Below are 106002 nucleotides of genomic sequence, written 5' to 3'. Positions count from 1 at the left end.
TGGAGGAAGTCTGGGCATCATGGAGAGCTTCTTTGACAGAGCTGTCCAATCTTTCCATCGCCAGACCCTATACTGAAACTTCACCTTCAGCAGCTGTCAGAAGAGAATTGTGTGTCTTTTGTGATGCGTCAACGAAAGCCATCGCCGCAGTGACGTATCTAAAAGTCACTGACGCTGCTGGGAATAATGATGTTGGGTTTGTAACGGGGAAAGCCAAGCTGGCCCCCCGCCCTGAGCTCACAATACCCAGACTAGAACTGTGCGCAGCAGTGCTTGCTGTCGAGTTAACAGACCTAATCTCAGCAGAACTAGACCTTCAGCTCGATGCTGTAACCTACTACTCAGACAGCAAGGTGGTTCTAGGTTACATTTGTAACGAAACTAGGCGCTTCTACGTCTATGTTAGTAACCGGGTACTACGTATCCGAAGATCCTCTCATCCAGACCAGTGGCGCTATGTGCCAACCGACCAGAACCCTGCAGACCATGCTACACGTTCTGTCATCGCAGGCCATTTAAAAGACACCAACTGGCTGAGTGGTCCCAAATTTCTGTCCACGCCAGAGCCAACTACCTCTGAGAGCACCTATGACCTTGTTGATCCAAGTTCAGACCCAGACATCCGACCTCTAGTGTCTGCTTTCAGCACCACAACATTATCTAAGAAGCTTGGTTCCCAACGATTTGCCAAGTTCTCTTCTTGGAGGTCACTAACTCGTGCTATTACTCGCCTCGTACACATAGCTCGTTTTTTCAACACAACCCTGATGAAGAACAGCTCTTGTAAGGGCTGGCATTGCTGCAAAGCAGAATTCACTGTTGAGGAATCCAATCGAGCTTCAGCTATCATCATTCAAGCCGTACAAGAGGAGGTCTATGGCCAAGAGATCAGACACATTCAAAAGCACGAGAAGATTCCTAAAAGTAGTCCTCTCAAGAATTTGGATCCCTTCATTGACACACACGGCCTTCTGAGAGTCGGAGGTCGTCTCCATCATTCCAGCCTTGATCAGGACGAGAAAACTCCTTTGATCATTCCTGGCAAGCATCACATTGCAGCTTTACTCATCAGGCGGCACCACGAGCAGATCCACCATCAAGGTCGTCTCTTTACAGAAGGGGCGGTCCGTTCAGCTGGCTTTTGGATAGTTGGTGGAAAGAGAAAAGTGAGCAGCATCATCCACCAATGCGTAACTTGCAGACGGCTTAGAGCTCCATTAAGCATCCAGAAAATGGCTAGCCTTCCAGCAGATCGTCTTTCGACAGACCCTCCCTTTACAAATGTTGGGTTAGACGTGTTTGGCCCTTGGAGTGTCTCTTCACGTCGTACGAGAGGAGGCCTTTCATACAGTAAACGGTGGGCCGTAATCTTTACATGTATGAGCGTACGAGCCGTTCATATTGAAGTCATAGAATCCCTCGACACATCCAGCTTCATCAACGCGCTAAGGCGTTTTCTTGCTGTGCGTGGGCCGGTCAAACACATTCGTTCAGACCGTGGCACTAACTTCATTGGTGCCTGTAAGGACTTGAAGATACCTTCAAACGTTGACAGCACAACTGTGAAGACTTACCTGTCAGACCAAGGTTGTTCTTGGACATTTAATCCTCCACATGCGTCCCATTTCGGTGGAACATGGGAAAGAATGATTGGTCTTGCAAGGAGAATTCTGGACTCCATGTTCCTCCAGCTGAAAGACAAACTTACCCATGAAGTACTGGTGACCTTCATGGCAGAAGTAGCAGCTATTATCAATGCCAGGCCTCTTGTTCCTGTTTCAACTGACCCTGATGATTCATTTATACTCACACCAGCTGCTCTTCTCACACAAAAGGTGAACATTGTTCCTGCTCCTGCCGGCGAGTTTGGAGCCTCAGACCTCTACAAGCGCCAGTGGCGGCAAGTTCAGCATCTGTCCAACACCTTCTGGGACAGATGGCGGAAGCAATTTCTCCCAACACTGCAGGCACGCAAGAAGTGGCAGTCTATTCATCCAAACATCAAGCCAAGGAGTGTTGTTCTCCTCAAGAACAGCCAAGTACCAAGAAATGAATGGCCTCTTGGACTGATAACACAGATCTACCCTAGCAAAGATGGGAAGGTGCGCCAGGTCGAGGTTAAGGTCATTAAACCAGGAGGGACTGCACTCTTTCTTAGGCCTGTGACAGAGATAGTGCTTCTTCTCCCCCCAGATGCCTAGGGAGATGAAGTGTCATGGATCTGTTGAGTGACGTGTAATCACGTCAGACGGGGAGTGTTTTGTTACAATTAAGTTTAAGTCTGGTTTTCTGTTTTTTGTTGCGGTCACTTTAAGAAGCACAGGATGTCAATGACAGGAAGTTATGTCATGTATTATGTCATGTGACCAGTAGTCAGAAAGTAAGCAAGCATGGCACAGAAAGCTGTTATTTTATTGTATCTGAGCTAGTCCAGCAACATCTGCTTACATCTCATGCCTTTGGTAGCATCGTGGGTATGTATTGATTGTTTTATTGTTATCTATGATTGCAGATCATTATTTTTGGGATAATGTTACATTCTGTGATGTTTGATGATAGAAATCTACCTTGTTACTATTGCTGATAACTACACGGTTCTTAGGCCATTGGAAGTTCATATGAAAGCAATTACAATAAATAAATGAACAGATGATTGCATGTTAAAATATGATGGCATATATTACATTTGGAGCTAAATATACAATAAATACATAAAACCTGTACCAGTAAAAACAAGGGGATTTAATTCATATTAAAGATGTTGAAGAGCTGTTATATTTACATTGTGTATATCTGTACATGTTAAAAGCAAGCATAATGTTGATTATGCTTTTTTGTATGTTTTAGTTTCACCCTTCCTTGCAACGCCAATAAACCTGTGGACAAGGGAACAACTGTCTTCAGAGTCTTGATGTTAGGAAGGCGTTTATCTGACTGTCAAGTTATATACAGCACATATACCGAGGGCAGCACAGTGACGTTAAATTAATACTCCTATTGCTAAAAATCCAAACATTGCTTTAAAACACGGGTTCACAAGTCTGTCTTAAAACAATAGTGAGGTGAACATTGAGTTTTTTCTTGCCATAATCATTCTTCCTGTTCATACAGACCATTAGAAGATCCCTTCATAATGCACTTAAAATATAAGTGATGGGCGACAAAACCAATAAGCCTCCTTATTCAAAAGTTCATCTGAAGCTTCGATCATCCAATTGAGTCAAATCAAGTAGATATCTTTAATCAGTCTTTTTAGTGCTCTCTTTGTTGACTGCTGTTATAAGACTGAAAATATTAATCAGTCCTCTAAACCAATAACACAATCTAATCCTTCAAGGAGAAAAAAACCCCATATCCAACAGATTTTAATCACAGAACTTTTATTTTTTTCAAAAGGGAGAAAAATCCACATTCTCAGGTACAGAGTTGTTGGGGGGTGGGGAGGGGGCGGGGGTCGAGAGGAGGGGGGGCAAGAAAAGTGGGACAATGTGAGAAGCAGGAGCCATTAAATACAGCTGCTGGGAGGTTATACAGAATGATCACATGAGCCAATAAGCTTTTTCTACAGCGCCGGCAAGAGATTTGACACAGATCTGCTTTTAGTCAGGATTTTCAGAAAGAGCATATCAACAAGAAAAAGGGCAAAATAAAAGGTGGGGGTAGGTAACGGGGGAGGGGGGGCGGGTCAAACATAGTTTATCTTTCAGATTCCTGTAACTTTTGGCCAGCAGCGATAGTTTTAAAGTAAGAAATCAAGTTTTGGATTAAAAAATGGATAAACCATGGCACCCAAACGGTTTAAGGGAGAGGGGGCGGGGGGGAGGGGGGGTTCGTTGGTGGGTAGGGTTTTGGGAGAGGGGGAGAAAATTAAAAACAAGTGGAAGAGGGCAGTAGAGGAGCAGCCATCTTGTGAGAGGAAGCTGGGATCTCATCGAGGTGAGTTCAAGAGACATCTGAAAAAAAGTTGAAATGAACAGATGAATGATCATCAATTTCAAAATCTGGACACGGATAAAAAAAAAACAAAACAAGAAAACGGAAGAAAGTGTGGTTTGTGATACTTACAACTAGCAGGCCGGGCCCCGTATCTTCGCATGATCTGGTCTTGTGTGAATTTCACAAAAGATTCATATTGTTCTGGAAAGAGGAGAAGATACAGGTGAGGCTGTGAGCTGCGGGGCAAGTAATAGACCGCTCTTTATTGAACTACAGCTACTGTTAGATAAGGTCCCTTCACTGCCCGTTTACAGTGTGGGAATTAAGACACACATATAAGCTCTGGATGAGGAAACCAACACCGTAATGATATTAAAAGATGCTCAAGAAGGAGGGAGCAACATGTTTTTCATTACACAGCGTTACTTATATTCTATGCGAGTGCTGATACTCATTTTTTTTAAAAAAAAAGGAATTTACCTGCAAGTTTTGTGTTAAGGATCTGTTCGTACTCCTCCCGGATCTTCTCCTCGTGGTCTTTGAGCAAGCGCTCGCACAGGTAGCTCACCTGCCTCAGTGTAAACGAGGGCTGGTCCTTCCTCGAGGCACCTGAGAAACAAATACACACACAAAAAAATTAGAACATCTATAAAAAGGCTGAAATCAATGACGTCGCCATTATGCAGCGATACGTCACACACACAGAAATGTCCTCGCTCCAGAAAGATGTGCTTAGCCAGGCGCAGATTTAGAGCTCTGCTTTCTGTCCTGTCACCTCTGCCAGCCCAGCGGGGTCATGCAGCACTAATGTGGGCCCTTTCTCCAAGTCCCCCCCCCCCATGTCTCGGTCACAGTGCGACCGGAGCCAGCTTTAGCTAAGGTGATTCATTACCCACAAGCCTTTGAGACCAGAGATCTGCTGTGAGCCGTTTTGGCCGAAATGTAAATCAGAGGCGAGGGTGGCAGAGCGAGCATGAAGGTTTAACGGTGGTCTCAGACAGACAGAAAGAGGCTGGTTAGTAACAGCACAGTCACTGTGATGTATGAGACCAACCTGCCGAGTGAGAGGAAGAAAAAAGGGATTACACATTACATCTCACACCTTCACTGCCAAGTTGTGCTTAACGCATCAAAACTGCAGGACAAATGTGACGTTTTACCTGCTGTCTCAGCGTTAGCGTCGTCTTTATCTGCAAATATGTGAAAAAATGGTGCCAGAGCAGTAGGTAATTATTTGACTTCATGTTTTCAGTATAAAGTTGGTGTATAATGAATGTATGACAGCGATATCCTGATCAAGCTTTCGTTTTGATGCAAAACCTGATCTGACTCCTTTCATTTTGTCATTATTGCTGATTCAGAGTCAAGATACTTAATTTACCTATATGTTGATTAGGTATTTATCTGACATCGAAACAACTAGTGTAGCTGGTTTTGCCTTCAGCTATAAATGAACGGGGGGCTCCAAACAGATTCAGGGGACATTCAGTGAATACAAGTGAAAAAAATATGACATTGGTTATCAAAAGGAGATGTAATAGAGTTACCCAAATATGTGTAGAGATAAAAGGAGGTTAGTTAAAGATAGACAGTTTCGGGGGATTTTCTTTTTCACTTTCTCAGAATCAGAAACGAGTCTTCAGAAAGACCTCTTTAAATGTTTGGTTCAGTCTGAAGTATCTCAAACAGCAGTATTAGACTATCTTGGCTCCACTGTTGAGTGTCTATGGGATCAAATAACATAATCATGATCCCACAGGCATCCAGGCAATCCAAAACTAATCAAGGGAAGGGGGAGGAGGGCTTTTTCCAAGCTTTGTCTGTGATGAAGCCCACAGTCTGAGACTCTTAAAAACCCTTCTTTGCAAATATCCAATATTCTGACTCATTTTAGCCTATTGCACATTTTTTCCCCACCTGGCTGAGGAGACTATAGGGCTGATCCACACTGGGAGCTGGGGCTAGCTGGGAGGCTAGCAGAGTGTTAGCCGCAGCACAGACGGAGGGATGCACCCCTCAGCTGGCCTCCACTAGCTTCCCTGTGTGGATCCAACCCGAGTGTCAAGCCCCGGTTAGTTTTTAACGGTTAAAGTAGGAAGAGGCAGCTGTGTGAAGTGGAGCCTACGGAGCAAGAACCAGGATGTTGGAGGAGAAGGCCATGAATCAGTCTGTCAGAGTGGCAGGAAATGGTCATTTTTGGGCCGATGGCGATAATAACTTTTAAAGCCTTTATCAGCCTATAGACCGATGATGTGACTTTTTTTAAAATCGCGCATCCCTGGCCTCTAGTGAATTCTCATACCTGGTGCGGAGCTGGGAGCGTTGATGGAGGAACTGGGGCTGGGGGCGTCACTGGAGCTGCAGGCCTCGCTCTGGTTGAAGGCCCCTTCCAGCTGCCGCCGCCTCTGGATCCGGCTGTACTCCTGACGGAGGTTATGGAAGATCTGCTCTGTGGGCAGAGGGACGAAAATAGTTTAAAATCAGGACAGAGGACACTGAAGAACGATGACAGGAAATGAACCGATGTAGCCCGACTGTGATTTCTCGTTACAACACACGTACCCCCCCCCCCCCCCCCATTAGGAAATTTGGCCATCTGAGGGGTGGGCACTTCTAGACTCTCCCTCCCTCCCTCCCTCCCTCCCTCCCTCTAAACCTCCGACTTCTCTGGTCTACAAATCTTTATTTATGAGAAGAAACCTTCATTTCATATTATTATAAAATCTGTCTAAGCAGCCGTTCTCCCAAATGTTTTACATTTAACGAATTGGACTGTGATTTATTGAAAAAGGAGGAAAACTATTTATTTTAGTCTTTAATGTGTGCTCTTCGAATGCTCACGCCCATCATCAAAACCACATTCATCCGATGTTGAATGAAATCCAGCTTGAACGGGGCGGGGGACGGTTACAGGAAGACACAATCGCCCTCTGTTATCTTGACATGAATAGCTGCACTCCCTTCCTCTGTGCACAACCTCTCTCTCTCTCTCACCTAACATGGCTCCAAGACGATCGACAGGAAGTGGAGGCTTTTAAAATTAAAAACACACACACAAACCCAAACCTACTACAGCTGACTGGGGACGCTTTTCTGATCTTGTGACTGTATCACTTTCACTTCTCCTCTGAGGTTTTTTTTTTTTTTTTTACACAACGCTGGGACTGTGCCATGTGCAGCTGGTGAGACGGCTCAGATCTCTGTTACAGTATGAATGAATAAATCACAGCTCTTTACTGCGCTGTAATCAACATCAAAGTCTCTTCTGAGGTCCGTTCAGACGAAATAGAAGAAGTGTTGAGTGAGCGGAGTGACACTAGACTGCTGTGCAGAATACATCAAAACAGGACGTTATCTAAACTTGATCACAAGCGGCTCTTCCTTAATCGAGTCTTTTTGAAACATGCTAAAGGCTCATTTCGGCCATGATAAAAAGGTCAATACATGATTTTTTAGTTTTTGGTGGTCTGCCCAAAAACACAGATGAATATTAACCTTTTAGTCAAAGTATTGCCCATTGACAGGTTAGATTTCCTAATAATGATGATTAATGCATCGCTGTCAAATACATAAATATCACCTATTTCTGCCCAAATTACCTTTTTTTTCTTTTAACTACAGACTGTAGATTATGTATTATGTATTATTATCAGATTATATTATGATTGAGTAAATGAGGAAAGATATCTACTTGATTTGACTCATTTGGACAGCTGAAGCTTCAGATAAACTTTTAAATATAATTTTGAGGGCTGTGGATTTTGTCCAACATCACTTGAATATGAATATGAAGACATTATGAATATTACTAGCAGCACAGCTGTTATAACATGACGCACTGCCGCGTCCATTTCTGTGTGCACAAGTTATTAAAGTTAAGTTACATGAGTGTTTTTCCTGGTATGAGCTCGTACATGTCAGAGAAGAGTATCTGTGTGCAGTGAAAGTGAAGTTTAGCTAGACTGGATTCCTTTTTAGTGTGTCAACTATTTATTTTCTGTAATATTGTGAAATTAACTCTTTTTTTTTTTTTTAGGTGGAGGCTTTAACCCTTTCATACTGTTCATATTCTGACTCAAGTATAATTATTGCCTATGGGTCGAGGACGTGATGCAGCCCAGTGTCAATTGGTGTAACCAGTATTTTCTCATAAAAATCTGAATCTTGTTTTTCTTTTTCATTTAAATGAAGTAATTCTTTTTTATAAGTATACTTAAATACACAATATTTATCATTCTTTTGTGGTTACATCATTTGATATTTTCAGGAGCATTCAGTCTAACTTTTGGTTTAAAAAAAAAAAAAAATGCTGCAAATGTCATTTCAAATCACATAAAAACAACAAATACAAAACGTAAATGTTAACACACCTGATCCTGCTTTTAAAACTATCTTTTAAGATATTTTTGAACTGCTCATCTTGCCAAGTACGTCATTGTATTTAACACGGGTGAACGTTAGGTTCAACAATGGGCCAGTTGCTTAAGGATTTTTCATTGTTGGGGGGGGGAGGGGGGGTATTAATAGTTTATATGTTTATTTCTTTTAATTTATTAAAGAGAATATAACGGATATACAGCAGATGAGTCTCCTCGTTGAGAGAGATACGTTGCGATTATTCAAATCTCCAGACAGGATCAGTCAGGATCTAACGTGGTCTTCTACACGTCCAATACGTCAGCTGTTACACACACACACGTGGATTTTATTTTTGTTTTTTTTAATTCAGAAGATAAAACAGAAAAACTAACTGCAGCATCGGTTCATCCTGTTATCAAAACTCATTGAACGCAGTTTTGGATGGAGGGTTCAACACAGAGGAAGAAGATTGTGTAAATATTTTGTGAAAGCGCAGATAGTCATCCTTAAAATATTGTCGCAATATCCATATTGATGTATTTGACGTCAGAAAAATTGTGATATTTGATTCTCTCCCCACACAGGCTAGTGTAGCTCAAAGTCCTTTACAGTTAATTGACGACATAAAGAAAAGGAACAAAAACAACGAAAAAAACAAATTAAAAAGACACAAATTGAGAAAAAATAAAGTGGCCAGACTGCCTCCAAATGTGATCTGAGCGGTCGGGTGTCGACGCGTCCTCATATACGTCTCGAGAGGCGTCCACTTGTGATCAGATCGCCCAGGATGAACGTTAATACCAGATGTAAACAGGGTCTGAGTGTGCTGCTGGCTCGACTCTACATGAGCAGTCTGTGAAGCATTAAAACAAAGCTCTGACATCCAACGTCTGAGTGCGGGTTCACAGAAAGGAGTTTTTGAATTGTTATGTTATTGTTATGTTGTCACAGATGTCATTAAAAAAAAAAAAAAGATGTCGAAACTTCCTGTAAGCGCCTAAAAAGTTAATCTGATGCATTTTAAATAAAGTGATTATCCATCAAGAATTGGGGTTCAACAAGTCAAACTGAACAGTATGTAAAGGGTTAAAATGTTTAAATACAGCTACTGTAATGTATATGGTAATGTGTAAAGATACGAAGGGTCGAGAAAATGTGATTTGTGCACCACAGTGGGCCACAGCTGACAAACACACACACACACACACACATATATATATATATATATATATATATATCACATTATGAAAGGGTTAAAGTTCGTAAAAGTCTTAGGGGGAAAAAAAACAGCAGAAAAACATAATGGGCTGAAACAGACGCTGATAACCAAATGTAAAGTTGAGACTTTATCTTACCCTCTGTGACAGGGGGGGGTGAGGTTACTATATGTGCTGCGTCTATCTGAGGAACCATGCCTCATTTATCTTGGGTGGGAAGAAAGAGAGCGAGCTACGAGTCGGGCTGCACATCGGTGAGCCTGTTTGAAACGATGGAGAAACGAGGATTTTAATCCACAGAGCCATTTTTTAAAAAGGAAGCCGTGTTATGTGCTCGTACATTATTGAACCGGAGCTTTCGCTGACTCCTCATCCTCCTGTATGTGGCCTCTGAAACCAGCATTAACAATACAGGACACTAATCGGATGGGCTCTGTTTACATAGCTGCATCTGGGCTTTTCACCCTTAATAAAATTCACCTCATCACATATGTATGTAGGGGGGGAAAAAGACTATTTCAGACTTTGAACTCTAATAAATTGTACTTTCACTTTTAAAAAAAAAAATAATCGTCAAGAGTACGTTCAGATAAAAGATCAAGTCTAGGTAATGAGGGCAGCACGTTGCACTGTTTATGGGGCAACAACCCTTATGAGTGGAGGAGTCCGCAGCACTAATCAAACACCTGGTTGAAGTTCGATAATAGCCAAAAAGGAAATTTGAGTTAGTTAGATAACGACGGGGATAAGGACCGCAGACTCTGATCAGAGTTGTAAAGATAAGACGAAGCTGTGCCAAAACATCTCGTTGCTGAATTTGTCAATTAGTGAATTTGGAGTGGGGGGATTTTTGACACACCGACGGTCTTTTGTGGCGTTTGTTTGCGGGGTTGGGGGGTTGGGGGGGGGGTTGCAGAGCTACTTTCCATGTCTGCTTATGAACTTCCTGGGGGAAACCCTGTGTTAGAAAAAAGGGAACTCCAGCAGCCTGTTTGAGTCCGAGCAGAGGGGCGGGAGAGAAAGATGCCAGCTCAGGAGAGTCAAATCCGCTCCAAAAAAAAAACGTATGGGTGAGGCCCAGATGTACGTGATCTACAGCTGTAAACTTGCTGTAACGGCATCATTAATCTGCTCGTGTTGCATCGAGTGGGTATAAAAACGTTTGGACATCTCGGTTCTCCCGGGTCCGTTTGACTGACGAGTGAAATCCCTCCCCGTGCTGTCACTTCCAGCTCTAAACGAGCTGCTGTAGTGGCTCGACTGTGGGCGTTGCTTGGCAACACTGACCCTGCCACAACCAGGGCAAGCAATCAATCACAGAGACTTCCGGGAGCCGGGGGAGCGAGAAAAAAAAAGGGGGCTTAGGAACCGGCCGAACAGTGAATACGACAAGAGATCGGCCAGATAGATTGGACGTGGTGTCGGAGAGAGAAAACAAAGCTGACTCATTTCATTTCACCCTCCGCTGCCAAAGGATGGAGGGGGAGGGAGAGAAGAGGAGGAGAGAGGAGGAGAGGAGGAGGGGGGTTGAATGTCCCGACTGCCAGGAAGTAGCTTTTGATGCATTATGGGTCAGTTCAAGTTACCCCTCTACATTGAAGACTGAGAGTGACCACCGTCAGATGGAAGGAGGAAAAAAGGAGAAATGTCTACTCATTCTTTTTAGCTGACTTTATATATACCTGCATATGTAGCGTTTGTTTTCAACTAAAAAAAAAACAAAAAAAAAAAACTATCACAAATCTTGTAACTGGAGACGGTGCCACAGTAATCCCAGCTTCATGTCTCCACACCTCTGATCACAATGCCTTCCACGCTGTGAGGTGAACAGATGTTAAATTTAGGAGGAAAAAAGAGAGAATACTGGTCTGTACCTGTATCAGAAGTTGCCTGACCACAAAACTGGTGTATGAGATTTCACCTTCAAAATAAAATCCATCGTGAACAACTTCACAGACTGACTTGTGTGCCGCTCTGAATACTCACAGCCTGAACCATTTGAACTTTGACCTCTGCAACCTTAACCCTTTTTTTTGGGTCAGAGCTGTAAACCACACAACAGGTCAGTCATTCAACCAGCCCCAAAATCACTCTGAGGTCCCAGGAAGTCGACCAAACCTCATCATCTGTCATCTGCTGGGATTTTTTTTTTAACCAAAGCACAAGTCCTGACTGGCAGCGCAAGAATGAGGCGGAGGAGAAGAAGAAGAAGATCCAATCATTACATTATGAAATAATTACCCCTCTGAGGTGTCGGCTCCCTGCGTTTCACGCCCCTGCTCGCCACAACCAAACCTGACTAGCTGGAAAGTGTGTGTGTGTGTGTGTGTGTGTGTGTGTGTGGGTAGAGACGTGGACGTGGGGGGTGGGGGTGGTTGGGAAGGATGACAGCTGACCTTTCGCTGAATTCAAAAATGCTTTCACTTGGCAAACTACAACAGAAAAGGCCCGGCGAGCAGCGGCAGTCCCACGAGGGGCCTCTTTCTGGGTGAAGGTGAGCATAATACCTCGTGTCTGCGACGGACAAACATTACTTCACTCTCTCTCTCTGTCTCTCTCTCCCTCTCTCTCGCAGCTGCTGTGCTGTAATTCAGCAAACAGCCAGGCAGAGTCTGGAGGAAATGGGAGGCATGTGAGGCCCTGTTGTTCGGGGGGGCTGGATCAGCAATGTGAGACCAGACAACCTGGAATAAAACTGACCCAGATGATAAATGTGCGCTAATAACACACAAACACTCGCAATGTGTAGGAGACACAATAAGAACTGACTTTCACCTCCCCTAAAAATAGGGATTAATCTTTGACTAAACCAGTTCAGCAGAAGCAGAAATAAAAACTAATTTCACAGGAAGCCAGCTGTGACGACATCTCCATCACCACCTAGATCTGTGTAAGTGTTAACCCTTACCTATTTTTTTCCATTTGAGAGCTGTAAAAACGCCTTAGCCACATTTATTTGAGACTTTTTGAACCACAGTGTACAAAAATGGAAATAAAATGCATAATTTTTAAAATTTTTGTGCAGCTGATGCACATTTTTTATGATCAACATGTATGAACGTAAATTGATGTAGAGACTAGTTATAAGTTAGAATATGAACAGTATCTAAGGGTAAATGCTCTCTGCAAACCTCAATAAAAGATGCATGTGTTCCCCCCTACTCCATACCTCTCCCAACTCCAGCATTATCATGCTTCATGATGATCTAACCCTAACCCCTCTCAAAAGGGTAAAAACAGGATCAATCATCATGATTTGCCCCTTTTTTCTTTAAGATACACAACACTGAACATTAAAAGCAGGGTGGGCTCATGTTATTGTTTAAATGAAAACAATGTTCACTTTAAATCTTTCTTTTCACTTTAATTTTCTCCAGGTAACACATGATATTCAGCCTCATGAGATACAGCATCGCTGCCTTATTGACCATCAGTGGATTTCTAAATGCTATAATTACACAGTAGATAACAGAGGGCTTAAGCTCATGTACTGGTGCTGTCTCGGTGTTGTAATCCTTTCACATTTCAAATCATTACCACGTAATTCCAAAAATGTCCTGCGATTTTTTGAATAGGATCCCCCCAAAAAAAGAACAATAACAAAAAAAAGCACAAGATGTGGACCTCACTGCTGTCACGCTGCCCAATCTCTGTGTCTGGCACATACAATAAAAAGCCTCACTGGATTGCAGTGGAGACATCCTGGCAATTATCTTATGTCTACTCGTGCGCCCCACACCCGTCCAACACTCATAGCAGTGCTGCATTTTCAAGTCAATGGGGGAGAGAGAGAGAGAGAGAAGAGTACAGGCATAAAGGAAATGAACAATGCCTCCCAGGCCTAACAGGAGGAAAAGGGATGGTTGTGGTGCACACAGTGGTAGCCCCCCCACCCCCCCATCCCCAAACCATCTACCCACCACCACCTCCTCCATCTCAATGCAAGACAATTGTGGCACTAAAGCCAAAGGAAACATTACCCAGGCACAGCTCCTAACTAATCAACAGCCTTGCAATGATGTGCTCTACTGCTACTGCTGCTGTGATACCATTTGTCTTCTCAGGAGAGCCAACAGGCCAGATTATCACCCAGGTGTTAACGTATATAAAAGAGAGCTTTAAAGTATTGATCTTTTTTTTGTCTTGACATGCCCACCACCTTCCTTTTGAAATGAATATTTAATTGAACACACTCATTGAATGAAGAATAACTGGGGAGAAAAAGAAAGGGGATAAAGCCACACCAAATGGGCTGCATATTATGCATAAATAAGACCAAGTTAGAACTAATATATAAATATATATATACGTGTGTGTGTGTGTGTGATATGATACGAACAGACCAGCATGAGCTAATGTAAGCTAGCTGTGTCTACTAACTAACTATACACAACGATCTGCCAATACCGACACAGACACACTTTCCACTTTTGAGAACGTGTAAATATTTATTATCGATCAAGTAAAAATTATTTGTGTCGGTAACTTAGCGACGACATTCTCTCCCCCCTCCTCCTCCTCACAGCTAGGCTAACATTTTAGCCTCCAACCCCCATCCTGAATCTCTACTAACTAAAGCTATAGCTAGCTCTCCACTCCACCCAAACCCCCTCCCCCAATGACACCCACCCTGAAAAAAAACCCCGTCAAATTATTTTAGTTTAATTGCAATTACCTGGGGTGAGCCTGTGTTCGCCTCCCGTCGCTTGAGGAGACATCGAGTGCGTTGGGCTGTCGACCTGGGGACGGAGGTTGCATCTCTGCGGGGACGGAGTGCCAGGAGTCCCCGGTAGAGGGTTGCACCTCCTCCGCTTGGGAGACTGGGGACTGAGGAGGGCCTCAAACTCCATCGACCGCTTTAACGTAGCTCCACAAGCCATTTTAGCTAGACAAAAACGAAAGGGGAGAGGGGAGGAAGAAGTTCGAGGAAAAAACGACCCGGGAAAAAAGTGGGTTAAGGCGATAAATGTGGCTGTAGGTTGTTTTAGGCTTTCTTCCTCTAACGCTGCAACAACGGATTTTCTTTTCTGAGCCAACTGTCGAGCCTGCCTGCTCAATTTTTAAAACGTCACAATGGCGGGTCGTACCATTACGGCGGAGGGGGGGTGTCGTGAGATATTTATAACAAATACTTTTCAATTCTCCGCTTATTTGAAATGTAACATTAAGTGTGATCCGGGGTTTTTTTTAGTGTCGCGTTTCTTTATTTTTCCCAGTAATTTCTCATTTTATTATCTTCCCTGCCGTATTTACGACCGCGCTGTGTCGCTGTAGCACCCCTATTGTTGTTGTTCATCGTTTTTCAATTGAACTCAAATTGAAGGTTCACGAGACGTCTGGTGGTGGTGGTCAGGTAAATCAGGTAAGATAAAAAAGAAAAGAAAAGAAAATTAACTTAATTACTTGTTAATGTTTAACTTTTTTTTAAATCCCGGGCTGCAACTAGCGATTGTTGTCATTATCAATTAACCTATAGATGATATGATCAGTTGTTTGGTCCATAAAATGTCAGGGCCTAACATCACATCTTCAAATGTTTTGTCCTGAACCAACAGTCCAGTCCACAACTAGGGCTGGGTATCATTTAAAAATATATGATACCAGTACCAATCCAAGTACCTTTTAAAATGATACTGATACCAATTGAGTACTTCATCCGAATATAGTTATTTAATCACATAAAATGCCCCCACTCCTTGATTTTTACTCAAATGCATTTTGAAAGCCTTCACACAGCCCACAGCAGCACCAAGGGCCACCATTGTGATTTAGATAAGGGAGTTTATTCAATAATATGTGCAGAAAACAATTTTGATAAAATCATGTAATGCAAGTGTATTAGGCTACTTTTTCCAGCTCATTAACAAAAGAGTTGATTAAAAAAAGCAACATGATCTTCTCAAACAAGATGATCTGCTGTCTTAATGTGCAATACACTGCTATAACGCAACCCAGTCTACAGATGCAACCAACAGACCTGTTGGCCAGTCAAACTTTAGAAGAACACATCTCAACGAATATATGGTGTAGAAAGATAATGTTGGTATCACCGTAAAGCTGAGACTTTCCTCTTTACAGACATATAGAAAACTCAAAATGTGTTTCTAGGTTAAAGTGACTAACAATGATGAGTTAGGTCTCAAATAGATTCTGAAGGCTGCAAAGGGTTTTAATCAGGGCTACAAATCACAGTTATTTTCCCTATTGATTAATCTGTCCATTATTTTCTCAATTAACTGTTTTGTTATTTGGTCTGTAAAATATCAGGAAATGTTACATCACAATTTCCCAAAGCCCAATATGACATCTTCAAATATTCACATTTGAGTAGCTGGACCCATGGAATATTTGGCATTTTTTCTTTAAAAATGGATCAAAGCTATTAATAGGTAATAGAAAGGTTTGCCAGTCAATTTTCTAATTTGTTCATCATTGCCGTTCCAATTGTAAGGGAGCTTGTCCACACATTACACGGTCACTGAAAAGAGGGCTTTCCATTGTTCTGCATGCACAGCATGAACACGTTTGTACTGTATAGAGATAGTTTACTTTCTGATCTTATCTTGTTATGTTTTAGCAGCTGCATGCTCCAGACCATTCCTTTTGTAACACAGGCATCAATAACCAGTTACATGCTGAGTACAATCCGTTGTTTTAGTAAACCCACTGAAACTGGCATTGTTCAGTAATGATAATAAAAAAGAATCCAAGGGCGTAGGTTTGGTTTGAGCTTTTAAGGATATGTTTTGTCAGATGGCTAAAATAGCTTATTTTACTGAATATGTTTTTGCTGACTTGTCTGTAACTAGGCTTGTAAAATTATTTTTTGCTCTAATTTTTACATTTAATTTTATTGATATAAATCTGAGTCCAAAGTTAACATTCACGAAACAAATCAGTTGGACAAGCTGTAGCAAACAAACAAACCTGGCAACTCGGCACAGATAAAATTGTACGATTGTTTGAGATCAGTAGTACAAATATTGGTATGGACCATTCAGCAACACCTTGACATTGGTAGAGACATGTCCCTACAATCTATACCTACATATATGCCCATAAATGAATCATACATCAATTCTTCACCAGTGGATGTTCCCCAGCCTGCAACAGTTTAATTACATGTAAAAAGGTTTGTTACAGATGCTAGACATTTCCCTTGGAGACAGTGGATGCATATATACCATAAAAAGATAAACAGTAACTAAATTAACGGGAAAAGCTGGTTAATGCGTAACAAATTCAGTGAAAATGGACAAAAGCAAATCTTGTACAGTCATTGGTGTTATTGAATAACCTATGTAGCTTGTTTGTTTTTCATGGCTAGCGCACCTTATAGGTTTACTGCTGGAAGTATTCAATAACTATCACAGTGACATTTTAGAAACTTCTCACACTGGACATTAGCAGTCATATTCACCACTTAGCATCTCCTTTTAAATTGGTAGTTTAGCTGAATTATATATTTTATTAATTTGCTGCATTTTTCCGCTTCTTTCTGTGTTGTGTTCTAGAAATGAAAATCCATCCATCCAAAATTCTGGATATTGTACTCTATACAATTTCAACTTGTCCCCCATCTCGCTTAAAAACCTTTTAACATGCTGCATCGCAACACTGAACTGCAAACCTACTTCACCAGTTGACAATTGAGTGAGAATGACAGACAAGTACCAATGAGTTTGCTAGAAAACAAACATAAAGAGTCAGAATAGAGTATGGTCAAGTATTATCTTTAATCAGAGTGGTTGAAAAACATGTTACTTCTCTATCTTGTTACCCTTCATATGTGATGTGTGCGTGTGAGTTTAAGTGCATGTCAGTATGTGCTTTAACTGCAGCTGCCAGTTGTCACCATTGCAAAGAGTGTTCTAGTGTCTGTGCTCGTTCTCTTCCTGGCATGCGCCCCATTTACCTCGGCACACTGCTTGGATTCATGTGGTGAACACTGTGTGAAATCCTCCCATGCATGGGGCCTTTGTGGAGTCCTGGCATTCATGTGCAGATAGGATAGGCAGTCCACAGGGTCCCCTGTTCCTGCACGTTCAGGGACAAACACTCAAACATAAACAAGCATACCAACAATAAATCCACCTTTCTAACAGGTCAGCACTTTAGTTCACAGGACACAATATTTCATAGGTGTGAGAGCGTTAAAGCACTGACATGGGAGGCAGAGAGGTCAAAGGTTGTGGGTTAAATGGCCACAATGCATCATCTTGACCTAAAAAAAAGTCCACATCCTTTTGCCTGCTCTAAACTAATGACTTGATATAGAGGATTTGTTTTCAGTGGATTCTAGATATCCAACTCTAGATATAATCACAAAACATGAATAAAACTAATTGTGTCTTACCTGCAAATACATACCTATATTTTAAAATATACATTTAATCATACATATTGGCAGTAACAATAAAGGTTAAAGATCCCCCATCCAGACATCAATATTAAGATATTTAAATATACTCTGCTTGAAACAATAATGTGTGTCTGATGTAGTTATTACACACACACACCCACACACACACACAAAAGTAGAATTAACACATTATCCTTAAATGGCATCGACTCCTTCTCCCTCATTAAAATTTATATGCAAATATATCTCATGTCAAAAGTTGAATCAGTGGACAGTGGACCTCACTGTAAAGTTAATTTTCAGTGTATGTGAACTGGAGGCTTCAAGTTTCCCGGTAACAAACAAACAACATGTATGGATTACGTACTGGACCAGAACTGGCTTCCGAACTAGCTGTGATGTCCCAAATCAGGTTTTATAGGCCCTCCACTAAAAATCTGATTTTGACTGAGCACAGAGAAACTTTCCACTTTCCCCGGATTAATGTGAAATCAGCCTTCCAGTGTCAAACTCTGCACATGTATCATTCATACATCATACATCATTCTGAAGCTCAAACATCCAAGTAAAGAGACAGTAAACTTAAGACATTTCTGAGTGAAGAAGTACATTACAACATAACATTTCCTCATAATATAACTTATTTCTAGTGTTGTAATCGCTAACACTGAACTACATCCCAAGGTTAATTTTGCTTTTCCTTTTTAAGCACTGTCGGCATGTAGAAGTATGTATCATGTCTCTCACATTTCATAGACGTTCTGGTCTGTTTTATAACCTGTTGCTAATAACAGTAATAAAGCCTTCTTCTTTATCCCAATTGCTCAAAAATGTAAGTTATACCAGCTGTAATAATTTGATGACAGTGATTCTTACTGTTGTGTGTCAGATTCCTAAACTACAGTGAAGTTCTTGGTGGTATTAATCTTAATTTGTTGCACATTTTTCACTACCAGCACACTGCTATTAACACTATATCCTTGAGACTACTCTTACATCTCAACTGTACAACACATTCATTTGCTATTATCCGGCTGCTGCCTCTTCACCATTTCTGAGACAGAGCTAAGTTGGGTTTTTGGCATCTCATCCTCAGTGAATACAGAACAATCATTCTCTTCTTCGGTGGGCAGACCTGGGCTAATATCCCCTCTAGATTTTTTACACCTCCCAATCGCACAAAGACCCTGTAGCAACTGCAGTAGAGCAACTCTTAGCTCTCTGCAGCGCAGCGCATACAGCAGCGGATTGACTGCAGAGTTAACCAGGCAGAGTGTGCTGCAGAAGGCGAAGGCCCTCTGTTGGGCATGGGTCAGGACCACAGTGACATCAGCAAGCATGAAGGAGAGTGCAGGAAGCCAGCAGCCCACCAATATGAGCAGGATCAAGCCAAAGGTCCGTGCTAGCCGGATATCCATCCTCATGCGGGCATGGCCTGTCCCTGCTGCTCCCTTGATGGTGGTCATGGAGGATACATGGCGGTGGGCCTTCCACAGGACGAGTGCATACGCAGCCAGAATAAGTGCCAGAAGCACCAGGGTAAAGCTGGTCCAGCAGGCCAGATAGGCCTTGTTGATGTAGGGAAAGAGGCGTGAGCAGGGTGGGGAAAGACCTGTAGGACACCTCCAGCCGATCAGAGGCAGGGAGGAGAGGAAGATAGTGGCAGTCCAAAGTATCAGCAGGCTCAGCAGGGCTCGGCGGCGGGTCACTAGGAGCTTGTAGCTGGAGGCCTGGTGGATGCAGAGGTAACGGTCCAGGGCGGTCAGCAGTAGACTCCCCACTGAGCTCGTGAAGGCCATGGTGACACCACCTAACTTAAAGAGGTAGGCAGTGGGGCCATCGCTGCGGCGGAAGAGGTGGAAGTCCAGGAAGCTGGTGGTGAAGAAGCAGCTTGCAAAAACATCAGCCAGGGCAAGACTGCCAATGAATAGATAGGAAGGCCGTTGCCGCAGGGTGGCTGTGGCAGCTATCACCACCAGCACAAGAGCATTTTCCAGCAGTGTGACAGGACCTGCCAGGAAACAGATGGAGCCAATGACTGTCTTCTCTGCGTCTGTCAGGACCATGTAGCATTCCAGGTTCTCACAAGAGCTGGTAGCTGTGAGAAAAACACAATGTATATCTGGACAAATCTTAACAGACTGGTGAGCTAAACAGCTGACATTATAAATGCACCTAAAGTTTTGAATTTAGAGGAAGAAAAGAGACAGTTCAGAATTTAAAGAAGAAAGTTCTTATTTACCATCAGCTGATGATGTGTTCTCTTTGTCTGCGGTGACTTCTAAAGAAGTGGGAACCGCCCATTCCGCCATTTCACCTGATACTCTATGGGCCAATGCTAGATTGTAATTAGGAAATAAGTAAATTATTTTTAAATTATGAAATCATCTATTGTTTTTTTAATTAATATATATATATATATATATATATATATATATATATATATATATACACACACTACTCACAAAAAGTTAGGGATATCTGGCTTTCGGGTGAAATTTATGGAAAATGGAAAAAGTTCATGCTACAGTGGTATTATATCATGAAAGTAGGGCATTTAAGTAGAAGCATGCAATGGTGATTTCCTCATTAAAAACAATTTAAGTTCATCTGTAAAGGTTATAGTGGATTTTAGATTATTCCTGAAATTTCACCCGAAAGCTGAATATCTCTGACTTTTTGTGAGTAGTGTATATATTGAAAATGTCATCTTTCCATCTTTCCATCATTAGATCAACTTCTATGCACGTTAATCTGAGAACCAAGAAATCAAGAAAAATATTATTGTTATTGTTATCTTAAGAAAAGTACTGTTTTCAAAACAAAAGACAAACTAAATGGAAAGAGCTGACAAAACAGTAAGAACAAAACAAACCAAAAACACCCATAGATAAAAGTACATTCTTAAATTTCACCAAGATGGTCATAATATTATTTTTAAAATTATAGCATACCTTCACCTTGAGATTTCTATGTTGAGGTGATGCGAGAGGCAACTTCCTGTTGAGAAGAAAAAAAAGTGGTTAAGTAGAAAATGGGATTCCTATTTCTCTCTCTGTCAATATTGAACTTAGACCTTAAGAGGAACATTAACATTTGTGAGTCAAGACAGAAAGTAATTTAGAAGTCAGGGCAAACAGACAATAACCATTACAGTATCATCTAATGCTTACATTGAAGTGATAGGCACAAAGAGCCTCATAGATTATGGTTTAAAACAAGCTCATAAAGTCTTTTTTTTTTGTTTAAAATTCCTAGAAGCTTCGTTTGGTCGTGATTAACAGTGAACATGACCAGTGTGATGATGACAATGGTTTTTATTCAGATTAAGTGTTTTTGTACCGTATGAATATGTGAATGTATATATCTGAATCTTTAAGCTTCTCAGGTGAGGGTTGTCCACAGCACAGTATGCAAGTATGTGAAGATCATTTGTACCACATGTGCAAGATATTCTCTGAATGTCAAAAATTCCTTAAAGATATATTTGAGTAATATTTGAGTAAAATATATGAATATGCATGTTAATCTTAAATGTTTCAAAACATGTTTCCTCTTTTACTGAAATGTCCATCCTCAGTCTACGTACAGTGAAGGCTTCAAGTTTCCACATCAGACTTATATAAGTTGCATAATTGGTCAGGATCGGCTCCAGACTAGTTGTAATGTCACAAATCATGCTCGCAGATACACATCTTAAAATCACATTTTCAGTCATCACAGAGAAACCATTCAATGGATGAATGTGAAAACAGCTTTCTCATGTCAAACTCTGCACATACTGTACATTATCTTACACAATGAAGCTCAAACATCCAGCTGAAGGAACAAGAAAAGGAAGAGTTGATTAGACTGAAGAAGGAGTTGAAGTGATTTTTATTTTTATTTTGTGAACTGAGCTAGTCCAGAGACTTCCTTTCTTGCTACAGTCAATTTGGCTGTGATTTTACCCTTAATGCATTCAGCTACTTGCAGAGGGTATCATCATCATCATAGCTAACAGGATGAGAAAGACTGCCCCCTTTTGGAATTAGAGTGGATTGTACTTTAAGAGGATGGTTAATCGGTTGATGAAGGTCAGCACTGAATTGAACAATCTGCTCTAAAGACCATCTCCTGTATGCAATCAATAGATTAAACTAAGTATGGAAAGCTGATGTGAGAGGATTTGATTGAAGTAAATAATGCTGTGATAAATGGGAGTAGCCACCTATGATTTATTTGCACAGAGCGGCTTTAACATGATAAATCATTTTACAGGTAACAATGTGAACCATACACAGAAAATAAATGTTAATCACAGTGTTATTACAGGAAATGTTTTTTTTTAAAGCAGCTTGGGTATATTGGGTAAAAAACTAATAAATGAAAAAACATTAAAGGTTAAGAGAATGTAGCAGGTTAACACATCATGCAATAAGAGATTTTACCGTCCTCAGGAGTTGAGTAAAGGGACACTATGACCTTTATTTCATTGTTTCCCCTTTATTCACCATTATCCCAGTTTTTCATCATAAATATGGCATTGCCTTATGAAAGCACAAATAAATATATATGGGCAGAAGTGATGGAAGTAAATTATTTTCTGGAAAGCATCATATTGACTTGAGGGACAATATTTCTTAATTCAACCATGGGCCATATGGCTGCATGCACTGCGGATATTACACCACCTCAGGCTGTCTCTGTCCTCCCTTGTGAAAATCTTGATTGACAGAGTGCTATGTTTTGACTCTTTAAGACCCTGTGTCATCCTTATAAAAAAAAAAAAGATCGCCCCTTCATGAAGTCAGCAGCAGTTGTGCATACATGAAACTTCATTTATAATAAGACACTTGTCCGCATCCATTTTGGTCACATCAATGGCGACATCTACACTGAAATATGATTTGGCAATTACCCCTTGAGTCACTGTTGCACCATGCCACATTGTTTCAAAATATCATCAACAAGCCAATGAACGCGACTTGATGTCTCTTTTTGTATTGGCAGCAGTGTTGAGAAAATACAGACATACAAAAATCTATCTTAAAGTATCACATTTTCTGAACAAGAGCAAGCATTAAATATAAAAGTATTACCCAAAAATACGGACCATATTTTTTCTGTAATTTCCTATAAATCCATTTAAGACATATAATCATAATTCCCTTTTAAAACCTAAATTATATTAATGGGTTTTAACTACTGCAAAGAAATTAATTTCCAAGCGCTTACCTTATGTTCTCTCTCTGTTTTTCTATTTAAGGTGATGTGATTTATAATGTCTCTCAGAGGCAGAGCAACCACAGCATGACCGCACAGACCTACAGACCTGACTGGTGGCAAAGTGCACAAGTGAGGGTAAAAGATAAGGGGGGGTGGCTGTGATGACAGGAGAGAGAGAGAGAGGAAGAGAGAGAGAGAGTGAGAGAGAGAGAGAGATCGACATAGAGGCAGACTGAGAGAGAGAGAAGAGAGAGAGGAGGGGAGGGAAAGGAAACACAGAGAGACAAGTAGAGAGAATGAAGAAAGATAGAAAATTATCTTGAAGTCTGTGATGAAACTGATGATTGAATAATAGCAATAAAGGTCCACTTTTTGTTTCAGTTGTTAGATGAGAAGTTACCCATAACAAATGTAGATTGAAAATAGTCTAAATCAAACACTAATAGAGAGACAGTGAAGTGATCCCACACCTCTAAGTGCTGTGTCCTTCTTGCCTTTCCATCAGACAGCATCAGGACAGACTCTAGGGAAGGGAGTACTTTAGAGAGGTGTGAAAAACATGTTGAGAAAAAAGGAGGAAAACACATCATAGCCCCTTCTACTCCCGAGGTCAAGAATAAACTTTCATGCTCAAATTAATCACCTCATTTAAACATTTTTTTTTTACCAGCTTAAGATATATATTTTTCCACATGTTGTATCACCAACTTCCTGCTCGCTGATTATTCCTATTTGTTTCTTCCACCTCTGTCGCTAATTACTTCCCACTCATCTTCATTTGACAGACAGTGACATCACACATGCTGCACAACCCACACCCTTTCCTTATAGGATCACATGGTTTATGCTATTTGTGTCACATATTGCTTGAAGGATTACAAAAATATCTTAATTGCCTGCCGTCTGTGGTCAGGAAGGACTGGCAAGATAATAAAAAAGCAGGTTTTAATTATGTCTGCTTTGTTCATTTGACAATTAAGTGTGTGCATTAGAATAGACACAATGAACATGTTTTGCTCTTAGAGTCTCAGTACAGGGTTCATTCATAACAGTTCATTCACTTTTATACTTTTATACCAACATGAAGTCAATATCTTTATTTTACTAGAACATTGTTTTGGTATTGTGCATGCATGCATTTTTGCAGTTTGTATTGAGGTGTTGAGTTTATGTTTTTCTTTTATATATTCTGCACACTAGTTACTGGCTAATGCCCAGTGAGTCGGGGTGTAATACTGTTTGCAGTACAACAGGGGGCAAAGCTAAGCAACCACAAATGAGTGGAAAGTCTGTAAGGAGTCACTCAGTAACCTGACAGTGAACATCATAATGATGGCAACAGGTTAAAAGGTTGTTGAGTGTTTTAATCTTTATTATTCTTAATGGATACAAAGTCTAACTGGCCAAGCAAGTTGATTCAGTAATAAAGGACATTCAAATTAGTTTATGCCCCTCTGGAAAAAGTACATTACTAGTTCAATAAGAATTTAATCAGGCCACAAAATGACATACCTGAGGCATTCTGAAATGAATTAGCATCTTATTTTAGCTTCTCAATTTAGAGAAAAGTATGCTAAATAGCAGCAACTGGGATGAACAAATATATCAAATTGCAAGGAAATAGGTCGCAAACAGACTTTTTGTGACATGTTTGTATGTCTTAAAGTGAAACATGATTTGAGAGTGACAACACCAGAAATATCTGGTGCATTGATGGCAGTGTCTTATCCTCCTCTGACCTGATGGATCCAGCAGGCCAGAAGGCAGGAAATGTGATTAGGAGCAGACAGCACAGCTCCAATAAGACTTCTCCTCAGTCACTGTCCGACCAGGTGCAGCACAGCGGAACAGGCCACAGGATAGAATAAAGCCCGAAATGTTCAATTATCTGTTAGATTACGTCATGCTGTTACGCCCTCCCTTTTTAGAAATCACCCTGCTACATAAACATCAGGGCTTGCTTTGCTGTTTCAGATTGATCCAGGTTGAATCCATTAATCAAATTTCCTCTCCTCATTTCCAGATTGCCAGACCTTCAAACAGCAGTATCAGATCTCTGATGTGAAAAAGGCAGGGAAAAAAATGAACGCAGCAAAAATCGAATTATTTCCTGCTAAATACTTTAATTATTTTAATTTACTTTACTGTAAGCAATAATAATGTGACTGTAAAATTCAAATATATGGTTGCAAGAATTTAACATGGACATTTTAAATGAGTATGGGTGACTAAAACTCAAAATTAGAAGATCTTTAAAATCAATTAAATATAAATTACATAAATGATTGCCTTAAAAATATTAACCTTCTTACATTTTCCAGTATCCTTATGGACTTTTGCATTTTCCATTTATAATATTCAACAGGTGAGATTGTAAAGTAAGTTAGTTAAGATTTATTTAAATAGCACAAAGTTACAAAGTGCTTCACAGACAGAAATAATACCAGTGATGACATCAAAAACAGTTTTGATATACATTTTTAAAATAATCCATTAGAGCTAGATAAACTAATGGAAACATGTAAACTATTACAAAGTTTGGGGGCAAAGACAGAAGGTGCTCAGTCTCTCTTCATCTTAAATTTAACTTTGGAAACATCTAGTACACACTAGTTAGTCAAGACCTTAAGGGCTCAACCATTCAGAAAAATAGGGCCTGAATAGACAAGACTTGACCTTTTGTTTGGCATTCAGCATTTTGATTTACATACTAAAGGGGCATTAGGAAATATAGGGCTTGTGCTGACTTGTGTTGAGTTATGTTGACTTGTACGTGTCTCTGGTCCAAAGTCCATGGGATTTAAAATATACTGAGACCATGAGTCAAAACCCCCAGCCCTGGAAAATCTCTAAATTATTATAAATAAATTATTTAGGGTAGCTGTTCAGTTAAATCTCCTGCAAGTTTTATTTTTATGGAGTAGTTACAAACTGTTTAAAAATGCAACTCTTACATTACCAGAGCTTTATGTAACAAAAACGTTCCTCAGCAAATGTGGTTTTATGTCCCTTCCTCCTCCCTCTCCAACTTCCCAAACATAAAGGTCTAAATGCGGTTCCAAATCCCTCCTCGTGTAGCCAAATATATACATAGTGAGTCTAAAAATACTTGAATACATATTATGAAATACTCTTCATGTGCATGTGTTTTAACTGTAGAAGGAAACGCCCCCCACCACATTAAGAAAAAAAGCATTACAAATACTGAGGATTTGGTCTCAGTGTCCTTAATGATAGCTACTGGAAACTACAGCTATAAATAACAGAAACTCAGGCAAATGTTCTCTCTTCTCTGTCTTTCCTTACAAAAATGTTGAGTCGGTTGTAATAAACAGCATTATCAGCTTTTTCTCCTCAAAAAAAACATGTCATTAAATGTAGAGATATGCTGCTAAACAGACAGTGAAACTAAAATAATGTGTTACAATTGAGATTGCATTTGAATGTGTATGCTGAGTGTCACACAAGGTCTTTGATATGGGTTCCAAATTATTGCTGAGTGTGGGAAAGTCTGCTTCTGTTCTTCCCAACGTCACTCTCTGTGGGTGTGTTTCACAACACATTTCAGTTTATTGAAATTCAATTACTTCTCACTGTCGACACCTCTAGTAAGTTCTGCAAATTGCCAATGAGACTTATACAAGCTTCTCATCTGTGCTGTGTGAATAAAAAATGAACCTGTCCGCTTTTGTACACCAGAGTTGTTTTGACTGTACTATCTGTTACACTTTGTAGGTCGGCCTGCTGTATATTTGAAGTGTTTACAACCAGTCATATATGGAGATTTTTGCCCACCTAACATGTTCTTAGTGACTCTCAGAGGCCTCACAGTGACCTACTTTCCATACATAGCTGGCTCTAGATCGGCACAGCCCCCTTCAGAGGTTGCTTTGCTTGGGGAGCAGAAGTGGGAGTTTCATGGCCTACAGCTGTGACCATTGGCTGACGCAGAGTGTGTTGTGTAACACTTTTAAAGTCCAGTTTAAACAAGGAAAGGAAAACAACATTGGCCGTGGGCTGAGATAGGAGTCAACTGCTGTTGCTAGTTGTCCTGTATTCTTTAGACTTGGACCAGACGAGTCCCATAAAACCAGTTGGAGGATCATATTATCATGTCTACAGAAATGCAGGAAGTGAAAACTATGCCTAACCCTAACCCATAAGCAAACAAAGGTAATGAAAACAGAAAACTGCTGAGTGAAACAGAATACTACAAGCTGAATAAAGACAATACATTTATTAAAATAATTCTAATAAAATAAAAGGTCAAGTTAACACAGCCAAGTTTTATAAAAAGTGATTTAAAAACAGGTTTTAGCTACTTAACTGAATTCATTTACCATAAACTATGACATTCAAAATGCTCTAAACTTATATCCCTAGTGTTGTGGTAATGTGCATCTCATGTGACCTGCTATTAGCTTTACTTCCAGTGTTTGTAGTTAATGACCCCAAAACATATGTGCTCTCCAGGACACTGAAGTACCATTTGAGGTGCTGTGGTTGTAGGTTTATCCAACAACACTTGGGGGGGAAGGGAGCTTCTCACCTCATAGCCTCATATAGCCTCAATGACTTGTCCACATGTTGCTACAAGTTCCTACATGTTTATGAGGGCATGACATTTACTGTGGAGCTTCTTTTCATATCATATCTCTGAATTGGGCCTATGTGGTGGTGGTTATATATGTTGTGTTGTGTTGTGTTACATAACAGATATTATTGGTAGAATTGGCTATATTAATATTTGAAAACAGAGACAGAGAACAACAAAAGGTCCCTGCCCCTTTCACTACTGTTCAGAAAGGTGGGAAATAATAAAAGCTTTAAATGACCACTAAGGTATTTTTCACTTACTTGTATTTTACTTTACACTATTTATTATATTCCTCAGGGGCATGCTGCTGTAATGCCTCTCTGCTCTGCTCACTTTACCTCTTACTTTATTTATTTTCTGACTTATTATGCATATTGGGTAATGTTTATTTTAGTATAGATGTTCTTTATTTGTTTATTTATACTGCAATCACTGAGACCTGAGTATTTGGTTCTTTTTCATGTATTTACACGGCTGGAATAACGATAAAAACCCTTGAAGGTTTTGTTTTATCAAGACGACAGATGATGGGTAGTTTGGGGGGATGGGTAGCTTACAGACAAGGGCTGTTGTGTCTCATTACAGCCTGTTGCAGCTGTTTCAACCATAGACCGTAAAACAGGTTTAACCAATACGCAAACACGCAATGTGGTCGAGTCAATCTGTTTTCCGGTATAATAAAAAGTGCAAACACCTCGAATAAATCGAAATCTCCAAGTGTTTACGTTGTTATTATAGCTACTACACAACACTAATACACACTTACTGTCAAACCAAACCCCTTTATAACATACTGCTCGTAACAGTAGATTTATTTCTTATGTAATTTGGTGTTTTTTGGGGTTAGTTTTCAGCTGTTTTTCTCTCTCTCTCACTTCTTCTTCTTTCAGGAAATACCCCGAGCGGCTCCAACAAAGGAAAACAAGAGAAGCTGTCAGCGATTGACGTCACCGGTCTGGCAACAGGCGTGAATGCGTCTCGTGTTATCTCCGCTGATTGGTCCGTCGGTTCTCGCGCAGCTTCTGATTGGCTGGATCCGAGCTTCATATATTCGCTGTAACTGCCATTTTGTTGCATTTCAGACGGAGTCGGGAGGGAGAGAGGTGTCGTCCTGTCGGCTACCTGGTTTTTTAACACCGTATAAGCCTCGAGGGTTGACGGATTTTTTTTGAAGGAAATATAGCTCGCTGTGCTTCCTTCTTTCTTTATCCGTCGAGGGATTTCAAAAGGCTTATCTCATATTTCCTTATTCTGACGAAGGGCTTCGACCACCAAGCCTGAAGAAGTCGGTAAGTGATTTTCCCGTCGCCATATTGAGTCGACTGTTTCTTTGTTTTGGTTGGATGCCAACGAAGAGTGACCGAGAATATTTTAAAAAAGACGATATTATACTCGATCAATATTTAGATTTATCAGTTCATATCCACCGCGATCGTGATGTTCAATATAACTATGTTATTTTAAAGCTGCTAAATCAAATCTTAAAGCCACTTCACTACAGGACAAAGCCACCGCAGATAAGCTATAAACTAAGCTGGAGGCACACAAACAACTGTGAGATAACACATTTTGCTGCAATAATCCCCCCATAATGAAATATTATTTAATAGGAATGATCAGGACATTTTTAGGAGCAGTCATTTTTGTCTTCTTTATTGATTTTTGCAGTGCATGATGTAATGACGCACTCAGAAATACACCTTCATCCCATGTTTATCGACGGCATATAAACACTATTACACGAATGCATTGATTGAAGCATGTCTAATTGAAATTATGTCTCATTTTTAAAGGTCTTAGACTTCGAGCATCCGGCGCCGAGGTGAATTGATGTTCAGCTCGGCTTCACGGGAAAACAACGCTTATTATTGGCACATGAAAACCTCAGATCTTGCTGGACACAGAAGTGCAGCGAGAAGTAGACAGAAATCTACTTCGAGGACCTGGGGCCCGGTTGGAGGTGAAAGATTGAAGAGAGATCTCTGCTTCAACGTTAACTTTCTGACAACAAAGAGGTGAGCAGAGGCTGTTTTGCTCTTGGGTGGGTGGGTGGGGGAGGGGCGGCGCAGGCCCGTCTGGCGTTTCTGCACGTAGCACTTGTGCTTGTTTTCATTGAGAGATTATGCAAGGTTTTATGCTTGCTACGTGGACGGACTGCAATTCGTTTTTTACCACGCGAATAAATCAGATCACCCTGTCTCATTGCAGTTAAATATTTTTACAGTTATAATGATAATAAAAAATAATAATAAAATTTATTCTCGCCATGTAGGTGACACGTAGTGCAGTATGGGAGGTGGAGAGCGGTACAACATTCCAGTTTCCCACCCTGAACGCCCTTTGCCCAAGAAGAAACATCAACTTGGCCGGGCCAAGCAGAGAAGCCGTGACCAGAATGGCTCATCAGTAGCAGCATCTGCAGGAGGGGCAGGCCTTCACCATCATGGCCACCGCAGGAGCGACAAAGTCGCAGCCTACCACAGGTCCCCAGAGGCGCGGCAGGCCGCGTCTGCAGAGAAAAATGCTTCTGTCCGTTTTGCCACCAGCTATGATCAGAACTGGGAGGGTGCGGTGTCTCACCTCAACACACTCCTGGCAACCCAGGGAAGTCCGAGCTACGCAGGGCCAAAGTTCAGCGAGCCACCCTCGCCCAGCGTGTTGCCCAAACCCCCCAGCCACTGGGTGTCCTTCCCAATGAGCTCTTGTGACAACAGGGAGATGATGACCTTCCAGCTCAAAAGCCTCCTCAAGGTGCAGGCCTGAGAAGGATCCCCACAGTTAGAAAAAGCCAATGCATGGACTGGGACTCTTTTGAGGGCATCGACCCACCAGGAACACCTCAGTGCTGTAATACTTTTAACTGTTTTTAGATTTGCCTCTCTGAGGGTTAGGATGCATTTGCAACAATGTTTTTTGCTGTAAATGTTTATTCAATTTTTTAAACCAATTTTTCAAAACTATTACAGCCTTGCAGCCTTGCTGGTCGGTGGTGCCTTTAGTTGAGTCTGTTTTTGTGACTAATGACAAACTGGATATCCTTTGTACTTTTGTGTTTTGTTCTTTTTATGTTGGCTGTCAAAGCAGATTGAGTGAGCTTTTTCTCCCAAACAAGGATTATAGTATAGGTCAGGTAATTCCCTCACTTTTACGGTCCATTTCTGTGGACAGATGCTTTTTCATTTACGTAGGTTCTATGATGAGCCTTTGGAGACAACTCTAAAGCTTCAGGTGCTAAAGCAAACAAACAATTGTAGCATTTTTGACTAGGACCACCTTGTTTTTCTTGTGCTCCTTGTTTGGGATATAAAAGACACTCAACTGTAATTCTGCAGGGAAAAAAACTCTTACTGGAGGTAATAAGCTGTAGTGAGTGAGTAGAGGTCAGAAGTGTAACCTCAAACTGAAGAGACCATGGCACACTCAGGCTTTGGGCCGTCAACTCCTGTACCACCTTTTTTATTGCGCTGTGCGCACATGCACTATAGGAGTTGAGTTTGCCCGAGGCCTGCAACACTCTATCATAGCATTATTTTGTACAGGTCCTTTTTTGTTGTGGTTGAAAGATGTATGAAATGCTGTGTGTAACCAAAGCAATGTTTTCGCTGTATTTGATTCCCCTCCTTTTTGATAGGCATGGTTGTCATTGCCAGTTCAACTTTGCTGACTTAAGTGGTGAATGAGTTAAGAGTCCTGTGGGTCACCTCCGACTGCATCTGTTCCAATCAGTACTGTTCTCACCCTTCAGCCGCTGCCTATTCGGGACAGTGCTGCAGCTTCAACGTGCGGAAGAGGGCCAGACTTAGCTTCAAGGTTGAGTTTCACTCTGTCGTTAAGACGTCGTTAAGACATGTCTCGGTCCTGTTGGCTGCATGCACTGGTAAGAAAGGTATGGCAGAGCTGAGGGAAGTTTCTGAACTGAAGTGGCCCACCGGACTCAACCAGAGGCAGGAGGCGAGTGTTATTGTGTTTACAAATCGGTCTGGTTGGACCATCCCATAATCAACAGACACTTGCTGCCTCTGTATCTTGTTTGCCCTCTTGCACTGCAATCAGACTTTTTTTTTTCTTTTTTTTCTCTCCTAAGTTACAGGCCAGGATACTATTGAAATGATGGAGGTGTAATTGACTATCATCCAATGGATTCTCTATTTTTGATTCAATCCTCTATTGAGGCTCTTTTTTGCTTTCCCTTTGCAGAATTGGAGCTGTTTATTGCCAGCCTAAAGATGACAAAACAAAGTACAGGACCTTGATAGTGTGTTCAAGAGCCATGTAAATAATGAAGTGTATAAAGTACTTGTAGCATATGTACATTTGCAGGCCGAGTTTGAGGCTTGCCCAACAAAAGTATTTTTAGTAATAACACTGAATGTATAAGATGTGCTAAGGACATGTCTTGACTTCAATACTGAAGAATATTTTTGTTAAAAAAAACAAACCTGCCTATAGCATTTGTCAGTACCCCTGCACTGTTATCTTTCCAGAGAACTTGCACATGTTTTTTTATTGTTTTGTATTATGCACAGTGTAGGGTGAAAGATGCTAAGTGCAAATTAAGAAAATATCAATTGGATCCTAGGAGACTTGCCTATGTATGAATTTAAGTTGAGAATGTGCTTACATTTAGTAAGCGTGATGCTGTTAATCTTGAGTTAACCTGTTTGTGCCTAAGTTGAAATCCATGCTGAAAGTGACAAATTATTTTTTAAGTGGCATTGCCACAGATTGACCAAATGTTCTCATCAAAACCACATTCAATTCTCCGCTGTTCTTCCGCCAGCAGACAATTGAATGTGGCCCCATGCTATTTAAATACCTCTTATTGGTTGTTCATGTTAACTTTTTGTTTCTTGCCCCCTGAATCCTGCATGGCAAAGTCTCCTTGTGCTAAACTTAAAAATTGAATTGGCTTTTAATTTGTCCCCTTGAAACTGTCACTGTATAAGAAAAGGAAAATGCCCTGTTTAAGATTGGTATCAATTGGTGTTTAAAAAAAATGCAAATGTTAAATGCACTGTGAATTGAAGACAAATTTTTACAAAAAAAAGAAATAAATCCCCTTCCCTTCCCCCCCTACCTTTTGTGTCTGTGTTTCAGTATCACACTCATGAATAACAGGATTTATATAGACAAACATTTACATTGCTACCACACTGAAGTACCACCTACAATCCTGTCACAGTACACTTCAGCATTTTAAAGAAAGAGCAGATGGATAATTATGGATAGAGTTTCTTTATTGACAATGCATAACAAAACACTGAAAACAAGGAAAATGATACTCAGTTGACTTTTTCACTCACTGAACAAAATGCATGGAACAATGACTTGCAGCTCATTTTAAATATCGTAACAATGCTGGACTAATTTATAAGAAACAACCGGCCTTCCATTTCTCATCCATTGCCTCAGTAATTACAGAAGAGGCTCCTAAAGTATACCGACCGTCTGCTGAAATAAGACCAACTAAATACTGCAGAGTCAGAGCATGGCGTCAGGTGTAACTTACCATTTATACAACAGACAACCCAAACTGAGACAGTCCCCATATTAACATGTGTGCATCTAAATATTGCTAACTCAAAGTACAAAAATACTCTCGGCAGAGCCAAACCGTAACATTATGTCCACCCTCAGAGACGCATCGTACACAAGTCCAAAAAACTTGACCTAGTAAAACTCGTCGGGTATCAAACTGTGCTTCTATGAATCACAACAAAAACTTTTTATTTACGCTAAAAATAATCTCTAGATCTCGCTTGTTCTCCTCGCTTTGGCAACATATTCCTCTGTAAATATGATGATAAAAACAAATCCAAACCGAGAGCGTCACACTCCAGTTGTCATCGTCAAAAAGCTGAACAGAAACATCCTCACATACAGATAAATAGAGCTTTGGAAGACAAGTGTAGAGTTTAGTGACCTCCAGACTTGCGTCCTGCCCAGGACCTGGAGCGAGAGCGTGACCGGGACATGGATCTGGAGTAGGAGCGGGACGGAGATCGCCCCACAGACTGTTTCTGGGAGCTGGATGTCGGGTGGAAGTCTTCGGCGGGGCTGTGGGACCTGGACTGGCTCTTTTTACCTTTGGGCCTAGATCTGGAGGGGGAGCGGGATGCTGAGCGGCTACGTGAGCCTGGTTCATGGTGTGTCCTGTGGTGTTCACGTGGAGGACCTCTGTACCTGGTGGTATGAGCATGACTTATTAATTATTAAATAAAGAGGCATTGTAAAGTTTATAGTGCTTATAACTGTCTTCTTATATTGCAAGATGACGAATGGACCTACTTGTCATTTTCGTGGCTTCTGCTTCGTCTGCGTCGACTGTAAGAGCGAGAGCTGAGGAGAGTTAAACAAACCGGTCTTTCAGGATGTAATTTATTTACCGTAAAGAGCTTCAGTGCAACACTTCATATCAATGACTTCTTGTAATTAGTGGTTACAGACACTCCTGCTGGATCTATGGGATCCAGATGGGCTCAAAAGTCAAAATACATCCAACTTTGAGAAATCAGATATCCATTTCTTAAAATTTAATACCGTATTTTTCGGATTATAAGTCTCACCAGCCGAAAATGCATAATAAAGAAGGAAAAAAACATAAATAAGTCGCACTGGAGTATAAGTCGCATTTTCGTGTGACGATCGCTGATATATTATAGACAGACACACATACATCAGAGCAAGAGAGCATGACGTTGAAGTTTTTCCTTCACACATTCTGTTTACCTCAGATAGCGTAGCCTCTTTGATAATGACTTTGATCATGGCACAGAATAGTGGAAAAGCGGCCGCGAGCCATTTTTCTGTGGACCCCATAAGGGTGAGGGAGTGGAAGAAGCAGAAAACGGAGCTTCAACACCTGTCAGAACAAGAGGGCGGCTATTGTCTGGACTACTGAAAAAAGTGACGGTAATGTGTTAATAATTTCACACATAAGTCGCTCCAGAGTATAAGTCGCACCCCCGGCCAAACTATGAAAAAAACTGCGATTTATAATCCGAAAAATACGGTAAATAACCACTATTACATGATGACTCAATAAAGCTGTGTTTCAGGGTTTTTTTTTACTCTCCTTTAATTATTTGTGTAGTGGGGGCCAAATAAGGGCAACGTAGATATAAATCGTGTCCCAGCTGGAAAAACTGTCCATGTTCAAGTCTATTTTTAGCAAATGTTACATAACACACATATATTAAACATCCGGTCATACATGCACATTCACGCTCTTACAGATCACACCTGAACCAAATCATGCATGTAATGTACGACCTTGTGTTGTTTTGTAACCCAGATCTTTATCTAAGTCGCAGTTTCATTGTAATCTTCTCCTCTCAAATTCATACTGTGACAAAATGACTTTGGTGGTTTGAGACAAATTAATGTAAACGGACATTTGGCTTCACAAAAAACAAAATGAAGTTAGTTTTGTTACCTTGATGTTGGTCTAAGTCACAGTTTGAGCTGTTAAAACTGGTCAAAAACACTTTTTTAAATATCAGAATCAATATGATCCCTGACTTTCAGTATTAATACTAAAACAGTTTTACTTCTGATAACTTTGGGAGACATATATGTACCGGTATATATTTTACATATATATGTTTGAATTTTCTTTCTTTTCAATGTGATAAATTCGTGTTACATAAAGAACTTTTATTAAAAGACTATTTTAATTATTCTTTGATCAGATTTCTAAACACTTGATTGAGCAGATTTGGTTTTGGATACATTTCAGTCGACAAAGTAACAGACTACACCAGAAATCATGAATTTGAATTTACACAATATCAGAAACTGTCGGTGGTGTTCGAGGTTCTTAACAACTCACTCTTTAGGGCTCTCAGACCTCCGAGGACGGCGTTCATAAGAGGGGCTTCGGGACCTGCGACGATCGTAGCTGCGGCTCCGGGAGCGTCTGCGGCGGCTATCCCGATCGTCTTCATAGCGGGAGAAACTGCGGGGCGAGTGCCGCTCCTTGGTTTTCATCTGGTTTGGGGCTTGATGGACAGAGAGAGACTTTAAGATTGTTGCATTGAGCTTTTATAGCAGTTAAAGGTAAGGCTGCTTAGATCGGTAGATGTAAACTGTTCTTACTCTTGCGGTCTCCCTGGGCGAACTGGATCTCAATCTGGCGCCCGCAAACCCATTTCCGGTCCAGGTTGTGAAGAGCGTCCTCTGCATCCCGGACGTCTTCAAACGTGCTGCACTGTTAAGGCCTTTCATTTTTTTCAAATTTGTAACGTCGGGACACAAAGAAGACTGCACAACATGCGCAACAATTAGAGAGAAAAGGCTGCGGCACAGGTCGACAGCTCCAGTCTATCAAAGCACAGACAGCTACTGGACTTAGATCAGTGCGGTGAAAATGAATTTAAATTTAAAAATAAAATCAGTAATTTAAGTTTAAATAAATTTTAAAATAAGTATTGTCTTCAGTCATACCTACTGCAATTACAACACAAAAACCAAATCAATTAGGCCCATTTGTGATTTCAGATTGTGAAGACAAGACAAATATTGATGTGATCAGATTCGGTAGGATACACAAAGTTTGTCTTGTTACCTTTAACATGCTTGACCTTTGACCTTCAGCTCGTTCTTTATTGTCTTGGCAGAAGAACTTGAGGTTTCCTGCTTGTCTTTGCCCAATAAACACTTTTCCTCCCTTTGGTAGACAAATGGAATGGCCTGGGTGTGCTCTCTTTTCTCCTCTTTGTATCTTCATGCTTTTGCTCTCTCTTTATTTTCCAAATTCCACTATCGCTTGTCGCCTGGGTGTCTTTGGCTTGAATCTACTCTACAACCGCCTTTCAACTTTCTTTGGTGTGGGGTCTCCAGAACTGTATCTTTACCATTCTAAGGCAACAACAGAAGAAATATTGGTTAGGAATAGGTTTAAATCTGAATACAATATACTACATAACAAATTATTTAAAAAAAAACAACAACAGCAAAAAAAAAAAAAAAAAAAAAAACACTTTACATTTTTCACATGAACAAAATAAATTAATTAATATCAGGTCAGGTGTCACTGCAACCAAAAAAGTCATTAATACCTTACAATCTGTCAGTGAAAACAACATTTCCAAAACTAAAAAGAAAGAATAAAGGATATTGAATGTAAGCAAATCCTCTTGGCCGCCGTGTATAGAAGTCAAGTGGAATGTAGACATCTACAATAGGCCCATAACGACCAAACTCACGTCGTAAATCCTCTGGCCTAAAGTGTCATGAAATAAGCACATTTATTCTGCTGTGCTATCAGGTGAATTTAGCTGGAGCCCAGAGTGCAGGGTATACACACAAAGGCTGGTGCCAGCACAGCAATATGACATATTTATACTTATTTTGAAGACAAATCCAGTTATTCTCCCACTTCAAAAAAACACCCAGAGGTTTACTCATGTTAAGCATTGAGGTGAAATTGCTCGAGTAAAAAAATGAAATAAATAAATAAATGAATAACTCAGCCAGCCACTGTAAACATCACACAACCACAGCAGCCGTAAAATCTATAAATGGCATGCAGCTATTTACAGGAGTGGCAAAGTCACAGAGGTTATTTAGGGTGGAAATGACCACAGACTGACCATAACCATAACAGGACAATCTTACATTCTGCTTATTTGTTATTTATTTATATTCACTTTTAGGGGTGTGTCCAAAAAAAAAAATCGATCCATCAATTAATATCGATTTTCTATTTAAAAATTCGATATCGATTTCTTCAGAGAGAATAGATGGAAGCATGAAATTTAAAATAATAAATATAATTTGAGAGTTTACAACTTTGTCTTGTATTTAAAACTGACATGCTTATCCATAATCTTTATGTGCATTTTTTGAAAATCATCGGTTACATGATGACATCATAATTCAAAGTGACATGATTTAAAATGCCACTGGTCTTAAGGGTAAATACACAGATGATATCATGCTAGATCCCAGTGTTGGATCAGACTCATGATTTAACTTTACTCTTGAAGAATTTGGTGTTAAAAATATTGTCTGACTTACAAAACAGAAACTCTGGGAACATAAAATTGAATCGATATTGAATTGAATCGAATCGGATTTGAATCGATTCAGGAAATCATTGACAATACCCAGCCCTATTCACTTTTCTGTTATTATTCATTCGGATGTACATCTGCAGGAAATACGCAATACAAATAAGTTTTTTTTAAAATTATTATTATTTTTTAAAAAGTGCTTTAAAAGGGTGCATCTAGTTGTTTTGAATCAAGCTAGTATACAGGTGAAACTACCCAGTGACGGTAAGTGATGCATATAAATAGTTGGGAAGTATTTATTCAGAGGAGAGCAGGTTTAATAAAAGCATTAACAGTAGGATCTGAAGATGCGTTGAGATGCAACAAACTAAATTATTTTCACATCCATTATTTTGGAGTGGCGGAGCATTGACTTCAGATATCAGTATCTCAAAATTCAGGCACATAAGTCTAAAACTACTCATATGATAAGATTTAGATATAATTGATAATATGTATGTAGAATATGTATTTCTGTGTGTGTGACTAGGGTTAATTTTATTTGTTTTAATTTGTCGTGCCACAAATAAAACACCACAAGTTCATTTTTAGAAGTCTTGGCAGTACAGGGTGAAATGTACCAGATCAAGTTTCTAAAAAAACAGGTTTTTGGAGTTTGTCACAAGAGAAAAAAAAACAAAAAAAACCCCCCATTATCATACAAACAAAATCTGCTTGTTGGACAATAATTGTACAAAAGTATAGAGCAGCTTTAGTTTCTCACAGCTGGGAAACTAAATGATGACAAATAAAAAGTATTTCAAAAGTCTCTCTAACCCTAAACCTAACCCAACATTCATATGAAGTTGTTATCTGTGAGGTGTGTCTCATACTTTCTGCTCCATCAGGCACAATAATTAGTTGTAACTTACTGCTCACCTAGCTGCACAGATAGGTATTGGTACACATTACCTATATACTTTAAGTCAGGGGTGTCAAACATACGGCCCGGGGGCTAGAACCAGACCCTCTGAGGCGTCTTGTCCGGCCCACTGGATAACTTTGCAAAGTATGATGCCAAGTTAAACTGTGAGGAGACTACTTCCTGTAAAATACAGAATTACTCATTACATTCATATATTAAACATTAATCAGCAGCTTTTGTGTAAAATAATCTGTAAAAGATTCAGACATAATATTGATGAAATTGCAGACATCTCAGGCCATTCATCTGTTTTTTAAATTTATGGTTTATTATAGATACGTTATAAAATATATAATAAATTATCACAGGTTATTATGCAGTGGTTTTACTGGTTCGGCCCACTTGAGATCAAATTGGGCTGTATGTGGCCCTTAAAAATGAGTTTGACACCTCTGCTTTAAGTATTGGTGTGTACTGTTAAACCAGCAGTAAAGGGGTTAAGTGCTGCATACATGTGACAACTACGTCAATGAAACTATAACATCACTACCTTAAAAATACAGTAAGGCTATGTGAAGTTAATTCAATGTCCGATATGTTAAAAAAAAAACAGGTAAAGGTTGTTTTTTTTGGTATAAAAAGCAGATAAAAGGTATCACTTCCTTTTAAGGTAATAGTGACATTACACTTCCGCCGCAATAATGCAGTGTTTTTAGCTGCATGTTTGCTAACCATACAAGAGGAAATATGATTAATAACAAGTGTTAAGAGTTATCTATAAAACCCACATTGACTCTGTGTATGGGTTCAGTCGACAGTGAGCCATTTTGTGTGTGTGTGTGTTTTTTTTGGTGCTAAACTAGCTCCATGTTAGCTCACGTACACACCAGCGCGCTTTAAAAAGACAACATACCTGGACTCGTCGGCGATGTTTCTGACGAACAGAGAGGTATTAGGGGGTCTCAAGTACCTGGCCATTTTCTAACAGCCCGTTGCTACAGTTTTGCTGACCGGTGATATGTTTATATGACAGATATTTCTGCAGCTAAACCCCCCCACGGCTGACACTAGCTACGTGGTCAAAGTGATGTCTGCACTGCGCATGCGCGTGGATGTACAGCAGCATGTGTCGGACTATGGTCACTTTAGGGGACATTACATAATATTTACATTAATCTACTAAATATTTATCACCTCCACATGCCTGACCCTAACCTTAACTTTACCCACTGACAGAAAAATCAGCTTTTTCCCTATTTCGACAAGCTCTCCCCCAATTGACTGCTGTGTCCCCAAAAGTAGCCTATAACAGATTACACACGCACAAGGTGGCAGGGGTCTTAACTTGGTATGCAAACACAGACCTTTATAAATGCTTCTTTGTAGAGATTATATGCTGCACTGCTTGCTTGTTTGTTAGACAGTGGTGGAAAGTAACTAAGATAAAATAAGATAAGGTATGATAAGAAGTCTCTTTATTGATCCACCTTGGGAGAAATTCAAATTGATAAAGCAATACAGTGGAAAAAAGTCGCAGCATAAGGGTGGAAGCAATAAAATAAATAAAAATAAAATAAATTAGTATATACAGTAAACAATCTCTGAACTAATATAATCTAATAAATCTGAACTAGCCTATACAAATGTGTAATATGCAGGAGTTGCTGAGATTATATACGCAATGTTCCTGGGATTTATGGAGTAAGGTGTATTTACTAAAGTAATGTATTTAAGTGCCATTTTGTGCTACTTTACATACCTACACTGCACCACAATCAATAATATAACAAGCTTTTAAAATACAACACATTGTTAAAGATTAAACCAGCTAGCTTTGGACGTCTTACAAAAAGCAGTGTGTAATAATCGGGGTCTCATTTCAGATGTCTATGAGTTGTTATCAGCTCCACCCAATAGTGATTTCTCTCTCTTGATCCAATAATTCACCAAAACTGAAAACTTGTGTATCAGACCTTTTTTTCGTATTAATCATCACGTGACCTCTCAGATTCATCTGGTGAGCCTTTGGAGGGGCCCAATCCCTATTTTGAGAACCACTGGACTAAACTAGCTAACTGTTTATAAAGTGGTTGAAACTAGCTCCACCTGCAGCACCTACAATAGTAACATGCTGTTTATACACACTTATTATTGTAGTATATCAGTCAGAGGGATGAGATAAGTATGTTTGCTGTCATACTTTAAGTACATTTTAAGCTAATATTTATGTACTTTTAATTAAGTAGGATTTTTCATGCAGGAATTTCACTTGTATTAGAGTATTTTTACATTGTTGTATTGGTACTTTTACTTTAGGAAAGGATCTGAATACTTCTACTTAGAAAGAGAGAGAGAGAGAACTGTGCATGGACACAAATAAAAAGGCACAAACCACAGTTATTAAGCAACACTTTTATTTAAATAGACACTGGTTTCCTCACTGCCAAGTTTACATCTTTTTGCTCCTTCTGATGAGAGTTGTGGAGCCCATGGTCAAAGTCTGAAATGAGATAAGGGAAAAAGAGGGACATTTAATTTGCAGCCAAGAGATAAAATACATCACATCGGTTTGCTTTTATTATTATAGATATACAGCCCTGTGCAAGTTTTAGGCACTTTGGATGTTTAGATTCTTATCCATAATGCATAATGTGAGGTGTCTGATCAGTCCCAAATTTATTCTGCAGCATGACTACGACCCCAAACATACAGCCAGAGTCATAAAGAAGTATCATCAGAGACAAGAAGAACAAAGAGTCCTCCTCTCAGAGCCCTGATCTGAACATCATCGAGCCAGTCTGGGATTACATGAAGAGACAGAAGCAGCTAAAGAGCCAAAATCCACCAAAGAACTGCAGCAAGTTCTCCATGATGCTTACAACAACCTACCCACCAAGTATTAGTGCTGTTTACTGAACTTTGTATGAGGTTAATTGATAAATTAAAACTATTTATAGCAATATTTTTGAAAGTATCCTCACTTTTAATGCCTTAAACTTTGCACAGTATTGTATGTATATGAGGAAAAGTGAGCTCTCGTGTGATGTACTGTACCTCAACCATCTCTCCTCCTTGGAGCTCCTGAATGTGGCAGAACTTGCCGGTGTTGCAGACCAGTTTGCCGCCCTCCAAATTGACAATGCACTGCAGGGCAGAGGAGGAGACAGTACAAATCATAAATCCCCTCCCCCAAAAAACAGGCATGGACTCAAAAGAAACTGAACAAAAACCCTCACATGCATGACATCATCACTACTACAAATATTTGACTATGAGAAATTGTTGCAGGGTTATAACTGACAGAGAAATTGAAATAGTTTTGCAGCATCTCTCTGCTGAATCAAAAGGTGAAGTAGAGTTAGAAACCTTGAGCTTCTTGCCGTCCATGGTGGTGATATCAGCCTCCTTGCCGACGGTAAAGGAGTTGGTCACAGTCTTTCCGGGGGTCTTGGAGGTGACGACAAAGCTATTACCGGTCTGCTTGATCTCAGTAATTGGCTTGATGTCCTTTGCAATCTTAATCACATCTGCTGGGAGTTCTGGTGAAGAAAATGTGTTGGTGTTAATTTGTGCACAGTTGTTACCCCCAAAAAAAGATTTTACTTTACATGCCAACCCCCCTACAGCCCCTTGTGAGTTTTGCTCACCCATGGCCTTGAGGAACTCCTCATAGTTCTCCTGAGCGTAGACCTGCCATGTTCCATTGAAGTCCATGTTTCTTTCACCAAGGTGGGCCGGAGGCTGCGACGGCTGTGTGAAGCTCAACACAATGTGGAGGATGTCAGTGTGCTCCTACACCTTCTTATAGTGAAAGGCAAAGTCCCAGGTCCCTTTGTTTAATCAGTAACAAACACATCTGAAGTAATCGCTTTGCTGTTTGAACAACCTGGAGTTCACTTACTCTTGTTTGGACTAACCTCGGTTCCCACTAAAGATACATTTATTTTATAATTTTTGTCACGTATGTTCAAAAGTTTTAGTGACATGCAGAAATGTGGTGTTTTACATAATTAAAAAGACAATTATCTACATTAACAACTGTTTGTGATGCATGGGAGGCAGGATTCAGAGGTAGCAAGGCCACACACAGTACACGAACAAGGTCTAAAACATGATTATGTATCATTTGCTGTAATGTTCATAGAGCTCAGAGTGCAGGTTGAGGTTGCGGAGGACACTAAATAGATTTATTCAATACACTGTCTGGCATATTTCATTTTATTTAAAGACTCATTCATTTAACATGAGATCTGAACTTCATGCACATCTGCAACCTTTCCTCTGTGTGCTGTTGAACCTCCTAATGTGAATCTGTGGTATTCGGATCAGTGTCATTAACCCTACTACAGGGGAACAGTAGTTGGGTTAATGACACTGCGGTCTGTTTGCTCTTACAGTGCGAGACATAATCTCTGCTTGCAAAATCATCCGCAAAAATGATTCAACAAAGACAAAGTTTAAAAAAGAAATAGATTGTCATGAACTGGATTTACTGAATGAAAAAGTAAAGATAAAATATGTGCTGGATTTAGTAGTAGTAGTAGTCAGTAAATAATTCACCAGTGAGGGCCACTTTGAGAAGAGAAATGACTTTAATCACTACACAAACAAACAAATAACACATCTGATTCGCCAAAAGCTCTGCAAGTCTAGTAGCTGTGGGTTTGGCAGTTATGTTATACAAGAGGTGTGTGGCGGCCGTTTAGATGCATAAGTAACAAATAACCAGATTTTAAAATAGCATTTTGTCAACACTGGCTGACTTATTGGAAGTCTTCCTTATTTTTAATAAACACCCTTCAGCACAGAGCCTTCACCAGAGTGTTAAAATGTGTTGACTTCCACTTAAGTCAGCTAGTGTTTTTATTTTTTCACAGTTTTGTATTAGGAGTGTTTTCTGTGAAACAGTGAAATAAACAATTTAAACGTCAAACTTCCACTTCTCTGTCAACACATATTCTTTCACTTCATTATGTGCAGTTTTTGCCTTAATGAACCAAACTTTCTCTGGAAATTAATACATTTTAAGATCCAGTTGTATATATTTCATTAACTGTTCAGTAAAGTATTTAATTAGGCGGACACTTTCAGACTAGGGGGTGTCATTTTTCTATCTATTTATGTATCTATTAATGTATTGCATCTCTGCTTGGTGAAACCTCAAACTAAAGCAGAAAATCCTTGCAGAAAATTCATTTCATAATCAGTAGGCTACTGTATCTTAATCCATCTCTACAGCGTTTGCAGGGGGCTTCTCCCCATGCTTGTACACGCTCACAGTCACATTGACCGTCTCAGAACCGTACTGGTTGCGGACAAAAACGCTGTAATTTCCAGAATCTTCTGTTTTGACATTGTTGACAGTGATGGTGCTGCACTTGGGCTCCTTAGTGATGACGAACTGATCCTGGTTAATGATCTCTCTGTCGTTTCGAAGCCAGTAGACTTCTGGGGCTGGTTCGCCTCCGATGAAGCACGTCAGGCACAGAGACTAAGAGGATGAAGAGGAGCACACATGCAGTTAAAAGCCACATAAAGTATTAAAGCTGTAAACATAAAATAACATAAAAAGTAGAAAATGATACAAACAAAAACATAATTGTGATGAATGTGCAACTCAATAGTGTCTGTAATTTAATGACATACCTTTCCCTCCATGATGGCTACCACATCAGGGAGACCCTTTGTCACTTTGGCCCGGTCTGAAACAACACAAGCAAATTACTCCTTGCTGACATTTTCTCATCTTTTTGTCTTGACAGAAATATTCAAAGATTAACACATAACCTGTGACTCACTTTTCTCAGCAATGGCCACTTGCCTTTGGGGGATGAAAAACAACAGGTCAAATCAATATAACATCACACAGAGAGAGGCACGCATAAAACTAAAACTAAAACTAAAACAAGCTGTGTGTTGGTCTCTTTGAAAATACTTTTTTACCTCTGTGTTTTATGTTACTGTCACAGCAAGCCATGCGAGATGCGTCACATATTGGGACAGCACTTACTTCAACCTCTGGTACTCCAGCAAAGCATCAGCAAAGGCTGTGAATAAATAGTAATTATTATTATTGTTGGTTTCATTCATTATTCAGTTATTAGTTTTTCTTCACTTTTAATTTGATTTTGGTTTGATTGAGTTTTTTTAAATTACTAATTGACTATAAATTAAGTCCATAACAGAAGATGTCCAAGTTAAGAAGTTAAGTCATGATAAAGATAATCTCATCAGTTTCATATAAATCAGAAAACAAAATGCCATTTCCTCCCACCTTGTCCAGTCAAGTCCAGAACACGTTTGTGTGTCTCTTTGCCATCAAACATCTCCAGGGTGTATAGACCTTTGTCATTCTCTGTGGGGTTAAAGATTTCTATCCAGACTTTTTGCATACTGTATCCAGTCTTTGTCCTGGCTTCCTGGTCAATCCTCTTCTCCCTGCAGGAGAAATAGCACGGAGATAGTGTTTGTTAATTGTCTTTGATCCAGACCTTGAGGCACAGTTAAACTGCCCACTCCTTTTACTGATAAGGATGTTAAATGCAAACTATTTTTTTTCAAATAGTTTGTATAAAATATACTTTTCCCAACAGCAATCTCTTTTGTTTTTAGTGTGGAGAGAGTAATTGAGGATACATTTTTATAAACTAAAGATAGAAAAATCAATTGTGTTAGTTACATACTGGAATTTCAGTTGTTTTTCCTTTTTTCCTGTTGTTCACTTTTTTGTAATGGCAGTTCTTCAAGTGTCCACCAGATGGTAGTAGTAGCCTTACTTAAGAAACCAGTTATACCCTTACACATGATCAGCTGTGGCATGAACAGACAATAGTTCATTTAAACAATTACAAAGTGATTTAAGTTAATATCTCAGAAAACCCTGTTGGAGTGTTTTTAATGCCTGACCACCTGTTGAAAATTGATCTGTCCTCAAACAAATTCAACCAGTAGAGCAGCTTTCACATAACTATTTTTTTATTTCCACCAAAAGAATGGACGTTAGTGTATGTTAGTTTAACCCCTCAACACATGAACCTACTTAACACATTTACACAGGTTCCCAACTTTTCTTTCCTTCACCTTGAGTAGCTTTAAAGCTGAAAAAATCTGCTTATTCCAAACTTCTAATGCCATATATATTCTCAGCTTGTGTTAAAACTATTAGAAGCAAACCTCAAAAGACTATTTCCTCCAAAAGAGTTCAGTTGGTTCATATTTGGTAGCTGTGGAAACTCTGGCATCTCCTCTAGAAGTTAAAATTAGGTTTTTGTGGGTTTAAACAATGTTTGGCTTCACATCTTGAACCACATTATATAACATTTGTTGGTATGCGGATGGAGACATTGAGATCAAGTCCTAGTGTCATATAAAATACTGAACGTTGCAAGATGTTAGCGGCTGAACCTAAATAAGCACTTTAGAAGCTGAAATTCAGTCAGTATGAGGAGACCCAGACCAGCATCACAGATTAAATTATTATGCACGTCCTTCACTTTTTTTTTTTACCAGCTTCATCTCACATTTCATTTTAGCTTTTGTGTGTGTGTGTGTGCAGAAGACAGACCTGGTATGTGTGGTTACTCATTTATTTTTCCCATGATAAACCTGCACTGGCTCCAGGTGCTGAGTTTTTTACCTACAGCACCATCTGTTTCTCAGAGACATGAAATCATATAAATCATATATCTCTATGGTATTGTGTGCATATTCCTGTCACGGGTGTCACATTTACAGTGTTTCCTTTCTGTGGCTTGCAGGAAACATTATGACCAGACCCCATTGCACAGATAACAGTCAGTACAATAAACTTAAAGATACATTTTACTTGCTGTGTGGATGTTTTTAAAGACAGAGATTTTTCATGCAGTACTTTTTTCCCCCCTCTTACACAGTTTAGGTTAGGTTATACTTCCTCCTCTGCAGCAGCTGTGCATAGGATTTTAGGTCAGAAAGGTGCTCTGCATGTGGACTCACTTGAAGTGCCAGATGGTCTTCAGGTAGGTTATATAGTATTTGAGTGAGCAGTAGAGCTTGAAACCTTCAGCAGTGCTCTGAATCCTCAGTGAGCCAGCTGACAATGCTGCAGAGAGGGAGGGGAGAGAGGGCAGAGCTCCTCGATAATTTAATGCCACAGTCTGCATACATTTAGGTTTCCTTGGCAATTTAAAACATGCCGTTTCTTATCTGGGGAGCTCAACACATTAATATTCTAAAACAATGCACACCACAATTAATTAACATGGCTTTCAGTTGTACTATCTTCATCCCAACACAGCACACCTGGTGTAAAAAAAAACAAGTCATTGGCACATTTCACGAAGGTTGCTCTTCCAACTGTGTGAATAACTCACCACACTGTTTACTCAGCTGCTGGAGAAGCTTGTCATACTCTGTAAATAAAAGAACAATTAAGCCTTCAGACAGTGTTTTATATTGCTTTTGGGACTCAATAAATAATAAAAAAAAAAAGATTAGAGGGAGGTGTTCAATACTCAGGACACACAATGAGATAAGAACGAAACAAATAAAAGACATTAATCGCCTCTTCCATTATGGATAGGACATTAACGCAGGAACAAACAGGGATTATTTGAAGATATATTTGTTCACATGATGTCAAGGTCATGTCTCACCTTCATCCACCAACTCTATGGTGCTGACGTCCTCTCCTCTCCCATCTGACACCACGGCTCTGTAGGAGCCTGCCTCCTTCTTTGTAACCTGAGGGAGAAACATCCAGTGTATTCAAATTAAACATATTCATAATATTTCAAATTAAATTTTGATATCCCCGGAGACCACCAACATACTTTAATTCATCTTTTATTCACAAGGTTGACTGTAAAATATACTCCGAGGTGAACATGGGAGCATTTCAAAATAATGTTAAGTCTAAACTTAAAGGACAAGTTCACATTTTTTTCAGGTTTGTCTTAAACAGCAGTCAGGTGCTCAAATGGACATATACATTTATTTTATTCTTGTCAAAATCATTCCTCCTATTCAAACTGATCACGAGAAGATCCCTTTATATTGCATTTACAATGAAAATTAGTGGCCACAATCCACAGTCCAAAAATGTATTTAAAGGTTAATCTGAAACTTATATCAGGCATCAGCCATCTAAATGAGTCAAGTCAAGTAGATATATTTCAACATTACAGTCTTTTTAGTGCTAAAGTCCCTCTTCTTGTTACTATACTTCCACTGCAGTTCAACTGGGAAACATTAAGTGTGAATTTGATGCTAAAAAGACTAAATGTGGCAGATATCCACTTGATATGACTAACTCAGACTGCCGAAGCCTCATACAGGCTTCAGATAAACTTTGAAATGCATTTTTGCACTAAATAACTGTGTGGACACACTGTGTGTTATCGCCTACACTGAAGTATCACATTTGAAGGGGATCGTTTCGTAGCCAGTGTGAACAGGAGGGACGATTACAGCGAGGAAAACCACTTTCACTGTTCATATTTCACTCTTCACCTGACTGTTGTGTTAAGATTGTGAAGCTGTCGTTCAATCCTGTAATATCAAACCTGTAACCTCTTTACACCTGCTTCCTTTTTTCTAAATGCTGATTCATATTTGCTTGAGCTCTCGAACCCTCTCCCACGTCTAGTATACTGGAAATAGAACAAGGTGGAATCATTGTGGGTACCTGTTGGATGGTGAGTGTGCAGACCCCTGTAGACTGCTCATACACAACATCGGTCACCTCCTTGCCGTCCTTAAACCACTTCAGGGATGTGTCCTTGTTTACATTCGTGACCTGTGTAAGGAGATATGTACCATTTCTGAAACAAAAATGTACAGGCTATCTTCTAAAATTCATTAGTTGAAAAGTATATAATATTCCTAATATTTCTTCTTAACACATTAAATAGGTCATAAATGTATTTCTAAAAAAGGTGTAAAAAGTATTTCAACCATTTAGATTTTAATTGTGGAAAATCACCACCATGTTACGTAATGCGGCGGTGATTGGCATAAACCCGCCCCTGCTGCTGTAGCTGTATAAATACATACAGCGCAAACTACTACTACTACTACAGTCTACAGTTAGCCAGTTAGCTGAGTTAGCCGCCGAGCTAGCAGCTGAGTTAGCAGCAGAAAGCTCTCCGATGTAGCGTCCATGTTTCTGGTAGAGGCGGGGGCTTTGATTGACAAGTGGCACTTGGTAGGGGGCGGGGCTTCACGCCCACAGTGTTTGGGAGCAGAGAAAGAGGCTGATTTTTACACAACTTTGAAGCCTAATTTCATATATTTGGCAATTTTTTTTAATCATTCAAATTTGGCAGGGTGGTTAACAACACACTTTCTGTGGTATGTCAAACTCAGAACACATATTTATTCTTACTTTACACTGACTATTTCCATTAGCAAATGTACACGGGCAAAAGACATTTATTACACAAGTAATGAAGGGAGAAACATTTCTAGGCTCCTAATATGATTTTAAGTTAGTTCTGTTATAGCTGTTAGCAGTTTTATCCTATAAATATTAAAGTACCTTGCACTTCATAATCAGCTCGCAATCCTGGTTTATACTCCACGACAGGAATTCCTGGAAATAAGGTCCTTGGAAAATAGAGCATATGATTATCAATCTGCTTAAACTACAGAAAAAGTGACCATCGGACAATCATAACCAATGAAACACTAACGCATGATATTAAGTCAATTTATGGTACGTTATGGCTGTGTGATGAACCAGAATAGTCCCAACAGCTGCCTGAAAGAGTGGTGAGATATTCAAAATGATACTTGAATCTCTTTTGTATTGTAATATGATGACTGCAATAAACAAAATGAGTCATGTGGACTGTGAGTCTCACATGGACCTGATGTGAGATTGTCTATTTGCACATAAGGGGCACTGGGATATTGGCCTCAACGCACAAAATTGCTACACATCTCATCTGAGAGCTCAGGTGATGAAAGCATGAGTTAAATTGCACAACAAGCTTTCTTTCTTTCTTTCTTTCTTTCTTTCTTTCTTTCTTTCTTTGTGTGACTCCGTAGTTTCAAGAAGTTCGGACAAGAAAAAAGCAGCTGTGTCATTACACACGAAGATTACCAAAAAGCTGCTGCAGCTTTTAGGTGTAATCTCTTCACTTTGGAATAAGATGAAAGGGCTTTATGTTTATATCTTTGTGGTGTCACTCACCCACATTATAATGCACTGATGCAACACAGGTGGTGTTTCAGCAACAGGTTAAACCACAGGTGTCAAACTCATTCCACAAAGGGCCATGTGGCTGCAGGTTTTCATTCCAACCAAGCAGGAGCACACCAGGCTCGACTCATTTAATCAGCTGAACTCACTCTTCAGTCAGCTGATTGGTGTGCATGTGTGCTCCTGCTTGGTTGGAATGAAAACCTGCAGCCACACGGCCCTTTGTGGAGTGAGTTTGACATGCCTGGGTTAAACAGTCACTGAATTTCCACTACAATGAGACTTTGATTCGAACAGTTCAGCCGCGCTGATCCCAGCAGCAGATGCTGTGATTCAGTTTATTACGTATTTTTGATGTTTGAGGACTTCTCACCAGACTTTCTCTTGAAGTCACGTCGGTTTGCGTCGGCCAGCGCCAGCGTCTGACGGAACTCTAGACAAGACACGAATTATGTAAAATTATTAAACTATAACAGATATTATAAAAATCAGACTGAGAGAAAGACAGAACCGTTTTCACTTCACAGGTTATTTGGGCGGATCTGAAACAAAATAGAATAAAAAAATAGATATTTTCATAAGTTAGGCAGAGTTTCTTTATGTGCTGCATAAAGTAGACTTAGAGCATTCTTGAGTTAGAAATGCTCTAAATTAACTTTTAAAAACTGTTATTTGTAGAAAAACACAATTTTAATGTGACCTCAGCAAATCAGATAACACCATCAAACAACGTTGAACACTTGTAATTTCACACTTTCTATTAAAAAAACTTTCTCCTCCATAACTGATATCAAATTGATTTATACTCTGGGATGATCTGTGCCTGTGTTATGCCCAAAGCTAATCATTTTCAGTTTTTATCATTTTTTGCCAAGCAGCAGATCAGTTCAAAACTGATTTTATATCCCATTTGGGTGTCCCTTCACACCCAAATGGGATTATATTTAGGTTGGAGGACACCAGCTACAACAGTTTACAGTAACATGTTCCTCTTAAAACAAGCACAGCTGCAAATATATATCTAATAGAGTGAAGGGTAAAATGTGGAGGAAAAAGCTCCTCCTTTTTAAAATTGTTTTGGCAGGATGTTCTTACTAGTATATGCTTGCATGAGAAATGTGTGTTTATGATTGTAATTAAGTGAGCTTGTCTTTGGGTGGTGTTGCAATTCTAGGTTTTTGTGGGCAGTTGTGTTTCGCAGGTGAATTTTTGTGCAACTATTCCTTTAACCCAAAACAATCTTCTTTCTTGGGAGACAATAAAAGCAAACTTCACTTTGAACTTTTTAAAACTGAGTTTCACTCATCTACTCAATATTCCAAAGAAACACTAATGTAAGTGCATTTTCCCAGATTACATAATACATTATATAAATAAAAAAAACTAAATATAATGAGGCTTATACACCCACTGAGCACCTTATTTGGAACACTTGTTACAATCTTATGCAATCCCATTAAACACCTCTGACATTAATTAAACTTTTCACAAAGTGTTTCAGTTTTTTTGACATTGTCAGAAAGATGATAATCCTACTTTATATTTATCATTGAGGTCATAGTGGGCAGTGGTGGTGTACTTGGGTGTGTTTTATTGAAAAGTGGTTTAACATATATGAGAGGTGCAAAATATTGAGAACACTTTACAATTTAATGCACTGTAGTTCACCCTAGCAGAGCTGTTGTGTTGTATTGGATTGCATTAGATTGCACAGGTGCCCTTAATAAAGTGCTCAGTGAGTGTATACGTTCCACCCCAACATTGACATGTGTTTGTTGTATTTTCTATCAAACCTCTACATTTGTGCTTGTCTTTCATTATAATATATGACAACTTGGTGGCGGGCGAGTGAATGACTTACTTTGATCCACGAAGACCAAAGTAAACTGGTTCTTGGCACGGCCGTCCCTCAACTGAGCCGTGTACGATCCCTCATCTTCTGGAGCGAGCTGATCAAACAGTATCTCCAGCAGACCTTTAGCCTTGTCAAAGTTGATCTTACGATGCTGTAGAAAAGCAAACAAGCGTTGCCATGTAGGCAGCAAACATCAGCTCATGTGCAGACGGATGACAGGTAGACGCGTCATTTGCTTCTACGCTATAGGTGGTATACAGAGAGAATATGGAGTGAATCAGTGCATGAAAAGTGACGTACACACACACACACAAATGCACAGCACAGATTAGATATTCCTTTTCGTAATACATGCACACAAATCAACACAGATGCAGAAGGAAACAGCCTTTGAGCTCATTTTCATGGGTTTTATGTTCATCAAGATAAGTCTATGCCTTGCATGTTGATGGGCCTCAGTGGTGGATGTGATTTGTGATGTATGGCAACCCTAAGGGCTCTAATCAGCTAAATGGCTTTTGAATTTGCAAGCCTCAGCTGTGATCATTTAGAAATAACGTATAATCAGTACTGTTCAGATGGAACCCTGATATTGGGAAATAATGGAATAAATGAAAATGAAATACAAGCGATGAATGGAAGCGGCTGAATATGAAGCAGTCTAAAACGTCTCGCACAAACTCGAGCAAACACACACTGCATTGTATTTGTTTTTTTCTCTCTGTGGACACATCGGTGCATGGTTCAATAACCTTGACAGCGATGGTGATTATTTTTAGCTTGGTGCCATAACAAATATAAGTGCTAAGGAGGTTTATTCACATTCAGTTTATTTTCCTCCATGTTTATGCTGTTTCTTTATTTTGGGTCATCGGAGTTGAAATTGCACTTTGAAATGGCAGGTGAAATAACTGTGGCTCTATTCTCCATGTTCGCGCTTGCTATAGCATTACATTATTCTGTTAATAATGGGGTTGGAATATGTTTATGAAATTGCTTTTTGTTTTGTTTTTCTTGAATAGCCATGGCTTTCACTGAGCTGTTTTATTAAAAGTAAATGAATTTGGAGTTCATTTTTTAGATATATGAACCACATATTATATACAAGTGTACAGCCTGACTTCTGCTTGAAATGATGCCATAGGAAACGAGCTTTAAAAAAAAAAAAGAAGCAATATATATTTTTTTATTAATATGTATATCATGCTGCACAAACACAAGCAAACACACGCTTTTCAATTTCAAAGAGTGATTTCATCCGGTACTAAAGATCCAACAGCAAGGCAGCTGATTCACTGTTGATAATGTTTGTTTGAAGGAAGTTGTCTAAATTGTCAGCCTCCTCCACCTTTGCTATTGTTTAGCATCTAACCAAAAGTGGCACATTTACCAGCTGTGGGCTCCTCCTCCACCTTCAGCTCAATTGATCCTTCTGTCTCCCAGACTTGTAAAATTAGCTAAGTTCCCAGACCTTCTGATGCGTTGCACACCTGCTCCTCATCTCTGCTGGTAGCTTCAATTTCCTGCCTTCCAGGATGTTTATTAGGACACTAATTGCTGATTTCAATTCGTAGTGACTTGTCATAAACCCAGGTGCACCCTAATTTTATATAAACCTTGCAGAGATTTATGACATCTGTATATTATGTGCTTTTTAAGGATGAATTATAATGTTAGGCCTTTTGCTCACTATAAAATCTTTGATTATATGTTTAAAAGAGGATAGCTATAGACTAATAAAAAGACTGAATTGCCATTTGCCTCAATAAATCGATTAGTTGATCATCAGAAAATTAATGGGCGACTATTACACTCAAACTTTGCCCCTTGAACAGAATGTACAGTTTCATTAGGTCACTCCTACACACTGTTGAACTTATTTATACGTTATAGTTTAGTCAGTCAGGATGAGACCTCCCAATCCCTCCTTGTATTAGCTGTATAAACACCCATCATAGCCTCACCTGGCAGCATGGCAAAGTTAAATGACTCTGCCAGATGCTCATAGGACTGCAGTAATAATGAGTATCTTAATTTGATTCTAAATATGAAAACATCCCTGCTGGTTGATCCTTTTATCCAAAATACAGCATGAAGGTAGGTATCAAATCCTTTAACTCTGACCAGGTTAGTGACATGCTCAACTTTCTCGGCTTCAGTACCACAGGATAATTTGTGCAGTAGTTCTTACGGGAGTGCTGGAAATTTCTCGGTCATTGAAGATGAGACGGAGCTCAGCCGCATTACTCAGACTCTCTGTCTGAAGCCAAAGACGCACGTTGCCTGTCTCAGAAACATCCACCTGCCAGGCTGACTTCAGTGCGATCACTGCCAAAGGGAATTTAAACACAGAGCATTAAAGTAAGACACTGAATTAGAGTAGACGACCAGTTAATTAATGTTGGATACTTAATGAATATTTAAATGAACAGTGATAGACTGTAGACTGATTTGTCTTTCTACCATATATAAATCCTGCTGTTCTAGTATAGTGTGTCAGAATATATCCTATTTTCGAGCCCATTTATGCACTGATATTAATACAAATAGGACTCCTGTATGGTTATCAACCCTCCTAACGAAAATGATTCTGATACCAGCTGAAAAATACTCTTTTCAAGGTATTGTTCTTATTGTTTCTCTTAAATTTCAGCTCCTTTCTTCACAAAACAGTTGATTGTCTTTGCAGTACATACGTGGATTTCTGATGTGCCAGCTGAGTTCTTTGAGTCGTTCAAGGTCTGCAAAAAAAAAAAGAAGCAAAACAGCAGCTGAAGGTTAATTAAACTTTGATCAGGGATCACATTTTGTAACACCTACATATTGTCAATGTGGCAGTGAGCAGATCAAAGGCTCTCATGGCTCTTTTTTTTTTTTTTTTTTTTTAAAGCTGGTAAGCAGGAAAGCTGATTGAGAACATATGCTGAGTTGGATGAGTGACCTTGTTGAGGTAGTTGTGAGGGGCATAATTATTTGCTTGAGAGAAAAGCTTGATAACTCTTAAAATTAAAGGCCTTGTATTTTTCCTGCTGTCGTCAGCTTCTTCAATAACACGAGACAACCGGGTCAAACAGCTTTTTTCATTGTGCCAAGGGGGGAATATTACTTCGACATGGCATTATTATAACAATTATGATCAAATTTTATTATAATGCTTTACACACATCACCATTCAGTTTACCTTCAGCAGTGAAATCATAGCTGGATGATAGGTCGGGGTTGTCGCTCATCTCCACTGTGTAGAGACCCAGATCTTCCTCAGTGGGGTCGGTGAAGGTGAGGACTGACCTGATGGACAAATTGAAAAAAGAAAAAAAAAACTGAGACAGTTGCATCTAGAGAGCAATTTCAGCCTCATCTTTCCACCCTGCAGACAAGATGCTGTATAGGTGCTGTTTTGTGCTGTCAGTGATCAGACTTCACAGTGCTTCCTGTCCTAATGGCCCCCAGCCAGCTCAGCTTTAAATTGTATTATTTTTTACATGCTATGAAAGAGTGGAACGGTGAAAGATTGCTTTACAATGCAATTTCAGTTGATTCAGACCAGGCATAATGGGACCATTGTCTTTATATATATATAAGTAATTTGTTATATAATGTTTTGTCCATAGTCCTGTTTACCCTGAAATCTGTCCAGTGAGTGGAACTATGTGGGGTTAACCAGCTTTTCTTGCACCGTTGCTTAATGATGATTTAAAGGGTGATATATCATGCTTTTTGTGGGTTTTTTTGAGAACATAGAAGTTTCCATTTTGAGTAAAGAATGAGAAAAAGAAGTAAAACGCTGCTACTACTGTAAATCTTCAAGAGACAGGAGCTAAAATGACCTATTTCAGTCAGAGGCTGAACTGAGGGGCTACATACTGGGCTAATATAAGATAAATAAGGAGGTTTTAGAACAATAAATCATGCAAAGATATACCAGTAAAGCCCCAGAATATAAATACAGAGATAGAAATGTGCATGATATACCCCCTTTAAAGTGTGAAAAGGGCAGAGACCCATGTGAGGAGTTTAATGCTTCCACCAAGACTGCCACCAAGAGTATCCAAAATGATGCTGTGTCCTCCAGTGAATAAATGGTCTTTGTATCCATCTTACCTCCCACCTCCCATCTTATTTGTTACATGAACCCACAGAGTTGTTATTTCTATGAGGCGACTTCACAATACCACCTCTCGTTCGTACACACTTGTCACATATTCCTTGTAATTCAGATGTTAACAGGAGGAAAGACGTACAGTCCGGGCAGCACATGAACAATCCTACCTATTCTTTATGGTCTTTTCCTGGGCTCTTCCAGCGTCTATGGCCTCTGCGTAGTTTTTCCTCCAGTTGAATTTGCTGTCATCATTCATCTCATTAGACTCATAGGCCAAATATATGAAGCCATCATTGTCCACACCAATCTCAATGTTTTTGGTGCCTGAGGATGATAAAATGAGTTCATAGTTTACAGTTAAGTGCGCTGTTAAATGTACTCCTGTAACTCAGGGAATTCATAACATGATGTCCGAAATCCAACCAGAGGGATCCAATCTGTATATTTTATTGTATTCACTTATCCTATTATTGCATTTACCATTTTATGTTGAGTATTTTCACATTTTTATTTTGAATTTAATTGCAGTTGCACGTTGCACATGTTGTAAAGTCACACATTCACTCATATTTTACACATATTTTTTTAATATTGCACTGGGTGGTTGGTTAATTTTCAAACTGCTTGGTCTGTATGATGTAAAAGTCTTTGCAGTATCTTAATATTATTCACTGCTGCACTGAATCACACTTCTTAGACATGAAAAAGGGGTATTAAAGGAACTTGTCATGTTTTATTCGTGTATCTAGGATTCTTAAAAAAGGCTCCCAATTGAACGATTGATACTCCAGAGTATCAATCTCTAACAAGTGTTGGTACAATAGTTATATATCTAGAGCCATGATTGCTGACCTGGACTTGTCTGAGCTGTGACTGGCTCAGAAGGCAGGGAGGCACATCCCACTCCAGCCTCATTGACAGCCGACACACGCAGACGGTAGGTTTGACCTGCCTGAAGACCTGAAACCTGCGTGTCATAAGAAATGGATCAAATCTTTACTATCCATACACATCACTTATCAGGATTATTTCAACATTTGAAGCCTCTGAAACACAAAGGAAACAAAAAAGCTTCTTCTGGGTGAGTTTTTAGAGCAATACTTTACTGGTGCTTAGTGTTAAATACACTCTTACCTGCCCTGTTAACTATTGTGATCAACAAATATCATTTTTTTCTTTTTAAAGTCAAATGTATATATTGTACTTCATCTGTTATCTCTCTTTATTGGTCCATAGGTTTCAAATAAAGTGAAGGAACTGTGGACTGGAGGATACTTAACCCCCAATTGCTCCTGTTGCTGTGCCAACGGTGTATGAATGGTTAGTTTCCTCCTGATGAGCAAGGGGTGGTCGCCCCTGCCATCAGTGTATGAATGACTGAATGATACATGTAATGTTAAAGCGCTTTGAGTGGTCATAACGACTAGAAAAGCGCTATATGAGTACAGTCCGTTCCATTTACCATTTACTCACCTTGTAATACATGTCGGTGATTGGCTCCTCATTCACAGCAGTCCATTCATCTGATTGGTCGCCCTGGCTGATTTCTACCAAATAGCCAGTGACAGGACCCTGCCCTTCATACAATGGAGCCGCCCATAACACCACCACAGAGTTGTCTCTCACCTCCCTGAACTCCAGGTCATAAGGACAACCTCAAAAAGAAGAAGAAAGGGTCAGAGGAACAAGCTTTGGACATATACTGTTTCTGTCAGGGTTAATGTTTTGGGCAGTGTGTATGTGTGTGTCTAAACACTGCAGCTAAACTCTGATAACATTTCACAGTGAAGTAAAAGCCCAGAAAACTGAAAAACAAGGACAAAATATTGGTCTGGATATTCTCCCCACAGTGACCATATGAAAACCAGCCACACAAGACTTCTTCCAACTTAAAAGAAGAAGCAAGAAATAACAGTAAAAATCAAAAGGAGAACAGTGACTTTCCCTAATGTACCCCGACTGACTTCATGCCGGCATGTGGTAGTTAATTTGCTTAATGATTTTCGGTCACTTTTAAATTATTAACGGCACAGAGGAAAGCCCATTTGCCAAGATTAATGAGCTTCGCTTTAAAAGTGGCATGTGTGAAAAACCCTCTCTCCATTTTCAATATTAATGTCACAAGAAGCTGATATGAGTATGGCCAGAACTGCTGGGCTGTCTGCTGAGCTACCACACACTGGAACAACTGTGTGTGTGTGTGTGTGTGTGTGTGTGTGTGTGTGTGTGTGTGTGTGTGTGTTTGTAATAATAATGTATTGTTTGTGACAGTTTTCTGATTCCTGAAGGGAAAATTTGTTTCACACTCTGCCACTTTGGCTGATAGTGTCTCGCTCAAGGACATTAGCCAGCAGCCGTGGCAATATTATATATTATGACAAGTCATACATATCAATGAATTCAACTAACTCTAACTCTAAGCGATTATTGCCTCTGTAGAAAGTGCTTGACTGCTGACCTCTTCCTGCATTTTGCACTTTAATGGAACAATATGCAAATAGATAGTTTTTTTTCTGGTACTCTATATCGACCTGTCTACTTTGTTGTGAGGTGACCACATGCACTTTTAATGGTGTCCTTTCTATTAAACTATACTTGAACGGTAACAGGTCCTTCAGCGGATGAGGACCTGATGGTCTTTGCTTCCATATGACCTCCCTATCCAGGTTCGGGTCAATAAACTTTTTTTGCTATGTGTACTCAGACTTTAGTTGAAAATACAGTTCAGGAGGGTAATGACAGTGGTTTCATTCTTCATTGTTTGTTTGTATAGAAACTTTTTTAAAGCCTCTATATGACTGAAATGTGTGTTTATGTTCTTGTTCCTATAGTTGGATGTGTGTGCTCCACTGTGCAGAATGATGCATGTGCAGAGTTTGACACTGGAAGGCTGTTTTCACATTCATCTCCTGAAAAAGGAAAGTTTCTTGGTGCTCGTAAAAAATTGGATTTTAAACAGTGAAGCTATGAGAGCAGGATTTGTAATTTGTGGAAGCCAATTCCTGTCCAGTATGCAAAAGTGAGAAAGTGTGGAAACTTGAAGCCTCCAGTGCACAAACACTGAGAATAGACTTTTCATTGAAGTCAGAGATGTCTTCTGTCCAGCAGTTAAATGTTTTAAAATCCACAATATTTGCATGTTCACATAGTCTGGATTTTTAGTAAGAGAGAAAGAGTAGAAATTTTTAACATGGTAATGATATTTTTTTGTAGAAAACCCATATTAGACACACATTATTGCTCCAAACATAGTACTTTTATACATCTTGTCTGAAGTTTTGAATATTTAAATCATAAAATAATTGTCCGGTCACATTCACCTCACCTGGTTCTGGCATTGTCCACTCCTCACACAAGAAAGCTTCACTGGGCTCAGAGGGCTCCCCGATGCCAACCACATTGGCAGCAAACACTCTGAATCTGTAGAAATGCCCACTAGTCAAGTTGGAAACCTGTAGAAATAGACCAGCCACAAATAAAGCTGGTTAATCTTAATGGTTACATGGCAAAAATAATGGTGGTGTCCCCATTTGAAGTTGAATACAAGCAGACAGAGATGAATTCTGGCTATCTTTAAGGAAAACATGGATCACTTATCACATTATACAGGGACTAAAGCTCCCTAGTTGTACAGTTACACCTCTCCTGACTCAAGCAAGCATTTTACAAGGTATTAGTGTTGCTCTGTTCCTGCTGCTGCTGTTGCTGCTGCCACAGCATTTTTTGCTGAGCCCCCAAGACACTTTGGCTTTAGGAAGAGAGGGGATTCAGCCTTATTGACCTGCTCATTGATCTTCCTATTCATTGCCACTTAGACTTTAAGGCCCTTATCGCCTCTGTGAACAGTTGTGAATTTCTGCCGCTGCTCCAGGCTCTCTCCCGACAACTAATTGACACATCCAGAGGGAGCTTATTTCACAGTAATAGCAATGCTATCTAAAAACCAACCACCACCCTCGACCATCAATGTACCATTCCTTTCATCTTCTATAGATCCTTCTCTAACCACATTTTAGATGAACGACAACTCTCTTTCCAGATTGAAATCTTATCACACAAGAAATGAAAAGGTGTCCGCCAAAATAGGTAGAAGGATGTACAGTTTACATCCACTAGATGGCGAAAAGGCTGCATTTGATTATTTAACACATATTTGTCAACCTCCAGGGGGGGAAATCAACCTTTGCTCAGGATTTGATTGTTGGAAGACTGAACCCACGTCTTCATCAGTACAACCTGATACCCCATTTACTGTTTATAAAGCATTGGTGGAAAGTACAATTACCTAAGTACTGAACTAGTGTTTCTATGTTCTGGTACAGTTACTGGTTACATTGCAGATTTATTCAACATATGATGTATTGTAAAAGATTAAAACTCATTAATCATCTCACAAACCCTCCGACCAAAATACCTAACTGCAGTGCTAGTATTCAGATACTTTACTCAAATAAAAGTAGCAATACAGCAAAAAAAAAACCTCAATTACAAGTAAAAGTTCTGCATGAAAAATCCTCTTGAGGCAGATGACCTTCCTGAAATGTAGCGCAGGAGAAGTACACATACTTTCCTCTACAGGACTTTGTATTCTGGTAATTCGGCTCTATGAAAGATTCCAGTCACAACATCAATATTTGAGCATGAAGGTGGAAGAACTGTGTTAATCTCATTAAACATATTGAAGCAGACTAAAGTCAAATGTTCGCATGGAGAAGCAGCTGTGTTCACAGACAGGATGTAATTTTTTCCCCACACCCAGTGGTCTTGTCAATAACCTCACATAAACCCTGGTCGTCACAGTTTCCTGCACAGAGGGTGGCGAGAAACTTCAACTGAATAAAAACTAACTTTAATTTTTAGGTTGTGATGATCTCATGCACACCAGTCATGAGAGACTTTGTGGTGTGGCCACTAAAACTGCCTGTGCACAATGTCTATGACAGTATTTTATCAAATGACCATTATGCTAGGTGTGGTGGTGATCCTCTTCACTTTAAATACCCTACTGGACCTTAGGAGTGGTCAAGGCCTACGTGGTTCCTGCTCCTGCCACCTCTGCACTTGAACAGTGCCATCAACCCACTCATCTAAGATGCCACGTCCCAGAAGTTCTGCCCCACTTTCAAATAGCTGTGTCACTGTCTGCAGCCCTCAGCGCACGGAGAAGCCAGCTTTGTACATCCACAGCATCATTAAGGAGACGTCTGACAGGGAATGTCCTGACCACTACACTTCATAAATGGTAAAGCTCAACACACTGACCAGTCAGTTTCTACACACCAGCCTCCTGTCGACTGCCAGAAAGATGCCATTTGAGGAGCCTTCCCTGTTGGGGAGCGATGACAAAGCCTACAAACTTCACAGCTGAAAAAGGTAGCAGAGATTCTGACAGCTTCAGTATGGATTCAGTCACTCAGATTTTCGAGGTGTTTTAATTAAAAGTAGACATATCTGTTTTTTTGTGTGAAAATATTTATTTTATTTGACAAAAGCCTGACAGGATTCAGTGAGATGAGCTGCTTAACCATCTATTAACATTTTTTAAAGTCTGTCTTAAGACAAGAAGCAGAAGTCCAGTTTGTGTTAGGATCTAACGAGCAGTAAATGTATTTAGTTACTTTCCACCACTGCTTAACTGTATATAAAGTAATTCAAATAAGCTATAAAAAGTAAAATGCTTCTTATGCATTGATGAATTAGTATTAACTATCTTAAATGTAATATATAAAAATCAGAATGAGTGCTTTTACTATTAATACTTTAATTACATTTTGCTGTTGATATCTGTACTTTTACTTAATTTTAAATACAGTAGTACTTAATGGTTTACGGTGTAATGTCAATCCAAGGAAAAAAAAAACAAGGCGTTCACACCTGTTCTTGCTCTAATGAAGCAAGATTAGAGACATTTCTTCCTGGCAGCTACAATTGTGGAGGCTTTGAGGACGATAAGCACAAGATTGCAGCACAATCAGTATTCTAACTCTAATTTACATAAACAGCATCAATCAGATCATGTTGGGAGAAGACATAGCATGCTTGGAGGACGTTAGGCTGTTGTAGCTGCTCATTTAGCCCAATAGGTGGAGCTGCATGTTCTCACCAAAAGGTTCCTTCAAGCAAGGGTTCCCCAATCCTCAAGACTGTGCTCCTCACAATGTGTAGGGATCATGTTGATATACAGTGGCACAAGCATTTTCTTTCTAATTGGCTTTGTCTTTGTTTTTTCCCAGGAGCTAAAAACAACCACTCACACATAACATATTTGCACAATGTCTAATTAATGAGCACCTGTAATCTCCCAGAGACAGGTTAAAGATTTAAATTTCCTCTGGGTCTCCATGGACACTGCTTGTTGCCTAGTGACACAGCCAATGTGGAAGAGGGAGCTTTAGCCAATATTGCCATTATTTTGAGGTAACCGCTAACTGGAGACATATATTATATTAGTATAACTATATTAAAAGTCAGCCCTAATTGTTAGTAGTGGGTGTAAATCTGTTTCGTGCAAGAATTTGCATTGTTTTCTTTTTCCATATTCTCATTAAAAGTCAAAATATACAATGTGTTCTTGCACTGTGTCACTGAGTAGGACATACTGGATACAGCATCACAAGTAACACATCTTGCTTCATGTCTATATGTTGTCAAAGGACAATAGTGCTACACAAAACCATAAGTGTATCCTACTTCAGCTTTACCAACCTTAAACTGCCTCTCTTTGACAAGCTTGCTATTGACTTCTCTCCATGTATCCGTGCCCTTCTCCCTCTGGTCCAGGTAGTATCCATGCACAGGGGTTCCCCCGTTACAGGCAGGTGCCCTCCAGCCCAACACCATTTCTGATCCAGTGCACAGCAACAGGGCGATGGCAGAGGGAGCAGAAGGAACACCTGGACAAGACAGAACAGAATAAAAAAATGAATCATGGGAAACAGAAGAGAGAATCTCAGCAGGCGGTCATTCTCATTAAATAGACTGATAATAACTCCGTGGCCTACCACAACTATCGAGAGCAGAGTTGCAAATTTGTAACTCTAGGCTTATGTTAAGCATTCTCAAATGAGAATGAAATAAATATTCAACTTCTATAAAATTGGAATTGGACTTCAGCCATTTATCCCCAGGTAATGGCTGACTGGCAGAACAGATTTGAATATATTCAAGCAGTGAGAGGCAAGCAAAATGAGTCATCACTGTACTTTACTGCAGGCGGCAGAGAGCATATTATCTGAGACTGAAACACAGAAAGTAAGAAGCTCTTCAACAGGTACATCACCACCAGGCTTTAAAGCAAGCACAACAAGAGAAATCTATTATATTTTGTTGAGTTAAAATATGTGATGCAGGTCAATACTTGATATTGACATGCAGAAGGAGCTCAGTCTGCTGTACAACATTAAAAGCTTTTCTGGCCCATACTTAGTTTGCTTCTTTCTCCAGCTTGAGAAACACATTTTCCACTAATATGGAGGACATAAGGTTCCTTAATGTTTTAGTGAAAATTACTTTTATTATGCTTTTTTAAGTTGAAGAAGAATGAGCCTGTTTGCGAAGTTTTTTACTTTACTTTCTTTTACTTGAATTTACTTTATGATCCAGTCAAAACTGATATTTCAGATGTTGGCCGCAAGCACTAGGTGCAAAAGGTAGAATAGCTTTATTGCCAATAAATTCCAAGAAAACTGTTTTGGTCTGAGTCTAACCAGCACAATATTGAGAACTGCATTTATTTGTCTGGATTTTTACTTTAAATGCTGTGGAGCTCTGCAAATAGCTAATAACTACAAAATCTTGAACCAATGTGAACTGATTGATTCATTAAACATTTAAATACTACATTTTAATGTCAGGTCTTCTACACTTTAACTTTCCAAGAGCAATTATGTGTCTCACTTTGTAAAAGCATCAGAGATGATCAGAAAGTATTTGATATTTGAGCTGGGGAAAAAACACACATTTTTTGTCCACTATTTCGGCTCGCAGCTGCACTTACGAAGGGCTGATTTGACCAGGATTGGCTGAGACTCATCTGAGTAGACGCTGTTTCCTGCACGACTCACAGACTTCACCCTAAACACATATTCCTTTTGAGTCTTCAGACCATGGACCGTGAACCTGAGAAGGAGGGATGAAGTTCAGACACACTGAAAGATCAATCACATCCTAGCCAACTGCTACAACTTCAACTCCATGTTATTGGACTCAGACTATACTGTATATACTACATTTGATAAAAACTAGTGCAACCAAATATGTTTAAAATATATCTCTATTACCTGTTTTTAGTAATGGGTTTGTTGTTAACAGTCTCCCAGGTTTGTTTGCCAACTTCACTGTAGTAAAGGTAATATCCCAAGATGTCGTTTTTGTCTTTGGGCTCCCGCCACTGAAGCAGCACAGAGGTGTCTGTGTCTCTGATGGCCATAACAGAGCTAGGCGGAGCTGGAGCACCTGATGGAAATCAAATGAAAGATCATCAGTCAGGAATAAAGATGAAATGATCAAATGAGAATTGACTAAATTCAGGCATATCTTTTGTTCACATAGAATTAAAAAATATGAGCAAGTCTCACTTTGGGATGTCCTGAAAATTAACTTGTGGTTCCAAATAAAATCTGTGTTTCTGAAGCTGATATGCTCACAGAGAATCAGACACTGATACACAAATATACCTTAATTCACGGATGGATAGGTTTAGGTTTCTTTATACTAAGTCACGACTCTCTTTAAACTTGAGGACTAACTGTTCGGATTTATGATCATAATGCAACAACCACCATCGTAGAAAGATGATCAGACAAGTTGTAAAACATTGGTTCCAATAATAGAAACTAATGTGGAGCTAGAAACCAGCTCTACAAAATGCAATTGACCTTTACAACAGGTAGAGTAATAAGTGAGTACCATCACATAGCACACGCTCTCTCACCTGGTGGCGTTCCCAAGGAGATCAACTCACTCGGCTCCGAGGGTTCACTGACACCATACTTGTTGACGGAGCGCACTCTGAAGCAGTACTGTTTGCCCTTCGCCAGGTCAAACACTGGGAACCTTGGAGAGTTTACCACCATGTCCAAACTGGCCAGTTCCCAGCTGTTCTTCCCTGCCAGGGACTGATCCAAGTATAGCATTAGAAAGAAAAAATAAAGGCCATTTCAAAAAGCACTATCTGTTTCAAGGGCATGCTCATTATTCAGTATCCTTCACATATGCTGGAAGTTTCAATCTGCACAAAAGTGAGGGGCTCAGACTGCCAAATATTGCTTTAAAAAGTCACATATTTCATTCAAATTTCGTACCATAATTTATTGTGTAGTTAACTGAGGATTGTATAATTTTGGAGCAAACCACTTAATGTACAGACAAAGGGGGAAAGGGAAGAATAAAGACTGGCAATTTTGTGGATAGGGAGAGTTGTGCAGCCAAAGAAGTGAAAAGATCGTCAGATACAGGAAGGCAGAAAATGTGCACAGAGAGAGAGAATATGGAGGCTTTTCTAATCTTAGCTCGAGAGCAGATATGGAGATGCAGAGTCAAAAAGACAAGCAGACATGTAGGTGCAACTGTTGATTAATCATTTTGGGGTTTTTGTTATGGTACTAACCTTCCCTCATTTATGAATTACATTTACTTTAATGTTTTCCTGCTCTGATGAACCGTTATTTCCTTCTCTAACTCCCCGTTTCAAGATGGGAAACTGAACAATAGAAAAGGGCACGTCAAAGAGATCAGTGATTATAAAACGCTTGCTCAAGGGCGAGAGGGATATTTATATGTTCCCTTCATTACATAGGCGGAAGTAAGGCAGCCGACTTTAGTAATTTCAGGTGTCTTAGACAGATTTGACAGTTTTATTACCCCAGTAACTTATAAAAGTCCAATGAAAATCCATTTCCTGTGGCAGTTTTCTGATTATTGAAGCTAGGAGCTGCTGGGTGTCTGGGTTGATATTGGAGAGCCGAGGCCCTTTATTGCTGTGAAGAACGGGTCAGTTCCCACACTTTAATATGTTGGAAGTAAACATTTATTATTTTGGCGTCATTTTAAACTTTGAGTCTCATTGTGGACACGTTTTTTGGCTGTGTTCAGTTTAACAAATATTATCTTGAATGCATCACTGCAATGCTTCCTAATGAGTCAAAACCAGAATGTGCTACAGTTCTAACCAATGTTAAACTGCACAAAACCTTCAAATCTCACTCCAGGTAGTAACATTACTTTGTCAGTTGGAAAGTAAAAAAGTCTTTCAACTATGCAAGCAAGAAAATCAAACCCCCTGTGCCAAAGTGCATGGCATAAAAGAGCAACATCAAGGTCTGCTTGCTTTTAATGAGTCCACAAATTCTCAGTTAAACTGACAACATAGTGGTAGAAGTGTGTGCGTCTCACTGTGTGTGTCTTAGTGTGTGTGTGTTTTCCTCCTCCTGTCTCTTTAATTAGTGCTGTGGTCAGGAGCCTGTTGTTAATTTGGCTCACATTCCAGCACTAGATTGGCCAAACCTTATAAGCGACCGAGAACTGATGATGCAAGAATATTGATTCTTGTGTTCAGTGACTGTGAAGGTATTTTATTTGTATTTTTTAGTTGAGTCCCATTGAGATTAGAATTGAGAATGAGAGAACATTGATATATATGTCTATATACATATGGTAAATTATGGTAAATGGACCACATTTATATAGTGCCTTTCTAGTCTTCAGACCAAAGCACTTTACAGTGCATGTCAACATTCACCCATTCACACACATATTCATACTCTGATGGAAGAGGCTGCCATGCAAGGTGCCAACCTGCTCATCAGGAGATCTAATCTAATACTCAGTTACACACACTCACACACTAATGGCAGCCTTCGGGAGCAATTTGGGGTTCAGATATCTTGTCCAAGGACACTTCAACATGCAGAGTAGAGGAGCCAGACCACCGATCATCTGATTAGTGGACGACTGGCTCTACCTCCTGAGCCACAGCCACCACCCCAGGTGGCCAGAGCAGGCCACCCTACCCGGGACTGTAACCCACAGTGGTGAGTCAGGGCTTCACAATTGGTAATGAAACTGAAGAAGCTGAACAGAGGTATGTGTATATAAAATATCACCACAGTCCAACACAGGTAAAAATGGCTGTATTGACACACATATTATATAGCAGTGTCATCAGCATACAAATGGAAATTAGTTTCTAACACATTTCAACCCAGATTATTAATATGAATAGTGAATAAAAGTGAGCCTAATACAAAGCCCTGTGGTAGACAGATATTACATCAGAACATAGACCATCATATCTAATATACTAAAGTAATCACTAAGGTAGTTTGAGAACCGACTTGCTCCAAGCCCTGAGTTTTGAAGCATCATGAATAACTGTGTGGAAAGCCTTGAACATCAATGAAGAGTGACGCACAATGTTGCTTCTTGTCAGGTTCAACAGGAATGATTGATATGTTATAAAATGGCATTGGTGAATAAATACTCCTTAAGTTGATAACTCACGTCAGTAGATTAGGGTTAACCTTCACTGATATATTGCTGTACAAATCAGCAAACATTTAGGGTATGCAGGCATGTTTTAAATGCCAAAAAAAAAATTCCCACCATCCTGCTCACCATGTTGGCCATGAACATCAACAAAGGTCTACCCAGGGACTTTTGTTATATGTCATTCCTTCCCTTCTGTCTTCTTCTCTCTCATCATTGCTATTTCTCTACTGTTGGCTATCAAATATAAGCATAAGATACCTTTAACACACCATTTATTAACAAAAAAACATTAAAATCATCCATCTTTGTGTCACTGTATTCTGCCAACTTTCAAATTCAAGATGCCAACTTTTCCTCAAAATGAGCGGAAAGGAAGAGCTCTCAAAATCTTCCCTGCTGTTCAAAACTTCATTATTGCTTGACAATAATTTTACTTTGGAAAGTGTAATGAACTACTTAATTCAAGCCAGTTTCAACTCTCTGCTGGATGATTTCTTACTGAGCTGGCTTTAACTAAAACGAAAAACAGCGTGGGTGGTGAAAAATCAATTGGAAAAACTTACAGTGTGAACTGAAAAATGGCCAGCAGGAATTTAATTTGTAGCTGAAGTGCTACAACTTTAGGGTCCTTTAAGATGCAGCAGGGTTGAGTTTAGGTGAGCGGCTAAGGGTTAATGTTCAACAAAAAGGTCCCCAGCACTCCAGTTAAGTGAACATTTTTGTTTGACTGTGTGAGAGTGTGTGTGTTTGTGTGTGTGTAAAGACTGACCCGCTCCACGTAGAAGGTGAGCAGCTCCCTGCCTCTGGGTTCAGGCTCGGTCCAGCTCAGCACCACATAGGTGTCACTCACCTCACAGGCATGGACGTTTGTGGGAGGGAAGGGAACTTTGATCTGACCTGAGGATCACAGAGAAGAGGAATAGGAGGAGGAGGAGGAGGAGGACGACGACGATGACAAAGAAGAAGAAAGTTTGGACAAAGGTCAGTCTGAAAGAAAGTGTACAAAAACTGTTGGTTGAGACGTTGCTTTTTCGTTGCTAATGCATCAGGAAGTTTCATGCTTTGTTTACTGGATATGAGCCGAGCATAAAATGGATGAGATTTACCTCACTGCCCCAGTTTCACCTCTATACATAAAGATACATATAGTCAGAGGGCTTGAGTCAGCGCACTTGACTTGCAGACGATGGGAGTGTACAGATTTAGTCGAAAGTCCTCAGCTTTTGTGCTGGTCTGTCTCTCTGCAAGTGTTACTGTTTGTGGCCCCTCAAGACTTAGGAGTACTGGAGTGTGGATCAGAGGAACCCGAGAGCAAAGAGAATGCAGTGAAAAGAGAGATGCTGATCTGGAAGAGACAGCAAGCCTGTGAGTATTTGTGTCTTTGAGTGTGTGTGTGTTTGTGTGTGTTTGTGTGTGCGTGTGTGCAGTGTCGTCTGTCAGTAATAGGACAGCTTTCATTGTTATACTTCATTAGGTTAAAGTGGTAACATTCAACTCTAACAGTGTTTTTTGGATGTTAAAAATATCATTATCTTCTTGTTTAATCGATTCATTGTTCATTCTGTGAAATACTGACAAATAATAAAAATGTGTTAACCAGTTAACCATTAGAGCTGATAGTGATATTTCTTAGTTTTGTCCAACCATCAGTCCAGTCTTAAAATATTCAATTGACTTCTATACACACAGTACTGTGCAACTATTTTACTTCAGAAATTTAGATTCTTACCCATTATGCAATACCATCAGGGAGACATCTGAAATGTATTCTGCAGCATGATAATGACTCCAAACATACAGCCAGAGTCGCAGCATTTTACTCAATTGGAACGTAATTTATTTTGCATTTCACTTGTAGTGCATAATAGTAGATCTTGTTCTGTTTCCGTCTTTGGTTTTTCAGTCTCTGTTTAAATGTGTTTGGAGTGTCTTTATTTTTACTTGAGCTGATGGTTTACTCCAGGATTTTAATGTATTACGCTTGTTGTTGTCAATGTTTATTTGTCTCTGTGTAACCTGATGTGTGTTTGCCTGCTGTACACCAAAAAAGAACTGTCTTCACTTGGAAGAAGGACAAGGAGTCAAGCAACATCAAGTCAGTCTGGGATTATATGAAGAGATAGAAACAACTGAGAGTCTGAATCTACAGAAGATCTGTGGTGACTTCTCAAAGATGACTGGATCAATCTGCCTGCTTTAAAAACTGTGTGCAAGCGTACCGAGGAGACTTAGTGCGGTTTTAAAGGCAAAGCATGGTCACACCAAATATTGATTTCTAAACTTTGTATAAAATTAACTGACACTAATTGCTTTATTTTTAAAAATACATTTTTCACAGTAATAGAAGCTAGAACTAGAGAATTGCTGGTATTTCTCCTTTAAACAAGCCTGAGCAGTGGGTTAGTCCACGAACAACAACTACAAATACAAATTCATGGAGCTCACAGGTTGCACACGCTGTGATTTCTCTACCTATGAGTAACATCTGTAAATATTGACATCAAATATTGAATTTACCTGTAATGTAACTAGTGGATGTATGTGTGTGTGAGGCTATGTGAACTGCATAATTTAGTGTAGTTAAAAATGGAAGATGGATCTGAAATATTTTATTCAAAGTGACTTTATCTCTGTTATGCTCTTTGTCAAAAGCTGCATGAGCACGCACGCACACGCTCTCTCTCTCTTTTAATGTATACACACACTATACACTAAATCTCTTATTAAAGAAGAAGATAAACTGGTAGTATGAATGCAGTCTCTGCTGTGTATATTTTCTGGTTGCCTCCTCACACACAAATTCCTCCTCCTCTCCCTTTATCTCTCTCTGTGTGTGAGTCGAATTGCCAAGGTTATCAGCCCTCTTCACAGGCATTCACACTACCTCAGGCCATTATGTGCATTTACCAGGACACCACCAGGGACTGTTCATTCTCTACAGTACTGTAAATGGAACAAATGCTCATCGCCTCAGCCATACAATTACTGCAGCTCATTGTTAAATATAATATGAAGATGCATTAAGCCACAAGCCCGAGTCAACATATTGAGGAGCCAGCACCCTGTGTGCCATTAAAATATATCTGCTATTTGAAATCTGGGGTGCAAATGACTCAAATGGCATCCCTTTATGACAAAATTATACGCTGAAATAAATATACGGCATTCTCACCTTCCAGTTCATCTTTTGTAATGGTGATCGTCCTTCCTCTGTCTATTTTGACCACTGAGAAAGAAAGAAGGAGAGAAATAGAGAGAGACAGATTGGGGGAGGGAGGAATAAAGAAGGAAGAGATATCAGCATAATGAAGTTATATGAGGGCCCAAGATAATAGTATTAGTGTTAATGGTAGAGGAGCAGCAACTGGTAAGAAAGCCAGTAAGACAGAGACACACAAAGAGGTGAGAGAGCGACATGGAAGGATAGAGAGCAGGCCGGAGGCGAGTCAACCTTCTGTCTGTCCTTCATCTGTGTTTAATGATCCACAGCATCTGACCAGGGCCCATCTGTCCTCCCTGTTACACACACACACACACACACACATACACACACATACATACACACACACACACACACACACACACACACAACCACACACGGTCATCTCTGTCACATCTCATTCTCTCTCCCCTCAATCGTTGTGTGTCCCTTGTCTGGAAAAAGTATTTAACTAAATCTAAATGCCTTAAAAGTAATCTTTTAAGAAACAAAGTGTTCCACTCCAGCATGCTATTAAGAAGCTGTCGCAGAAACGACTGTGAGACCTGCAGGCTGTATAAAAATGAGCTCCACATCTATACACCTACATCTGTTTCCGCTGGTAGTGGTGATATCTTTGCAGGTGTGACACAGCAACAGAGGCAGATGAGGCGAATTAACAGCAGAACTGAGTCGCTAACACATTGCTGATGCTCTTTGTAGTAGTGAATGCAGTTGGGTGACAAATGAAAGAAAAACCTGAATAAATGAGCTGAGAAATCCAAGATCGCAATACGAATAAACATCTTTGTGAGACTTTGGACGACGTGCAAAACACCACCTTCATCATCAAGCACCAAATGAAGGAATGTCTTTTATTTATCCCTCCAGTACAGTTACAGAAATGTTGGAAAATATATGCCAAAGAGCAATGAAACTACTCTTGCAACACTTTCGTTGTAAATTCACACATTTTTTTGTGTTGACCAAAGAATAATAAACTCTTTCCTTTAAATTCGACATCAGACACAGATGGGGAGTCACATTTTGATGCTGCTTCATGATGCACTTTTGGTGGTAACACTTTACTTTAAAACCCCCTATTAAACATTTATAAGTGATATATATAGCAGCTAATAAATGGTTTATAACACACTATAATGTAGCTGTAAGCAGATATCAGTGTTTATTAATGTATTTCATAACTAATTTTATAACTCCTCCTGTGTGCACCCACAAGTGGAAGCTTGTGTGTAAATGGTAATGAATGACAATATAGTAAAACAAAGTTAATTATATAAAATAGATCTTTATTATTATAGAAGTTATACTTTTTGGAACATAGACGTGTGTCTTCTCTGCATGGTCGTAATGTTTAATTTTTTTTATCTCAGTTTGCAATGAGGAACTGCTATGATACACAAGACACGCTCTCAACACGCCTATCTTTTTATTTGCCTTTCACATATATTTATATGAACTTGTTACATCACCTGTAACAGAACTCTAAATGTATAAATTGCTTTCTTGAGAATTCATGAGCTCATTCAATGGTACAGTAGTTTGGCTCCTAAATTCATGCTGAAATCACATATTTGTTATCACAAAATCACGTGGTTGCTCCATTTTGGTTTCACACCACAAACGAACAGAACCAAACAGGTAATTGCACCAAAAGCATTAAAGAACCACTTTATATTCTTTTTCTTTTCATTTGTGACCTGCTCAAGCACCGTTGAGGTTATGTTTTTTTTCTCCACAAAGCCTTTTGTGCAGAAATTTGACTGAAATTTGATTGCCAGGGATTTGGCTTTGTGTGTGTTAGTGTCTGTGATATGTTACCCATGCTTCTGGTGTGTTCCAGGGGATCTGCAGTCAAAATAGGATCAGTAGCCTTAGAGGGGCGTCCTGCACCAGCTTGATTGACAGCCCGGACCCTGAACTGGTACAAGGTTCCTTCTTTGAGCCCATACACCGGGTAGTAGCACATTTTCTGAATATGTTCATTGCAGCGCACCCACTGGCCCTGACCGAGGTCAAATCTGAGTTAGAGAGAGTTAGAGAGAGTTAGAGAGAGAGAGAGAGAGAGAGAGAGTTAGAGAGAGTTAGAGAGAGTTAGAGTGAGAGAGAGAGAGAGAGAGAGAGAGAGAGAGAGAGAGAGTTAGAGAGAGTTAGAGAGAGAGAGAGTGAGAGAGAGAGAGAGAGAGAGAGAGAGAGAGAGAGAGAAATCAATTCTGCAGAGGTAACACTTATGTATTAGTCCTTTTACATGATGACAGAAAGAAAGAAACAAATATGAGGTAAACAAGGAATCAAATGGTTGATGTTTGAATCGCATTATGTGCAGTCTGCGCTGTTTAAAATTATAAAAACAATTGTAAAGCATTTCAGCACAACAACTTATCTAAGTCAGTAAATACTCCCATTGAGAACTAAAATTGTGACCAGAACCCATCATGTGAAAATAATGGGCGAGTGTGAGTGCAGATTATGCATTGATAACAAACTCTTGTCATTGGCAGTAAACAAAGACAGAAAAGAGTGGAGTTTTCGAACCATAAGGGTGTTGCTAGGGAACTGGGAGGTATCTTGTCTTTTTTCTTTCCTCGCCCAATAACCAACAACACACAGGAGTTGTATGTTCTACACTGAATACAGAAGACATGCAAAAACATACCTAAATACTCATTAACAAGAACATACTGTACACAACAAGCACACACTGATACACAAATGGATGAGGACACACACACACACACACACACACACACACATATACACACACACACACACGTACAAGATGACTGTGATTGATTGGTGTCTGTGATATGTGCAGCACCTGTAGTCCTGCAGGGGTCTGTGACTGTGGTGTTCACACAGTGTTAAGGGCTGATAATTACCATGTATACCATCCGTCTCATCTAAACTCTGCCAAATGGACATTACTCTGCTGCTGGCCGCCACCACCAACTTTATGCGCCTCAATTTAATTTCCTCACCCACAGTACACGGAGAAAGATGAGGTTCAAGCAGTAAAGCCTTACTGTGGGTCTATTGTTGACTTGCAATATGTGAAATTGCTGTAAATATGTTCTAAAATAAGCTATTTTATGGGGTTTAAATGAATGCAAATTAAGATCTAATCTCTGTGCTGCATAGTCCTGGCAATTGAAAACAAAATGCAGTCTAAACTTTTCATCAGTAATCTCTCATTTTACCTGATTTTCCTCTGTATCTATGTTTCAACTGAATGCTGACTCTAAATACATTAAAAATCCCTGATTCAGCTCCAGGGTGACATTTAAATAAGCCGGGCATAATGAATAGCTGAATATACTCTATGGTTTATTATTAATAATGAAATCCCATCTGTCCTACTCAACAATAATTTGATCTATTTGACATTCAAAAATATGAATTAATATCCTATATAAAAGCAATAAAATGCCCTTTTTCCATGTATGGTGACAAATGAGTGGTCATTGTTCAGTGTTACATATTATCTTTATGTAGGAAGAAATGTGAGACTTAGAGAGTTATATTAGTGGTAAGAAGCTAATTAGGAGATCTTGAACTTTGCTGTGTTAATGCCACTTTAAGCTTTGCAAAACATGAGATCAAGTGTCAAAGTATTTTGTTTGTTTGCTTCATTACTAAAATAACCATGTTCATTTTCAATTTTGCTGTCAATAATTTCCCAAATGTTACAAAAGCTGTCACAAGTTAAAAGCTTCTGTTTTGGCTGTTATTGTAAGACTGTAGTCACACTGAGCTAATGAAGTCATGTTGATCACCTCTCCACGTAATAACCCTCCACACGTGAGGTTCCATCAGCACTAGGTGGCTGCCAGGTAAGGAAGACATAGTCCTTGTTAACGTCAGAAACCTGGACTGCTAGAGGTGAGGCAGGACCTCCGACAACTGCAGCTGACCCATCTGAGGATGAGGAGGAGAAAGTCTGTTATCTGGGAGAAAAACTGAAGAAGATGTAGAAACTTGGAACATTTAGTTATAAGAGGAGTTAGAGAGATAAGAAAGGGTTAGTGGGCAAAAGTAAGGTGTGGCAGAAAGGATGTCATATGATGAGAAAGAGTGAAGGGGAAGAAGAAAGGAGGAGACAAAATGGAAAAATAAGATCAGGTGATGCAGAAAAAGGTGTAATTGTAGAAGTAGCTCAAACATAATACTATTTGAAAGAGTATGACAAAGGCAGGAGGAAGCACAGGGTGGAAAAGGTCACTACCTGTTATGTTGCTATACATGTACTATATTAACACAGCCGGTGGATGTGATGAGACATAGAGAAGCAGGACAAGAAATGAGGATATTATACTAAGTGGATTGAAGTGATAGGATGTGACATGCTCCCAAACCTTTACTTGAGGCTAGGAATATAGGGGGGGAGGGGGTTCAACGAAAGGCTCAAGTCGACATCAAGCGCATCTTTTCTCTGTGTTAAATTTGCATCCTCACTCTCCCTCCCTTCCTTCCCTCCTGCTTCCTCATTTGTTTTTTTTCCCCTCTTCTATACTTTCTATTTGTAATGCAAATATGACAGCTGAATGAAGGTGAAAACCCACATGCGGAGAAGTTCACTGATTCACTAATTAGTACCTCCAGCTCTTGTAAAGAAGGCTCCTTAATAAGAGAGAGACCTGAGCCAAGCTTTTAAAGGAGGTACGCTGAAGAAATATTTGCGTGTGATGTTTTTTTTTGTGATGAAGTAATTTTTGGTGCATATGCACACTAAGCTCATGAATTATTCAGCACACATTACTAATGCTGTGGCAGTTTAGGTGCAGTCTATACATGAGTGAGCATTGATATTATATTGAAATACAAGCCTCCTTGCAGAACTGCCAAGACACATTTCAAATGTTTGATGAGTCAGGTGGGAGGTACACTCTGCATACTGCAAACACTGTATGAGAGAAAAATAGTAGGCTGTGAAGAATATATAGTTTCACTGAACAAAGTTAACAAGCCCTCTACTGCAGAGCAGCTTGATTGATGGAACAATTTCCCCATATGTATCACAGTTTGCTGACAGGAAATGAAAGTAAAACAAAAATCTGCTGAATACAAATCGTGTTTTGAGCGATTTCAGGTTTTTTTTCAAGACACAAATTATCGAGCTTCGGACAACAAATGATAATTCCATCCTCAAAACCACTTGTATTTTATATGCCAATGTCTCAAGGTCGCTCTTAAGCATTTGCCTTTTTTTTTTCTTTCAAACACTGATTTCAGAATGAAATACATCACTTGAGAGGCAGGCTGACAGGCTGTTTGGAGAAACTGCTTAGTATTTGAGTGGTTTCTTGTGTGATTTGATGTGACAGCTATTTACAAGCCTGCCATAGTGTCCGAGAGCAGAGATGCAAATACTGTGTGACCACCTGCTCCTATGAATCAAATGTTTATATTAAAAAAATAACCATTAAATAATGTAACGCAATGTATCTGTCTCTGTAGCATTTGAAAATAAACTCAGTATTATATCATCACACGTTGGGATTTGGTATTCACAGTCTGGTCCGCATTAAAGAACACGCTTTACTTTGACAAAACAATCTGAAAAGGTCAACTCACTTGCTTTTTTCAGGGCTTTTCAGGGTTGTCATGGAAATTGCTCAGTTTTCATCACGTGGTGTATGGAACTATGCGTCACATGATAATGGTGTTATATATAGGGAAGATCGATCATAACCCCCTGTTCTTGGATGACCATATAATGTCATGAAATGGCATCTACCAACTGCTACTACATGAGCGAGTGTCCATACTTACACCAGATGAAGACCATGGGATGTGAAGTTCATAAATGGACCTTGTGTTAAGATTATTTTAGTCAAACTGCCAACTGCAAGGTTCAGGAATTAACCTTTGCGCTCAGTGTCCTCAACATTTCATATTAAAATGCAAGGTCAGGAAGCAGCATCTTCTATCACTATAGAGTTAAAACCAGTAAGCCAGGCATGCACAAGTAGCACAGTGGTTAAGACGGGATGATAAAATGTAAATTATTTTTTCAAAATACAGGTTAAAAAAACACATTTCATGTTGGTCCTCACCTTTGACATAGACAAAGGCACTGTGTTCCTGGGTCCCATCCCAGGTCCTCAATTGGGCAGTGTAAATGCCTTCATACTCTTTGTGTACAGTCCTTAAAGTCAAGGATGCTGTGTTGTTGGTCGTCTTTATGTCCACAATGCTGGACTGACGCAGCTGGATGCCTGGAAAATCAATAACAAGTAACTTTTAACTTAAACCCTTAGTCGTCATTTAAATTGTCAAAAGTGGGGCTAACCCTAACCCTAACCCTTCATCTTTTTTTTAGTACTTACCATCTCTGAACCAGGTGACATCCTGCTGGAAGGGCAGCAGAGCTGAGGTGAAGTTGCACTGTAAGGTGAGGCTGTCACCCTCCTTCACCCACGTTGGATGGAAGACGGCGCCAAACTGTGCGTCCGGCTCAAGCTGCAAGGCTAGGAGAGAGGAGGTGAGCAGAGATGAAGAGATAAGTTAATTTAAAAGGAAATAAAAGGAAGGTAAAGAAATGTGAAAAAAGAAGGAAAACTGGATGATCAATCTGTGGGATAAATACACACTTTCATCACTGTAAAAATGAAAAAAAAAAAAAAAAAGTAGTGAAAAGTGAGGCCAGGCAAAGCAATACTGGACTATAATAATACTCCAGAAAGTCATAATGTTGAGTGGATTTTGTGCAGACCTTTTTTGGACCACTACAAAGGGAGGAAGCATGACAGGTGAGGAGGAGAGGAATCAGGAGGCGGGAGGTAAGAGGCAGCAGGGGGAAAAAAAGCTGATTCCTGATGATAATAAAATGAAAGCTCATTCCAGTATCTCCCCAGAGCTGTCATCATATTAAACCTGGTTTTAAAAAGAAAGACTCCGATGTCTCATCAGTTCCTCATTATTCTCTGCAAGCTAGCAGTAACAAGCTCTCCTTTACTCAGTTTTTCTCTCTAATAGCAGAGAGTGAAAATGAACAAAGAAAACCAGAGGGTCTGAGTTAAGTAAAGCGACCAGATAGACAGAGTCTTCTTACTACATCCAAGGCAGCACAGAGACAAAGGACGGCCAGCAGAGGCATTCCCTGGAGGCGACAGAAAAAGCCGAAGATGTGACAATTTTTTTGAAAGTGAACAATTCCCGACAAGTTATTCCTTCACCTACCATCTTTCTCTCACTTGTCAAAGCACTGAAGCAATACAATCTGAAAGAGAGAGACATGTGTGCAGAATGAGGTCTTGTCAAATCTCATCGTCAGGGATGAATCTGAGACACTGTGACGTGTTTCTTATAATGATCTTGTTCTGCTTAGTAGTCCCTGCTATCACAGGAATGTGTGTAGCTTTATGAAATACACTGCTTGGATCAAATGCTCTTCCCTTGCCTCCCTCAGCACACTGATGATTATGATAAATTCACCACAGTTGTGCTTTTGTTTATTTGTGTTGGAAAATATGATCTGCCCCGTTTAAGATAATCAAGTATCAGTTATATAAAAATGGCATCTTATATTTGAAGCAAGCATCATATGCTGATAAAGTTTAATTCAAAATGATTGCTACTTGACTTCTGAGTGTGAGAGGAACATATTGACGAACACCCACATGACACTTCTGTAAAAGCAAGGGTGTAGTTGTGAAAACTGTGGGTTTCCACTCAGTGATGATCTCAAAAGTTAAACCACCAAAATGCAGTAGAAGAAATTCCTGCATGATTAGCAGCACTGTATATCTGTTTATATATTTTTCCTTCTAAAAAATACATGATTTATTCAATTTTATTTTTTCTGTATGTTAAGTGCTTAGGTTATGAGAAAGGCAGTTAAAATACAACATATGATCATATTGATTTGCCCTTATCTGTTGTGTAAATGTTTTACTTCAGCCAAGTTTTCTCCTCTTTAACCTTTTCATGCATAGTGGTTGCTACAGTGGACAGTCATGCAAAAGCTGTTTTCTTATACATGCATGGATTTTGATGGCATGGCTGCACTTCAGCCACCGCAGTGGACACTAGAGGGTCATCCCATACACTACCACTTCATCTGGAACTTTTTTGGATGTCAATCAGTTGATTTAAGTTATTATAATGTAATGTGATGAAAAAAATGACAATTCATGTGTGAAAGGGTTAAAATCAGGTCAATGTAAAATCTGTAAGTTGGTACTGTATATATACATTTCTATGTAACTGAGACTTGATTTTTAACCAGTCTGCCAGAAGAGCTTACAACCTGATTTACAAACTATACAATGCTTACTGACAAGAGAAACTGTTCTTTCAAAGGGAAAATTCATGTTTATATAGCTTATATCTAAACCATACATCCACCTAACCACCATCTGAGAGACAACAGTATAATTCACAAGCGCTAAACATAAACACGGCTTGTTTTAGGCATGTGTAGGCTCAACATGTCCTTATCCCCACACATGGTGGAGACTAATCTAGGCCAAAGAGTGCCACAGCCAATATGTGATGCTCCCACAGCTTGAAGCAAAACTGCATAAATTCCCTGCTGTCCCTGGAATGAAATATACATGACGGTCGGTTGATGCTCAATTGGAAGCAAGTCCCCTCTGTCCCTACAGCGACTACCCCACAAATAGACTTACTTACACCCGAACATCAATGGACACGAACACCCACACAGAAACACAAACTACCATGACGAACAAACAAACAAAATGTCAACGCACTGCTCCCTTTCAATCCATCCATATCTTTCTTTATGAGGTGCGGCATCCACAGCGGCACGCAGTGTTGTGCCGCCGTCTTCAAAGCCACCAAGCCCTCTCTCGTTCACTGGTGGGGAGAGGAACTTCAAAGGGTGGCAGAGAAAATGAAAGGGGACACTTTTCATTAGGCCCTGGTGTGAAACTTACCGGGGGTCTGTGAGAGCTCTGAACCAGCCACGGCTCCTTGATATGCTGAATTGCAGGGTGGCAAAGCAGTAGAGCAGCGGAGCAGCAGAGCAGGACCGATTGGATAGATGAGGGAGGGCGGATCAGGATTGGTGATGGAGACAGAAACAAAGCATGATATTGTGAAACTGAAAGAGAAAGAGACAGAGAGAAAGCAGCAGACAAATCCAACCTGGCAATGCCACATTCGTGCAAGTCACATCTAATATTCCCTTTAACCAATTTTTAACTGAAGAAGAAGGCCTGTGAAATATAGATGACAAGGAGAGAAGCCTTGAAGTCTCTCATTAAGGCTCTGACCATTAATTGATATAAAAAGTAAGTGAACCTCACTGACAGGCACTAAGCCATTACAACAAAGGATGTGTCATTTAAAAGGTGAGGAAGAAAAAAAAGACGCCTGTATGGTCATGATGCTCGCTGTAGATGTTTGACTATCAGTCACCGCTACACCCACAGTCTCATTTTAATTCATTATGCATGAGAGCTGCGATGAGATCTGTTTTTCTGAACGTTTTAGTCTGATGTTGATTCTCTTCCATATATCACTTTTATATAGAAACTAGGATCATGGGGATAGAAAACTACACTGTGCATTGGTGAAAGAGAGGAAATAACATCCAAGCTAGACAGTAATTCCGTTTTGGGCTTTCTTATGAAAAAGAAAATATATTTGACTTTAGCATTGACAAGATTGGAGGCATTAAGATGGATAGATATGTAGATATGTGCCAAGACAGCGTCAGCACAATAAAGTGAAAAATGAAAATGTTCATCTTAGTCTGACTGATGCAGGATTTTTGAAGCCAATGCTGATCTCATTATAGGAGAACTTGAAAATCTGATTAAGCTACATCAGCCGAAATTCACTTTTTGAAAAACAAAAACAAAAGATAACACAGATAATCAAATTCAAAGGATGCTAACCAAATTGTTTATCAAAGAATTGAGAAAAAGGGGGGAGGGTTTGTACTATTTTTCCGTATCCCTGAGTGGATGGTAGGGTGATTTTCTTTTGGGCGAGCAGGGATGGACCTTTTAACCTTTTCTCTTTCTAACTTATTGGTTAACTGGTTTATTTGCACATTTGTAAAATAAAAGTCAGAGAAAAATGCAACTTAAATGATCAAAATAACATAAATATCATTAACCTAATTATTATGACATACAAAATAAAGCAAAACAGCAAAAATTCAATAAAAGGAGGGCTTTGTTTCCCCCATCAAAATCTAATTGTGGGACCAATATGTTTAGAAACTAGCCTATTTAAATATATGTCTGCCTTTGTAGTTATTAGTAAATTAATGAACTTTTTGTACTTCAGTTTCTTTAGTGACACCTCTTATTTTATTTAATGTTTTTATTGAAAACACAAAATCGTTAGTCCTTCTTGGAAAAAGGAGCAAAGCTAAGTCCATTATTACTGTCAGTTACCTAGCAACAGAAAACCATCTGTCATACTGAAGGGGGGCGGGGCTTGGTTCTGACCTGGATGAGACTAATGCTACTTACTGTAACTAGCTATGTAAGTTAGATAGTTTAATTAAAATTAGGTTGAAAACTGGTCACTTAAAGAGGTCAGGGCTTTATTTTCCACATCAAAATCCAACTGTAGGATTCTCAGGTTTGAAAAGTTATTTCTGTCGTTGCACTTCTTATTTTATTTTGTTTCTTTAAAAAATAATTGAAAATACGAAATCGTTAGGCCTTCTTCAAAAAGGGAGCAAAGCCTAGTCAGTTATTGCTGTCAGTTGCCTAGCAACAGCAAAACCACCTGCCGACGTATACGTTTAAAGCACTCATTTGTAGGGGTGTGACGAGGACTCGTGCCACGATATCTCGCACCGGAAAAAAAAAGAGACAATCGTTTTTTTTTGGTATTTGTGATTGTATCTAACTTTTGTATTTATTTATGATTGTTAGTTTCATTAATAACAAAATTATCCATGTAAAATATCTATCTATATGGGGAAACATTTTACAGTGCTGCATACTGCATATGATAATTATATATTTAGTAGAACTAAAGTGATTCATTACAAGATGATTAGTTAAAACATTTCAAACTGCATCTGCATTATTTCCATTTTGTGAAGTTCAAATAAAAGAAAAGTCATTTATTTCCTAATTGAAGTTTTCTTAAAAATGGAGTTAAAATCTCGTCTCGTGAACCCAATATCGTGTCTCGTCTCGTACTCGTGAGCTGAGTGACTACTCATTTGTCATGGTATAAGGACAAAGACTCACTAAAACATAATGTTACCTTTTTATCATCCAGGAGCCATGACTCACCACTGATGGTTCATTGATTTTAATTCTCTAATACCTTCCTGCCGTTGTTGTATCTATTGCGCCCACCTGCATCTGTCTGCTTTTGTATGTTTCCTGAAAATCATTTTCATTTCTGTTTTATTTAATCAGGCAGTCTTATTGAGATTAAGCTCTCCTTTTCAAGAGAGACCCGAGTTAACGTTACAAGAATCATACAAAGCATCAGATAATCATGATGATATAGTTACTGTCAGTATTTACTTTCTGACTTGGTGTCAGTGCTTTTGATTGTGAAGCTGTCTGGTTGCTGCTAAATGCTCAGTAGACTTGAAACCTGTTTTATTCGTTTACCAAGATTCACCCAGTCGTTTTGATGTTTAATGCTGTTTTAAGATTACACAAGTAACAAAGTGACATTCAACATGAGCGTAACTAAGTGAAATATCATAACTTGCCTTAATATAGGTCAGAAATATTGATCTACAAACTAAGAAAACAGATCAAAGTCAATTAATATTTCTGGATATTAAGCAATTACAATTTACACTTTGCAATGAAAGTTGCACAGTTCTATATAATTCAGTCCTTTATGAGCACAATATCCTAAGTGCACCATCAAACTTGTTGAGGCTGCGGGAGGCTTTTTATAAGAAGTTGATACTTATATAAAAAGCTGAACTGTAAACAGAAACATTGCTTTTTTATATATAGCTCATTCCAAATTGTTGCTTTTCAATGAGATTGTGCATCCTTTTCAGTTCTGGAGGTTTCATTTTATTAGTATTTATAAAAAACGTATAAGAATTGAATATAATTGACACTACTGTCTCAACTATTTTTCGCACCGATGCAACAAAGAAACTAAGGGTTGTGTCATTAATGTATGAAGCTTGGAGGAGTGCTGCTGATCAGTGATTGTGTTTGAAGACAGTAAAAGCCATGTGGACAATATTTCAGTAGCCTACATATAGTGGGAATCATTAAATGGTCTTTAGTCTTACATCTTCTCAGACTTTTTATACTTCACCCTACTGTAGTGTCTCAATGTACCATTACCAGTCTAAAACTTGAAACTGAACTTTAGTATTTCTGTCCTTGTAGTATCCATAACGTGTTTTTTTCCCCCAGCAAGTTGCTGGTATGAAACAGAAAACTACTCACAGTTCACCACCAGCATCCCAAAGGTCATAGCTTCGCCCAGGGAACTCTTAGCTACCACTTTGTATTCGCCAGCATCATCAGGAGAGCACCTAGGCAGGATATAGGATGTTATTTAACTGCAAAGGTTTGTACGACAGAGCTTAAATAAAAATGTATCTGCAGAGTTACAAAGCAGCTGTCGTCTTGTTTTGGCTTTTAAATTAAACCCCAAAATACAGCAGAAAGAAAGAAAGATGTAATGCCTCACTATCAGGCCACTCAGCTTAATTGACTCTCAATCTTTTCTTTGTTTTTTAGCTTATGGTGCAGAATTACAGAACAGCAACATTTGTTTCCCCCTGTTTGACAGCCACATTTCATCACATAACTACTACAGATTCTTACTTTAATTTTACTCTCCATGCATATCAATGTTAAAATTGTGCTACCCACACATGCCTTATCTTATCATAGTCATATTATATTTGCACAAAGATTTTCAACCTTAATTAAGGATTTGAGCTATTCGGAGTGACCCACCTTCTGATCTCCAGTGAGTTAAGACCAAAACTTTGTTTAAGGCTGTAGTTCCATGGTTTCTCGGACATTCGCAGTGGCAGGCCGTCTTTATACCTATCATAAAAGTTAAGAATAGATCAGAGTGTGTTCAGAGTTTTTGTTTTTACTGAATATCAAAGCAGAAGTGAACATCAGGTTGCACTTGGGTGTCCCACGCTCCTGCCCACTGATTACCTATTCACATCTTTCACTAATCAAATGTTAGTTTGGTTGAATACATAACCTCAAGAGGGGGACTTTGATCTCTCATTCTGTCTTGTGCTGGGCATTGTTGAGGGCAGACTTTTGCAGTTCATTGGACTCGATGGGTACCATATGGGATGGAGAAACCCACAAGCCGCAGGTTATCTGGATCTCAGCTTAGGTTCATGAATACTGAACACACACTGTCTTTTCATCAGCTGCTCTCTCAGGAATGAAAGAATCAAGGTCGACAGTGTGGCACGTTGCCTGAATTAACACAGGTGATTTCATATTAATGCAGAGGGCAAAATTCAACTCAGGGTTCAGAACTGAAGTGTCATGACTCTTGTTTGTTATGCAAGAAACTCGTGGACTTTAAATTGGCAGTGTGTTTTAGATTTAGTGGCATCTAGCAGTGAGGTTGCAGATAGTAACCACATGAATACACCTCTCCTTCCAAGTGTGTAGGGGAAATTATGGTGACTGCAAAACTTGCTAAAAACCATGAAAGGTCTCACCTCTTGTGCCAGTGTTTGTGTCCTTTTCTAGGCTACTGTAGAAACATGGCGGTGCAACATGGTGGCCTACTGTATGTAGAAGCGGACCTGCTCTCTATGTGGATATAAAACGCTCATTCTAAGGTAACAAAAACACAATGCTTCTTATTTTCAGGTACACATAATACATACTTATGAATACTTCAACTTCTATACTGTTTCTGCCAAGTCCATCCCACTAGATGGCACTAAATCTCAGTCCTTTATGTCTGTCTTTATTTTCATGTAACAATCATACAACCTAACTAACCTCTTTTAAAGTGTAGTAAGCGATAATAATCCAATACATTTTATGTCAAAATCACCAAATCTCTCATCTCTATCATAGACTGTATGATCACTATCTGCTAGCTGTCCCTTCTAAGTGCGCGCTGAAAAAAAGTCCGGTCTCAATAACAAGCGGGGAGTTCCTGTCCTCTGAAAAAGAAGCCAATGCGGAAGTAATTTAGAGCTGCATTCTATCAAAAGGCCACCAGGTAGCGACCGTCTCTATACAAGTCAATGGAGAATTCACCAACTTCTCACTTGATTTCTAACCTCAGTAAACGTTTTCAAAACGTGTTTATGGTCTCAATCGCTAGTTTAAAGCCTTCTTCAATGCAGTCTGGTGTTCATTTGTGAAATGTTAGCCTCCCTGATTTTATATTTGACGATAAAGCAGGCTACGTGGCTACGTTGTGATTGACAGGTTGATTGACCAATGTCCTTGAGATCCAGCCCTCGCAACCAATCGCAGCCTCCCCGCTCCGCCGTTGGTCCCGCCCATACGTCTGTCCATGAATCCGCCTCATGCCCATATAAGGAGAATCCGTGTTCATTTTTTCCCAGCATGCACCTGAAATTTTCAAGATGGCGCTGCCTAGATTCGATACTATTGGCTTTCGAGCAGCAGTCCACAAACCAATGGGTGACGTCACGGATGTTACGTCCATTTCTTATATACAGTCTATGCTCAATACATAGCCTGGTTTCTGAGATTCAGCAAATAAATAGGCAATATATAAATAAATAGGTATATAGATAAATAGGCCTATGTGGCACGGAGCGAGCCAACACACTCCAGCCATGCCCGTTCATGGTCAGACCGAGGGGAGGCGGGGGAGGTTACGTAGTGTACGCAGTCGGAGCGAGAAGCGCCTGGTATACAGTGGGGAAGGAGAGGTGGCCAAGAAACATCCAGAGAGGAGAAAGTTAGACGAACAAAACATATGAAAGAAGGACTTTGACCAGACAAGGACCCGCAGACACATCAGTGTGGTTTTCTAATTGCGGAGGGACCAACGGAGACCCGGCGGAAGAGTGGAGAGTGAAGGCGGAAGCTGATCTGCTGAACAGGTGAGTAACATCAGCGCTGCTTCACATAAACTGTAACGTTACCTGCTGACATTCAGCTCACTGTCCAGTTAGTCAGGATATGTTGGTGTTGTGATGTTGGCTGTAAAGTAGCAGAGTTGTTACTACAGCTGTAACACGCTCTGCACGTTAGCTTCGCAGCTAACGTTAGCAGCGTGCTGACGTAACCTTCAACGTAGCTGCTGTGTAGTTGCTCGCTGTATCTGGTGTTTGTTCACTGCTTTCAAAGCGTTACAGTCATGAAGACATGTAAACACAGGTTTGCTATCACAATAATCTCACATGAGATTGAGACGCGGTTTGGTGTTAGCCAGGCTAGCCACCTGTTCTATCAGAGCAATAAATGCTGCTATCAAACGGAAGCTTGCGTAGTGGTTACGTCCGTTACCATGACAATGCGTTTTGGTTTTCACTCAGATATCAACAACTATTCTCCTCGTTTTCCCCCACATCGCTTACTTTAACACTCACACTTTTCAAACTTGTACTGATCTATGACAAATTCAGCAGCAATTCCCTGTATAATAGAATGGTTACTTTATTAATAATGCAATGTATGGCTGCAGAAAATAGCAAAATGAGGTCCATCACAATTTCCCATAGCCCAAGGTGACGTTTTTAAATAGTTTGTTTTGTCTAACAGTCCACAACCCAAAGACAATTCAGTTTGTGGTCAGAGAAAAGCAGCAAATGATTAAAGTCAAGAAGCTGGAACAAGAGAACATTTGGTATTGTGGCTTAATAAATGACAAAAGATTATCCATCCATGCATCCCTCCATTCAATTTCAGCTCTAATACAATGATACAATTCTATCAGGAGTACACATCATTATACATCTTGTGCAGTTGTTCCCTGAAAGTATTAACATCAGCCCTCTCTGGGATGTTTTCTGCCCTAAACCAATCCAACCAAGTGAGAGACCAAATTAAAGTCTGCAGTATGACCCGAGCAACAGACTTTAATATGAAGGGCTAGAAAATGAATCCCAGTAGGCCAATGGAGGAAAAAAGACTGGAGTGCTGCCGAGACAAAAGTCCTTACCATGTGACCTTCGGGGGTGGACAGCCCTGGACGGTGCAGGAGAGTTTGACTGTCATGCCCTCCCAGACAGTGTGAGCCCTCAGAGGGATTGGAAAGTCTGGGGCCTTCCGACTCAGAAGCTCCAGGTACCTCTTGTGCATATATGCCTTCTTTTCTGCCTGTAGCACAATTCAAGAAAAGAATATCAACAACAACCCCCCCCCCAAAAAAAAAAAAAAAACTAATTAAAATGAATAATGCAGGTGAGATGGAAAGTAATTGCTGGTAAATACAGTAAAAGAATCAGAAATTACTTGTAAAATTAAACTAAAATTCCTACATATTGCACCTTTTTTTTAGTAAAGTTTATTTTATACAGAAAGTATCTCACTGGTTTCGAACAATATGAGAAAGAAAGAAACTATTTTGACACACAAGAATGAAAAACAAACTTGATATATTTTTACTTACCAACCACAAAATACAGTAATTGATATTTTCATCTCTGATATGAGGTGAAAATGACCCTTGTGATGTAATCTAGGCCAGGGTAGAAATGCAGGAGCCACAGATCCCCTATTAATTGAATCTCTTTGCACCTTTTTCTATCACCTCCAAACATAACAATCACTTATAGCACAGCCTAATGCCCATGGCTTAGTCTATATTTCTCGTTAGGCCAAAGATAATATTCTCACCTGTCTATATGGGTTTAACTAGAAAGCTGCTAACAGAGTAGGCTTTGCTCTCTATGTCCATTTCTGATATGGTTGGCTTTAGGCTATAATGGTATAATCTTTTATTTAGGCTAACTTAGCTTACACATTGTACCATAGCCTATGATTACTTTCAGTTCGTTAAGTTTTAACAGAGACAGATCAAGTACTTTGCCTAATAGGCTATCCTACTGTTGCTATCAAACTGGGTTTCTCTTAGGCTACTTATTAAAACCTTAAACTGTACATGTATGCATAACAATAATATGTACAATAAAGAAACAATTAAAGATGCTAATATAACCTCACTATGTAGGCTATTAAAGACAAATAAAGATCAATAAATCAAATCTCAGCGGACACGTGTACATTCACTTTAGCTTCCTACACAAGCCGACGTTAGATTAACACCAAAATATAGATTTATAAATGTGACAAAATACCCCAACCACCCCCCAAATGACAAGAGTCTCAATTTTCATTAGAGTAAAGTTGATCAAGATTGTATAATCAAAATCAAAGTTAACAAGGAAGGAGTGAGAAGCTGCACCTCCTAAAGGATCGAACCACAATCTAGATGAAGAAGAAAGCAATCACAGAACAATTGCCACAGTCTGCAATTGGATGAAGCCAAATGTTCCCCTATGTGCACACATTTATTTCCGCTGATAATCCAAGAGTAGCCAAAGGTAAATGAAAGTAAGTTAAGTAAGGTAAGGCAAACTTTATTGATCACCTTGGGGGGGGGGGGGGGGGAATTCAGAATTGACACAACAGTAGCCTTGTAATGGTGAAGTGATAAAAAATAAAATAAAATACTATATACAATAAACAATCTCTAAAATAATCTGCAATTATATAAATGTACAATCTACATAAATTCCTTATAATATATACAAGTGTGCAACCCTTAATCTTATTTGTGGGAGTGGGAGGTACTGGGAGCTGTGGTGTTGTTGTACATCTCCCAGTACGTTAAATCAGTGTGTTAAAATGACATGCAGAGAGAAGAGGCTCACACAAGACAAAAACATCATTTAGTTTGGTGTCATATTTAGACAAATGAAAATGTATGTACTGAAAAGTAATGTAGATGGATGATTATTTGAAAGAGTAAAAACTGACAAAAGTATTTAAACTTTAGGGAATTACGTAATAGCAGAAATATGTGTAGAGTGGTGCTGAAATCTCATCATTTGAGACCTACCTGTCTGCGAAGGGTCATTTTATCAACGCGAGTCCGCAACACGTGCTGGTTCCTGATCACATCTATCTCCACGCTCTCAGCCTCATTCCCAAACATAGTCCATTTATCTCTGAAATACTCTTCCTCAGCCTCCAAAGTATCCATGATTTCCCTGGAGTTACACAGCACAAATATTTCATTAATTAAGGACTATTTTTCTTTTATTTGTGTTTTATATTTGCTTATTTTCATCAGTAAGGGTGATGTATACAGAACACAAAGATTAATGAAGTCTCTACAGCAAAGCAGCAACGTTTAAATTATCAATTCATATACAATATTAATTCAAAGTATGTTAATATTGTATATGAAATGTTTATTTTCAGCAGCACATAATATTATATTATACAATTAGACATTGATTTGCTTCTTTCGAAATGTTTGAGTAGACTCTTAACCCCGATCTCCATCAGAGACAAAAGTTGAGATGGCAATTCAGAAAGCAGCAGTCAACCTTTGAGAGAAACAAAGCAGCACATTTACATTGATTTTCTTTTTTTTGGTATTTAAACTGTCTCCCTCCGTTAAACAGACAAATGTTGGTTTTGTGATATTTTGACAGTTTGTCTTTTAAAATACTCTGCGATGAGTGTTGATGGTTTGCTTCTCCATTTATACGTACGTGTCATTTTACATAAGCACCATTCAAACACACATATTCAAAGGTTTTGAAAAGTTGATCTTTTATGAGTCGAACATCAAGCCTCGCTGCCACAGCTGGTTCTCATCAGCTGGTACTCCAAAGTCTTTTCTCATGTTGATGTGTGACTCCCCAGGAATCCGTCAGGTGTGGACAGTTCAAAGCGTTGTTGTGTCGCCGACTGTGTGACATCTGTGACTTTCCTTTTGAACTGGTTGGTTGTCATGGAGATGGCTGGCAGTTGTGATCGTCTATTCATCGAGAAGAAACAAATTGTATCTGACTTTCTTTGGGCAGAAACGGGGACAGTAAATAGGGCAGCTGTCATAGCCGGGGAATAGAGTGTTGTTTATTTGCACCCTTACTCTGAGTGGTCCTTAAAAGTTCTGGCTCACCACTGTCTGTATCTTTTTTAACAAATCTCATGTGCAGAACCAAACCAGCAATGATTTGATCCTCCTTTGAATTCTTGTGTGTGTACCCAAAGCCTTCTGTTGTTGTCCAAATACTGTTAAAAACACACCAGAGAGCTGCACTGTTGCACTCGGTCCTTCACCACTGAGGGCGCTCTCACACTAGGCGATCCGTGCCGTGCCGTGCCCGATCCCTAAAGTCTGGTTCGTTTGACTAGTGTGATCCCTCTGTACCGTATGGCTCAGTTGGACTTGGCCACGCTGCGCATCTAGTGTAATCTCTAACCGTGACCTCAATGATGCGACTGTCCCATTAAATTGCTGTCTTGCATAGTTGATAAAGCTATAAAGTAAGTAAAATTATAAAGTCCATTGTGCTGTGCGAGAGAACTTTATTCAACACAAAAAAATCACACTGTGATGATGTAAGCGTGCTCAGGCCCAGATCGTAATATGCATTGTGAGCACAGGCCAGCGGGGGAGTGGAGAGGGAGGCATGGTACAAGGCAACTGTGCCTAGTGTGAGTATGCCCTCAGCGTGTGGGCTAGAGTCCTGCACGGGTTTGGGTACCCGCAGGTACCTGATGGGTGATGCTCAAATTTTGATGAAATGGGTGAAAAGTAATGTACTGTGTAATTTTCCAGTACTTGCAATGCTTAAGCAGTTTTCAGATAACTGGTCAGGTAGTGGCTATGGGCAGGTGTGGGTTTACACAACGGGACCTGTGCAGGACTCTGGTGTGGACACATTATTTTGTTTAGAAAAAGCTCCAAAGATTTTGTAACAGCGATCACGTCTTAAGTCTCAGGAGAGTTGTTCCGTGTACAGTAGACGTAGACGTTGTGATATGTAGCACAACAAGCTAGCGCCACGTTCCCTTCCATGCGTGGCGCTAGCTTGTTGTGCTACAAAGCACAACCTCACAGATGTCCATGAAGCCCTCTGGATGACTATAATAAATACACATGAGTACAATGAATCATAGCTGTGAATGAATGTATCCATATGCGTAGTCATCAGTGTGTTCTCCTGCATACATACAGTTCATCCATATGCAGGGAAGTATACGCACTCCGACACAAGTAAACATGAATTTTGGCACCGTTTTTTAAATGCATCATTTTAATACTCCTATCTCTCCTAATATGGGAGGGGGGGGGTGTATCCTGAATCATCTCTTGATTGACAGTTTAATTATTTTAACATATAATTCACACATCCATCGCCACAAAAAAATAGAGACACAGAATCTTAAATATTCACAAAGATCTCTCCAAGCTTTGATGACTACTAATGCATGAAAGGCCCTCCAAATGCTTCCGATAATTTGTGAAAATACACAAACATCATGGACAAATATGCAAATAAATGTGTGCATGCATTGATGGCTATGAGGATGCACATACTCACACACCTCACACATACAGGCACCCAAGAAAGCGGTTTAGACTTTTTCCGCCAGGGGCTCATTTAGTAAAGCATGTGCCTGTATGTGTTTTTATCTCTGTGGACTCAGAGAGTTTAAGCCTTTAGGGAATGAACTACTGAAAACATCAAGTCAGTGAGAATCAGACGGTTTATGGCTTAATTATTGCTCCATATGCAAATTTTAATTTTGCTTATTGTTGCCGGGAACAGTAAACCAGGCGTGCATGAGTCAGCTGCATAACTTAAAAATGACACCTAACCACAGGGAGAAAATAGTAAAGAGAAACCATTATGTGAATCAGATAGTTATGTGCAAATGCAGCCACACTTGCCACCACACAAAATGCATTCATTTTCCACACAAATCAAATCAAATGTCATGCTCTCCTATCGTGCCATACTCTAGGCCTTCCAGAAATAGTGTGCCAATCCTCGAGAGCCTTCGACTTCATCCTTCCCTTCCTCTCTAATCCTGGGAGCAGTTAATCATCTTCTGCATTACTACATTTGCAGCCTCCTTCCTGAAATATATGTCCACACTACGGGTATAACGATACACAAAAGTCATGGTTCGGTATGTACCACAGTTTTGGTGCCATGGTTCGCTAAGGTTGTGTGGCAGTTAGGGCTGGGCAGTGAATCGATATTATATTGATATCATGATATTTTATGGATTTTGTCTTAGATATTGAATATCGTGATGTTGGATAAATGTTGTCTTTTCTGCTTTTAAAGGTTGCATTATAGTAAAAGTGTAATTTTCTGAGCTTAACAGACAGTTTTATGATTTGCCTTTATCCAGTAGTTAAAACTAGCTTCACCTCCGGCAGCTACAACAGTAACATGCTGCTCTAACACTGATGCTTCAATATTAATAATCTTATGGTGTCATATATGATAAAATGACAGTCAGAGGGGCCAACTATTTTTACTGTAATACTTTTTAACTACATTTTTGTCTCTCAGAATTTGTTCTTACGACATGCCGTCTGACCATATCAGAAATCAAATGTCTTTATTGTTATTTGAGAGGCTTCACTCAAAGGTGGGGTAAAAAGCTGACTGTCACGGATAGCAGAGGGTGACGAGGGGACACAATATGGTTCCACTACGGAGATAATGGATAATGGATGATGGATGCATATTTTTTGAAAAGTCTTGCACTTGATCAGTGTTAGGTATGTCTTGTTTGTCATTCTGACGGCAGCTACAGGATAACCAGGGTTAATCAGATTTACTTGGCTATGCTGGCTAGCATAAATCCATGTGACAGCTAAATGGTACGCTGCTAAAACATTCCAAGTGAAACTCAAGCTCTAAAATTATTGTCCCACATGTAAGAGTAAATGGATTATTGAACTAAGACTAGCAATAATGAGGCGTGTTCTTCATCTGACTGTATGCACTGAACCGTAACATCTGTACCATGATGGTTAAGGATAAATATACGTACCATTTCACCCCTAGTCCACACCATTTTCATCTAGGCACTTCTGATAGGAGGATAAGACTTGTGGAAACTAAGTTTTGGTGGAGAAATCCTACTTTAGAAGGAGTTGAACTTAGTAATTCAAGAGGTAGAAAGATTTAACAGGTGTAAAAAATGTGAAGGTGATTGAAGCTTGGTGAATTAGAGTTAAGCACGTTAGCAGATAGGATAGACACTCGATGAGATGGAGGGTTTTTGGTGGTGGCATGGAAGAGGGCACTTAATGAGATGCCAAGTTGGCAGGGGCACAGTGCTGCAGCTGAGGCTCATTACTGTCAGATGTGTTTTGTCTTTCAAGAGGCTGTGATTTCACCCTCAATGACCCCCCCCCCCTTCACTTTCCTTTGGCAACTCTATCTTCCAGTATTACTCATCTTCTCTTTCAGTGCTCATTGTGTGACCTCTGTCCTTCCGTCTATTTACTGCTGTCAGCCACTTGCCAGCAAACCTTTCATGGCTTGAAGAGGAAAATATATCAGTGATATTTTTAGCATTGATGGAGAAGACTACATACACAGAAGATTTTAAATAGTTTCTGACACAAAAAAGTTTAATTAGGTTATGGATGGATTAAAAAAAAACAAAACAAGAGTTTGTGTTAAGCTTCCAGATGTAAAAGGTAAGTAGTATTGAATCCCGGACACAGACAGGTCATGGTGCTCCACTGACTTCCTGTTCTCGGTCACCTAAACCTCCTTATTCTGGGAATTATTTTTAGATATATAACATCCTCTCTATGACAGCTGAGCAGTAATCCTGTCATAAGACACTTAAAGGGGTAAAAAAAATAGTTTACACACACATCATCAACAAAAATAATCTCATATTCTGATTCATTAATAAGTTAAAGATTTTCTGTGCTCAAGGGGAATCAAGTCCAGCCACATGCTAACTTTTCTCTGTCATTTGACCTGATACATCACAGTGTAGAAACATACTGTATAATTTATGCTCTGTCCCGTTTGAATAATAGTTTGTCAATAGCTGCTTTATGTAGGTCTGATTGTCTCATCTTCCGCTGTATAACTCAGTCGAACGGGTAAAGCTTACTGCCTTCATGACATCAATGAGACGGCGAATGATAGGACAAGTCCCCAGCTGGCCTTTTACTGACAGATGAGAGTGAAGAAAGAGCCCTGATTTCCGTTGTTTATAGAGACTTTCTGTTGGTATAAAAGGAAAGCTGAAGAAAAAAAAAAAGGAATACAGCTCTTGTGCTGTCGTATCATGCAGGGCAAAGCGACAGTGAAACTTGACCCGCTCCTCTTTTCTCAAATAAAGTGGAGAGAAGAGAGAAAGAGAGGATGTGGTGACTACTGATGGAGAGGCTGAATTTTATGACAAGCACAGATCATCCAGGAAGGAAGAAAGAGCGAGAGAGAGAGAGAGAGAGAGAGAGAGAGAGAGAGAGAGAGAGAGAGAGAGAGAGAGAGAGAGAGAGAGAGAGAGAGAGAGCGAGAGAGAGAGAGAGAGAGAGAGACTTATCCACAGTCGTTACCCTTCTTCTTTTATCTACAAAAGACTTGTACAAAATGAAAAATAAAAAAATGATGTGGTTGAGCTGAGAGCTGCAGATGGAGATTTAAATTTGCCCCAGGCTGTCATTGATTAGTTTTTGTTAAATGTCAGCTAAAAGTTTTGAAAAATGTCTTTTTAAAAATCCAAACTAGTCCTGTTGCATTAGTTAAGTTGCCAGTGTAGCGCTTATCTGTTGTATTTATGATTAAAAATGTCTCTGAAGAATTTAAATGTGAACAGAACCGTGTGAGCCACATTTTTGGGAGTTACCAGTGTATGTGTCTAGCCAGAGATGGGCAATATATGATAATATATACTGTGAGTGAATATAAATGTATCAACTGCAGGGAGATGTTTCCATATTTTTCTAACCCTTTTTATGCTTTTAAAGGTATTTCTTTAATATTTCTATGTGTATGAGACCATTGCTGTTGTAAATCACTGACTCTTGGTTATTTCATCCAACAAGTTATTTCATTATAATATATTTCAGTATCATGATTTTATCCAGATAGATAACTATATACTGCATTGAATATTTAGGCATACTTTGCAATAATCCATGCAAATAATCACTCATTCCTTGTATTAGCAAAACCTAAATGATCACTCCCAATGAGGAAATTCAGGTTTCCAATTTTGCCCTCTCCTGACTGAGTCTTTCCTATTATCAATAAAACCACACGTGTAATATACTTTGCTTTATCTTGTATCTCACCATGTCCTGTGGCGGATTGAGTTGTCAATGTTCAGTATCTCCTTGACGGACATCAGGTCAGCAGGGATGATGGGATAGTAATCACAGTACGAGGGTTCCTCATCACTGGTGCATCGAAAGAAGAGAAAAATAAAACAAAAAAAAACAAAATAGTGTCTGATTAGAACAATATATCTTGCATATCATCAAATGACACAGGTAAAAACTGATACACACAGTGACACAGATTAAAAAATGGATATTTTCCCTTGTCATCCTTCACAGTAGTTTATTCTATTGATGGAGGGATTTAGTGTTCATATTAGCATGCTTATTCATTCAGTCATGGTTTATGGCACATTATCCAATCTCGAGTTAATCAGACCATTTTTCCCGTCTGCCACTAGAAAGCAGCAGTGGCTCTCTTATTCTGTGTGTGTGAACAGCAGTGGAGGCCATACATCAGAGAGGGCCTAAGTAATGTAGGCAAACACAATATGCTTGAAGTTTCATTTATTCAGACACTCCAGGGATTCAGTTTAAAACTTTCTCCAGACAGAAAACCGCTTAAGTGGATTTTTTTTTTTTTTTTTTTGGTCAATGTTTTTTTTCCTATTGTGAAGAACTAGCAAGGTAAACAATGACAAGCCGTAATCAAAGAAAACAACAGAAACTGCATGTTAGAATCCTCAAAAGGCCGGCTTTCTATAAAAATACCATGTCAGTAATGTTTGCCCCCACTAATACACTCCTGTCAATCTGCGCTGCTCCTGGGTAAACCACCAAGTACGGTTCATTTTGTAACTTACAGCAGATTTGTCACAGCTCAGAATAAACACACACTCACACACAGTCAAGTGTTTGCTAAAATCTTACAGTGTAATTTGCAGATTCGGTTTGAAGCTCTGTCAAACAGGATATGCAAAAACAACTTACTTTTTTTTTTTTTTGTCAACGTATTGTAATTTTAGCTGTCTTCCCTCAACAAGATATCAGTTACATCTGCAGCGCTGTCAATGCTGGCTTACAGTTGGAGGATTTATCATATTACACAGCTGTTGAACATCAGCTGCTCCATCAACACTCGTAGTAAAGAACAACTTTATTGTTAGATCAACACGTTTCGACTTGCGGCCTTCATCAGGGTCATTCCCAGTCATCCAGAATCACTCGTTAGACAACTGTTGGGCAAAACTGTGTGTAATCTTATATCAGGATTTTTTTACACTCTTTTCTGAACTGTAGCTCAGTGTTTTATCTCATTTACAAACTAATTGGCTCCAATGTATGATGTGCAAAGCTTTATCCAGCTATGCAAGCAGTGCAGCGGATGACCTGTATTCTCTCAGGTCCGAGAAATACGATGACTGTCATCAGATGTCTTTCCTCAATCAGTGTTCCCCTTTCTGCACTTGTGTACAAACATATACTATGGTCTATAGGGAGCTTATATAATCAGGAAGAACAAAGGCCACTGTGGTCAGCACGGGCGAGTTGTGTTGCTGTATGAAGCAAAGGTTTTTGGATTTGAGCCAATAGGTTGTTCAAAGGACAATGGCAGTTTCACTCGTTGTGGCACTCTAGCGTGAAATCATCTGCAACGTTCACGTTATGTTCACATTATGTTAGTGTCAGCTGATGGTGGAGCTGTTTGTGTTATGGTTGATGAGCTGGAAAAAAAACTGAACATGATGAACCAAACAAAGGGAGTCTAAATCAGAAACAGGGACTTCTCTGTTTATCATGACCGCATAGTGAAACAGACAATGGGCACGTGTGTGTAAGCCTACACTAAAGCATGAGTTCTCCATTTAAAGCACCACTAATAACTTAGCTGATCTTTTCTATGTGCACCCCCCCCCCCCCCCCCACCCCCATAAACAGGAGAGGGGCATTTGTTGCTAGCGACAAGGTCACTGGAGGCGTTGAAGTTGAAAGGCATTTTTGTAACTGGAGAAGCATTAATTTTTGCTCTCCTTTTATCCACAGATGACTGGTGCGCTTTTAACAAGAGTAATTACGACCACAGTGACAGGATATTTTAAGTTTGGATGTCTTTTTTACTTTTCATGTGTTACTGGTTCTATATTTACAGCATGCTTTTGTCTGTCTTTGAAGTAAAGTACAAAACAAAAATGGAAAAAAATCCATAATTTTGTGTGTCATATCTGTATATTTACTCAGGTGTGTACTGCAAATGCATAACCCCCAATTACCGTTGCTCACATTCAGCCTGAGGCATTACTTTTAACAAGCCATCTCACCAATGGCACTGCAAATTTACATGACTTCTCGTTTTCTTTTGTTTTGTAAGCTGGGAAATTTCCCCATTCCACGCCACTCAGAGAGCAACTTCTGCTTTTGCCGTCTTTCTTTTTTTCTTCCTTCTCCTTTGTTTAGGTTCCCTTTGAGCGAGTGCTGAGAGGCTCAGGCCATTGAATAATGTAGTGCTGCGGCTGGGTAGTATCACTGAAGCGGAGGACAGGAACTACATACACATGTGCACCTACACAAGCAAACAAACACTTAAAAAAAAGATGCTACCTCTGCTGTGTGCCAGAAAGTGAAGGGCAGTGTCCGAAATTAGCCTTTTAATTTACCTGCCAATGGGACTGCTAGCCATGCTTTTTCCTTTTTTACTGGCCAAAATAAGAAATTACCTTTTTGTGTCACACATACATTTGTTTCAGTGCATTCCATTAACATAAAAAAGTATTGTGTTGAGTACGAACTTAAAGGAGAGGACAGAGCAACATTTCCATAAATAACCCAATAAATAAATGCATTATCACAATATTTCATATTTGATTTTATATATTTATTTTTATTTGTTGTATGAAGGGATTATGTTTATGGTAAAATAAAGATTACATAATACCAAAATGAGCAACATCTACTGTTCCAGACTTTTATTTTGCTATTCTGTACAAAAAAAAACTCAATATGCAAGACACATGTTGTATTTTACAGGTGAATCAGAGAAGATTAACGTTATCTGTTGCTGCTATGCACTGTCTTCATTCAGAGAGTGAGAGAGAATGAGGTAATTTAACATTCATTCTCTATCTAGTTTGTGCACGTTGAGGTTTTGTAATAGTGAGCGTGCACGTAACAGAAAATTATCAAAACTGTATCATTAAACTTTAGTAAATGAAGTGACATTATGAAACATCAGTATGAGCCATGATGAAATGACAATAGACATTTATATTGTTGACTGATGGATCATTGAAAACAAGCTCAGCACTTCCTCAAAATATTAACTAGTTGTAAAAAAAGCAGGAGGAAATAAAAAGAGGAAAACATCTAAGGGACACTGCATGTGAACAACATTGAGTCAGTCTTTTAACAGAAACTAGCATTTTTTATTGTTCAATCTAACATGGAGATAAATCTGAGTGTGCTTCCACTGAGGATGATCGGAGTATAAATTTTACAATGCACCTGCTCCCTCGCTCACATCTTTTTTTAAACAATAGAGAGACATGACCTCTTAAGTTCAGCTGAACTAAGCTCGATGGAATAATTGCTTATTTTCATCATCCCCGAGGACAAAAAAATGGGCCCATTTCCCTTTTATTCTGCAAAGACCCACAGGTTAACCTAATTTAATAACTCGCTGCATCAGGGGGGCAGTGAACATGAAGGCAAATTTGACTTGAGTCTATTAGGGACGGGTTGGGAGTGATTCCTATTAGATTATACTGGAACCATCTGGGAGTACTGGTGTGCCTGATTTTCATTTCTTTCTTTCTCTTCTCTTTTTGCCTTTTGCTGTAGTGCCACTGGATGAGCCTTCTGTATGTGAGTGAGTGTGTACTAAGGGACCCACTTGTCATTGAGGTCAAGTGGAGTCGACTACTGTTGTATTATTGATATTTTGCCCGAATCCCATTATAAGAGTGAAAACAAAACTAAATGTATTGTAGGTGCATGCCTTGCATCAAGGTTTACTTTAGTACCTGTTGGCATTTAATTTTTTTTCTCTAAACAATTTTAATGGACTTCTAGTCTACTTCCTTGAGATTGTTTTATGAGCTGCTGTTTCCAAGGTCAAAAATGAACTGCAGTGAGTCACTCCAGGACACGTCAGAGTCAGTTTAGGTACCACACTGATAATGCTGCTGCCAGTTGCTTATTTCAATCTGACAGTTAATTGTTTCATAATTCATTTTGAGAGCTCTTATGGTTTAAAAATGTTTCTGTCTGCACGGCACCATTTGCTGCTTGTGTTTGTCTGGCAAACCAGCGGCTGACTGGAGGGCCTCCCATTTACTGGATTTTGACTCTTCAGCTAATATCCAATCTACGATAACACCACTAGCCCCCAAAATAACTTGTATAACTTGTTGTAACTGTACACGAAATTTCTAAATACACTCACCTTCACCTGGCTCTGAGCGTGTGTATATTGAGGGATTGAAGCTGTGGGGAACATGATGTGCATATGTAAGCTTTAAATTGCCTGTGTGTGTTTGTTTGTGTGTGTGATTGTGTGTGTTTGTTTGCGGAGTGAGTCGAGCTTGTCCATTCATCCCCAACTAGAGGCACCTTAATACCAGTGACAGACTTCTCTGTGGTGGCGAGGGTCTCAGCGACATGTGTTTGTGAATATTGTATGTGAGTGAATTGTACCACCAGTGGCCCACAGGGTGTGCTTGAACGAATGTAATGCCTCACTGAGCTCAGAATAACCAGCCTGCCATATGTTTTTCTCTTAAATAAATACTTAATCCTAAATCATCCTTCAGCTACAAAAAGAAATCATCTATGATCAATCAAGACAACTTTGTACACACTGAGTAGCGTAATAGTATTGCAGCCAAAGCACTTCCACGTTTACTGTAGGGCAAAAACGGCAAATGTCACAGATTAATTATTTTGTTTTCAGGTAAGATCTATCAAGTAATTCAACCCATTAATGAGTCTTAATTTTGAAGTTGAAAAAAATGCCTTAAGGTTAAACAAATTAACCAGTTTCAAATAATCTGCTTGTTTCATGAATTTTTATGGCCTGAAGTGCCGTTGTTAGGATACTAGCGTAGATTTTTCCTCATTTTGTCTCATTTCAAGACACCAATTTCTGAAAAACGCCTGAAACGAGAGACCTGTGCTGGAATAGAGCTAAATTATCTCCAGTCGTTGCCAGAATTTGTCTCTTTGTTTAATTAAAATCAGGGTTAAGGGCTCAATATGAGTCAAGATGAACATTGTGTTTTTCAGTATTGTAATATTACAGGTAATGCCTCCTGATGTTTATAGCTTCAGAAGCAGTGTCCCAAAGATAAATGTGAGTTTGGTACTGTTAAAATATATTACTACTAATAAAAATATGGGTGGTAAAAAATAAATTAGTCCTTTTTAATGTGTCATTTACCATTGTACCTGTTCATTGACTACAGTAAATCATTGATACTGTGGTTTCATGTTACTCTATAAAAGTGAGGCATCTGTATTTATCCCCCTGTGTCTTACTGTATGTGGCGACAATGTGTTTGTACCTGGAGGTGAAGGTCTTCTTCTTGATCTGGGAGGACAGTTGCATGCTTTGAGCCATCTTGGACGACTCCTCCTCCTGCTCTCGCCACATCACCTTCCTGGTAGTGGTTTCCATGGTAACCTCCCCAACTGGCACCTGTGGAGGGAGGGCAGACGAGGAAGTCAGGAGGCAGAGGTGTATAGGAGGCTGGTGATGCAGAGTCAGAGAAAGTCAGTCAGAAACTAAAGGTGATGTAACCTCATCCAGGAGCATAAATACACCATCTTTATGCAGCCTCCTTTACAGCTTGCATTAAAATGTGTTTTAGAGTGATTGGTTTGCAGTCGGATAGTCTTTGACCTCAAAATCACACATGTAAATGTACCCAAGATGCATTGAGGACAGATTGTGATCCGATAAGCCAAACCTCAGGAGGTCAGGCAGGCATTGTGGTAGAGGTAGCAACCATTATCTATTTATATAAAGACTATGTAAAGTGAATTCAGACATTTTCTTCTAGACACATTAAATAGGTCATAAATGTATTTCTAAAAAAGGTGTAAAAAGCATTTCAACCATTTAGATTTGAATTGTGTAGCTAGGCTTCACAAACTGTGTTTCAAGATTTCTGTGTTCAGGATTTAGTGGGCGGGTCTGAAGATCACGCGGCGGTGATTGGCATAAACCCGCTCCTGCTGATGTATTACATTCAGTGCACTCTACTACTACTACAGTCTACAGTTAGCCAGTTAGCTGAGTTAGCTGCCGAGTTAGCTGCTGAGCTAGCAGCTGAGTTAGCCGCTGAGTTGGCAGCAGAAAGCTCTCAAACGTAGTGTCCATGTTTCAGGTAGAGGTTGTGACTTTGATTGACAGGTGACACTTGGTAGGGGGCGGGGTTTCAGCGAACTCAGCAGGCACTCCCACAGCGTTTGGGAGCAGAGAAAGAGGCTGATTTTTACACAACTTTGAAGCCTAATTTCATCAATAATTTGACGATTTTTTTTTAATCATTCAAATTTGGCAGGATGGTTAACAACACACTTTTCTGTGGTATGTCAAACTCAGAACACATATTTATTCTTATTTTACATGGACTTTAAGCTACTAGCTAGAAAGATATGGATATTCAAGACACTCTTGGATGGAACAACTTTTTAGCCCGCTTCAAAAAGCACGCAAAAGTCCATACAATACTGCAGCTTCACATCTGGCTACCATCTTTTGTTTCAGTTATTTTACTGGAGAGGAGAAGAGAAGGGAAGAGAGGAGAGGAGAGGAGAGGAGGATATGATGTTTGCTTGTTTATGATGGACAGAGTGATTAGATCTCTGGTGGACACTGGAGACACATATTAATACTACTTGTAAATGTAATCAGGTTGAATTATATCTAGATACAAACAAGACACTAGATGCAAGGTCTAAAGGGAATCCTTGTAATCCTTCAGCAGATACTATAATATGAAACAGCTCAAAGCTTAATATTTTATATTGAGTGCAGATGAGTTGCTAAATTAATGGCCACTTTACACTGAAGTGACTTCAGCCTTGGCGAGAAACACACCTATTTATATTTTGCTTTGTATTCAGAAGAGACATTACAGTTACATGTCTTAATACTTTGCTCAGTTGAAGTGGTGAAGTAATGACTATTCCATATCGTGGTCATGCAGAAATGTAAATCAGTCTCCATCCTCATCCTCAGAGAATTATAATTGAGCCCAAAGGGTGTGCTAAGTGTATGCAAAATGTTAACTCCACCATTTAGCTCCATGATAGATTAGTGCTATCTAAAGGAGCCTCTGTCTTGTGATATCTTGAAGTGTCTTGGGATTAGCAACTAAATTGCATTTAAAGACAGAGTAGGGTGCTATTAATAACATAATGTTTCTGAATTTCAATCCGCTGCAATTACATCCTGAATCAAAAGAATTGTGCCTCAAACTTAAATCAGCTTCACTGACTTCCATTTGTGAAATTGCCCCTAAACACCAGCTGGAAGTGGATGTTGATCCAAAGTTTAATTTATGCACTTTAGAGAGGACGAATGGTCTCTGAAATTAAAGAGTCGATACTTGAAAACAGACTCAATCTGTAAATAAGTGGCTATTTCAGAAAACTAAAGAAAATACACAAGTTTTACACTAATGAGATTATTGTCTCAATTAAATGATTCATCTATTGCTCTATAAAATGTCTTTTTCCAAGAGCTCTTCAAGACTTAGTCAATGGTCCAGAATCCATTGGCTATACATTATTATTCACATTATCGAAATGTTGTTGATTCATTTTCTATCAATGGACAAATCAATTAATCAGGTAATTGTTTCAACTCAAATTTACTAATGCAGTGTCAGCACCTATATTAAATGGACAGTTGTTTGTTTTCACATTTTGGATGCATTAGCTGTTCTGGAGAGAAATGCTTTTTTCTTTGGAGCCTAGTGTGGAGTAAAGGTGTACTTTAGTCCCATGTTGAATGAATCTCCCCTTTCTGGGCCGTTGAACCACTACTAATTCATCAGTTGAGCTCCGCCATGCCGCTGCCCACACCCTGCCCATCATTAATCATGGGGCCGCTCTGGGGAAGTGAACGCAGAACGAGCCCAACAAACAGAATCAGGTCGTGGCTGAGTGATGGCTTCATTCACCCTCTCCCAATAGTAACCACCTGTGTTAGCACCATAACAAGCGTAATGTGTTATTGCTTCTCATCCGCTTCCGTTCGATAGTGGAAAACAACAGCGAGCAGGCTAACCGGCTAAAAGGTTAGCGTGCCACCTGATTCCCTTCTTGAATTTTTATTTTTTGACCTGCTGTGGTGCAAGGGGAGAGGTTTGTTAGAACACTGTTAATGGAAGGTCGACCTCTGACACATTAAAATTGATCAGTCTCTGTGGGTAGGCCTGGATTCTGGGCCCCTGGAGGGAGGGGAGCGAAAAACAAAGCGCTGCTCCTTTTCTACACACAGTGCAGTTTTTTAGTCTCTGGAGTGAAATGAGAGCTCAGTCTCAGGGTCTCTAATAATAAAAAAACAGCAGCAACAGAGGAACAAGGGGACAAATGATTTGCTATTCTACTCGTTGAAGGGGAAAGCATTGTCTGAACACAGCGGCGGCTTGCTTTATGCCATCCCCAGAGAGTAATTAGAAGCTACATCCATTGAGGCCATCAAAAGACAAGACCATTAAGAAGTTCAACTAACTGGAGAAGCAAGGACTCTCAAGAGAAGCAACAAGAGAAAAGGAGCTTCTCTGACGATACAAAGACAGATTAATAATCAACAACATTATGCAGATGTACCGTAGAGACACCGTGTGTGCATTTCACAGAGGCTTAGTGTCGTGGTTTTATATTTAATTGAAGGTAGATACGCACTCTAATGTGTCAGTAACCTGTCTCAGCTGATGATAGGCAAAAAGCTGGATGCCATTAGTGCTAAGACTAGAAGAATGCTGAGTAAAGGAAGTCCCACTCACACTTTTTCTGTAAAGAATCAGGTGAAGTCCTCTGGCTCTCAGAGATCTGTCGGATGGTTACCTCCCACTTCCTTTTCTGTCTGTCTGTCTGTCTGTCTCTCCTTGAAGATCTTGTACGGTCTTGCTGTCTCACCTCCTTGTATTACCTTTCACTCTCTGTCTACGTCTCCCACACTCTCTTCTTTCTCTCTATGCCTGTCTTGATGAAGCGGTGAGGGGTGACCCTGAGCACAAAGTGTCCTTCAGTGCCAAGTATGTGGACAACACAATGCTCTCTCATTCTTAAGTTGGTAAATATAGACCAATGACACCTCCCCTGTACATAGACACGCACACACACACACACACACACACACACACACACACACTGAACTTTACACCACACTCAGTCCGAAATGGACACACAAAACCACCACACACAGGAGCATGCACAGACTAGATCATTGCCATCAGCCATATCAATTTTACAGCTAGCTCTGTAGACGAGCAGCTAAGAGACGACACAGTAACTCCCTGCACAATAAGAGAAACTGAAAGCAACAGCTGGAATGGCCTCAGGAGAACAACTGGCTGTGGTTGAATTACAAATATCTGCTCAATAACTGTCACTAAAAGAAATATATGGATTTTAGCCCTCTCAGCACTTTCTCACCTGGGTGCAAAGAATATAAAACTAGAGGCTCAGAACCAACAGTCTTAAGGCAGAGGAGAGAGTGAGGGGGGAACGGTGAGGGCATCAGAGTGGAAAGCGAATGTCGGGAGACTGCTCAGCTGTTAAGTAGACTTAGTCGATAATCTGATAGTGACACTTGAACCATCTGCTTCCTCCTTGTTAAAAATCGGACCTTGGGCTGTAGCAACACCTGAAACTTCCCGCCTAATTACTTCATTTTCCAAATAAAGATTTCTTTTGTTTCTTTTAATTTATTTTTTTCTTTCAATTCTTTCATTCCTATGTTGCTTTTACTAGATATATTACCATAATAATACTTGCGTGTCATTTCTCAACAGCTGTTGGATTGGTTGGCACACATTTTTTTCAGTGGTTTTGGTTTTAGTGAAGTGTCTCAATCTATTGAATGGTTTGTCATTAAAATACTCCTGAAAAACATAATTGAACAACTCATTCACACCCTCATTTTCTCCAGCCTGGACTACTGTTATTCACTATTTGCATATCTTTATGATGCAATAGTGTGCTCTCTACAGTTAATACAGAAAGCAGCAGCCAGGCTCCTCAACTAACTCTCATCACAGAGAACATATCACTTCTGTCCTGGCATAATTACACCCGCTCCCCGACCGTTTCACAAACCCTTCAAATCCATACATGGTCTGGATCCACTGTGCATTTCTGAACTTCTCACACCCAATTATGCAATAAGATCCCTCAGATATAAAAATCAGATGTTCTTACATGTTTCAATGCTGTGGAACAGACTCCCCCTCAGTATCAAGTCAGCTGAGTCGGTGCCTCATATTGAAAAGCCTTTAAAGACACACTTGTACAGACAGGCATTTGTATAATTTTGTATAATTGCTGCTCTTTGTTGTTTTTACTTATTGTTTAATGTTTCATCTATTTCTACTTGATTATTGTTTTATTGTGTTTTGTGTATTTTCTTTTCTTAATATTGCATTGTGTGAAGCACCTTGTAACTTCGGTTTTAAAAGGTGCTATAGAAATAAGGTTTATTATTATTAAAGTTGGTCCTTCGTATCCACCTCAACATGTATTATATTAACTTTGTTGAACTTACCCCTTACTTTTTCTCCAGTGGCATCATTAGATCAAAATTTCAGTTATTCCACCACTTTGGTGACAAAATATCTGCGGAAGAACTGAAATTTACATTTGGTTATAATTTATTGCTAATAAATAAATACTAGCACGCTAACATGCTAAACTAAGATCATTGTAAGCCTGGTAGTATTCAAAGCATCTCTGTTAATAATAATTTATACATAATTGCCTCTTTTACTATAGTCTACATAACATTGTCTCTTAATTGCTGTGCATTGGGTGAAGTTATGGTGTAATGCTTCTCAGTGACCATTGTACCGTCCTCTGTTCCTGCTCCTCATCTCCTTTTACAGTGAGTTGATCTTGGATTAGTTTCTGGGACTTGTTCACTGCTCACTCATTAAACCGGGTACTCTGGTAGAGCTCATTAGACTTGTGTGTGTTTGGGTGATATTCATGTAGAACATCTGAAAACTTTTATTTCTTTATTTCCTTCTGCCTGTTGTCATGGTTATATGATTATGTGTGTGCATTTAGGTGATATCCGTTCAGTGCTTTTGAGAGTTGTTTTGTAATTCTTTCTCTCTGTAAAAATGGTCCAAATTTTATTATAATTATCTGTGTTATCATAGTTGCATAGTTTCGTGGGTGTGGGTGTGGGTGT

The 106002-nt window shown here is 39.5% G+C and overlaps 6 protein-coding genes across 7 annotated transcripts; 1 reads left to right on the top strand and 5 right to left on the bottom strand.

Annotated features, from left to right (window-relative positions):
* Nucleotides 1–3674: 3674 nt before the first annotated feature.
* On the bottom strand, nucleotides 3675–14532 carry akirin1 (akirin 1). The gene is made up of 5 exons (XM_053327327.1): nucleotides 14188–14532; nucleotides 6239–6385; nucleotides 4417–4545; nucleotides 4066–4137; nucleotides 3675–3953 (listed from the first exon to the last, which is right to left on the bottom strand). Exons 1-5 carry the CDS (start codon nucleotides 14390–14392, stop codon nucleotides 3943–3945), a joined length of 564 nt encoding a protein of 187 aa, XP_053183302.1. The 5' UTR covers nucleotides 14393–14532; the 3' UTR covers nucleotides 3675–3942.
* A 4358-nt stretch (nucleotides 14533–18890) lies between these two features.
* On the bottom strand, nucleotides 18891–20186 carry cnr2 (cannabinoid receptor 2). Its single transcript, XM_053326901.1, has 2 exons — nucleotides 20117–20186; nucleotides 18891–19972 (listed from the first exon to the last, which is right to left on the bottom strand). Exons 1-2 carry the CDS (start codon nucleotides 20184–20186, stop codon nucleotides 18891–18893), a joined length of 1152 nt encoding a protein of 383 aa, XP_053182876.1.
* An 8586-nt stretch (nucleotides 20187–28772) lies between these two features.
* pnrc2 (proline-rich nuclear receptor coactivator 2) lies at nucleotides 28773–32752 on the top strand. Its single transcript, XM_053327328.1, has 3 exons — nucleotides 28773–28968; nucleotides 29473–29694; nucleotides 29952–32752. The coding sequence occupies exon 3, from the start codon at nucleotides 29969–29971 to the stop codon at nucleotides 30440–30442; it is 474 nt and encodes a 157-aa protein (XP_053183303.1). The 5' UTR covers nucleotides 28773–28968; nucleotides 29473–29694; nucleotides 29952–29968; the 3' UTR covers nucleotides 30443–32752.
* Nucleotides 32753–32881: 129 nt separating this feature from the next.
* Nucleotides 32882–39669, bottom strand: srsf10a (serine and arginine rich splicing factor 10a). Of its 2 annotated transcripts, none has more exons than XM_053327326.1 (6): nucleotides 39513–39669; nucleotides 36798–36902; nucleotides 35777–35880; nucleotides 35511–35679; nucleotides 33968–34018; nucleotides 32882–33862 (listed from the first exon to the last, which is right to left on the bottom strand). In XM_053327326.1, exons 1-6 carry the CDS (start codon nucleotides 39575–39577, stop codon nucleotides 33595–33597), a joined length of 762 nt encoding a protein of 253 aa, XP_053183301.1. In that variant the 5' UTR covers nucleotides 39578–39669; the 3' UTR covers nucleotides 32882–33594. The 2 variants fall into 2 exon arrangements, with proteins under 2 accessions (XP_053183301.1, XP_053183300.1); XM_053327325.1 differs by lacking the exon at nucleotides 36798–36902 and adding an exon at nucleotides 36227–36538 and having other exon boundaries at nucleotides 35777–35872; nucleotides 39513–39650.
* A 1327-nt stretch (nucleotides 39670–40996) lies between these two features.
* Nucleotides 40997–42406, bottom strand: fabp10a (fatty acid binding protein 10a, liver basic). The gene is made up of 4 exons (XM_053327329.1): nucleotides 42247–42406; nucleotides 41966–42138; nucleotides 41654–41743; nucleotides 40997–41099 (listed from the first exon to the last, which is right to left on the bottom strand). Exons 1-4 carry the CDS (start codon nucleotides 42311–42313, stop codon nucleotides 41049–41051), a joined length of 381 nt encoding a protein of 126 aa, XP_053183304.1. The 5' UTR covers nucleotides 42314–42406; the 3' UTR covers nucleotides 40997–41048.
* Nucleotides 42407–42984: 578 nt separating this feature from the next.
* On the bottom strand, nucleotides 42985–100251 carry myom3 (myomesin 3). The gene is made up of 36 exons (XM_053326900.1): nucleotides 100139–100251; nucleotides 94659–94763; nucleotides 88413–88563; nucleotides 86511–86668; nucleotides 83336–83428; nucleotides 82817–82905; nucleotides 79346–79390; nucleotides 76772–76912; nucleotides 76499–76660; nucleotides 74219–74360; nucleotides 72267–72466; nucleotides 70398–70451; nucleotides 67995–68122; nucleotides 64671–64854; nucleotides 64018–64192; nucleotides 63735–63856; nucleotides 62444–62631; nucleotides 59064–59190; nucleotides 57212–57393; nucleotides 56591–56705; nucleotides 55906–56062; nucleotides 54818–54924; nucleotides 54333–54377; nucleotides 53828–53964; nucleotides 51643–51787; nucleotides 50155–50214; nucleotides 49116–49183; nucleotides 48264–48374; nucleotides 47233–47320; nucleotides 46951–46989; nucleotides 46574–46679; nucleotides 44874–45037; nucleotides 44610–44646; nucleotides 44398–44420; nucleotides 44246–44301; nucleotides 42985–44090 (listed from the first exon to the last, which is right to left on the bottom strand). The coding sequence occupies exons 1-36, from the start codon at nucleotides 100249–100251 to the stop codon at nucleotides 43821–43823; spliced, it is 4287 nt and encodes a 1428-aa protein (XP_053182875.1). The 3' UTR covers nucleotides 42985–43820.
* Between the last annotated feature and the right edge of the window lie 5751 nt (nucleotides 100252–106002).

This window comes from Scomber japonicus, chromosome 10 (genome assembly GCF_027409825.1).
Source record: "Scomber japonicus isolate fScoJap1 chromosome 10, fScoJap1.pri, whole genome shotgun sequence".
Taxonomy (NCBI): Eukaryota; Metazoa; Chordata; class Actinopteri; order Scombriformes; family Scombridae; genus Scomber; species Scomber japonicus.
Note: the sequence above shows the minus strand (reverse complement) of the source record. Positions and strands in the feature narration are given on the sequence as shown.

Bases quoted from the DNA above. Each gene is read 5' to 3' on its own strand.
- srsf10a (XM_053327325.1), bottom strand. From the start codon at position 36,407: ATGAAGATACAAAGAGGAGAAAAGAGAGCACACCCAGGCCATTCCATT. The intron at 35,680-35,776 runs GTAAGAACAGTT...CTGTCCATCAAG, and splicing joins CGCCCAGGGAGACCGCAAGA to CCCCAAACCAGATGAAAACC. The intron at 34,019-35,510 runs GTGAGTTGTTAA...AACTCTCCTCAG, and splicing joins AGGTCTGAGAGCCCTAAAGA to CTCTCGCTCTTACAGTCGAC.
- fabp10a (XM_053327329.1), bottom strand. From the start codon at position 42,313: ATGGACTTCAATGGAACATGGCAGGTCTACGCTCAGGAGAACTATGAG. The intron at 41,744-41,965 runs GTTTCTAACTCT...TCTGCCCTGCAG, and splicing joins TGGACGGCAAGAAGCTCAAG to TGCATTGTCAATTTGGAGGG. The intron at 41,100-41,653 runs GTACAGTACATC...ATCTCATTTCAG, and splicing joins AAGGAGGAGAGATGGTTGAG to ACTTTGACCATGGGCTCCAC.
- pnrc2 (XM_053327328.1), top strand. From the start codon at position 29,969: ATGGGAGGTGGAGAGCGGTACAACATTCCAGTTTCCCACCCTGAACGC.
- myom3 (XM_053326900.1), bottom strand. From the start codon at position 100,251: ATGGAAACCACTACCAGGAAGGTGATGTGGCGAGAGCAGGAGGAGGAG. The intron at 88,564-94,658 runs GTGAGATACAAG...GTGTAACTCCAG, and splicing joins TCAATCCGCCACAGGACATG to GGAAATCATGGATACTTTGG. The intron at 68,123-70,397 runs GTGAGAATGCCG...TGTGATCCTCAG, and splicing joins TACAAAAGATGAACTGGAAG to GTCAGATCAAAGTTCCCTTC.
- cnr2 (XM_053326901.1), bottom strand. From the start codon at position 20,186: ATGGCGGAATGGGCGGTTCCCACTTCTTTAGAAGTCACCGCAGACAAA. The intron at 19,973-20,116 runs GTAAATAAGAAC...TTTTTCTCACAG, and splicing joins GAACACATCATCAGCTGATG to CTACCAGCTCTTGTGAGAAC.
- akirin1 (XM_053327327.1), bottom strand. From the start codon at position 14,392: ATGGCTTGTGGAGCTACGTTAAAGCGGTCGATGGAGTTTGAGGCCCTC. The intron at 4,546-6,238 runs GTATGAGAATTC...TTTGTTTCTCAG, and splicing joins CGCTCCCAGCTCCGCACCAG to GTGCCTCGAGGAAGGACCAG. The intron at 4,138-4,416 runs GTAAATTCCTTT...TCCTCTTTCCAG, and splicing joins CCTTAACACAAAACTTGCAG to AACAATATGAATCTTTTGTG.